We start from the raw sequence: 143,787 nt of genomic DNA, 5'->3' as shown, positions 1-143,787 counted from the left end.
GGCAGGCCTTTAACACTGACAGAACCTGGCTAAAATCTTCTGATAGCACTGATTGAAAGATGATTCTGTGTCCATTTGGGTTGGGTTATCTCCAAGTTCATGACTTCTACATGATATCATGCCGGGAAAGTTAATGTTAAACGCAGTTTGTAGTTAATTTTCAGTAAAGGTGTGCTTTAATAGACATGTATATATGTTCCAGGAGAAAACTGTGAAACCTTGATGGCCCCCTGTAGCTCCAAACCCTGCATGCATGGAGGAGTGTGTCACGAGTCAGAGGACTATGAGAGCTTCTCCTGTGTCTGCCCTGAAGGATGGCAAGGTAAACGTTAACGTCTGCATATCTGTGCCTATGACCGGAACTATTTATTTCTAACTGTCAGCGGAGAGGTTGTACAGTTCAGCTGGGAATTCCCAACAAAGAGAGACTCATTTCAGTTTCAAAATGTTAGATTGACACTCATTTATTTCAGTGTTTTTTCAAGCACTCACTTCGAAAACATTCTGATTGGGTGTAGACCTGAGTTATGGTATGCAACACACCCTTCTCTCTCTTTGAATACTTGGATAGCTGACTGAATAACAGTGATGTGCAGAGGATTTGTACTTTCTCCAGTGTATTCACAGTATATGGATGGATGTGTATTTATATGGGTTAGAATATGGACAAAATTAAAATGCTAAAATGTTAGCTTGACACAACTCCCTCATCAGAGCCGTTTCCTTGCTTAGTTTCCTTCTTAGAGTTTTACTTCTTTCACTCCTTGGAACCAGTTAACTGTTGTACTTGTTCTGTGCCACCGTTCAAAGAAGAGGTGAAATTTACTCTGTCTCCTCTTTCCACCCCACCAAGGCCGAACATGTGCGCTGGACATCAAAGAGTGCGTGAAGAATCCCTGCCGCAACGGAGCAACCTGCCAGAACACTTTGGGCAGTTACCGCTGTGGCTGCAAACCGGGCTTCACAGGACGCAACTGTGAAACGAACATTGACGACTGCAAGCCGAGTATGCTCTCCAGTCTCTCTCCATTTGCCTCTTTTACTTAATATACTGCAGACAAACCGAAAGCTGCATGTAGCAAAGATCTCAAAGCACAAGCTGAGCGGAATGCTTTGTCCCTCCACCCACAGACCCCTGCAGCAATGGAGGCCTCTGTAAGGACGAGGTGCATGGCTTCCTTTGTACCTGCCGGCCAGGCTTTCGGGGCACAAAATGCGAGGAGGACATCAACGAGTGTGAGAGCAACCCGTGCAAGAACGGAGCCAACTGCACTGACTGTGTCAACAGCTACTTCTGTACCTGCCCTCCCGGCTTCAGTGGAATCCACTGTGAAAATAACACTCCTGACTGCACTGAGAGGTACACAGCTCCCAGATCACAAAGTGTAGTGTTACGATCACAAACAACCCCCACAGCTTTTATATTCAGGAATAAGACAGACACTTGAACTCTGGTCAGTGGGTGTATTTACACAGGTTGATGAGTAAGGGCATCTGTTCAGATCAACAGCTTCTCCTCTTAATGTAGACCTCATTTTCTTGTCCACCACTGCCCCCTCTGGTGGAGTACTGATGCACACCAGCTGACCTCAGCATCTTCTAAATTGCAGCTGTTTCAGTAAGTTAAGTAGTGTGACCCTAATGAGAGTTTAACTGCATAGCTGTTTCTTAAAATGCCAAGACTAGTTTCCCTTAACATCATCACTGCAGCTCCCAGGTAAGAAAACATGGAAATCTGATGATGAAGTAGGTCATTGCTTGAAAAACAATTAGTTTTTGTTTTTTTCTGTGGACAAATCAGATGTGCATTTGCCTGCAACTCAGGTAATGAGAGTGTTATTGATTCGCTCTCCTCCTCTCTTCTTTCTAAAAAGCTGCAGAACACTCAGTTTTGTGAATTTCTTCCATTTTTTTCTCTGCAGCTCCTGCTTCAATGGCGGAACCTGTGTGGACGGCATCAACACCTTCACGTGTTTATGTCCGCCGGGCTTCACTGGGAGCTACTGCCAGCATGACATCAACGAGTGTGACTCCAAACCCTGTCTGAATGGCGGCACCTGCCAGGACAGCTATGGCACCTACAAATGCACCTGCCCACATGGATACACTGGCCTCAACTGTCAGGTAGGAGGATGGAGAAGGGATTTATTTACTGTATAGCTGTTTTTTCTAGAGCCTTTAATCCTTACTGTGTATTTCACAGTTTTAACCTTTGATAAAAACTACACAGGTAAAAGTGAATTGAGGCTGATGCTTTGTGTTTGCGCCTTGCAGAACTTGGTTCGTTGGTGTGACTCCTCGCCCTGTAAGAACGGGGGAACTTGCTGGCAGAGGGGAACCACCTACACCTGTGAGTGTGAGACCGGCTGGACGGGACTTTACTGTGACGTCCCAAGTGTCTCCTGTGAGGTGGCAGCCAAACAGAGAGGTAAGATGCGAGTTGCCTTGGTTTGAAATTTCTGTTTTCCCGTGTGTTCCTTTATGTGCAGGCTAAGCAAATCTCCCTTGCTCAAGTTAAACTGTCAGAAACCAACCTGAAGCCCACTGTCTCATCCCCTCTGCGCAGGAGTCGATGTTGCCTATCTGTGTCGTAACTCGGGTCAGTGTCTGGACGCAGGAAACGTTCACTACTGCCACTGCCAGGTCGGCTACACTGGAAGTTACTGTGAAGAGCAGGTGGACGAATGCACACCAAACCCCTGCCAGAACGGAGCCACCTGTACCAACTTTTTAGGTGGATACACCTGCAAGGTAACAGCACTGAAGAAAACTAGTTGTTTAATGTAAAATACTACTGAAATATGCATTTAGCAATTCAATCTGATGCAATCAGAAGGCATCAGATCTAAATATACTTGTATAAATGCAAGACTTATATGTGGTTAGATATGTTTTTACCTTTTTTAAGATTTAAGATACATTTGTTCCACATAGTATATTTTAATTTAAGGTTAATTTGAATTGCAAATTGAATTTTAAATGCCACTCTACTTGATATTTTAAAGATCTTGTTCTATTCTAACTTCATCAAACTTGTTCACCTCGTTTTACCGTTTATTAAAATCTCAAACCTCAATTTTGTATCATGAATTAGTTCAAACTCCTGGGTGTACAGCGGGCATCCTTTTAGCTCAAACAACACAAGGCCCCTAATGAAGAGGCCTGTTTATAAATAGAAGACAAACAGGTTACGTTAATCTCCCCTGGAATAGAGGATCTGCTGGCCTTGGCAGGATGGAGGCCAGAAAACAGCCAGGTAAACAAAAACCATCTTTGTTTCATGTCAGACATTGATTAAACTTTACCCTCTCTTCTCCCTCTACATTCCTTCCCTCCCTCCTTCTTTGCTCCTTCTTCTTCTTCTTCTCTCTCTTGTTCCTTCACTCTCTTAGTGCATGCCAGGATACGTGGGGACCAACTGCTCTGACGAGATCAATGAATGCTTCTCCCAGCCGTGCCAGAACGGGGGCACCTGCATTGACCTGATCAATACCTACAAATGCTCCTGTCCCCGGGGAACCCAAGGTCAGCAGACCCCACGCACACTCCTCCACACCACTCTGCCTCTCCATCCTCTCCACGCTTCATTAATTGGGGCTTAACAGCAGCCGGGGCATGTCTGAAAACTCCTCCTCCCGTCTTGCCTTCCTCTACTTGTCAAATACTCCATCGATTTTTCTCTCAGACATGAAGGGAAGTGTGCGTTGTAGGTCAGCCCAAAGTTCCGGCAGAGTTGGGCATGTCCCAAAAAAAGCTAACGTGTTGTTGGAGATATTTTGATCAAGAAACTAAAAAATGTGGAGTGAAAATTCCTGATTTTTAAGCCGCATTGTTTTCACTCTCTCTGTGTCGTGTCCTGCTTCTCTTTTAACCTAAAATGTGTTACATTATGGAAGCAGGATACTCTTGAAATGTTCTCTATTTGTGACTCTTTAAGTCTCTTAAGTCCACTTCTTTTTATCTTTGTTGATCTTCAGGCCATGTACAGTAATAGTGTGTGATGCAACAACTCCATTGTTTCTCTTTGTTACTTTTACCGATTTGTACTTAAAAATAAAAAAAAAGCAGATGTTTAGAAGGAGCACATCCATTTGAACCAAATTCCACCCAGATGTTGCCCCTGCAAGAGGACACTGATCACTGCAGTTCACAGTAAAAGCAGTAAAACAGGTTCTGTTACACTGAAAATGAAAAGAAAAATAAGGACTTTCACCTGGATGATTGTATGATAGATTTATTATATGTACAATTTTTTGTACTGAAGAAAATCTCTGATACCTTTGTTTTTGAAATTTCAAAGCAAAAATGATGAGCTCTAACCATGTTACACCATCAATCTATAATACAGAGACAAATCAATTGTCAATCAATACAAGAGGCTGATATATTCATTTTTCATTGACTTTAACCTTGATAGACCATAATGCATTACAGCCATGAGACTTTGCTTTTCTGGGTAATTATGAGGGTGTTTTTCCTTAAACCTTGTTTTCTTCTCTCACTATAGATCACTCACATATATGTATGGAGTTCTCTGCTTCATCTTAAACGTTCAATTTGTTGCATGTCATTCTGGGAAATGTAGGAATTAACTACTGAGTTAGAAGCAGAAGTTGGCCGAAATTCGTCATACAAATAAAGTCATTTGTATCACATTATTACAAAGGAGCTCCTGGAATTAATTGAATATCACAGATTCAGTCTTGATAAAACATTAAGGAGTTAAATTATTTTTCTAAACTATTGAAAACTGACTTTAGTCCCTCTTCCCCTGCCGTACCTCCCTCAGGTGTGCACTGTGAGATCAACATCGACGACTGCAACCCCTTCACCGACCCGGTGACCAAAGAGCCCAAGTGTTTCAATAAAGGCAAGTGTGTGGATCGAGTCGGAGGCTACCACTGCATCTGCCCCGCAGGGTACGTGGGGGAGCGCTGCGAGGGAGACGTCAATGAGTGTCTGTCCAACCCCTGTGACCCGCGGGGCACGCACAGCTGCATCCAGCTCACCAACAACTACCGCTGCGAGTGTCGCACAGGATACACAGGTGAGCGGCCGAATGAGGGCGACATTTGATAACGTGTACTCCTGCTGATGTGATTGCCAGTCCATTTGTGAGTAAAACTGAAAACATTGCTGGAAATGTGAGACTACGTTTGAACAGAAGATGAGAAACATTTTCTGTGTGTGACTCCTCTGTAGGTCAACGCTGTGACACAGTGTTTGATGGATGTAAAGGAAAGCCATGTCGCAACGGAGGGACCTGTGCTGTCGCCAGTAACACCCCGCATGGCTTCATCTGCAAATGCCCTCCTGTGAGTATCTGCACACTCCTAAACACACACACACACACACACACACACACACACACACACACACTCATCTTTGTCACTTTTAAGGATAATATACGTATTAATACATGATTTAATACATACGTATTAAATCACATTGCTTCCCCAGAGGATTACCCAAAAGCTTAATGATTATTATTTTTATTATTATTGTTATTATTAACTTAGCTGTGAGGTGACAATTCTAACCATTTTTTATTTTCACCCTGCCAATAAATTAAGGATTTCTGTGTTTCCTGTCCTCCTCTTACAGGGCTTCACCGGCTCCACGTGTGAATATGACGCCCAGGCCTGCGGCAGCCTCCAATGCCGCAATGGAGGCACCTGCATCTCCGGCCACAAGAATTCCAGGTGTCTGTGCACACCGTCCTTCACTGGGCCCGAGTGCCAGTATCCCACTGACAGCCCCTGTAATTCCAACCCCTGCTACAATGGCGGCACATGTGAATACACGTCCGAGGCGCCATTCTACCACTGCGTCTGCCCCACAAACTTCAACGGTCTCCGATGCCACATCCTGGATTACAGCTTCCATGGAGGGTTCGGCCACGACATCCTGCCACCACCAGAGGTGGAGGTCACCTGCGACATCCCACAGTGTGAGGAAGCTAAGCACAACAAGTTCTGCGACGTGCTCTGTAACAACCACGCGTGCGGCTGGGACAACGGCGACTGCTCGCTCAACTTCAACGACCCGTGGAAGAACTGCTCCGCCTCGCTGCAGTGCTGGCGATACTTCAACGATGGGAAGTGCGATTCGCAGTGTGACAACGCTGGATGTCTCTACGATGGGTTTGACTGCCAGAATCTGGAGGGACAGTGCAAGTGAGTGGCGTTTGTATTGAGATATGAGACAAGATTCAAATTTAAAGATCAGGCCTGATATGGTTCTGATGAGACAGCACTAAGAAGAGCTTCTTGTCCAATGTACAGCTAAAGCAGATTAAAATGAACCTTAAAAATTTGCATTTAAAATGTACATTTATAATTTAGATGGAGAAATTTTCATACACAGTTTGGTACCATGGTTTTGTTTTTCCAGGCCAGGATTTTATTCATATTGACGAATGACCAGAATCTCAATCATTCAATATTTGTAATAACATTTCTGAACTTCTTCACTATAATGTTTACAACCATGATTCAGAATTCCCTTAATTGTCACTAAACAACACAGGATTGCACAATGAAAAGAACTGATGCCCCCCCCTTCACATTACACACAGAAAACGCATAAACACATACAATAATTCCAGTTACGCTGGAACACAACAAAGCAGGATATTAAAAACAGCACCAGAGGAAGATATCAAAGAAACACACACAGAATCACACACACATATATACAGACAAGAAATATGTGTCCTGCCTCTGTCTCAGCCTGAATCATGTAATACTACGGCAGCACACATAAGCGGTCATGACACCCAACATAATGAACTAACATAACCTTTTTTCTTCAGTCCTCTGTATGACCAGTACTGCAAGGACCACTACGCTGACGGCCACTGCGATCAGGGCTGCAACAATGCTGAGTGCGAGTGGGATGGCTTGGACTGTGCCAATAACATGCCCGAGAAGCTCGCCGTGGGCCAGTTGGTCCTGGTGGTCCACATCACCCCCGAGCAGCTCCTCAACAACTCCTTCGGCTTCCTGCGCGAGCTGAGCCGCGTCCTCCGCACCAACGTGATATTCAGGAAGGACGCCAAAGGCGAGATGATGGTGTACCCGTACTACGGGAACGAACACGAGCTGAAGAAGTACAACGTCAAGCGCTCGGTGGATACGTGGTCAGAGGTTCCCGGCAAGCTGCTGAACGTGGTGAAGAGGAGCCTGTATGATGTTGCAGGAGAGAGCAGGAGAATGAGGAGGGAGCTGGATCACTTGCAGATCAAAGGGTGAGCATGAATATCCCAAACCATTTTACTTGTTAAGTATAGGTTTTATCATGGACCGTACTCTGACCTCTGTGTGCGCTTTCTCTTCTCTCTACAGTTCAGTTGTCCACTTGGAGGTGGACAACCGTCAGTGCTTCCAGCAGTCCACTGAGTGCTTCCAGAGCACCAATGATGCCGCAGCTTTCCTCGGGGCTCTGGCCTCCAGTGGCAAACTGGATGTTCCCTACACCATTGAAGCTGTTTTTAGTGAGTACATTTCATGCAAGTCTGCATGAATCAAAGAAAATGTTGTCAGCATGTTCATGATGTCCCTACTATCCCAGGCCCCCACTGGCTCATTTCTATATGGTATTAAAAAACCATCAGCAGGGTCTTGAAACTTGTAGTCTTTTATAGTTGAGAGTTCCAGTGTTTGACGTGTTAAAAACACATCAGTGAGCCGCACGATGAACCTGGGTACTGTAGTGCTTTTTTGTGACAGTTCCAAATCTCAAATAAGTTCTGAATCTGAAAGGCATGATGATTAGTTGTGGTACAAAATAAATGTGATTTGGAGTAAAATAGGCTAAAACATGCAAAATCATGCACACTCAAACACAAGTGAATAAGACACGTGCTCTTCCACACACACTCAACCTGAAAGCGCCCTCCGGTCGGGTCCTAACCTCAGCACTCCTTGATTGTATATTTGTTATGCAGCGGTGAACAAATGCTGTTGTGAATCTCATGGCCTAAACAATCAATCCTTCCCTCAGTGTGTAAATCCATTGGCTTCAGGCTCCAAAATGGTTAATTGTTGCAAATCAACTCATTCAGCCCCCTACTCACACAATTAACACTCCGTCTCTGTCTCTCTTCCTCTCACAGACATGTAGACATATACATCCACAGATAACACATTCACACGCAAACACGCATGCACACACACGCACTTCATCCCACAGTGTGAGGGGCTGCTGCAACCTTCACCTCGCTGAATGTAATACCAGGACTTAATGCATCTCTAAGGGTTTAGGTTGGGGGAGTTTATCATTTCAAAATCGTTAGTGGAAAAAAAAGAGAAGGGGAAAAATTGATCGGGAGTGTGCTAGAAGTTGGGAGTCTTTGTTATCTTGAAAATCCTAATAAATCCTTCGTCTTTACAGCTTAAAGCGCGTGCAGTAATTTGAAGTTCATTAATCCCCCTCCTTTTTTTCTCTTAAAGAAGAAATGGTAAAGTTGTCTCCTGGTACCCTGGGTTGAAAAGGGAGAGGAGGTGGTGGTGTTCTTTTTTTCCCCCCTTTCTCTTTTTTTTTTATCACGCCCATCCCTTTTTTTTCCTTTTTTGATGAAAAGTGGTTAGCAATTCTGATTATTACAGAATAGATAGTAGAAGCTAGCTTTACAAACGGTGAGGATCGTCAGTCAGTTTCTGGCGCTTGCTGCTGGTTGTGGCGGTTTTGGAGTGGGAACGGTGGGGCGAAGAAGAGCCGGACTAGTGCTGCTCGAACACTCAGGCTGATCGTGGGCGTCCTAGTCTACCTTCTGCCGGTCCACGTCCGCTCCTCGGCCCATCTTGACCATGTTGTCACTTTTCCTACCAGGTGGTGTGGACCCCAAGCCTTCTCACGACCTCTACCCAATCTACCTGGTCCTGGGTGGCGTAGGGATACTGGCCTTCCTCGGAGTCGGAATGGTGGCAGCCCGAAAGCGTCGCCATGAGCACGGGCGCCTTTGGCTCCCTGAGGGCTTCAAGACCACAGAGACCAGCAAGAAGAAGAGACGTGAGCCTGTCGGAGAGGATTCGGTGGGATTAAAGTAAGTTTTTGTTTATTCACTGGCGCCGCTTGTTGTTATCGGTACACCCGCTTCTTTGCGGGTCAGGTGAAGGGCTAGTTCTGAGGGACAAAATGAGTGTAACTGGTGATCAGTCAAATTTGGGAAAGGGGGGTTTTACTTGGATCATTAATGATAATGAGATAGCAGGTTTAGGTGCGCATTAATTGACTTGTTGGGGCAGAGGGGTGGGGTATGGATTTAATCAATGGTTTTATTTTTCGGCATTGCTGTACCACTAATGGTGAGTGGCTCGGATGAGATGGAAGCAGTAGAGGATGTGGATTTTTACCGGGGTTCTGCATCCTTACAGGCCACTGAAAAACACCTCAGACATTTCACTCATGGATGTCACCCAGAATGATTGGGAAGAGGACGAACCATCGGATGCAAAACGCTTCAAGGTAAGGAAACAGAAACATTACACACCAGCTCATCTTTAAAAAAAAAAAAAAAAAAAAAAAATTTAAATTGTTTTTTACAATTTGTTTTTTACAATTTAAACAATTTCTTCCAGAAGTCTTAATATGGCCTGTATGGGATTTGAAAATGACTTTATTGTACATTTCAAATTTTTTTGAAGGCTGTTTTTGAATAATTTTATAATTGATTTAATATTAAGTTCAATATAGTTTTTTTTTATATTCTTATTTGATTTCATTCATGCTCAGTTTCAGCCATCTAACATCTTACTGTCCCTGTTTTAGCAGTTTGACGAGCAGGCTGTACTGGAGGCGGGCGATCAGACGGACCACCGCCAGTGGACGCAGCAACACCTGGACGCCGCTGACCTGCGCATCCCCTCCATTGCTCCCACTCCCCCTCAGGGCGAGATTGAAAATGACTGCATGGATGTCAACGTCCGAGGACCAGGTGGGTGACAGATCACTTCCTTATTCACTTACTATTAATAAAATCTCGAGAGGCTCCGAGTATGTGGACTGAATCAGCGGATCTGGACCTAATTTTGGTACATTTTTATTCTGGATGACTTGGTTGTTTTTACTTACAAAAAAAACATATATATATATATATATATATATATATATATATATATATATATATATGTGTATATATATGTAGTTGCTTCATCTGTCAGCATAGCTCTAATTGTGAGGGAATATATGTATGGGATCAGTTTTCTGAAGGGATTGTGACATATTCAAGATGATTAAATGCATCTTATTCAAGATGATTCTGTTACAGAAAATTATCTATTTTTTTCTTCTAAGGTAAGGATGGTTTCTTCTCGTCAGACCTCTCAAAAAATACTTCAAATTGCAAAACTTGTAAAGACAAATTACGCTCACAACTTCTGTGCACAGTGAGGCCATAACTTGTGAAAAAGGATCATAAGAAGACAGTGATTTGAATTAAGGTGTCACAAGCTTACAGAGGTGGGGAACGACAGATTCAGCAGATTGACTCACAACTTTTTTAATGTACAATTCTAGTAGTGTGTGTGTGTGTGTGTGTGTGTGTGTGTGTGTGTGTGTGTGTGTGTTGCTGTGTTGCTGTGTTGGTATGCGTGTGTGTGTACATGAATGCATGTGTTTGTGTCTGAATTGGTTCGTGCCTTTTCTGTCTGAACGTTTCTTGTGCATTTGTGTGCGTGAGTGCACATTTTTTATGTGTTTTTCTTACTTCTTTGGTCCTCATGGGGACCAATGTCCTGTCCTGACGAGGCAAAACGTCATTCCTGAGGTCCTGGTTAAGGTTAGGGGAAGGTGTGAATTGAGGTCAGGTTAAGGTTAGGGTGAGGCGTGAATTGGTTATTGTTAAGGTTAGTTTGTTAGGGTTTGGGTTAGGCTGTCCATAATGAATGGAAGTTAATGCAATGTCCTAACAAGGATAGCTTGATGTGTGTGTGTGTGTGTGTGTGTGTGTGTGTGTGTGTGTGTGTGTGCAATTGAGCTTGTAGGAGTTGCTAAATCCCCATGTCCTCAGGGTAACGGATCTTCTTCAAAGCAGCCAGCTGGAAGCCAGGCGCCTGGGGGGAAACACTGATTCCTGATCAGATTAATCATTTGACCAGTAATGGGCCTCTGTTTTTTTTCCCTATTCGACGTTATAAAAACCAATGAAGGTATCAAATGCAAAAACCCAATTTTGTAGTAAGTGCCAAATTCCCTGAAGAAAAGCTATGAAAAATCAAAGTAACAGGGTTAACAACTTGAGAGCACACTTTTTCCCCCGTCGTGGATCGATGCACTTGAATCGACCAAATCTGCGAGATCTGGGGTTTGCTATCCTTTTGAAGAGGAGAAAACCTATTCAAGTCGACGGACTGAGCTGCCTCTCACAGTTAGATATTAATGCTCCGTTTTTGCAGCAGCCTAGCTTTAGCAAGCCCTGGCCTCTATCCCCCTAGCTTCGCTTTCCTTCTGAAGCTTCGCCTGTGCCGGGGCCTTGATCAGAATCTGTTATTGAAAGGCGAGAGCTGTAATGATTCAACCCAGGCAAAAGTGTCAAATCCACATTCGATTTGTTTGTTGCTGTGTTTTGATCTGCCTGCTGCTTTGAAGTGCAGCCGCCTGTCTTTTTACGGTAGTTACTGGACCTGTGCGGTGCTGACCATGCAGTCTGTTGCCTCCTTTCATAAACCCCTCTCCTTCTCCCCTCTCTGTCCAGATGGATTTACACCGCTCATGATTGCATCCTGCAGTGGGGGAGGTTTGGAGACGGGCAACAGTGAAGAAGAGGAGGATGCCTCTGCCAACGTGATCAACGACTTCATCTACCAGGGCGCTAACCTTCACAATCAGACTGACCGCACAGGTGAAACTGCTCTTCACCTGGCTGCCCGCTACGCTCGTTCTGATGCTGCCAAACGTCTGCTGGAGGCCAGTGCCGATGCCAACATCCAGGACAACATGGGCAGGACGCCTCTGCATGCCGCTGTGGCAGCTGATGCCCAGGGGGTGTTCCAGGTGGGTTCTCATATGCCAAATGTATTTCCTGGGTGATGCAGTTAAAGCATTAGTGCTGAAATTAGGAATAAGTCCATTGACTGGTCTCAGTTGTTTAAGTTTATATCAAGCTATTTTCTCAAATGTGAGGATTTGTTGCTTTTCTTTCATCTCTATTTCTGTGAGTTGAATATCTTTTGGTTTAAGATTGTTAGTCAGACAAAACTGTTTTCTGACATTTTATGGACTGAACAATAAATTGGTCAGTTCACAGTCAATTATTAGTTACAGTGTTGAAAGTATAGCTGTCAAACAATCTGTATACTATTCCAGACCTGAATTACCAGAAGTTAAAATGACTTCAAATTACTCAGACGGTACATTTTGCATTTATTGAAATATCTGAGTTAACCTTTGAAATATGAAATGTAATCATGTTTCAGGTGAAAGGAGTAACATGTTGTATTTCTCTTTAGATTCTGATCAGGAACCGTGCCACAGACTTGGATGCCCGCATGCATGATGGCACTACACCTCTGATCTTGGCTGCCAGGCTGGCAGTGGAGGGCATGGTGGAGGAGCTCATTAACTGTCACGCTGACGTCAATGCAATCGATGATTTCGGTAAAGTTTCTGTGTTTCAATTAATATGAACCTAAAAATCATCACGATTTAGTGTTGAATTTAGTCAAATATCACCGAGGTTGCAAGCATAAAAAAAAAAAGACTTGAGATCTAATAACTGTTTTTGTCTCTTCAGGTAAATCAGCTTTACATTGGGCTGCAGCAGTAAATAACGTGGAGGCTGCTGTTGTGCTTCTCAAGAACGGTGCCAACAAGGACATGCAAAACAACAAGGTAAACCAAACAACCAATCTCCTCCTCTTAGTTTTGTAAAACAATAGTGAAACATCTAAACGTGTTGTCTCCATTCTGTCTGCCTCAGGAGGAAACCCCTCTTTTCTTGGCTGCCAGGGAAGGAAGCTACGAGACTGCCAAGGTCTTACTGGACCACTTCGCTAACAGAGAAATTACTGACCACATGGACCGGCTACCCAGAGACATTGCACAGGAGAGAATGCATCATGATATTGTGCGGCTGATGGACGAATACAACCTCGTACGGAGTCCTCACATGCATGGAGGGTCACTCAGCACCACATTGTCACCTCCTCTCTGCTCGCCCAATGGCTACCTGGGCGGCATGAAGCAGCCCCAGCCTCAAGGTCAAGGTCAGGGCAAAAAGGCACGCAAGCCCAGTGCCAAGGGCATCGGCTGCAAGGAGGGCAAAGACATGAAGGTGAAGAAGAAGAATTCACAGGATGGGAAGTCTGGAAACCTCCTGGACAGCTCAGCTGTTCTGTCCCCAGTTGACTCTTTGGAGTCTCCACATGGCTATGTCTCTGATGTGGCGTCACCACCCATGATGACCTCACCTTTCCAGCAGTCGCCATCCGTATCCCTGAACCATCTACAGGGTATGTCTGATGCACACCTGGCTGTGAACCACATGGTGATGCCAAACAAGCAGGAGCTGGCTCGAATGCAGTTTGACCCGCTGCCTCCCCGTCTTACCCATCTGCCCGTGTCTGGTTCCAGTGGTCAGGGCGCCATGAACGGCCAGTGTGATTGGCTGTCCAGGATGCATGGCAACATGAGCCAGCCAGGCCAGTTCAATCCCATGAGAGGAGCTCCCGGTGGTCAGGGAGGTCTGCACCAGGGAGGGCAACACGGGTTGATGACCTCCCTCCACAACGGCCACCCCACCACCAGCCTGTCTCAGATGATGAATTACCAGGGGATCCAGAGCACCAGAATGGGTCCACAGCCCCACATTATGCAGCAGCAGGCTCAGCAGATGCAACAGATGCAGAACTTGCAGCAGCTCCAACAGCAGCAACAGCAACAACAGAGCATCCAGCTGCAGCACCAGAACTCAAACACGACCAACAGCCAGAACTTCATCAGTGGGGAGCTCAGTTCCCCGGAGCTCCAGCAGGGCACAGGCAACTCCAGCATGCCCATCCACACCATCCTGCCACAGGAGACCCAGATTATGACCTCCTCCATCAATCAGTCTATGCCCAGCACTCAGTTCCTCACCCCACCCTCCCAGCACAGCTATTCAGGCCCCATGGACAACACCCCAAGCCATCAGGTCCAGGTGCCTGACCATCCCTTTCTGACCCCCTCACCCGGCTCGCCCGATCAGTGGTCAAGCTCATCTCCTCATTCCAACATGTCCGACTGGTCAGAGGGCATTTCAAGTCCACCGACGAGCATGCAGTCTCAGATTGGACACATACCTGAACAGTTCAAATGAAAAGCTTGTATCTTTATGCCCAGATGAGCTGCTGTATATTTTTTGATAAAAAAAAAAGGCACTCTTTGTGAAAAAATAGAAAAAGCGCAAAGCTGCAAACACAATTTAATAGGACTTTTTTATACGCCTTTATACTAACAGCAACACCTGTGTTTCATCCATTCTTTTTATTTATTAATGCCTTATTTATACGCATTGCCTGCTTACAGAAATTTCGGGGATCCCTGGTGCTGGGTCATACGCAGGACAGAGAAAGTCCTTTAGAGAGACTCTTTTCTTTTAGTGTTTCTTTTCTGCAGTGAAGCCTCAGCCTCATACACACTGGGTATTTATTTCTTTAAGGACTTTTAGTATTTGCCTTTTTTTTCATATCATTTCTCAATCTTTGTTTATATTTTTTGTATAATCTTGTTTATAAATAAACTTGTGATTAAGGGGCATTTTATAGAGCACATTTTAAGTTTCAGTGTTATTTCAATTTGTTGTAAATGAGGGAAATATTCTAGTTGGTCGATGCTAAGCCAGTTGTGAATGTTAACAGAACACATGTCCTGTATTTCATGCACAGGTCCTTTATGACGTAGAGCTGTTTTCTACAATTTCCCCTTTTTAAATATCATGCCATTCTTAGTTACACTCTAGAGTTGTGCACATGTCTTGAATCCATGGAACGGCGTTTTGTTGTGCCTCTTGATTTGACTGCCTTCATATGCAGAGATGTGGTGGAGATGTGATATGTTGTACAGTAATCAGCCATCTTGGAGATTGGCAGTTAAGACAGGCTTGAGTATCTGTTAGTCCTGTGGTGTTGGAGAACTGGCCCGTCGGCCACAGTGTAAGTTGTTGTCCAGAGGGAAAAGGAAACTTCATTTCCCCTCTCCCTCCAATTAGTTTGAGCCTATGGCTGTGTTCTTCATTTTGTAAATATGTTATGCATTTCCCTTGTAAGCAAGATTTTGTTTAAGAAATCTGATGTCTTAAGCATGCGATTTTGATAGGTCTCGTACCAGTCAACAGCCTCTAAAATGTCAAACAGAACAGAATATATATTTTGTATTTTACTGTCCCTTACGCATAGATAAATTTGAACTATATACAAATAGATACAATATATTGTTAGGAGACTTTTTTCTCAGAAAAAAAGGGAAAATACAGAAATATTGAGGTTTTATAAAATCATATTTATTTACTGTTCTGTAACACATAAAAATCCACTGAGGCAACCATTTATGCATATTATGAAATGTTTTGTTACATTTTGGTAAAAACAACTGTTGGCTAAGTTCTCAGTTCTGTCCACTTAAATGCTTTGTGAGAAGCTCCCTGGTATAGATTGCAAAATGTCATCATTTAAAAGGAAAAAAATATTAGGTTGTAGTGAAATTGTAATATCTGCAATATGTTTTGTTCCTCTTATAAAGTTATAATTTGCAAGAAATGTATTTCCCCTTTTCATTTTCAATCTGTAAAAATGTTTCTTGTTATAATAAAGGACACTTGTGTGTCTTGAACTTATGAGAACTGTCTTTTATTACTTTGAATTACTGTCAGAGATCTCTCCAATCAGTCCCGTCTAGAAACATGCTGGGGAAAAAAGGGATTAGCTAAGTAATTATAGATCTAGTACAATGACCTCAGTATAAGCACATTCCTCTGATAGTTCTGGATAACGATTATTAATATGTTATTAAAAATAAATGTGACTTTCCATACACCGTGGTACTTTATTTGAACTTTTTTATACGCTGAAGGGGCCAAGTACAAATATTTTACTTAGTATGTCTCCCTCTAGTGGTGGTAATTATTAGCTAATTTTATTTTGAGCATAATTCAGTCACCTGAATGAAAGATCTAGCTGCACTGTCTTTTCAGCTTGTGCATTTTGTGGAAGCAGGCAAAAGCCAAAACTGAATAGAGTAATCTGTACATTATTTATAGCTATGGACAGAATAAACTGCAGGAAGACCCAGGACAAAAAAATTAGGTACTGTGTCCCAAGTAGCCCGCAGTTCCTAATTGTGCAATGGGTTTTCTTACATAGGACACTACCAAGCTCCATGTTTGACTTGTGGTAAACCATTCAACATGAAAGCACAAAACTTGAATAGTGAAGGTGTGTAAATGATATTTTGATAAAGGGGCCCTCTTCAACACATGGCCTCACGATAAGGTAATAAAGCTGAACCCATGCCTTTATTTTGCTGTTTTTCTTGCAAAAAACCATCCATTGTTTTCTGACATTTTTCAGACAAAATTATTAATCAGTTTATTGAGAAAATAATTTCTTGATTCATCAATAATTGTCCCAATAGTGTCAGTTCATATTTTACTTTAGTGGTACATATTCCCAAACAAATGTTTGATTAGATTAACACAAACCAGATGACAGCCTAGAGCTTGTGTGGCCACTGGAGGTCTGGGGCTCCAGGGCAGCTTCAGGCTTTGCCAGGATGGTAATCAATCAATGTTTTTTGCTTTTTAAGGGAAAATTGGCATTGTTTTGCTTTTTGTATCACTGTTAGTGTGTTTTTAAAAGACGGGTGAGTTTTCTGAACTTACTTGGCTGATTTTTATCTAAGCAATAATCTGTGATTCGAAAGAACTACGACTCCCATGATCCTCCCGTAGTAGCACCGTTGAAGTTCAAAGTTCAAACGATACAGTAAAAATAGGGTAGTCGCAGGCTGGCTGTCTGTGTGTTCGCTGGGAATAATAAACATCTTGGTGGTCACACAACTAATAGCTTAACACCGCAACGAAAACCGGCAGAGGAAAGTGAAAATGGCCCTCAGCTAATCGGCGCCTGCTGCTGCCCTGTTGTCGGCGGATTTACAGAACGACAGCTAGCTGGGTGCTAACGTTAGCACGCTAGCTTGCCAGGAGCACATAGCAACTGCTGCTAGCTAACGTCACTGGACTGGTGCTCTTTAGTCTCAAGGCTGCAGCTATGTTCGTTCAAGAGGAGAAGATATTCGCCGGGAAGGTGTTGAAAATACACATCTGCACCATGGACGGCACGGAGTGGTTGGAGGAGGTCACGGAAGACACCACTGTTGAGAAACTGAAGGAGAAGTGCTTGAAACATGTAGGTTTTTGGGGTTGTTTGTGTCTCCCTTGTTGCCTTTTTGGTGTCCTGTCACTCCTCTGCCTGGGGTGTTTGCAGTTTACCATGCCCTCTGTATAAACTGTCAGTGTCAGTGTCACTGGCTTTGTATTTATAGCAACTGGGTAGACTCTGCTATTTATAATTTAGCAGGTTGGCTGCCCCTCTCAAGCTAGCTAACAGTGCGACTATGCCCCTTTTCTGCTCCCCAGTGGCTGGCCCTGGAGACATTCTGCTTTACTGGCCGTCTATTATTACACAGCCCATCTCCTTTCTCCTTCTATGGCCCATAGCATAAACTGTACGGCTGGTTTCATGTTTGCTTCTCATGGCTCCACTGGGAATGCACAATGGCATGTTTGTGTAACTTCAGCACAGGGGCACAGGTGTGATGAAAGTTATAACTTCATATCAGATTTCATTCTGTTATTAACGATGTTATTACACTTATCTTTATGTTTTCGTGCCTAGTTGATTAATTACATTTTAAAACATCAGAAAATAATAATAATATAAGCGTCAAGTGTTAATTTACAAAGATATGTTGAAAATGATCACAGTTAAGAGTCACTTTTTACTTATTTTACTTCAGTGATGAATGATGAAATTATTGCGGCTAAATGTTCTGTCAACTGAAAGATTGAGCAGCTTATTGTTTCAACTCTGATTGATTGCAAGAAAATCAATTGACAGAAAATTGGGTAACTGATTAATAATTTCAGCTATTTATTATGTAAAAGAGCCAAATAAAAAACACTATTTGAAGATGTCACTTCTGTTTCTAGAGTTGATGATGGAAAATAATCAATACTTGCATCTCCTCTGTTCGCTGTTTTTCCCTGAGACGCTTTTACACTGTGCTTGGTTCACAGTACGTGCACGGAAGTCTAGAAGACCCCAAAACACTTACCCACCATAAACTCATACATGCTGCTACAGAGAGAGTCCTCACCGACACTAAAACGGTCGCTGATGAAAATCTCAAAGATAAAGGTAGGTAACTCCCTCATTTATCACTTCTGGGCTTCTGACAGTCCCTCTCGGTCTTCTGTGAGCTGACCATGTTTCATATGTGTCGCAGACGTTTTGCTGCTCATAAAGAAAAGACCACCGCCAACCCCTCCAAAGATGGCAGATGTTGGTTCAGATGAAAAGGTAAGCGTAATCAACTTTTGGTTTCATTAAAATAGAGCTAAAAACATTTCTCCATCTTTTTTTTTTTAATTCTGCACAGCCTGCTTCAGAAATGTTGTGTCTTCATTTTGCCTGCCTTTAATTGTCTCTCTCTGTCGTTCGTCCTGAACATTACAGAAGAAACAAGATAATAAGGCTCCAGACAAAGATGCAATTCTGAAAGCCACCGCCAACCTGTCCACGCGCCACACCGACCGCGCTGTCACACAGCATAACATCAGAGATGTAAGGTTCCTGGTGGAATGGGTTTGCCAAAAATTATTCTACCAGTTTAGACAAAGATGTTATTTATTATTGTTGCGTGTATATATTTGTGTTGTAGTTTCAGACGGAGCTCCGAAAAATCCTGGTTTCTCTCATTGAAGTCGCCCAGAAGCTTCTTGCCTTGAACCCTGATGCTGTTGAACTCTTCAAAAAAGCCAATGGTACAGCTTACAATCCTTTAAGATCATTTCCAAGTCAGTTTCAATGATCCTACATTCAGGAAAGTCAGGATGATAAAAGGAAAAAGAGTCAAAGTAAGTTGCTGCAATTGAAGTGGAGACGATGTTTTTCTTGTCTAAATTGATAAGAAAGTCTATTTTATTGTAACGCTGACTAAATGAGGAATGAAATATTATGTTTTGTCTTTATGCACTGTTTTAGTCGCTGCCTTTGAGCTCGACGCAGTGAGCCTCATTCATAGTATTTGTTGTACATGTCCGATATTTTGATATGTGTGTGATTATCCTTGTCGACATTTCACACACATTACCCCTCACTTTCAATTTTCTGGCCTCTTTGCGTTTCTGTGTCGTGCAGCAATGTTGGATGAAGATGAAGAGGATCGGGTGGATGATACAGCCCTTCAGCAGCTCACTGAGATGGGGTTCCCTGAGAGCAGAGCCATCAAAGCTCTGAGATTGAACCAGTAAGTCTGAGTTGGTTTAATAACAGCTCACTCACAACATGAGGAAAACTGTTTGGAACACGTCTGCGGCATTTATCCATTATAAGTCAGCTCTGGAAGAGAACTTGTTCAAATGAATCACCTTAATGTACGTTACTCCCATTCTGAGTTGTTGCAATCACAGTGCAATCATCCAAAAACCTCGTCTCTCATCTTGTCCTTTCTTTCTGCAGCATGTCAGTGACGCAGGCAATGGAGTGGCTTATCGAGCATGTAGATGACCCTTCCGTAGACGCGCCGCTGCCTGGACAGGACTCTTCCGGGGCAGCGGGGGCCACGGCTGCTGCCACACCGGGCCCCTCGGCCTCCGGCCCAAACCTTCTCCGCAGCCTCTCCAGCCAGTCAAGCACAGACGAAAGCAGCAGGCAGGACGAGCTCACAGAGATCTTCAAGAGGATCCGCAGGAAACGGGAGTTCAGACCGGACTCAAGAGTGAGTGGCTTTTCAGAAAGAACTCTGACAAATGTGAAGTTGTTTTTTTTTGTTTTGTTTTGTTTTGTTTTTGTGTGTGTGCGTGCGCTACTGCACCAGCTAATATACAGTATATAGGAACTGAATTGATGAACGAGGCACTCTATATTGAAATGCGCTTGAAAATGCACATTATGGATCGATATCAATAACCAGCAATTACGTGCTTCTCATGGCTGATACCTATAAGATAACTGATCATTTCACATTGTTGTATGTTAAGAAACTAATAACCTATACTCTATGTACACCTGAGGTTAAGACATAGTGAGCGAACAAGGATGATTTAGTGTTCTAATATTCTAATCTCTAGTATTCTAATACATGCATGCCTAAAAGGTGCACTCATGGATATAAAGTGTTAGCGGCTTTAGTTGCACGGTTTTAATACAGTATCACTCTGCCTGTGTTCACAGTCCTCTCATCTTATTCTAGATATTAATGTATCTCAGTTTCCTGAGGAACGCTGCTGCTCCCCAGTATCTCCAAAAATAGAAAAGTGATTAAAACTCTATCTTCCAACAGTACACTTCCACCGTGGTTCATTTTTTAAAACATATTGCCATTTGAGCGGTTGCAGTATCTCCCAGCAACTTCTTCCTCTGAATTAATAATTTTCCTTCCCAAGACACCTGCCCGGCAGTGTGGTGCTGTATGACTGAGAAGTTCTCAGACTAAACACAGTGTCTCTTTCTCTCTTTCTGCAGGCTGTCATTGCGTTGATGGAGATGGGGTTTGATGAAAAGGAGGTGGTTGACGCTCTGAGGGTGAATAACAACCAACAGGATGCTGCAGTAGGTTTAAACATCCACAACACCAGAGGTCTATTGATGCTACAACAATTGTATGAATACTGGATGTGTTGTATTGATTTTAAGGAATATTCATGAAGAGTAATAATCCAAATGAACTGCTGTGACATGTATGAAAAAATGTTTTGGAGCTGACCCTGTCCTCTAACTTCCATAAAGATATCAATGTATTTTAAAAAGCAGGAATTGGATTTCACACTTTGTCCCTCCCTCCTGCAGTGTGAGTGGCTGTTGGGAGACAGGAAACCTTCTCCAGAAGATATGGACAAAGGCATTGACACCAACAGCCCGCTATTTCAAGCCATCCTGGAGAATCCAGTGGTCCAGCTGGGTCTAACCAATCCCAAGACACTGCTAGGTACGGTCTAGTGTTACCCACAGGAAATAGCCTGCTATTGGCTGATTATTTCAGCTGAAATTGCTATCTGCATGCTACCGTTTTCAATGTTTCCGTCAATGACAGGTTACCCGAACCCTAACCTGGTCGCTAATGAGCTAAGCTAGTGGCTGTTCCCTTTTCTTTTGCAGGGATTTTGTCATTTTAATACCAGGGTTTGCCTCCCCACATGCAAATGTTGCACCAAAACAAGTTCCCCCTGACACTTATTTTGCAAGGGTACTGTCGCTGTATCCAGGGCTTGGCCCCACCGAAGACAGTTGACCTTTCACCAGCTCTGACACAGCACTAAAACAAAGCGTGGAGATAGATCTAGCTATGGAAGAGTCAGACTAGGTACAGTGAAGTAATGTTGTTACAATACCAGAATTTTAAACTTCCCACACATACACACACAGAGGATACATTGTCTCCTCAAGGTTTACACCTGGCAGAGATAAAATGTATGTTGACAGAGAGAGAGGAGAGGCTTTTTTAAGGCTGCTGTCTTTGCTGAATGTGTTTCTCACCGGTGTGCTTTGTGTCTGTGCGCAGCATTTGAAGACATGCTGGAGAATCCTCTAAACAGCACCCAGTGGATGAACGACCCCGAGACTGGCCCCGTCATGCTCCAAATATCCAGAATCTTCCAGACTCTCAATCGCACATAGAGCCTCCTGGTGACCCCCTGTGTGACTGTGGCAGCTTGTGTGTATGTTAGACCATATTGGGATGTGTGTACGTACGGATGTGTGTGTGTCTGAGTGTGGCAGAGACACAAGTATTGTTTTTGCCTTGTAAAGACAAAGCCAGAGGCGTAAAGTTATGAATTAAGATGTTCTACATATACCTATTTATAACAGTACAGTAAAAACACTTATACAAAACAATGTTAACATAAACATTATGACAGTAATAATAAAAAAAAATTGAGATTTAGTATGTTGTTTTTACATTTTAATGAGAACAATTTATAGTTATGACAGATTTGATTTATTTTATATAATTTCTCCATGTGCAAAAATGACATCAAACATCAATTTAATGTTTACAAAGAAAACTGTTTTTGTATGTTTCGCAATATTTAAATATCAATTACAGTTTCGTCTGTCATCAGTGGCGAGTGTGTGGAAGACTTTTGTCAGTATCATGTTTTATTTTTTTCCCCAGTCATCTCATTTTCATCAAGATAACTGCTTGCAATCGAGAGGCTGGTGGTCAAAGTCGAACATTTGTTTAGCTAATTGGTAATTAGGCTCTGAGACACATCACCGCCCTCTCCGTTCACGCCTGTGAGGGCACTCACAAGTCGACCGCCTCTCAGTTTAAAGAGGAGAACGTTTGTCCCGGAGCCTCGTCAAGAAAGTTTATTTGACTTTTTTTGTCTTTTTAGACAAAAGCTGTACACTAAACTGTTTGTGTCTTAGTCATGTTTTTACAAGAAAGTTGTATATTAGGCCTGTGCGTTTGTTGTCAATGTGCTCTTGAATGTCATATTGTCATGTTGCGCTCATTTAGCACTTGTTCACCTCTATGGATATCATTCACTGCAGCACTGAGGAGGTGAAAAGAAGAGGTCGTGGTGGTTTTGTCTCAAAAGGCTGTAGTGGGATGTTTAATGAAGCTGAACCTAATGAAAAGGGGTTTGCCTTTTTAACCTTTTAATTTGAATGATGAAAAAAACACACGCTCACTTCATACACACAAAGAAATAATAGAATTTGAGACGCAACCAGTGTTGGTCTTTAGGCTGACTTTTTTCTTTTCAGAACAATGAACATTTATGCTGTCAAACCAAACCAAAATGCCACTATATAACCTGCCTTGTCATTAGTTGTACCCATTGAAAAACATCCTGTATTTCTGTGCAATAGCAAGGACTTTTGTTGACCTGTAAAGAAATATATTTGATTTGAGTGTTAGAGGTGTGTGAACTGCAATGGGTAGTGGTGTTACACGATATTAGCCTTTGCATTGAGTACTTAAAATCTCCAGCTACAAGAAGGCGAGCGTAGCCTCTCCTGGTTGTACCGAGGATTAAAAACAATATGGAGGGTGGTGTGTTTTGCCAAGCTTTTGAGTGTTTTTATTCAATATTTAAAAATGTGGTATTGATGTGACTTTCTGCTCAGGGAGGCTGAGATTGTTTTTCTAAACCTGTCGTCAAGGCAAACCTCTGCTCACCCCCTTCTAGTTTGGCATTTGAAAATGGCTTTAACCAATCTGTCTAGAACTTTGCTTATGAACAAGAGCACCACAAGACATGGTTTCGTAAATGCAATATTTGAAAATATTTAAATGTTTTTAGAGAGAAGTGTCTGTTTGAACTATGTATTATTACATTATTTATATCAAAGCCAAACTAGTGACTTGTTCTTATTTATAACATTTTTAGCAAACCTCGAAGCTAATCTACAAATGTGAAAAAAACGAAATGATTCAAATGTTGTTTTTACAAACCATTATTAAGAAATGTGCTTAATGGACTGGTAGGTCAGTGCGGCTTAAAGCGGTGCAACACGTTTGAACGAAGGAGGATTTCTGCACACTTTCTGCACTGAAGCGGACCTTCATCACAGCCACAGTGACCAGCTGTCTCACCACCTCCAAGCTTTGCACCCGCATGCAAACCAAACTGTCCCGTAACATCTTGAAACAAACATTGGGAGATTGCACGTTTAAAGAAAAAAAGGTCCTCAGAAAACGCAGATATCTTGTCTTTGCAAACGGTCATCAAATGGAACCGACAAGAACAAAATGGACGTTCTTGCTGAGGGACACGGAAGAATTGTTGGAGTCGCAGGTGTTATTTTCAGTCAGCTTTCATGCAGGACTATCCCAGATTAACAACCTATGCAATATACTCTCACAGTCTGTTCATTCAAACAGCCTCATGGCAACTGGCATCTAAATCACTATTGCATTAAAGTTATTTTTTGTGGCTGCAATCTTTGGAATCTGTGTCTTTATTTGAGTGAGTGACGGGTCCCCAAAGTAGAGGCAGGACAAATCTGCTGCTCGCTACCACATTTAATGGTCATTTCGGTGCCCACAAAGGCTCATTCTGACAACGTAAGTGTGCAGATGGACAATGGCTGATTTCCTTATTGTTGCTTCAGTTTTGCGGTGCTATTGTTAATGTTATCAGTCATACCTGTTCATTCGTGTGCTGTGAAAAGGCATATTGTACATTATATGTTTGTATATACACACCTTGGTTACTGCACATATTTGGAGTGCAGAACACAGGCAAGATTTCAATGCAGTCTCAGGCAGTGTTTTATTTCTGATTTGTTTCATTTTATTTTGTTCTTTTATTTTTGTTATTTGTGCATTTTTTTTTTTTTTGTAATGCACTTTCATGATACATCTTTAAGTTTTCTACCAGATTCACAGAAACTTCAAAATATCAAATTCAAAGGATGATTCACTTAATCAATGATTGTACTCCATCTGATGGGGATTGAATTGCATTAGGCTCCCCAGTCTGTAACGCTGATGTCTCTTGTTGTGTCTCTTGTCAATTTTATCACTATGATTTTAGTCACTATCACAATTTTGATTCTAGCTAAACCAGATTAGATTGATTGTCTGCATGTATGAACAATGGAGCGAGACATCAGACTTTAGGGCTGCTGTCATCTGGGTGATGGCGGATGGTCAGAGACATGCAGTGCTGCTGTGAACTGAGGTGGCCTGAACTCTGGTCAAGGGTTACCTTTCCCAGAGCTGAGCCTCTCATTTCCGACTTTGAGGAAAGTGTGACTTCTAAGCAGCTCGTGATATTCAGAATTAACGTCACAGTACCTCCTCACCAGCTCAGTATATTCCTTTTGCAGGTGGTGCAGAGACTTCGTGCTCTCGTCCAGCGCGGTCTTTCTGCTGCAGTACTTCTCACACTTAGTGCTTTCTTTTTCAAGAGCAGAGGACAGTTGATTCACTCTTTGCTGTAACTCGGAATTTTTTGTCTTTTCACGTTTCAGGTCATCTTTAAGTTGTGCCTCTCTGAGCTTGCTCTCTGATTGTAGTGCTTTGAGTTCATCTACTGTGCACTGGAGCTTGGCGATGGAGCGCTGATTCTCAGGGATGGCATCATTTTTCTTTGACGTCATCTTTTCAGGGTGCTCAGAGAGAGAGTGGAGTTTAGACTTCATGCTGTTATATTCTGTCTCCACAGCCTTGAATTTAGCTCTGATGTCTACGTTCTCCATCCTTAACGTCTGCATGTCATAGATCAGGCACTCTGAGGACAAAAATGCGTCTCTCAGCTGGTCACTGAGGATTGTTAGAGGATCAGTTCCAGCCCGCTTTTGGAAAAATGCCTTCTGAAAGCGTTTCTGTTCCTTTTTGAGACAGGACCTTAAATATGTCTCCGCGGTCAGACTCTTTTCTAAAGCCAGAGCCTTCTCTGAGAGCTCCTCCTCTTGCATCTGTATCTTTTCAGACACTCTCAAGAACTTAGCCTTCTCCTTCTCAATGGCCTCCTTAAGTCTGCTGGGAGATTCTCTGTCTACCTGAAGCTGCTTCCCCTCATTAAGGGCAGCCTCAAGTTCAGCCTGCAGTCTTTTATTCTCAGAAGCCAGCTGTTGGTTTTCCTGAGTCAGATGGTCCAGTTCTGCCTCATAGTCCCCCTGGATTTGACAGTTTTTTGCTCTATCTTCTTTGTGTTCAGAAACCTGGTTAAGTCTCTCCTGCAGTGAGGAAATTGTGCTGTTCTTGGTGTCGATATAGCTTTGAAGAACCTCAATATTGAAGTGCAGCCGTTGAATTTCTTTGTCTTTCTCCACACCTTCCTGTTGCTGCTCAATGAGGCGCTTTATATCAACACGAAGACTGTCTTTTTCAGCTTGCTCCTTCTTCAGAGTCTTTGCAAGAGCGTCTTTTTCAGCTTGCTCCCTCTTCAGACTCTCTGCAAGAGCATCTTTTTCTTTTTGCTCTTGCTCCAGAGCTTCTCTCTGTTGAGCTCTCGCTCTGTCTTCCTTCTCCAATGACTTTTCTTGAGCACTGCAGGAGGAAATTGACGCATCCTCAGTGGATTCCTCAGAATCACTGTCATAGTCCTCACTGCCTGCTCTCGTTTCATCCAGACTCATTGCAAGAACATCTTTCTCTAACTCCTCCAGCAACTTTTCTGGAGTGTGCTCCTCAAAATAGTCACATAGACTCCCATAATCCTCAATGTCCTCACTCTTTCCAACTTCTTCTGGAGTCTCCAGCATTTCTTCCTCGGTTTCATCTTCAGTACTCTTGTCACTCTTCTCTCTAACAAAAGTGAACATGGAGGAATTTGTCCCGTCAGTTTTGTTTACCTGATGATTTGATTGGCTATTCATGATAATTTGGCTGGGTAGCTGGGTCTTCCAAGTTTTTGCAAGAGCATCTTTTTCTTTTTGCTCCAGAGCTTTTCTCTGTCGAGCTCTCGCTCTGTCTTCCTTCTTCAATGACTTTTCTTGAGCACTGCGGGAGGAAATGGGTGCATCCTTAGTGAATTTCTCAAAATAACTCTCATAGTCCTCACTGCCCGCTCTCGTTCTATTCAGAGTCTTTACAAGAGCGGCTTTTTCAACTTCCTCCTTCAGACTCTTTACAAGAGCATCTTTTTCAGCTTGCTTCTTCTGCCAAATTTTTAGAGGAGCATCTTTTTCTTTTTGCTCTTGCTCCAGAGCTTCTCTCTGTTGAGCTCTTGCTCTGTCATATAGACTCCCATCATCCTCAATATCCATACTCTTTCCAACTTCTTCTGGAATCTCCAATATTTCTTCCTTGTTTTCCTCTTCAGTACTCTCGTCAGTCTCCTCTCTAACAAAAGGGAACATGGAGGAATTTCTCCTGTCCATTTTGCTGACCTGATGATTTGATTGGCTATTCGTGATAATTTGGCTGAGTAGCTGGGTTAAAACCTGGCTTTTTATAATACCACAACAACAATAAATGTGTCCTCTATTAATGCCAACAGTATGTGTCCTCTACTATGTGTCCTCTACTATGTGTTCTCTTCTAATGCCAACAGTATGTGTCCAGCAGGTAGTCAACCAGTGAAGATCAATTAGATCAAAGGCACATTCTACTCCTTTATGATGTCATGAAGGATAATGATGTCACAGTATTTGAATTCTACAGAGAGGTTCTAAATTCTACTTTTTTTTTTTTTTTTTTTTTTTTTAACTGATTTTCAGCATCATTCAAATATTTTCCTGCGTTATATTTCAGGATACAAACTGAATGTGTATACTACAAATCTCAACAGATTTTTTTTTTTTTTTTTTAACTAAATAATACACATATGACAATGAAAACAGGAAAGCAATGATCTTTTCTCTGCAATAAAATTATTTTGTAAAAATAAAGTCAGGCCTATGGGGCATTACGTAGTCAATCCATTTTCCCCAGTATGTTGTATATTGTTCTTGATTAATGATGTCATCATCTTCTCCATTTTATAAATCCCATTGTAATTTACATTCATCCACTTAAAGTTGGACTCTCATTTGATTCTTTTTTCAGCCATTTTTGAGGTATATATCCAAAATATGGAGTCTTAATTTCTTGGGGTATTTCACACTTAAAAGTGTCTTATAGGGCATGGTGTACCATTCTTCAACAGTCTCTGCTGATAGGACAGTCCCAGAAAATATGGTAGTGGTTTGCGTTTTGATGTCCACAGTTTGTCCAGCAGATAGGAGGGTTATTATCATATTGAGATTTCTTGGAGGGTGTAATAAAATACTTTTTCAGGTTTTTTCCAGCCAAACTCTCTCCATTTCTGTGAGCTGGTACACTTCCATTGATACCTCCATATTGTCACCCATTCATCCTCAGAGATAAACTTTTTTCCTTCCTTCTCCCACTTTGTTTTAATGTATGAAGTCGACTGTGTTTTAAGATTCAACAGACTCTTATACACACATGAAATGATTCTGCTACCAGTATATAAATTATATGCTTTTCTGAATAGTTCTATCAGACATTTACTCGTCTCAGTTACATTTTCACCTTCGTATTAACATAATGTCACTTCTGAAAATATCTATAGAAGTCGTGCTTTTTGAATAAGTGCTTCCCTGTCAGCATCTCAAAGCTGAGTAGTGTTTAATGAGGAGTGTTAATTATATTGCATAGATGTGTTATTCTTTAAGCTGTCCAGTCCTTTGTGTCCAATTTATTTGGTGTAAAATCTGAGTCATGTCTGAGTCTCTAAGATAAGGAACATCGACAGCACATTGTCCTTAGTTATATTTTTGTTTTTAACAAACTGCTGTTATTCCTATTTATATTTTTTGTTACCTTTTGAAACAATTGTTGTATATAATCTGTGTTTGTCTGTATGTTTCATTGCTACTGCAACAAAATAATTTCCCAAATTGGGATCAATAAAGAAGCAGCCTAAAGTCTAAGTCTAAAGGAAGGCCTCATGTCTCTCTGGCTAACTGAAACGTCTTGAGATGAACTCTGGGTCTTTTACTAGCCATATTTGTCTTTTATAGCATTTTATCCCATTAAATAAATTGATTAATATATTGCTGTAAAAACACAAGAAATTTTGTACTTTTTATTTTTCATTTCCATTTCTCATTTTAGCAAAGTCATGTTGAATCCAGTCCCATCTCCTCACTTAACACACAATCAATATAAAGGTACTAAAAAAACAGAGAGAAAGTATTTGTGGATCACTGATTTTATTTATGGTAGAGGGAAGAATACCAAGAAGAGAAAGAACTGAAGACAATTTTCACCATTACTCTGACTAGATGGACACAAAGTCCTCCATCCTACTCCTGTTCTTTACTTTACAGAGATACTGTGCTTTTATTAAAGTTACCGTTACTCTGTTATCTCATTTTGTGCTGAATTTATATTGTATAAACTTTTCTTTTTGTGTTCAAAGCATGCATGCAGGAGTTTTCAGCTAGCATTAGCTAGCATCTCCCCTTCAGCTGCTGAGTGGACAACATTTGACTTCTTTCTGTGAAACCACGTTACCAGTAAGGTCAATTTATTTGATTTTCATGGCCACAGGATCGGCTTTCTACACAATCAACAGAGTAAGCTGTCTGCTAATTGATGTACTGTTAAGAACTCTTCTTTATCTTGTTGCATTATAGTTATATGAAAGTAATTCGGTTTTACCTATGTTAATCTTGTATCCTGACCAAAAACCACGGAAAGGCTTCAAATGCTGATACCACATTTCAGCACTAGATGGCAGCATTGGTCAATGTCACATGGACAACACATGAATGTGATAATAAAAACGTGTACCGTACACATATTGTGACAAGTTCATACTGGAATAAAGACATAATTTGGGACGGCACAACGGGACATGCTTGTGGTTTCAGTCAACTTATCAAACACATTTAGCCAGCGGTTAGAACAAGTGGAGGTAAATCAAAAGTAGGCAGATTGTTAAGATGGAAGAAACTGAGCCAGGTCTGTGTTTTAGCTTGAAATATTTAAGAAATATAAGTTGGTGAATTAGTTCTTGCGGGTTTATACTGACAGTTATTACCAGTATTACGAGTAACAATTTGGAAGGTAATCACGCATGCGCAGTCGTTGCTTAGACGGGACAGGGTTAGTAATTACGTTTCTATGGGCAGAGCGCGAGCACACCACCGGTCCTCGCTGCATAGCCCTAGTCAGTTAGATATGTATGTGTTTGTTAACTAACATGGGGCGACTAGTACAGAGATAGATCTTTAAACGGAAAAGCCTCTGTACGTCGTGTTTTTTCCACCGGAGAGCCCCCCTTCTCCGCCTGGCGTTTGCTTCAGCTGAAAACCTGCCGTGGAGCTCTTGTCACACAGGCCGCGAATCGGGTGTTGTTGCTGGGAGGAGACCATTCAGACTCGCCTCCGTGCTAGCATTATTAGCTGGCTATGATGCGTCGCTGCTGCTGGTGTATTTTCTACACAGCAGGCCACTGTAAAGCGAGGCAGGTCCTTGGATAATTGTTTACCCCGACGGAACTGAAGGGTGACTTGGAAATACACCACACCTTTCAAGGTAATGTCTTGCCAGCTAGCTAACGTCATTCACGGGGCCGATGAATGCAGTGCTGCTCCTGTAACGTTACAATACACACTAGCAAGCTAACGGTTAGCCGGTCCTGCAATATATTTGCATGTATAGCCGTTTAGCTAACCTCATGTTAGGCAAAAGAGTACAATGTCACCTAACGTTTGTTCCCTTGTTAATGACGTTATAATAATATCAGCATGCTAACGTTATAATGATAGGTAATGCAGCTAATCAGCAATTACCTACCATGTTCAACAATCTAGCATTGGGCCGAAGATGACGTTAAGATGGTATGGTAACACTGGGTTAACGATTCAGATAATTTAACATTAACTTCACCGAGGTTAACTTTAAGATGAGGTTTGAGGAATCATTCTGTAGGATCTTAGTGTGATATTATGTGTAAACATGTTTGCACTTGTTTCCTCACTCGCCATCCTATCAATGAATTAGACATGTTGTTACTGTTAATGTAAGAAATTTCAGTAAGAAATTTTTGTCCAGCGTGTTGCAGTCTAGCAAGAAAAGTGTCCAAAATAATGGAAACGTCAACGCAGAACATCAGCCTGAAGGGACAATTGAAAGTGAAAGTGCTCTGAGTTTGATGCAGCCCCTGATTAGAAACATCAGTCTGCATGACTTGGTGCAGACGGTCTTGATCATTTTCCGATTGCCTTGTATTTTTTCAAAACAAAGTTGCAAATTGCACAAACAACGGACAGAAAGATGTAAAGAAAGTCACTGGGACAGCAAATAGAAACTTCTCTAGGTTTGAGTCTAGACTGAGCAACTGCTGTCAAAGTTTTGTTGCAGTTTTGAGGTTTTCTCTCTCTGAGAGCAGTTAGCTTTATCACTAAGAATCCTCTTTTTATGGTCAAAATATATTTTCTGCAAGCAGTCTTGGCTCAAACAACTAATGTGATCATTTATTCACAGTAGGAAAAAGTCACAACATCAGATGTATTTTGCTCGTTGTGGATTGGTACAGGACCTAGCATGCTTCCCACAATGTACATAATGGCCAGCAAGTTTCATTCTTGTAGTCAGCACCGTTTGAAGTCACCATGGCCTCACTGTAGGCTAATTTAAGTACCAGATACTGCTTAGACAGTTTGCACTCTTTCATCAAGCATTTGACATAATGAGTGTGATCATGCTTGCGAGACTGCTACATTGGTACTTATGTCTCAACTACCAGATGTAAGCCTAATCGACCACTTAAGGGAAGATTAACAGCAGCACCCAAAACAGTATTTTCCTTGATGATCAACAAACACCATATGAGGATTTTATTTAATAATTTATCGAAGAATCACTCTAATAGAGCATACAGCCACTCGCACAAGCCATGCCAATGAGAATTGTGACTTGGCAGATTGGGGATGTTGTTTGGCTATATCCCTTAGCCGGCAGTATGATCAGTATAAATTTGACTGTAACATCATTTTTATTTTTGCCTTGAAGGATGGACGTTGATTTGTGTGCTGGCGGGGACAGTACCAGGAGAAAAGGGGATTTGACTGGAGTTGCAGAAGGCACAATGGACATCATACCATTGGAGATGTACGACTCCGCCAGAGCAAAAATAGCTGCCAACTTGCGGTGGCTGTTTGCCAAAGCCTATGGCATTGGTGAGTTATTTCATTTACATTCACGCTAAACAAATGCTAAGTACATATCTTTTTTAGATTTATAGTTGTCTGCATGGTTTACGTACTAAATATCAATATATCCTCCATTATGGACTAAATAGGTAGTGCGTTTGTTAGCAGAGAGTTTATTAGAACCTCAGGTAGCGTTCTCTGCATTTCGTTTTCCTCCTATTTACATAGTTATTTCAGATGTTTTTATTCCAACAATGGTTTACTCTTGTCCACACACTGACAGTCAGCATATTGTGAAGCGCTTCAGTAATGAAAAACTGACAGGAAAAAGGAAAGAGAAAGAAATATCTGTTGATGTGTGCACTCGAGCCAACACTAATTCACCCATGACATGGCAACTCAAGCTTCCCTCACTGACTCACCAGATCCACCCATTCTTGTAGGGTGGCCAGTGAGATTGAACCCAAATCAGGCTGAGTGACAGGCACTAAGGATTAGGCTATATTTGTTAGACTGTACTCAGAGCATGGAAAATTGTGATCTGTACTGCCAGTCATTCACTCCTTGTTGAGATAGTATCAGCATTAGTGACTAGGCCTTTAGGCCACATTTTCCTGTCGTTGTGGTCGCAACAGTCAAGATTTGAATAGATTTCAGGACTGAGATAAGTTGTATGGATTTTAAGACACCATGTAAGGATCCATTTCCGTCTGGCTGTAGAATTAGCTACTTTTAAAACCCCAGCGCTATCACTGCTTCTGCTGTGTAGTTGATTTACACAGGTCCGCTTTCTTTCACTGGACACAGTTGGTCAAGTGCGTGATGGGGAGAGCTATTAGTCAGAATTTTGGAAGGCATACCCACTCAGTTGCCAGTCTATCAAATACATTTAGCTAAAAAAAAAAAAGTAAAGCATAGGTTCCCAATTTTTCAAGTCTCATTCTTCCTGTTCAGAATGGTCACTAAAAACTCTCTTCTGAAGGTATTTTCAGTGTAAGTGAGAGGGGGACAAAAAAATCCACCATCAAGTTACAGTTTGACTCTGCAAGGCAAAAGGTTTGGGTACCCCTATAGATCCTCAGTGCTGCCGGGTTGAAGATGTGTGTGAAGGTCCATGTTTTACAATTTGAGGCTTCTTTGCAGCAACATCCATATCTGAAGCATTGTTGTCCACCACAACCTCAATGTTTTTGTAGATACTGAGCTTCAGGTGACTGTCGTTGCACCATGTGACAAAGCGCTCTGTCAGTCCTCTGTGCTTCTCTGTAAAAATAATCTCAAAGTGAAGACAGCATGTTTCTCACTGGAGTCATACGCATCAATATAGTGGTCAGTTCTATTTCGCCAAAAGCACTTAAACTTTTACTGAATTCCTCCTGAGTCCTCATTACTTATGAGTCTGAGCGGACATGAATGTAAACTGCAGCTTGACTGGTTGGCAGAGGCATACAACCATGGATTGAAGTAATTCTAGTTTTTGCAATGCTTTAGAGAGGTGCTGATTCACCTTAATGTGTATTTTGGTAGCTGTAGTTGTGTGGTGCTGTTGGGATTGTATTGCATCATATTGAGAGGTATTTCTGATATTTTTCACTGGCCTAATTGATACAAATGGGCTGGACAGAATATTAGACACTCCTCTTTGACCAAGATACAAAACGTAGATCGAGTGCTGTTGGATCAAGACGTGATTGGCTGTTATGTTGCTGTAGCCAGAGGATTTTGCTGAAACAAATTGCAGATAGACTGTCATCATCAGGGGCTCCAGCTGGAGAAAAATAATTAGGTCTTGGTGAAATAGTGTGACTGGTGAAACTCTACATGAGAGACTCTTGCCCGTCGTATCTTCAGCCAGCAAAGTGCTGGCATGTTTTCAGATTAGATACACTAAGAAGTATTATAGGCTGTGTTGTCCAGTGTTTGTGCATACCTACTGGCTACATTAACCATGAGAAAATGTTGGCCTAATTTTTCTCTGATAGCTTTCACTCACATACTAGATTTTTAACCTCTAAACTCAGGCGTGACAACAGAGAACATTCAGACTGTTTGGCAGGTGTTTAAGCATCAGCATCAGAAGATGTTAACATCAGGAATAAAATCACAGCATGCTGCTATTGTATTTACCTTTTCATTTGCTACACAGTGTCTTCTTATTGTAACAGTTAAGTGTTGTCAGTGTAAGCATCTAACTGATGCGGGAGTCTCATCGTTCACTGTTTTGCATGTCTGTCAGTGTAGTCTCTTGTCAAATCATCTGTCATTATTTCCGAGGCTCATACTAGCTTTCTTTTGTATTCTCCCATCTCTTATGTCTGTGGTCATTACAAAGATTTCCTTATGCCACTGAAGCATTCATTTTAAACAAATGGCACTCAGATGGGAGTTTTAATGGTAATCCAGTTTGTAGATGGAAGGGTATTTTTCTTTCAGTCCACTGTTTTGCTCTTAACCCTATTTGCTCAAAGGTTCATGTCTTGTGCTCCCATTTTCAGAGTTCATACCAAGGTTTGTAGGCATTTGCCCTTGTTCACAGTCTGTCATTGTAGGCCTGGGCTAACGATGGAATACATCATCTCTTTACAAACGAAAACAATGCATCACAGAGCAACTTGGGTGTAGATGCTGTTAAGTTACAATAGAAGTAACACATAAGCACCAAAGCTTTGGCGGCTCAGGGGGAGGCAACTCTCAGATGCTGCGGCCGTTATCTTCCTCCCATGGGAACTAGGCCCATTTGATTTTCACCCTATGGCTCATATGGCGCTCTGCTGCCTTGCTAAGTCTGCACAGTTGTTTGCTTGGCTCATGCAATGACTGACAGATACAAACAGTGCTTTGGAAACAGCTGAAATTACGTAGTTCCATTTTAAAATACATGCAGCCATGTTGTGATATAGAGGTTTGTCAGGGATTCAGGTGCATCTGGTGTGTATTCATCAGCACAGGTTCCTTGTGAAGTCTTTGACCGTGCATGTCTGTGTTTGTGTACACGCTCTCCTGTCCTACTGCCCTCTGCGTGTGCCACAGCTGCTCCCAGCCTGAGCGACAGACAGCCAGACACAACACTGGCGAGAGAGAGAGCACCTGTCATGATTTCAGGCCCAGTGCTGGTCCTTACTCTGCTCTCCCCTGCTTGAGATGATCGTGGTGTGGTGCTGGTCATGGTTGGCTGACCCTGCTGTAGCACATCTTGGGTCTTTCCTCATGCTCCTCCCCATCCCAGTTAAAATTTTGCAGCCTGGTTCCTGCTGGCAGGAGGGTGGGGGGCAGCTGCCACACGACATCAGTGTCTGTGGAATGAAGTCAAACGTGAAGTCTCGCCCCAGCCAGACCCCTTTGTTTTCATACACAATCATTCCCACTGTTCTAATGTGTTTATATACTCAGACACAGCCCTCCACGAACGACCCACACTGCTGGGCGTTATGCAGAATAGATTGATGCTGTTGCACAATGACATCCTTCTTTGCACCATGTGTACGGTGGCAGACAGCATATTGGTGAGGCCCGTGTTGTTGTAATGCATGTGGAATGCAGTAAACAGGATGGATGTGACCTGAGCATTAGCAGCCACTGACATAAGCGCTGCATGTTTAAATCTCAGTTCATACCTTTATGCTGTCTCATTCCTACATGACAACAAATCTTCATAGTTGCATGAGCCGGGAGATTTGATGCATCAAAACAAAGGCTCCTGATTGCTTCCTAATTACCTCATACTTTTACTGGATCATTATCGGCTAAAATAAAGACGTTCAAAGTCCGATCCTTTCTTTTCAGAAATTAACTGTGTTTTAGCCACCTCGGCTTGCGAGTGTTACAGCGCTGTGCTCCTATATCACAACCGAGTTCTGCAATGCAGCTTTTTCAGTGATATTGAAAATGGGATTGTGTGAATGTGAAAAATTGTTTGGGCTCAACAGTGCAATAGACTCTTGGATCAATTGCTAAGTTTGGCAAAATGCGGGCGGCACTCGCTGTTTCAATGCCGTGAGAATGACAAACATCGCCACTGGTAGGTATTATCAGCAGATGTAAATTAACGTTAATTCCGTAATTGGTAGTTGATGACAGGCCAAAAGTTAAGCTTATCAGTTTATGATTTTTGAACCAGAGTCTCCAGTAATGCTATTCAAGTAGCTCATTAAAATAAGTTTGACATTTAAAACTTAGTAGTCTAGCATTTTGTTTCAGTGTGTCAGATTATCCATATTTAATCAACTTTAACACAAACATAAGTAGCGATGTGTGCAGTTAGTTGACCAAGTTGACTAAACATTGCTACCCTCACTAGTCAGCATCAGAAATTCTAGTTGATAATTAATTTATTAATGTATCTATTTAAATTACAGGATAATGTACAATGTTCATAATGCACAGCGCAAAGTGCCACTCATTTCAGCAGCATTTGAAATGTGATTTGGTGATTGAAGAATGTGATAAACAGTTTCAAATGACTCTTATAATTAGTTGTTAGGAACATTCCTAAATGTAAGTATTGGATTGTATTGGGAGATACCCAGTGTTACACAATGGGATTGGGGCCAGAAAAAATTGATCGTTGTATTCCTACTTCCTAAGTTGCATCAGCAGTTGACAAGACAGTGATACGCCACATGATGAACTGGGAATAGGCAGAGACAAAAACAAATCTAACGTCAGGAGAGAGAGGGCAACACTTTGCCTTGTAGGAATTGCAAAAACAGCCTAAATGTGTTAGGAAGTAGGAAACCTTCCCCTTAATGTTTATGATCTGTGACCTGTCCCTAGTTCTGAGTAAACCTTTCATGTACTCAATAAATGGCCACATTCCGTTGTATTACTGGATTTGGAAATAATCGTAGACAAAAGCACCATTTACAAGCTACAGTTGCAGCACAATGCAGGGCAACACCACAAATTTGTACAGCTGACCGGAACATCACCACTAAATATGATATGATGAAGGTCACAAGAACAGCTGTATCCCTACCCAAGAAGTTATTGTAGGCATGTGTTCACTACAAAGGCTATATTTTTTTTTCCAGGATTTTGAACTGAAAATCTGAATCTGAATTCTCCAGACCTGGACAGCCTAAACTGACCCGTCATTTGTCTTTGCTAGTTCATGTTTTATAGTTAATTATTCTTTGCCAACACATTTTAGATACCTCTCAAAATCTAGTCTATTGCCTCCTCACTTGTGCAGCTCAAGATTTCTGCTATATTATCATCCACAAAAGCAGCTGCTGGAAGAAACTGCCTGCCTGCCTTCCTGTTTTTGTGAGCAGGAGATTGCTGATGAGTGGCTCCCTTTATCCCGTCAGCCAGAGCAGACACTAAGAACACATCACACACACACATACGGCTTATGCTGTGTTACTGAAGCTTAAGCAGAGTTCAGAACAGATTTAACAGAACAGCGTTATTTTCAATCACCACGCTGTTTTGTGCAGTGCAGGATTTTGGGCAGGTTTTGTGCATCATTTGAGACCTATTTTAAGCCTCAATGTGTGCTTTAACTTGCAGTATGTATTTGGTTTGTGCATGCCTGAAATCTTGCCCTTATATGGCTGTGGTCTCTGGTTTTGAGAGTGACTTCACATCGAAAGTAACAGAATCTCTTGTGCAGGACATTGTTTTCTTTTCGTTTTTTGTGGCTCCAGTGTTGTTACATTAGTGCTGGCAAAGTCCACTATGTCACCTGAGAAGCCTGCTCTCACTGAGGACTCTCGTAAGGATCTCTTTCCCAATGTACTCCTGAGGCAATAAGCTGTGACTTACAATTACAAATGGCCATGTTTGCGCCAAGTAAACTGAAGCAGGCATAGAACAAATATCACATGGAAAGCGTGCTTAGCATTCCTGTAGCCTGCTGACGCTGTAGAAGATTGATGGGTTCAGGCTAAGGCAGGTGGAGATGTTGGAGGCCTTAAAGGTGCTTGCAAGACACCATGACTTCCCTGCTGCATCATAGAGTATCTTACAATGTTATTTTGCCAGCAAAACCACATGTCTGTCTTCAATTTTACTATTTTCCACAGCAATGCCACATGGTTCACCTGACCCCTCTCTCCATTGCAGACCATATTCCAGAGGACTTAAGGGACCCATTCTACACAGACCAGTATGACCAGGAACACATCAAGCCGCCTGTCATCCGCCTGCTGCTGTCCTGTGAGCTCTACTGCCGTGTCTGCGCCCTCATCCTCAAGTCAGAGCAGGCAGCGTCTCTTCAGTCCCACCTGTCTGTCATCCAGGCTCTGTCCAGGAAGGGCATATATGTTGTGGAAAGTGACGATACACCCGTCACAGATGGGGACCTGGCCTGTATGCCCATCAAAATGGTGAGTGGATGAGGTTGGGATAGATAAGTTGATGGTCACCTGGTGGGTATCATAACTGATATCCTGAATTATAATAAAAATTTTCACAATCTCTGTACATTAATTGACTATTTCAACTTTAGCTGAAGCTCTGCAATTACAAGTGAATTATGCTGATATGTTTTTTACTCTTATTGTTTAACGACATATCCAAGTCATTATGTTGAGTAGTTATTACAAAATGTAATTTGTAGCACAGCTTGACTGTCAGAGAAGCAGGAAACCAGGCCAGAGCTATAACAACTTTGAACATTACCTGTAACATCTACGGCTCTTCCTGGTTCTGATGTATTATCTGACCACAGTGAAATCAGTGGAAGAGGCTATCGTTTTTATCCTTGTTCAGCAGGACAATCATTCTCAGCCACAGGCACTCGAGACACTCGGAATTGTCTCTCTACTGTGCTGAGTAACTTTAAAACCTTGTGAATAGGCAGAAAGGTTATTTGCCATTGTTTCCCATCATACGCTGTGTGTACGTGAGCTTCGGACATGTTTTGCTACTCGGCTAGGTGAAACAGTCAACAGCTGATTTGACTGAACCCTTATCAGTTTTCATTCAAATGACGAGGTGAAATTTGACTGTTACTCATGCAGTCGTGAGAGGGCTTTCATGCAAGATACAGCTGTGATTAGAGTTTGTGGTGTGATTGTGCTATAGCAGTGTTGGCCAGACTGATTTTCATTCTGAAAAACACTTTATACAGTTTTCCACTTGGTCTTTTTTAAATATTGTCACTAACAGCTGAAGTGAACAAATCTGAACTACATTAAAAGACTAATATGATATAGGATTTTGCATAGTCAAACATTTGTTAATTCCTTATAGTTTCCATAGTATTAATTTTGCCCATAATGCACAGCTGTATAGGTACCATGACCTTGTGTTCCAGAAGACCATCTTTTAATGAGATGGCATAGCTTTATCTCTCTACTGCAGTTTTCACATGTGGAGCTAACTGACATTTTGTTAGAAACATCACCTTCTTACTTATTTTCTGAACAAAAAAATGTGCGCAAATCATGAAAATAAAAAGGAGGGATGTGCTCTCCTTGAAAAGTTTAATCAGTAACATCAGTGTTAAGAGAGTTACTCTTGAGCTAATCGAATGGATTTTGTCTGTGGTATTTTTCTCGTTTACATTTTTGCAAATCACTCAAGAGCATTTGGTGAATGCCGGCCCTTGAAAATCTTCCCCTTTTATCCTCGAGTGCCCAGTTCAGATGTCTTTTATTCAGCTCTGCTTTCTTGCTGTTCATTAGTTTTTTTCTGGGGAACACATACATATTTTGACAGAGAAATTCTGTCCTTTCATTCAGGAAACTGATGGTTTGGCTCTGCTGACCCTTGGTGTAGTCATCACACGTGTAGTATGAGTGTATGAGAGCTTATAATATTTTCACAGATCAGCTCTTAAACAGGTTAAATGTCCTCGATGTGTAAGCTACATCCTCTACGTCATCACCTAAACCAACAGCACTATGTCACAGAGCAATGAATGAAGTGAAGAGCAGCCCCCGCCCTCTGTTGCAATGAGATCCGATGTCTCACGATTTTCACCAGCAGCAAGTCACACAGGATACAATGAACACCAACCAGCTCACTTGCTCTCAGCTGTCTTCCTATCCCTTTGTTACCATGGAAACCAGCAGTGGTGTTGAGCCTCCTCTCTGCAGGCTAGCTAGTCAGGGATGTGTGTCTGCTTTTCCGGCTCGCGGCCTGACAAAATAATCCACACAGGCCTGTGTGTAAGCAGCCAGACACAAAGCCCTGGTGAGGAGATGGAAAATCCTGAGCAGGACACTGCTTATCTCTGATGGACTGTTGGACAGCCCCCTTCCAGTGTGCTGACTTGACAACCATTTGCACAGCAACAGAATTTGTGTGTGTGTGTGTGTGTGTGTGTGTGTGTGTGTGTGTATGAGAGTGTGAGAGTGTGTGAGAGAGAGAGAGAGAGAGAGAGAGAGAGAGAGAGAGAGAGAGAGAGAGAGAGAGAGAGAGAGAGAGAGAGAGAGAGAGAGAGACTGTGTCTGTACCTGCAGACAGTTCCTCTGCACCTTGTCTGGCTCTTGGGGCAACAGCTGGGGCTTGTAACACGTTGAGATGCTAGCCATCCTCTTGAGTTAAACTTCTGTGTGTGTGTGTCTGTGTTTCTGTGTTTCTGTGTGTCTGTGTGTCTGTGTGTCTGTGTCTGTGTCTGTGTGTGTATGTGTCTGCGCACACACGTGCATCTGTCTGCCTGTTAGGAGCACACACAGCTCAGGGCAACAGCAGCCCCTGCTCCCCATGGGGCTCCTCGCTGAGCTGATGAAGGGCAGAGTCAGTGTTTGAGGAGAACAATAGATTGAAGAGCACATCATGCTTTTATATTTGCCATTTTGTTTATTTACTGAACACTACTTATTGACACTTAGTGCTTAATGCCAGTGCACCTTTTGTTGAGCCCTTCAATATTTGTGTGTGGCAGTAGTATTCTTATGGAATTTAGTATTTCTATAATCTGTACATAATGTACATATGCATAGTTGATTTCCTATTCTATATCCTGTGTACTCGTTATCCCGACCCTTCTGTGCCAGTTTTCTTTTTTGGTTTTTGTAATACTTGCTGGCTGTAACAACTTAATTTCCCCAGCATCGGATCAATAAAATCTTATCTTGTCTCATCCATCATAGAAAGTAGTTTGATGAGTGTTGTGTATCATGACTGGTAGCAACAACAGCATGATCTACCAATTTATCTAAAATGGCCTTGCTTCTTAACTTGTCCTTGAGTCAGAGGCCGATAGCTTCCTTTATGCATAGTCTTCATCCTTTCTTCATGTATTAACTTTTCCCTGTCTTATATACGACTGGGAGGTAGTTTTTTACTGTTGTTGTCTGTCTCCATGTAGGTCATGCTCTGGTGAAAGCTCTGAATAGCTCTCATTCGTTATGTTAACGAGCCTAATCTCAGCACTTCCATCACCAATTGGATTAGGCACATTACACAAAGCACTGACTGACGATGGCATGTATGTATACATTTGTTCTGTGATTAATTCAGATGCCTTAGTAACAGACATTTACATACAGTGAGGTTTAGAAAAGGGTTTTGCCAGCAGATTTATCAGTATATGACTGGTGTTAATTCCCACCCTGGCGATCAAGAAGAAAGATTTTTACTGGTAGGCAGGTATTGGGCGATTTGGAACAGGCATACCCCCACTGGGTCAACTGATTTCATTAGGATAGAGATTGTTTTAAAGGCTGGACACCCATTGAGCTGAATGAGAGGTTTCACATTTAAATCAACTGTGGTAGGTTACTTAAAGCTGCACTATTGTTTGGGAACCTCAGGATTGTCCCACGTGACCTCTGAAGTAGACAGTTTTCTTTTTTCTTGGATGGGAAACTGGGGGAAATTCCAGTGGAATTGAATTGTCCTCTGTTTGTCTTACTCCCTCACCCAGAGTGCTCACATGCCCATGATCGATGCCCTGATGATGGCGTACACAGTGGAGATGATCAGCATCGAGAAAGTGGTGGCTTCTGTCAAGCGCTTCTCCACCTTCAGTGCCTCCAAGGAGCTGCCCTTTGACCTGGAGGATGCTATGGTCTTCTGGATCAACAAGGTTTGAAGACACAAGCAGCGCAGATACAATAAAAGAAACACAGCAGGACATTAAAAAAAATCACACTAACAAGGTTCCATACATGTGTTACTGAGCCTGCCTTTTTGTTCCCTAAATGTGTAGATGAGAATAAACCCAGGCTGTTTCACACTGACATTATAGTTGGCTTGTTTTCCTGAGGTCTGTATGTCGCTGGTTCTCAGAGATGGGCCAACAGATAAGGAGTGCAGATCTGGTGCACACACAAACGGTTCGGGCTCATGTTGCACTCATGTTTCAATTGGTTAAAGGCCTGAGGCAGTGAGAGACATGACGCAGTGTGTCTATTAATCACAATTATGTCCCATCACTGTTTGGCAAAAGGAAAGTGTCCATTTGTCATGAACAGTATTTATTCCCCCATGGGTCATTTTTCCTAGTTAATCTGTCAGTATGTGGTTTTGTGTATAATTTTTTGCACCTGCAAAACAAAAGACTGCAGACAGAGAAAGTAACAGCAGAGTGTGTACATGAAAGGAAAAGTCATTACACACAGCAGCGTGCCCTTGTATTTAAAACAATTCCATTTAAAGTCAGACTAAAACTGAAACTAATGTGAACTTCCTGAACTCTAAATAACCTGGTTTCCATTGCTAAAGAGATGACTATTTGTAACATTCAGACATATTTGTGCTGTGAGGAAGACCTGTCTTTTGTCTTTCTGTCTACTGAGCTGTCAGTCTGCTCCAACATCAACACATGCACCAAAGAAGAAAGAAAGAAAAAAACAGATAAAACAAGTGAGCCAGTCTTCCAAAATAAGGTTGAGGGTGGGGGAAAAACCTTATTGCAGACCTGTTGCATGTACTTGCAGATTTACAGTAATGAGGTTACTACACATCATGCAAATGCTTTCTTCAGTTATCTGCACAACCTGGTTTCTCTGAGTAATCTGGTTTTTCAAGTTCATGTAAACGTCCTGAATATGTCATTATTTCGTCTGCAGGTGAACATGAAGATGAGGGAGATTACAGAAAGGGAGCACAAAGTCAAGCACCACCCTCTGGAGTCCCCCAGCCACCAAAAGGTAAGGGCCCTTACAGTGTCTTCCAGGTGCTTCTTTCACAGGAGAGAAATCCTGAGCCAGAATGGCCCTCTAGTTTCTGCCAGCATCTCCATATTTGTGGCTTTTGGGGACTTTTCGAGGTAACTCCTTTTTATTGAAAACATTTTCCTCATTAAGGCGTCATCCAGGTGGGCATCAACACCACTAAATTAAGGCTACGGCAGGATCCTTCGTTGTGACAAGGAATGTTTCTCCCTAATGGCATTTTAGAGTTGTTTTGACCCTGCTTTCTTTTTCTCTGTTTAAACCGGAAGCAGATCCAATCCTTTGTCTGTGACCTCTGACCTTTTACTCTTTCTGCTCCTGTTCCTCATCTGCCCTCCCTCCCCTCTCTTATCCCTGCAATCTGGATAGTCTCCCTCCAAATGGTATTGGAAGCTAGTCCCTGTAAGTTGGATGCCAGCCCCAACCCTCCCCATAACCCCATTTTCTTCGCCCTCTCCCCCTTGCACGCATAGTTCTGTGTTGATGTGCGCGCACACTCCACCATGGCTCATTCAAGCTCATTCTGTGCTGCTTGTAGCCAGTATGTCAGCAAGGGGGAGAAAGCTGACCGTTACTTTTTTGTTTCCTTTTTCCCTTGTGGCAAGTATACCACACAGGTGTAAGGTTATTCCGACCTTTGTGAAGTGTTAAAATATATTCTTTTAGCTCTGCAATGTGTGCTATATCATTTCAAGCTCAAGGAGGCCATGTGGATTCGCTGTGCGTGTGTGTGGTATTTGCTTGCCCACTGAGAACAAGAGCAAATCCATGCATACACCTTCCTTTGCTTTGCAGTCCCATCCTTGGCCACCTCCTCTCACTGATCTGCTTTGTCATTCCCCCTCCGGTCTCTCTCTTCTGCTCTCACACACTCCTCTGTGCCAACAGTCCCCTCTGACAGTGTCCCTGCTCTTTGTGTGTGTGTGTGTGTGTCAGCCTGATGTCATGCACGAGCTGGCCCACTGCATGCTGGAGCCAGAGGAGCTCTCTGAAGCGGTACAGTGTTCCCTCTTACTCAGGAGGAGACTCCCTTATGTAGATCTCTTTTTGTAGTAGAGCTTCTTAAGTGTGGTTGGTAGTTTCTCCTGTGACTTGTGACAGAAGCTGCCTCAGTGCAGTTGGAATAATTTAATGGAATGGCCTCCTGACAAACTGTAGATGCACCAGAGTGAGTCTTAAGAAAATGTTGTCGTGCTGTTAGTAATTTAGATAAAATCTTTTTAGCTGCTCGGCTGTCTTGTGTTGTCTGTGACCTTTTTGATTCGTGCATGGTGGCTCATAGTTTCACAAAACCTGTGCGAGGGTTTGGCATGTTTGATAGGTTTGTTTTTAAAATAAAGTTTTGATCTCTATTAGGGTTTAATTGTAACTGAAATCTGTATTGGCTTCTTGATCTATAGCCCGATAAATACATGATGTATTGGCAGATTGTAACTTTTTTTAATATAAATCTTGATTGAATTTTAACCAAGATTCATACTGAGCATGACAGTTTAAAAATCAACTTGTCATTGTTCTCGGATTGACAAATCATCTAATTGTGTGTTTCTAATTCACCTCAGACCTGGTTTGGTATATCTGTACCAAAGTTGTTTTTTTTTTGTTTTTTTTTAATTATCAACCAACATAAAGACTGATATCGATATTTAAGCAATAAGATACTTAGCAGCTCTATCTACTGCTGCATCACGTGACGCAAATATCTTGCACATCTCGCTGTACTGGAGAGACAGCAACTCGATCTGCACCTCTAAATAACTCTTCGTAATTTTCTTTATGCCTCTTTTACTCGTGCCACAGAGAATATCAGGTTGGTTAGTCACTACATTGGGAGTGGTGTTCCCAGCATCAGGTGAATATCTGTAAAGTCATGCAGAAGCGTTTGGAGTTAGAAGCAGCAGTACCAGTCAGTACAATCTGCTTTGGCATCCTGTGCAGTCTATATTTACACATGCTGCTCCAAATCACATGTAGGTCTATAGTTTCCATTTTTAGCTTCTATAATGGGTCTACCTGACTTTGTAACAATGTCTATAATTTGATTTTTTAGGTAATTTGTGCATATTCTAATCGATCAGTGGATTGTGGAAACTGAAATAAATACTGAAAATACCCACCCTTGCCAGCTGTATAGACTATATATCTAAAACTAATGCATCTGGGGTGAGTGAGTTTCTCCATTAACCACACACTCATTCTGGTAAGTGGGCCAGTGATTACCCCACTTTCCCTCCTAGTCAGCTGACTCACGTTGCCTAATTTGACTGGACTACTGATAGCTGCCTTCCCAAGTCCAGAGGAAGGCTGGCCATCCCCTCTGTGTTGTTCATATCACTGCTTTAACACCTCCACCTCCATCTCCTCATCGTTAACCAGGTCTTCAGGGTTCTCCCTAAACAAGATTTTGCCATTCAGCATCATTTTCTTTTGGAACTTACACTAAACTCGCTATTGATCAGTTGAAGAGGAATATCAGCTCATATTAGAAAAAGAAAAAGGGAAAAAAAAAAACCTCATCTTTCGCTTTGAAGCTCCTTGGGAGAACCTTGAGCCATTGCTTAAATTGATAGCCTTAACTAGAGCCAAAAACATCCGTGACCAATACATGCCTTGACTAGTTCAGACGGGAATCTCACAGAAAAAGAGGTTTGTACTTGTGTGACACTAGTCATCGCATTTAGGATGTTTTCTGATGTGTTAGTGGTTGGTAGTCCCATGGTGGTGGGTATTGTTGTTGTGACTTTTCTTCTCATCAAAGCTCTCCTGTCCCCCTGGTGGTTAGGTACGGTATCGTCGGGAGCACGCCTCAGGCCGACAGCTGCCCTTCTTTCCGCTGCTGGAAGACCTGATGAGGGATGTTTGTGACGGAGCTGCACTGCTCACAGTGGTCCACTGCTACTGCCCAGACCTCATGAAGCTGGAGGGTATGCCATGCTTGCATGCACACTCCCACGTTCAGTAGCTACTAATTATCAGTTGCCCTTGAAGATATTTTTTCGGAAATAGCATCAGGCTTTCTTTGCTAACACATTGAATTTAATATCCATGTGTGATACTATTTTTGGCACTTGCACATGGCTTACTGTCCCAGTCCAGTCAGTGTGACATTTATAGCCATCAGGTCATTGAATTTTGTCCTGGTCTGACCTGCTCTCTGCCTGTCCGATCAGATATTTGCCTGAAGGAAGTACCCTCCATCGCAGATAGCCTGTACAACATCCAGCTACTGAGAGAGTTCGCCAACGAATATCTGAATAAAAGTTTCTATCTGACAACGGAGGACATGCTGTACTCGCCACTTGTGCTCAAGGTACTAACACGGATATACTGTGTTTTCATACACATCAGGAACAAAATGTACGTTTAATCATGTAGCACAAGAAGCCAGCCATTATATTAGGCTGCAACAGAAACTGCTGTATTTTACTTGCTTAACAGATTTTTATGTTAGGTGGTGCTTTATGACAATCACAAGTCTTTTTAACATGTTTCTTGTGCTCTCTATGCAGCACAATGTGATGGTGTTCATTGCTGAACTCTTCTGGTGGTTTGAGACCGTCAAGCCAGAGTTTGTCCAGCCTCGAGATCTCCAAGAGTTTAAAGATGGTAAGTGTTGATCATGTGATTCTTACACTCAGGATGCAATGTGAAAATATCACATTGGTGAAATGCTGACAACGAAGCAGCTTTTAATGTTACACAATACGCAGTATACTGTATTTAAACCACATAGTTTAGCATCGGGAAAGTTACTGAAAACATGAACTTAACTATTCAATTTAAGCAGTACACAAAGATGCAAATATGACCATGTTTGTTTGTGCCCATCTGTCCCAGTCCTTCAACATGGATTAAATAACTGTAGTTACTGAGAAAAACTCACTTACTTACTCTACTTATTAGTATCTCATTGATCAAGAAATTGCTATATTTTGTTACTTTTTGGTACTTTGGAACAAAATGTCACATTTCCATCATTCGAAGTTGCATTTGAAGATTTGGAAATAAATCCCTGTCAATGTCCAAGGTTGAGCTCTTCTATTGACAGTCAGCATCAGTCACTGTTTATTGCCATCATCAACACCTCTTTCTCAACACCTCTGTCTTGCTCCTCTCCTCAGCTCGAGCCATAGCTCAGCCCAAGAGTGCCCGCCCATCAGTGCCTATCTCCAACGCCACCAAGCGCAGCTTCTTGGCCAGCCCTGGTGTGGCTGATAACCAGAGCAGCCCAGAAGTCTGTAACAGGTACTTCCTGCACCCTGAAGAGTCTGACCCCCTGTAAGTCTTCTCTCACTTTCCTTCTCATTCCGCCTCATCATGATCCTGTCTACTAACCAGTTACAATAGTCCTACAAGGGTGGGTAGATATGCAGCAGTGTCTGACCTTCATTCTCATGTGCCCTCCACCTCCAGCCCTTTGTCTTCTCTCTCACCAAATTCACTAGTGATTTGCACAAAGTTGTCTCTCTGTCTGTGTGTGCATTGTCAGCAGTTGTGTGGGAGGCTGAAAGTTAAAGTTAGCTGTCTTAAAGTGTACAGCACTGTCGGTTAGGGGTTTTCATGCCACTTTTCTTGTCTGTTGTGTGGTTAAATATTTGGCTGTTACTGTGCCTGTGTTGGATGATATCTGAATGTTTTTGATTGGGGGAAAATGTCTTGGGCCTAACCTGTTCACAGGGCTAATCTAGTGAAAACCCTCTGCATGTCTGCTCTGCTAATAGTGGTTGAAAGACAGTTATGATTTTGCACATCTGCTAAAAAAAATAATTATTTATTGTTTTTTAGTAAAGGGGGTCCAACCTTCAGTCCTTCCCACCCACTCCTGCCCCTTCGACAGAGGCAACAAAAGCAAGGAGAGGATGTTGCAGGTACGGAAAGCACTCTTTACACCTTAAATATTCAACTTGTACAACCACAATTCCACAAAAGTTGGGGCGCTGTATGAAACACAAATAAAACACAATGTGATCATTCGCTAATCCTTTCAGACATACACTCAATTGAAAACAGTACAAAGACAATGTATGTTAATGTTTTACCTCATCAGCTTCATTGATTTTTGTAAATGTACGCTTATTCTGATTTTGATGCCTACAGTCTGTTTTTATTTATTTTTTACACAACTTCCCAACTTTTGTAGACTCAGGGCTGTATGATGGTGACCAGCAGCTGTCTATACCTATTCATGGTGTGTGTTTGTGGTCAGGTCTCAGAAACCGCTCCAACTCCCTGACTCAGATGGACGGACAGCCCCGAGGCTCTGTTCTTGCATGGCCCGATAAAAGGCAGAGGTACCTAATGTAGTTAAAAACCTAGACAAAATACTCTTTCCTAATCTAATCTAAAAGAAATATTTGTGCTCATGTTTGATTTGGAAAACCTTTTTTTTCATATGGCAGTCCGTATGCTGCTTTGAAGATGATGCATTTTAGAGGGCTTTGTTTAAAATCTGCTTATAAAACTGATAATGAAATATTTAAATTGCAGTGAATGCAAATATTCTGGGGTTACATGTGTGGCGCTTGTGTTATTCATGTTTGTCTGTTCGTAAGCATGTACATATTTATCATTTATATGGCAAAGATTATGGTTGTGCATATTTGTGGAGCAGCAGTGATTAGTCAATGAACTGGTGAATTGAAAGAAAAACAAGTTATTTTTATGTATTATCTATTGTGGAAGTATACAAATTCCATATATTGTGAGCTGTGTATTATTCTGACTTCATTTTTCATTTTCTCCTTCCACAGACCACTGTCCACACTGAGCCCCTACATGTTTCATTCAGCCACAGACAGTGATGCAGACATAGCTTCTGGTGACAGTGTGAGTCTAGCTCGCTCCATAAGTAAGGACAGCCTGGCGTCCAACGTCATTACCGTCACACCCAAACACCAGACCTCTGTCCACCAGCCGCCACAGGCCGCCATACGCAAAGTCAACGGCCACGGCCTCATGGGAAATGTCAACATTGAGGCAGAGGAAGAAACTCTGGTGGCAGTTGCCAGGACTGATGGTTCTGTCACCCCGAAACGGGTTGAAGGGCCACAAGCAACTGCCACAGTGGGACCCAAACCTTCGTCTGAGTCCAAACCTGCACCAGATAGCTTTTACCTAGAACCACTGATGCCTGCCGTGCTCAAAACGGCTAAAGAGAAGTCTGTATGCCTAAACAAGGAGGAAGAAAGTGGTGAGGGGCCCCGCTCTTCAGGAAGGGGTTCTCTACGCCGAGGAGATGGATCGACATCGGCCGTTCGTAGGAAAGCGCCCTGCAGCCTGAATCAAACCTTTACCCCTTCAGGTGAGGAGGAAGACTTGTCAGAGGAGCCTCCACAGGCTCAGGCAGGTTTCAGGCCCATTGTCACCAGCAGTGTGGACCCTTCGTCCAGAGAGCCAGCTGGGGGTTTCTACCTGCATTCAGATTCTGAAGAATCAAAGGCTGGCCAGGGCATGGACGCTGAGCTGGAAGACCTGGATGAAGAGGAGGAGGATCTGGATGAAGCTGTTACTACTAAAGACCCCAACTGGCCCAGGAAAGCCTTTATTGAGGAAGATGAAGAAGAAGAGTCAGCCAAACTCCAAGAGGACATGAATGTGAAAGAGCACGAGGACAAAGACTTGAACGGTGGCAGCGGTCGGTCCAGCCCCTGTCTCAGTGCTCACTCCCAGGCTAGCAGTATGGCCAGTGGCAGTGTGCGCATGACCTCATTTGCTGAGCGCAAAGCCCAGCAGCAGCGCTTCGGCAGCAACCACGACCTTCGCTCCAGTGCCTCCAGCTCCCAAAGGACCACACCAGATGGATCAGAGAGCAGCGGACCTCTGACTTCCTCCTGGAAGCTTAAGAGAGACCAGAGCCCCTCCTCACCCTTGGGAGGATACTCTCGTACAGGTGACGGAAACGGTGGTGCCAGTGTACTGGCCTCTGAACTTGTCCAGCTTCGTATGCAGCTGGAGGAGAAGCGACGTGCCATTGAGCACCAGAAGAAGAAAATGGAGGTGCTGTCGGCGAGGCAGAGGCAGAAGCTGGGAAAGGCGGCTTTCCTGCACGTTGTAAAGAAAGGTAGCGGCAAGAGTGACACATTACCAAACCCACTTAAAGCTGACATCCCTAAAGATGAGCTCAGTGGGGGGAAAGGACCATCAAGTAAAGATGATATGTGTGTGGATGCCCTGAGGGGGGACAAAGAGTTGGAGGGAACCACCCCGTCAGGTGCCTTAGAAGCAGACAAGAAAGGGAACAGTGGAAGCTTCTACCTAGAAGAAGAGTTGGACCTGAATGAGTGCAGTCGCTCCATCGAATTGCTGAACGACGCCATCGGCAGCATCCAGCAGCAGATGATGCAGCTGTCACTGCAGCAGGAGATGTTGATGAAACAGAATGTACAGTCCCCCCCTGGTGCAACTCCACCTCCTCCTGTCACCAGTGACAAAAACGGTGACTCTAAGGCGGGGGCAAGCTTCCACTTTGTGGAGCACCTCTCCGGCACAAGCACTGCCCCCACCAGGAAACCCCCCAAGCTAAGCTCAGGCCGTGGCTCCAGGTCCAAGCCATCAGAGCTAAAGATAGCCAAGGAGCAGAGCCGACAGGCCTCAAGGACCCTCACCCCCACCCAGAGTGGGTCAGAGACATTACCACACCCAAGACAGTTAGCTGGGGGCAGGTCCCCCAGGACCGAGTACCCCGACAGCCCCAGAAATGCCACAGCAGTAGATACAATCGACAGGCCAGGCTCTGGCCACATTCGGAGCGCCACCTTCCGGCTTCGCGACGAGGCAAATGTGCGACTGCCGACCCGAGTGGACCTGACGGCAGTGGTTGCCTCAGAAGTGTCCTTTGACGAGTGCCTGTCCAGCACCGTGAGAGAGACAGACCTTAATTCTTCAGACGGTTCAGGGAAAGAGAACGTACCATCAGAGGAGGTGCAGCGCAGCAAAACCCACCTGATTGAGGTGGATCTGTCAGAGCTGAAAGCCGCTGAGGATGAGGAGGCTGCTGAGGACAGAACTACAGAAGGAGGTGATGGAGAGCAGAAGTCAGTCATGGGCTTCTTCTTCAAGGTAATGCCTTTGCATGAAAATACAAAAATTTATTTGATGTATCTAGTTTTTATTACAGTGATTGTCTAACTTGCATTGGTCTGGTGAACAGACAAAATTATTGTATTTGTTAATTTCTGCACTAAATGTCAGATTAATTACTTTAAGATACAAATAATGTCTCAATATCTTTTTATATGTTGTAGGATGAGCAGAAGGCAGAGGATGAGCTTGCTAAGAAGAGAGCAGCGTTCTTGCTGAAGCAGCAGAAGAAAGCTGAGGAGGCTCGACTCCGTAAACAACAACTAGAAGCAGAATCAGAGCTCAAACGAGACGAAGCGAGGTAACTTATTTCACCGACATCAGCACTGGATTCACCTTATTCTTCCAACAAAAAGCTACAATTCAGTGTTTGGTTTCTTTTAGACGGAAGGCTGAGGAAGAGCGCTTGCGTAAAGAAGAGGAGAAGACACGGCGGGAGCTGATAAAGCAGGAGTATCTGCGGAGGAAGCAGCAGGAGATGTTCGAGGAACAAGGCCTCGTCAAGCCCAAAACGCCCAAACCGAAGCAGAAACACAGACCCAAGTCTGTCTTCAGAGAGGAATCCTCCAGCGATAATTTCTCCAAGGGCTCTTCTACATGTGAGATTGTCAGATCACTTGTTTGGCATTCAGCTGTTACAGTTTTCTTTACATGTGTCGGCTTGGTGCTCTTCATTTGTTTTTGTTTTTTGTTTTTTTTCATCTGAGCTTTGGGCCACATTGGCTGACTGCCAATTATTTTTTATTGTGCCACAATAATTATTTGTCCTACAGTTATGAATACCACAGTCATACTGACTTGACTGGAATTCCTCTTTGAGCTGCAATCATCATATGAATTTATACAGAAAATTACCTATTACATGAAATAAAACAAACTTCTACAAACTACCTCAATGAAACGATGTACAGGAGGAAAGCCTGTTCTTCATTAGCGCTGTCATAGTTTTATATTATGAAAAGAATTTCCTCTTTCCGTACTTAATTGAGTTATGAAAACTATGGTGAGTTTTGATGTGCAAGATTTTGGATACGTGAATTATATTTCCTGCTTTATAGGTGTCTGACTTGTGCTTTGAAGTTTTTAAGTGTCCTCTCTGTTTCGATTAGCTGACAACCTGAGCAACGCCCAATCAGGCTCCAGTCTGTCCCTGGCCTCTGCTGCGACCAACGAGGCCGACAGTGTCAACTCTGGAGGGGCTGGCTCCCAGCGGTACATGACTCACAGACTGTTCTTTTAATGTTTAAGATTTGCAGTATTTATAGTATTTTCTGTTTTTAAACAATAGGCACTGTATAATCCTTATTGTTCACGATGTCTTCCAGCTGTGACTCTGTGGAGTCGTTTCCAGGCAGTCGTAACAACAGTCGCACTGCAGAGAGAGACTGGGACAATGGCTCCACGGCCTCTTCCATCACTTCCATGGCTGAATACACTGGTAAGTTCACAGATTTCATTATGTCTCACCTCTCTTAACAGATACATTACTATGATGTCAGAGCTGTGGTTGTGTTTGTCCATTAGTCAGTGACAAAAAGATCAGCATGTCAAGCCTGCTTTCAGCACGACACAATAACCATGGCCAGCCATTTTCACTGTTTTGCTTGTCATAATCTTCAGCCAGAGTGGCTCTTTTATGATGTAGACGTGTTAGCTGCAGTTAATTTACATCCCCCTCTTTTTATGTGTGACATAATTCTTCTGCGGCCTAACTGACTTTTCTCCTTTAGGTCCGAAACTATTCAAGGAGCCCAGCGCCAAGTCGAATAAGCCAATCATCCACAATGCAATCTCGCACTGCTGCCTGGCTGGCAAAGTCAACGAGCCACAGAAGAACCAGATCCTAGAGGTCCGTTCTTTAGCACACATGCACCAACTTGTTATCTGCTAACTTAGCAACATGGCAGATGACTCTCTCTGCTCCATTATTGTGATACAGGCGTAGGAGACTCTTATTTCCTCCCTAACAGCAAAAAACCTGCAACACGAGTCTTATCAAAAAGGGTATTCCTACCACTCTAATATACCTCAGTGTTACATTAATGCCATATTAATAACTTGTCTTGCTTGTGTTTGACCTCCTTCCCCACTAGGAGTTGGAGAAGTGCGAGTCCAACCACATGATGATCCTGTTTCGCGACGGCGGCTGCCAGTTCCGGGCTCTCTACTCGTACTTCCCCGAAACCGAAGAGATACAGAAGCTGACAGGCACGGGACCCAAGAGCATCAGCAAGAAGATGATCGACAAGCTCTACAAGTACAGCTCTGACCGAAAGCAGTTCACCGTCATCCCCGCCAAGACTGTGTCGGTCAGCGTGGACGCACTGACCATCCACAACCACCTGTGGCAGGCCAAGAGGAGTGCTGTGCCAAAGAAAAGCTCGAAATAGCGGGCCGGATTTTAAAAGGCCTCTGTCATCCAAATCATCTTCTCCCCATCTTGCTTGTTTCCTGAATAGACTGCATTGACGCCCACAGCCAAGCTCGCCACCGCACTCGGCGTGGAAGCCTGCATGGGAGAGGCTGCATTTATGGTCGTGGTCACCTGTAGGTGGACCAAGGAAAAGTTGTGTGTGTGCGTGTGTATGTATGTATGTGTGTGTGTGTGTGTGTGTGTGTGTGTGTGTGTGTGTGTTTCACAGGTGGTTTGAGGAACTGGTGCTTGCAACAAAAAGAGGGACGGCGGCTGAATTCGCTTCCTCTCCCTGTGATCTCAGTGTGATCTGTTCAGGTTTGTTTTGGTCCGGCTCTGTTTTTCTACGACGACCACGACTCAAGCATGTGGCTTTTTTTGGTTTCCTCCGTCTCTCTCATATGTGGTGGATGTATTTATTTATTAGTTCAGCACTGTCACGGTTGAGAGCTCAGCTGCAGCACTAACGTCCTTCCTTCTCTCCGGAAACGCCTGCTTTGGTCAAATTTCGGACAAAAGGAGCGGCGACATTGGGGCATTTCTGACGCTCTTGTCAGAAACTCCAAAGCAAGGGACCTTTGTACAACCCTATAGGACTGTCGGGCCGCTCCGCTGCCCCGGCAAAAACCACAATCTCTTCCTGCGTGGACGGTCGAATCTGTCGAATCAGGCTGGCATTGCCGACTTTGCCTCACCAGGGATCTCCAAAAACCTGCTGCTCTGAACTGTCCTCTTCTTTTGTCACGGGGGGGAGCTCCTCGGGTCTCCCTCAGACATCCGTTGGCCTTTCACGCATCGTGGTACTATCGTCTATGTATTCAACCGCTTTTTAATCTAGACGCTGATCGTGTAGCACTGGATATGTGTCAAGCAAAAAAAAAACAAAACAAAACAAAAAAGTTAACGACGGTCATTTTAAATACTTTTATTTGTTACAACACCCTTTTTCTCAAGGGTGTCAAAAGTGGGTGAATGATAGGTTTTGGTACACAAATGATGCTTTTTTTTCTTGTTTTAACTTTTTTTTTTTATTATTATTATTAAAGCGATGTGTTATAGAGTCTGAGCTGATGTTATGTGTTTTCATCATAACGGGAATTCTCTGATGTTTAGAGCTTAGCTGTGTTTCCTCTCTCCACTGGGCACTCTTGAATTGTCCTGTATTAAGGTGCACTCATGAACACTTGTCGACGGCTTCTTTCATGCAATGTAACTCCCCCTCCTCCCCCTTGAACTCCCCTCCCTGAGTGTTTTTGTCGGCCTGTCCCATTTTTAACCACGAGAGCAGCACACACACATACACACACACACACACACACACACACACACACACACACACGCACACACTCTTGTTGTGGAGAGTGTTTTCGTGCTGCTCTGTAACCGGTTCAAATGACAGTATTTGATATATTCGCAAAGGGATTTGTGTGTGCGGGCGGGCGGGCGGGCGGGGGGCTGTGGTTCAGTTATGTACCAACATTAAAGAACATTCCTCCCAGGTGTTGACAAACACTGCCACATCGTCTCACTCTTTCTCTGTTTCCAAAATCATCAGAAGTGCTTTTTTAGAAACCGTTTGTTGGCCTCGAGAACAACCCGAAGTGTTGCACGAGCACTTTACTTTCTGTCTGTTGGGAAGTTTTACCGTCTGAACGGGCATAAAGACGAAGAACTAATCGATAACACTGCTGTTCGCACGCTCCGTACATTGTGAAAACTAAACCAAACACTAGGATTTAACAGTGACGTGAAGCCGAGAGGGCGTCCGCTGATATGATACTACTGCTGTCTCCAAAAACAGAATACTTGATTTCTCATTTTGCTGCATTTTGATTTGTTTGTGGGGGCATTTGGGCGGGGGAGGTGGCAGATCTTTATTTGTATGTGAGTGTATTTTTATGTTCACTCAAAGATTGTACTGGCATTTGGTCACCATTTTTGTTACACTAGTGTACTTTTCATCCTTGTTGATTTTATCTTTGATCCCATGCCATCTATTTATTTTCAAAATGTGGAAGCACTGAAGCGGAATAAATTTTCAAGTGAATAAAATTCACCTTTTTTTCATTTTTATTCTTTTCTCATGGCTTGATTTGTCCATTTGTGAGACTCACTGTTTATTTTCTTTTGCTAGTTTTATGACACCGCACTGATTTGAATCTTAACGAAAATGTGGTTTTTCACACGAGGCGACGCCGCATCCTTTCACTGCGATGTCATTTATGATGGTAGATGAAGAGTCTTTATGTTTTTGGTTTTTAAAGGTCCCCTGTGTAAGGTTTAGAGGGTTTATAGGCAGAAATGGAATATAATACTGTGTTTAATCACATGAAAATAAGAAGTCGGTCACTTAGAACAAGCTCTTTATATCTAGCTTTACTGTGTTTGATGCTATCATATGTAGAATTCACAGAGATTGTAACACGTGGTATCAAAAAAACCTACTGAAGTATCTACTTTTCACAACCTCAGTCATCCACCGTGACACTGTGGTTTCTAATCTAAGTGATCTAAGCAGTGAAAACCTCTCCAGGCCTCCCGAGGTGCTGCTAACCACCTCACACTCCACCACCCAGCTGGAACAGCGGCCTCACTACCTAAATGCCAACGCTCATAACCATGGCAGCCCGTGGTCTGCCATGGTAACAGTGTTTCTTCTTCACACCTGCTGACCACCAGATCTTCAGACCTGATCAACTGTCACTCCAGACCTGCATCCTGGGTCGATCAGATCGGTCGCCATGAAGGGTGAGTGCATGTTTCTGCCATTCAATCGATGAGACGCTGCAGTCACAGCTGATCTGATTCCTCTGTACCTCCACAGCTGCTGCTGCTGTTGCTGCTCTGGCTCTGCTGCTGGTCAATGTGCGCTTGAGCCACTCGTGTTACGGAGAGGGACAGATTTTATTCTGCCTGGACATACCACCAGGTGAGGACTGGAAAGTTTGACTGAGAGAAGTGTTGTTGTACTCAAAAAGAAATAAAAATACTGAGTAGAGGTAGCCAAGTCTAAAAAGTAAGAGAAAAGTTGAAATAAGAATAAACAAAATAGAATCCATACAAGAGCGTTTGGAGACAAAATCACAGCTGAAGTGACAGTGGTGTGATTAACTGCAGCAGAGCCAGAGTAAGATATATGATTGAGTAACGAAACCAAGTGTTTGTCTGTCATGATACAGAGAAGTAAAACAGAATATGAAGCGAGTTGATGTCACAAACATGACAGTAAAATACACCGTGTTGATGTTGTATTGACTGATCAGTGGAACATTTTTGTGTCCTCTGATGCTTAAAATGGAGCGAGAAGACCGTTCAAACAAACTCTTTAATGGCAGAAAAGCTCTCTCCCATTGACCTCCATGGACTGAAAGGTAACCTGTCTGAACATGTTCATCACACATGAAGGAGGTCAGAAAAACTTCAGTCTGGCAATGGTACATTGCACAACATTACCACTAGATGGCAGCACAAGCAGGACTTTGAAATTGCTGAATCAACACAAGATACAGGTTTAACATACTTGCTCTGGACGCATCTGTTTCCAGTTTAAAGCTGCTCCTGTGTTGCAGGTCAGTACTTCTGTTACACTCTCAGACGCACTAACACCTCCATGTGCTTCTGACACTCTGCTCTCAGCCTTCGTGCCTGGTTTTTCATCTCTGTTCATGATTTTGAGGGGCGTCGGGGAGATCAACTCCACCGTGTTTCGCAGCAACAACCTCACCTCAGTGACCAGGCTCAGGATCGAGAATGCAGGAGTCACTGGAGTCGCTGAGGGGGCGTTCAGCTCTTTCCAGAACCTCACAAACCTCAGTCTGAACGAGAACTTGCTGACAGAGATGAACCCAAACTGGTTGGGTCAGCCTGATGCGCTGAGCGAGCTCAGCCTGACAGGAAACCAGATGGAAGCTGTGGAGGAGTTCATGCTCAGCGGCCTCGTCGGCCTCACGAGGCTCATCCTGAGTAAGAACAGGATCAGAACAGTTGATCCAAACAGTTTCAGCTCCCAGACCGTCCTGGTTGAGTTGGACCTGTCTGAGAACAGGCTGACTCGGGTGTCGCCTCAGGTCTTCAGGTCTCTCAGGTCCACCAGATTCAGACTCGATGGGAACCCCTGGGACTGTTCCTGCGGCGCTGAAGACTTTGTTGACTCCCTGAAAGGTTTGTGAAATATGAGACAAGTCGTGTGTTTGAGGAACTTTCGGAAAGCTTAAAGCTGCTTCTCTCCTCAGAGCTGCAGAGCAGGTCTCTGCTGGACCGACAGGTGGAGGTGACCTGTGAGAGTCCTCCGTCTCTGAGGGGTCGACCTGTGTGGAACGTGTCAGTGTGCGCGACGTCACTTCCACCATCAGCGACACAAACCGTCCAACCCAAACCCTCTGATCTCCTCACGACAGTCCCACCATCCGCCGGTACGTCTGCTCCTTCTGCTCCCAGTTTCTGTTCTGATATTTGAGATTCTTCACCATTAAAATCAGGATATTTGCTTATATTTGTTCCCCAAAAGTTGTGGCAACACCTTCATCACGGCCGACATCAAGAACAGAAACCTCAGTCCGACCCAAACCCACTGACGCTCCTTTAATTAGCTCCTCGCACGCAGGTGCGCGCTGTTCTTCTTCATGTCATTTTCTTTCACATCGGAGTCGCATTAAATTTGCGCTCAGGGTTTTTGTTGTTGTCTCTAGCAAGCGCTCCAGCACGGTCAACATCAGAGACGGACAGCTCAGTTCAGCCCAGACCCACTGATGTCCTCACAGTGACCACCGCACCTGCTGTAAAGACATTCGGTACATTCGGTTCTTCCCATCTCAGTTTGCTTCATGTTTCAGTTTGTCTACCGATAGAATGAGACTACCACGAGGGAGAATCAGGGACAGACTTGTGTTGATATCTGCCGTCTGGCTGAGAGTCGACGCTGCTTCACAGTTCATTATATGTTGATATTAAACCTCTGATAATAAGGACAGACCGATAGACTAATCTCACCTGAACTCACCTCGGAGAGAGGGACAGATCTGATGTGATGTTTTGACTCTTTTTCCAATAGTTTGTCATCATGTTTCAACTTTTTTCATGAAATCTCAATTTACATTTCCTGTAATGTAAAATATTGACATCTCATCACATAAATGCATTTTAATATTCTCATCCATACTATAACGATTGAGGCCAAATTTAGTATTTATGTGGAATTCTCTCATTCAAGACAGATTTGTGAGTATCACACTTTCCCCATAAATGATGATATAATTGTCATAAAGCCAGTCATTGCTGAAACCCACGGTACCGGTCCGTGGGCCATTTGGTACCGGGCCGCTCAGAGAGACTCAACAAAAAATATTTTATTGATCATCAGAGTCTGAAAGAAGTTTTCTTCTCAGGTGCATCCGCCTGTGCCTCTGTGCACATGTCAAACACACACACACAGGAATAATAAAAACAATTAGAGGAGGTCAGTGCAGAGCAGCTAAAACTAGACTAATGTGCTCTCTGCTCTTAGCTCTGGTTCATAGTCGAGCTGCAGAGTTTTGAATAAGCTTACGGCTATCAGAGGTTTTTCTTCTGGAGGTCAGTACCCGGGGCGACCCGGGATCCGACCCAACACACACTAATGATAATTATTAAAATGATAATAACAACAACCCGGGCGGAATCCAGACCCGGGATCTGACCCGGGACACACGCACACTAATAATAATGATAACAACCCGTGCCAGGATCCGACCTGGGATCTGACCCGGGACACACACACACACACACACACACACACACACACACACACTATAATAATAATAATAATAATAATAATAACATCAACAACCCGGGCCTGATCAGTACCCAGGATCCGACCCGGGACACACACACTAATGATAATAATAATGATAATAACAGCTGGGTCGAGTCAGTTAAAGGCATGAATCACTTTTTTTAGCATCCAACCCGGGATCCGACCCAGTACCTACCCGGGTCCGACCCGGGTCCGACGTGTCCGATTCGGAAAATTTCCGGGACCGACCCGGGAAAGTTCCGGAAATTTTCCGGGAGGGTCCCGGTAAAGTCCCGGAACTTACCCGGGACCGACCCGGAAAATTTCCGGGACATTGCCGGAACCGACCCGGAACTTACCCGGGACCGACCCGGAAAATTTCCGGGACATTGCCGGGACCGACCCGGAACTTTGCCGGAACCGACCCGGGACTTTACCGGGACTTACCCGGAATCCGACCTGAGATACGACCCGGAACTTACCCGGGTCCGACCCGGGACCAGACCCGGGACATGCACTCACTAATAATAATAATAATTATAACCCGGGCCGGGATCCGATCCGGGACGCACGCGCGCGCACACACACACACACACACACACACACACACACACACTAATAATATTATTAATAACAATAATAACAACCCGGGCCGGGATCTAACCCGGGACACACACACTAATGATGATAATAATAATAATAATAATAATAATAATAATAGCCAGCCGTGCCGGGATCAGTCCCGGGATCTAACCCGGGACACACACACACACACACACTAATAATAATAATAATAATAATAATAATAATAATAATAATAATAAAGCCACCCGGGCCGGGATCAGTCCCGGGATCTGACCCAGGACACACACACACACACACACACATACACACACACACACACACAATAATGATAACAGTTACAGGAAGTCAGTGCAGTAAATAGTCCGTTAGAGCAGCGCTCCCCAACCACCGGGGCCCTTTGGTACCGGTCCGCACAGAGAGACTGAACAAAAAATGTTTTATTGATCTTCTGAGTCTGAAAAAAGTTTGACAATCAGGTGCATCCGCGTGTGCCGCCTGTACACGTCCAACCGCTCGCCTCGATCACCTGATACGGTAGTAAAAAAGTAATCCCACAATCTATCAAAAATGAGTAAAAAAAAAACAAACGTCTTTGGAGAAAAGGGGAAATGGCCAAATGATGAGACGGAAGAAGAAGAGCCTACAAGAGAAAGAAAGCTGCATTTAAGAGACAATATCAGCAGTCCTACTTAAAATACGGGTTTATCGCTTCAGGTGATTCTTACGCACCAAGTCCGCTCTGCGTAATGTGTGGCTACAGGCTCGCGAATCAGGCAATGAAGCCTCCTCGTTGAAGAGAAACAAGCGCAGGGCTCCCACTAATTATAACAATTACACTGAGGGTAATAGTGAGTTGTATTTTTAATAATTTGTTTTTATCCGTTTCTGTGTCCGCTGGCAAATTGGGGACCGCTGCTCTTTCACGTAGACACCCAGCCTGAGTCATCCTTACGTGTTGATGGTATTTCTGCTGCAGATGGCGCCACAGCAACATAATTAATTCAAAAATAACCCAGCGGCGTGTGTGACCATCAAAACTTCATCATCAAAATTCATCGTTGTACAAAGCTGGAACTCTTACTCAGAATTCAGGCAGCCAATCAGATTGTCTCTAACTCTGTATGTTAATGCTGATCAGGTGCACTTTTCAAATTTTAAAAAGTTAATCATCTTTGGTTTGCACATCATATAGAGTAACTAAGTACATTTACTCAAATTGTATTTACTTACTATATTGAAGTACACTTTTGAGGTACTTGTACTTTAATTGAGGATTTCCATTTTCTGCTTATACTGCTTTGGTATGCTGCTACAGTTCAGAGGCCACTCCACAATATTTTTTTGATAACTTTAGTTACTCGCTACTTTTCAGATTTAGTTTAACGAGGAAAAACATAATCAACAAATAAATTCTGACGTAACATTATAGAATAAAGTAAAACTTTATTGATCTCATAAGGAAAGTTTACACGTTAACCAGCAGATAAACTGTATAAGGTAGCTAAACCACCTTTACTGGCTTTACATGAAAGGGATGACATCACATTAATGCCTCAATAATTATAATCCAGTAATATAATCAACATCATTCTGAAACATGTCTCATAATGATGCTGATTCTTCTGTACTTAAGTAAAATCTGAAATGCATGAATTTTACTTGTAACAGAGTATTTCTACACTGTGATCTTGCTACTTCTGCTTGAGATCAGAGTACTTCTTCCACCTCTGCTTGTTTCCTATAGAAACTTATATGACATCACCTCCATCAGTGACAGAGACCTTAGTCCATCTTAAACCCTCTGACCTGCCCACATATACTCTATCCACACCCACTGGAATGACTGGTATGCCTGCGTCTTCTCATCTTTGGATATTTGAACCTCTTAATCTGTGCCTCATATGTGTCTTGTTCCCTCTAGAAAGCTGTGCGACATCACGACCATCGACAGGCACAAGTGCTGTCTGCACACTCGTGCTTGTGATTGGTACGTTTATCTTCTCTTTTGCTGGTTTCTGTTTGCTTGTACTGAGAAAATATTATCAGATGCATGAAAATAACCTCCTCTCTAACAACTCGCCCCTGTGCAGTGGTCCTGTCTTTTCTCCTGTTGGTGGTGTTTCTCCTGGTGGTGCTGCATAGGAGGAAATGCAGCACCAAAGCTGTGATGCCTGGATGTCCAAAAGAAAACAGAAATGAGCTGAAAGAAGAAGACGGCAGCAGATCCAGTCGTGCTGCGTCTCCAGGACACTCTGAGACAAGAGGAAACAATCACCAGGACTCAGAGATGGGATGGAGGGGATCGTTTACTGGAGTCAGAGCAAAGTCAGCCAATGCTGTTCTCTTTACGTCTCCTTTTGGTGCACCTGTGAAAGATCGAGTGACTTTACAAACTGAGACAGAGGCTCAATTGAAAGACACAGAAAAACAAGTGGATGGACAGCAAAGACTGAGGAGTGAGACTGAAGTAGAAAATCTAACAAAAACCACTGAAGTGAATGCTAAACAAGCTGCTGAGGGCAGAAATCTGGATACAGAGCCCCAGTGTGTGTCTGTAAACACTGACACTGTACCTTATCTGAGCATCGGCATGAACCAGAGTAAACCTGATGATTTCAACAAACAGTCCTCTGATGATCCACATCAAAGATCACAGACCGCAAAAGTTATGGGGAGGATCTCCACCTGGCCTCCGACTGCAAGTCAGTGGCAGGCAAGATGTAATATGATGGAGGAGGACGAGGAGGAGGAGGAGCAGCAATCTGGTAACTTCACTGTGAAGAAAGTGTTAAAGAAAGCGGAGCGTCCTTCTGGTGGAGATGAAATTGAGAAAAATCAAATGGAAGATCCCCTAAAAACAGCTCAGATGAACGTGGGACAGTCTCAGTCCTCAAACCCAAAGGACAAGACCACCGTGATCAGTGAGGCCCATGCCCACACGGACATGAAGCAAGAGAAGATGATCCAGGACCATGCCGTGGTGAGACAGACAACCAGTAAAAAACAGGAAAGACTTGATCAAACTCCAGACCTGAAACCTGCAAGAAGTCCTGCAGAAAAGAATAAGAGCAGCGACAAGACAGAACCAAAGCGAGCTGTGATGAGCAGAGAGCAGGCAGGAAACAGAAGCTCTGGCTCAAAGGCTCCCTCTGATGGCGCCTCACCAGATGACGAAACGCTGCTGTCCGGCAATGAGTACGCCTTCATGGACCTGCTGCACGAGGTCGTGCAGAACAACGGCCGCTGGACCAGAGAGAGATGGAAGCAGACACACGTCAACAAGCAGCGGCGTTAGGATGGAGGTGTAAAATCATTAAAAGTCTGACTGTAAAATTTGAAAATTAAAACCACGAGAAGTCATTTTTACTCTTAAATTTGTGTTTGAATTAAATAAATAAGATACAGCTCATTTATTAGTAAGTATTAGAGGTGCTGGTAGGTGGATTTTGGTACTTTTGGACAGAGCTAGGCTAGCTGTTTCCCCCTGTTTGTAGTCTTTATGCTAAGCTAAGCTAATTGTCCTTCATATTTAGCATACACATTTAAGAGTGGTAGCAATTTCTCATCTAACTCTCAGCAAGAAAGCCAGTTTAAAGTGTATTTACCAAAATTTCACTTCAAGCAAGCAAGTTATCTCTTTGACCTCCTGCTGCAGGTAAAATTGAATCTTTGTTAAACTGTAATTGTATACAAATATTGCTAAAGTCAATATTAGCAATCTAATGAAAGGATGATGAAATGGTTAAATTACACATTTATGTACACATGATTGTCGTCATATTCATCGAGTCAAGGTGTGAAGGTGTGAGAAGAAATAAAAAGGTCTTTTCATTCATCTTATCTGGCTGCATGCAGCATTTATTTATTCATATTTTATATGTGGAGAAGTACACTCGCTTCTCATAAGAAATAGTACAAAATGGATCAACCCCTTTTTGACAATGACTTAAAAACATAAAAGTGGAGGTAAACAGAATACAGAGGCTTGTTGATAACACCTAGACAACATGCATGTTCCATTCATATAAATACACAGTATCAAATAATGGCTCCAACTTGCAAGCAGTTGATTTGATTATGGGTTTCTCTAGCATCGGGACATCACACTAAATGTCCTGCTAAATGTACAAAATTATCGTTCTTGGCAAGCTTGTATATCAAAACATGCTTTTTAGTGTTTACATGCCCTTGTGTTACTGTAAGTATGGACAGTAGGAGATCGGAAGTGAACGTGTTTGATTTCATAGAAGTGAAGACCTCGGACGATGTCACGTGAATGGATCTGAACACCGATCGTATCCTCCTCCATCGTGGTCGCTCACGCCTCCACTCCTCAGCTCTCCTGCCCTGTAAACTGACACCTCTGAGGGGCCGCTCAGCAAAAGGTCAACAGTACGTCTCAGTGGGACTCTTCGCAAAATACAGACAGCGTCACACATAAAAAAGCTTGATGCTGATTGGTCAAAAACAAACAAAGATCAAAGAGACAAAACAATCCCTCAGAGGTCACTTCATCGTCATCACTAATCACTTCATATTTCTCTCACGGCAAGAATGGCACTCGATCAAACTACGCTTTCCAGACGTCGGCAAGGACATGCACGACATGTTACTGCACGTTTGACTGTCTTTGCTTCACGAGAATGGTTGAATACTGTCCACCGCGTTGCACAGATTCAGATTAAAGGGTCATGCTCTTATGCTCTAGACGTCCCCGCAGAGCTTTAGTGCAAAAGTAGTTCAAGTCCTCTTTCACTTTTCTCACACAGAGGAGACGGAAACAGAAGAACAGAGTGGCAAACGATGAATGGAGGAAGTTGCTATTTACAGTGAACACACTGCTGAGGAATGATAAACCAAGAGTAAATACTGCACACTGACACCGCCTTATATACACAAGGTGTGGCCTGTACAAGAGAGGAGCGCTTCATTTTCACCTCGGGTACGTCCAAAAGAGATTCAGGAACAGACTTGACTGTCGCAGGCTGTGCAAAGTTGACAAGATGAAATTAAAAAAAAAAAAAAAAGGAAAAAAAAAAGAAACAGAGTTGCATTTTGAAGCAAATAAAACTGATAATGACAAATCAGCCAATATTTGTTTTTTAATATGTCTGATTAGGACACCTTTAAGTAATAGTTCAACACTTTGGAAAATGCATTTATTTGCCTTCTTACTGAGAATTAGATGAGATTGATTCCACTCTCGTGTCTGTCAATAACAAAGCCGCAGCCTGGAGAGACTGTTAGCTTAGCTTAGCATAAACTGAGGAAGCAGGGGGGAAGCAGCTAGCCTGGTTTGCCTCAAAACTCACTAAGTAACACTTTAAAGTTTGTTTAATCCACTTTAGAGGCGCTGCTAGCCATTTTCCCCCTGCTTCTATTAGCTTAGCCCTTATGCTAAGCTATGCTAATCGCCTGCTGACTCTAGCTTCACATTCATTTGGTGTCAAGCGTCTCATCCAATGCTCTGCAAGTGAGTGTGAGTGAGTGCATTTGCCAAACTTTCAAACTATTCCTTTAAATCTAAGCGTTGTGACAAAGACGACCACCACCACGACTACGAACGACACAAAACAAGATTATGTTTAAGTTTAGCTTAAATAAAAAATAAGACTGATACGTAAAAATGCAGCTTATACCAACTGAGAACCAGAAATACAGTAAACTATACTGAATTATAATAAATATCACTTTAAATATGCACATTAAATTAACTTTTAATTAGAATAGCCACCATGACTATTTCATCTTTTATATTAATTTAGCCTTCATTTATGGATTCTTTCTTCAGCATCTGTGAACAGATATGTCGTTATGTATTGACTGGCATGTCTTCGACGAGGTAAAAAATTAGCTGATAAAATCCAAAAATAAAACTAATAAACACTGATATCTCAAAACAGAGAGAGAATGGCACATAATGCACAAATCGTTTGGAAGAAATTTACAAAGCAAGAGAGTAAACACAAGAATGGCACATGCACTAGATTTAGGACATGATTTGGGACCCCTTAAATAATGAAATAAATCAACAATATTCTCTCTTTAACATAATGAAAATCACAACAAAGAGAGAAATGCAGATTACTCTAACACGGCCGATAAAAGTGCCACTACGGTGTGTATATTCACAGATGACAGTCTGTCGTAAAAAAGTTTGTGCTCATAAAGAAAATGGAAATCCGTCTGATTAGAAAGAGACGAAAACCAAACAGACATCTGTAATAAATTAAGAAAAGTGCACATGTACTGTAATTTCATGGCAAATGCTTGAATTGCTAGAAATTCAAAGCATTTCCTCGTAGAAAAACACGACCGTTAAGATGTGGAGGAGGGTGGAGTTGCCCCGAAGATTCGGTTGGGTTTAGGTAGCGACAGGCGTGGAGGAAGTCGGCCTGAGTCATGGCAGGAGGGCAACTTCACCCTGAGTGAAATGAGGAGTTGATATCCTGTACAGTATGTGCAGAGAGACCCCCCTTTGGCTGTCCGAAGACCTCTCACGACATCCTTCAAATCTCTCAGTCCTTCGGCTGGAGGGAGGGGGCCGCTTCCGGTGCCTGGCTGGAGGGTTCAGCTTGTTTTTGCGAGGGTGGCGCGTGTTAGTACTGCGGGTGCACGAGGGGGAGTCGGGGTCGATGACGAGGCACTCTTCATGCATCCTCCTGTAGCAGCTCAGTGGGGAAACAGCAGCTCTCTCTCTCTCTCAGGGTTGTGTGTTGATTATTTCTGGTCTGAGAGACTCATAATGCACATTCACTGGGGACTGCCGCTCTCGGCACGAGACCAGCCTTCATCTGTGTGAGACAAACGAGCCCCGTCGGCCCAGGCGGGGCTTAGAGGTTAAGGGTCAGGGTGTCGAGGACCGAGGGGGGTTTCAGAGGTGAGTCTCGTCCCTCGTCTCTGTGCCAAACTCCTGCTGGTTCCTGGTGGCGCGGGCCTGCCCCACCTGCGAGTCCTCTGGCATATGTGCCAGCGGGTCGGACCGGATAATGTACCTGTAAAGACAAAGCCAGCGTTATCTGCCATCATGGAGCACTAAGAGGGTGACGCTTTACTCTAAATGTTTGAATGTGGATCAGTTTAATGGCAGCAGTGTTAATGCTGCTGCTGCTGCTGCTGCTACCAAACTGGACATAACACAGCGGGGCGTCTCCTTCGCTCTGGTTCTTACACGATGTCGTTGAGCTCCAGCATGGTGTCCGGAGGAGGATTGATGAGGACGTAGGACAGCGTGTTCTGGTGGTCGTTCATCTCGTCTGGAAAAAGAGACAGAAGAGACGTTCAGAGCGCCGCCGCAGCCCTCCCTCATCCTCCTCCATTTTACAGTACGTCAGCCAGGTAATGAGCCCTCTAACCACTGAAAATATGAGCCTCCCTTGTTTTGAACCTTTCAGTGAGGACAAAGGCAAAGTCACCCACGTACAGCATCAGAGCGAGTGCAGGGAGAGCTGTGGGGACGCTCTTCTCCCACCAGTAGACGAATAACACAGATTTTAAAGGAATTTACAAGCAGTATTTTGACTGGAGCCTGATTGAAGCCAATACTGGTATCAATATTTAAAATTTAGTATCTGCTGATCTATTGTTACCACTTAGATTTTATTAATTTTTTTCCCCCAATTTCAATTAGTACCTATTACCCATATGCTGAGCAGGGCTTTTTACAGCTAGTGCTCTCTGGTGGACAAACTGTGTAATGACAACCTCGAACTACCAAACCATCAAATCACCGCAGAAGTAGTTTAATAAATTAATTTGATATTTTAACTAGAGATTGTGGGATCAGTTCATTTATTCATATATATGTTTTTTGTTCAACTAAATCTAAAAAGAAGTCTAGTTGATTTAAAGATTGTTTTTTATTTGTTGTAAAAATCTTTTACTTAATACAAAATAAATCACTTAATTTACTCTTGGCAGGACTTTTTTTTAGCCATAATTAGTTGCCTGTAAATTGTAAATTGTAATAAACAACAAACAACAGCTGTAACAGGACTCTTTCATTGCTTCCACAGTGTAGTTAAGACGACCATGGGAGCAGTTTTGCGCTGTGGAGCTCTTATATTTCATGACAAATCAATAAGAAGTTTAACATTACATCTCCAGCTGAGTCATATCTGTGTGTGTGGATGTGTGCGTTTTATATGTGTGTGTCTGTATGTGTGCATGTGTGTGTGTGTGTGTGTGTGTGTGAGTGCTCTCTGGCGGTGGCTCCTACTTGCGTGGTGGACAGAGGAAGGGGAAAGGAGGGCACATGTGTCTCCTCCATGACAACCCACCTGCTTGTGGCCCTTTATAAAGCCAGGCGGGGTGCAAGAGAGAGAAGGGCTAACCGTTACTGACAGGGCACTTTGTGGAACAAGGGGAGGCCCATGCTGCCCGCTGACTCAAACAGCACCCCCATGCGCAGCTTCAGAACGGAGCCAGCATGCAGACAGCGTCCGCGGCTACGCCACAAATCGATCTCCATCGCATTCCTTTTTTATTTTTTCTCCTTTGCATTCCACACTGGACCAGCAGGCTTGGTAAGGCGGCAGGCTGCCATGCCAACGGACGACACTCAGCCCCCCACAACCCACCAAGAGTGGCATGTGACACACCCCACAGACACACGGGACATGCTCCAGCATCCGTCACACTGGACCAAACGCAGAGCGACTCAAACCAAACTGAGAGCGAAGCAGAACACATTGGGAGTGTGAGAGTGGAAGAGGTCACCATGCTGCTGCCGCTGCTGCTGCTGCTGCTGGACCACCACTTACTCTACAATACTGGAGAAAGAAAGACCCCTCAAAGTGGAGAGAGAGAAAAGATGCAGGATTTATATGAATCAATTTGCGGTCCCCTCTCATCCACCCTACTATAGGCTACTCAGTGTATTAAATATGGATTATACCATGGCCACAGATGAGTGTTTGACTCATTTCTGATTCATAGGCAGTGGGAACAAAAGAAACCTCGCACACACATAAACAGTTCATTGAGTTCAGTGCTGTGTGTTTACTGTTGTGGTTCTGTAGTCCAGCACGATCCAGCAGTCCCTTTTTTTATACTGTTCAATTTAAACACAGTGCCAAGGGCGGAGGTTTGCGAATGGACTTGGGAGGACAAAACTGTCCCTGCCAATATTTGAGCAAACTCGTTCGCATTATCTTTGGAGTGAAGTCATATTAGATCATTCCGACGTGCCCTCCCAGAGGCTACGTGACTATTGCTTAGCTGCTGTTTCAGAGCGCAGACAGAGAGAGATAGAGAGAGAGCTGCAAGCCACAGAGCCTCCGCCCGCTGATTTGGACAGAGCATTAATTTAAAACATATCTAGCTCTCTGCTCGTGCTACGTCCTGATGAGAGAGCTTTGATTAATGAATGTATGCTTTGATTTGAAACAGCAGCCTCAGGGCTCGGGTCCATATAGCGTTTTTCTCTCTTACTGCATACGCGCCCTATCCCATCGCTTCTCTGCCACAGAGAAACACTACATGGACACGCCGTCATGTTACCATACTGAAGCCAAAAAAAAACTCAAACAAGCAACAAATAAAGACGGTCCCGACTTCAGTCAGTGGCGTATAAAAATAAGAACAATACCTACACCATCGACCGAATGCTAAAGCAAAACTTTGTCTCTTCATCGACGTCTATCCTTGTCAGGCTGATTCTAAATGTGTTGAATATATAATGTTAGAGATGAATACTATATTCAATATATTGGCAGCTACTCAACACTAGTTGAGCCACTTGAAGCGGCAAAAGCTGCAGGTTTCAGTCATTTATCAACTATTTGCTACCCATTCACACTCTGTGCTCGCTCGCTATGCTAACGTCTTTTCACCGTTCTGCAGTCAGCCCATAGTGGCTGCTGTTTTTTAGTACAGATCAGCCTCAGTAACCCGGTTTGCATGTTTATTCTCCTCCCAATCACTGCAGCAAAGTGGGATTTTAAACCGCTCGTGGTCAGCAAAACAAGAGTTTCAGCTAATTTGGGTTGTGCTTTAACTTCAAGCTGAAAGTCAGCACTTTGACACTGTGTTTCACTTCATATCCAACGTGCTGGAGTACAGAGCCAGTGTTTTCCTGCCCCTCTCTAGTCCCTGACAGGTTACTCACCACTCCAAATCAGCGCACACGCTACAGTAAACTTCAGGCAACCATAACAACAGTACACTCGAAATGTCTAACGAGTAAAACAGACCAAATCATGCATTAAACTACGAATGAATTACAATTTAAACACCGCCTCTGTTTTTGCCTGTGGCTAAGTGGCCATGGTATAAGTGTGAAAATACACTTTGAGGGTTCCTGGTATATGAAAATGACACACAACGCGGAGCTGAAGGACACATTTCCCCCGCTGAGGTCTGCATTTTCTACACCAGAGCCCCTCTGATACACACTGTTCTTTACATTTTTACTCTACGTCTAACCTTCCATCCACAGACATAATGCGTTCCGCTCCGCTCTTAAAGCCATACTCTGATGCCCTGCAGTACTCTAGCCGTTTGGGACGTCACCTCACGGGAACACAATGCAGAAAAGACCAGACAGAGACAGACAGAGAGAGAGAGAGAGATGAGAGAGAGAGAGAGAGGTAGGAGAGCGAGGTAGTGAAAGATTGGCTGCTGATCTACTGCTAAGTCTGGCAGGACGCGCGCACACACGCACGCACACACACACTTACACGCACACACACTCATGCAGCAAAGTTGTAGTACTGTGATCAACCAGCTAACCTGACGGCCTGGTCCCCTCTGTATACGGGTGCTCTGAAATGTCCTGCAACTCTAAGCAACGCATTCACTGTTAATGGCCTGATCAGGTCATTTAGAATTAACTGAAGATTTTAGATGAACCAAAAAAAGATCAAAGGGTGGGCAAAAAAAAAAAAAAACACACATCGTCTAAAAATGGATATATCTGGCTCTGTGGGTAAATTCAGTGCACTTATCTTCAATGGATGCTGGTGAAAGGACAGACTCCTTTCTCCACAAGATGGACCACTCACATGTTGTAAATGAGTTATAAACAGCACACAAATTACCTTGCAAATATCCTAGATTTACTCGATTCATGACATCGCTCGCAGTGAGATTAGAAACATCCTCTACAAGCCAAAGGAGGGAAGACAGAAGAGTCAGAGAGAGAAAGCAGGAGAGGAACAGAGGAGGGGGGAAAACAAGAAAAAAGAAAAAAATCAGGCAGGCAGCGAATGCATTTGCAGTTTCAAAAAGAACTTTGAAAAAAGGTGAGAGCGATGCAAAGAAGCCATGCATTAGTGTGTGCACAGAATCACTCCCAAATGATTCGTCTGTCACATGTTATGATCCTGTTGCAGTAATCCTCACTGACATTCATGGTTCATAAGAAGATCTTGAGCTTTTGGGGTTCTTCCTGAAACGTATTCAATCGACACGTTACATAATATTTAGCAGGCACAACACATCTGGAGCATGATTCTGCTTTTGTTTTGAAGCGTGAAGCTGGGAGGAGAGAAAGGGCTGAAGAACAAAAAGGACAGAGGTGAGCAGGTAAAGAATGCAGGCAATTGCAGTCTGTGGTCAAATGCAATTGAGACGAAGGTTTGGTGCTCCTGCATCCTCATGCGTGACGTGTTCACATCCACATGGTTGGTATGATCATGGCTATGCAGGGGTGTGTATGTGTGTGTGTGTGTCTGTGTGTGTTATGGCACATGGAGAAAGAGTTTGATGAGTGTGAAACTGATGAGAGAAAATGAGGTTTTCTGAAGGTCGGTGATGATGTGGTGTGATGTTAATGATCGGTGCCATCAAGACCCACAGCGTCAGGTCTTAACAGGTGATGAGATGAGAAAAGATGACTGGAACACAGATTTAAGTGCTTCAAACACAGCTTTGGTCACAGCTGAAATAATCTGAACGGCTGAGAGTGGGTAGAGCAAAAGGATCACCTGAACCTTTCATGCTGTCTTCTGGTAAAAAGTAGCATCCTTGCGTCTATGATTTCATGTCATGATGGTATGTTATGAGAAGTCTGGGATTTTTTGCTTAACTGAGTAATTGATTATTGCAATGGTTGCTCTACTATGACGGCTCCTGCTGCTAAAAGACAAGGATCTGGCCTGAACGACTGATGTAGATTAACTAATCGTCAACCTAGAAGTTCAAACGAGACATACAAACCTTCAGCCTGCTGACCTTCCATGACTGTAAGCATTCATGTAAAAAGGGATGTCACCAGTTTTATTCTAGTTTTTCTTACGTTCTCTTGCTGTAAATCTGAGATTCTTGGGCTCTACCCACTGTTTAAAGGACCAGTGTGTGAGATTTGAATGAGCTCTTTATATCTACAGAGGGAGCAGGTCCTCATCCATGGACTCCACCATGTTTCTACAGTATCCCAGAGAGGACAAACACTGCCTCTAGAGAGTGGCTTTGATGTTCATAGCAAGTTTCACGGCCAGTGTAGGTGCTCCTACACACTTTGAAAGGAAGGGGTGAGTATTCTGCAACTTTACCACTAGATGCCACTAAATCCCACACACTGATCCTTTAACTCAACCAGTTATTTCTGCCTCCAGAGCTGCTGTGGACTTAAAAAAAGTGTTTATAGAACTGAGACTCCAATCTGCAACAAACATTATAATGTGTATTATTATTCATTTTCAGGTACATTATGACTAATTATGATTAAATCATTATTAATTAAATAAAAATGTATAAAAATTAAATAATTGTTCATAATCAGCTACACTGTGTTTAGTCTGGTTACACAATAAGTAATATATAAATTACTGCACTGATTTACACATTTACGTTTCCATACGTCACCATCTACGCGACAAAGCAAACACATGGACAGTCTGTCACTTCTCTAACTATCATCAGCTGCTCCACTCACCGTATCCCACGGTGGGCAGGCCCAGGTGCTTCATGCGATTCTTCACCAGCTCAGACAGCTCCTGTCGCTCAGAGCGCCGGTACAGGTTGAGTCTCTGCTGCGAGATACGCTCCGCTCTGCTGGACGGTTTGGTGCTCTTCCTGCTCAGCCGCCGTGCCCACTGCATGCTCTTCTTCCTCAGCAGCGGGTGCTCCGACTGGTCGCTCGTGGTGGAGTTTCTGTGGGCCGTCTTCTCCTTCCAGGACTCTCCACGCTCGCGGTGCTCCATGCCCTGCTCCACGTTGATGGACACCTGAGACTGGAAGAGCAGGGCGCTGGTGTTAACGCTGTTATTTTTGTTCCATTCGTGTACAGAAATGTCTTTCCATGTGACAATAAAGGCAAACGTCCATCTTTAATGCTATTTTCAGAAGCCTGCATTACCAAGCCGTGATGGGTATGACCTTTACACATTGATAAATGGCAGAAAAATGCCAACACGGTATTTTTCATCTTTAAGCAAAAGGCGGCAGCTGACTGAAGCTTCCAAATGAAAAAAATAAGCACGTGTGGATCTTACCTGTGCGTAACTGTCCTTGCACTGAAACAAGAGAAGGACGAACAGACATCCAAACAAAAGAGATGCAATGAAAGATGGGGGCATCCAAAGCGAAACAAAATCATCTACAGCCTCAAAAGTCAGCACGTGAAATAGTAAATATGGTGGATTTACTATTGTATCGTTCACTGTTAAAATGCAGGGAAATTAACACTATGAGCCAAATATTAGCCTGAATTTTAGTTCAATAATCAAACTGGCTACTAAAATGGAGGATGCAGGAAAAATTGCCATGTTCAGGTAAGAAAATGTTAATTTCCTTCTTCTGCTTAGCATGAAACACATAGAAGAGAGAAATGCAGAAAGGAGCAAAGAATGACTGAAGGAAAATAAGGCGTTGAGCATTAAAATGCAGCTAGTTAGGAAGATTAAAAACGAGAGGAAGGAGAATGGAGCAAGACATTTTCAGAGGAGAGAAACGAGAGCAGAAAAAGAAAGCAAAGCGAGGAAGGACGTCAGGAAAATCTGAAGAAGAAGGGAGCTGAGAAATGAGAGAGAATGAAAAAAACAAAGAGCAAAGCTCGAGCCGAACCAGAAGTCAATGCTGGGACCAAACCCAAAACGAGGCCTCAGATCTGAAGTATCTGATCAAACTGAACTTGCCTCTGAGGTGGAGAACATGTGCGACTCGGTGCGGTAGATGCCTATGGGGATCTCAGCGCTGGAGGAACAAAGCTTCTGGAAGAGTCGGCCGTAAGTCCTGATCCACAGATCCTCTTCTGTTATCTTCATCTGATAATGATGATTAAGCAGACGCCGTCAGGCAATCGTTTGCCGAAACTTACAAATCACTTATTTTGCAATATGAACACTTACAGCACACAGGTACCCAGAGCCAGGCGTGGTGTCCAGTCCAAGAAGAAGTCTCGCAATGGCGATCATATAGTCCTTAACAAACGACTGTCGAAACACAGAATGAGAAATGATGGTGATAAACAGCTTATAAACGGCCAGTAAAATATAAACACTGAGATGTAAAAGTTCTTCTACAGCAATTAGAGTTCATTCATGGCCATGGGCCTTCTAAAGTACTGGGCAAATCAATCCTATTTCATTATTAAAGAGACAATCAGATGATCTGCATTGTTCATTACAGGCTCGGAGTTACTTCCTTCCTCCAACAAAAAGCTAAGACTGAAATCATCATTTGAAATGTGAGCATGACATATACCCCTATGTTCAAAGGTAAAGGTCGGTCTTTGTGAGCCCACCTGGTAGAGCAGTGTATCCAACATGCTGATACTGAACACCCTGCCTGCAGCAAATGGCAGCCGGAACATGAAGGCCAAGTTGGAGCCCTTATCGCGCTCTATCTGAAGAGAGAAGAACACACAAACATTTGAGGAACAGTGCGAACTGATTTTCACATCTTACTTCCTCCTCTATGTTTGCTGAACTACTGCTCTTTTGCGTCCATCGCAAAGAAGACGTGCCTGAAATTGAAAAGGCCGGTTCGGCTTTCACCTCTGGAAACTTTCAAGTTAGTCGAGAGGCGAGTTTTGAAAGCGCCGTGAAGGTGAACGCTGTGACTGTGGGCAGCAGAGGACACGTGAATGAAGAGTCAGAAGGGAAAAAGTAACTATGATCAGGAATTCAGATACTACTAAAAGTCGTGAACTCTTTATCAGATCCTCTGCACGATGACGGCCTCTGCCTCAATGCCTGCTGACTCCCACTCACTCACCACTGTCACACTGCAAATACACTTACCTGCACTGCTCATGCTCTCACATACCAATATATATATTAGCACTGTCCATACTGTATACATCTTCCCTATAGAGTATTCATAGTTACACTGCTGTCTGTGCTCTGCATATCCCATCTACATATCCTACCTATTCATATCAATGTATGTTTACACCTTTGCCTGCTGTAACTGCTGCACACGCTGTATGTATCTTAGTGTATTCATTTCACTCTGTTCATACTTATCTTAGTATATGCATATATAACTCACTGTTTTATATTTATATATGTACAGAACTTTGCATTTTACTGCTTTTTGCTCTCCTGATTAGATGCTGAAGTGCACTTCATTGCCTCAGTACTTGTGCTCAATGACAATGACAAAGTGCCGTGACAAAAATGAATCTAATCTAATCTAATGTCTTTTTTTGTGCATATGCACTGTCTAAGCCTGGAAGACAAACTTAAAAATAACAAAAAAGCACCAAGATTGCACAAAATAATAAGTCCTGAGTCGTTTTTGTAAAGATGAAACAGCTCTATTTATATTACAGTAACAGATCGATTTCACCGTCCTCCTGCTGAAATACGCAGGGGGCAAAGTTCAGCACTAAACACACAAAACACAATAAGCAGCATTAAACAAGACTTTGCTTCTGCTTACTTTAATATTCAGGAGGGATTTTGTGAGATGTTTCACAAAATAGACAATGTCCCTTCAGTCCCCCCTCGCCTACCACAGGAGCTGACAAATGTTACCCTCATTTTAAACCTTCCCCTGCTACAGATGTCCTGCTTTGAAATCATGGATGGATCACAAGAGTTTCAGTCACCTTCAGACAGAAAACAGTTTAAGACTCTTTTGGTTCTCATCGGCTCACCTTCTCCAGTTTGGAGAGAGCGAGCGAGTAGCAGTCCTTGGCTCTGAACTGCATGAACCTCATGTTGGATGGGTGTGTGAGCTCGGTGATGATGCTGAGACTGGGGAACAACCTGAGCGAGACAAAGAGAGAGGGAGGGGGGGGTTAGAGGAGAGATGAAATGCTTTGTGCTGAGGGGAAGACCCAGCGTGGCAGTGACAAATGCTTTTAATTTTGGTTGTTAAATAAAAGAGCAGTTTCAGAGGTCAGGCAACTGTAGTTTGTCTTTGAGATGAACTCATTCATTATTCTGGCAATATCGGAACAATACGGATTTATTCTTCAGCTTCTCATTGAGAGCAGATGAAGACATTAATCAGGTGCACATTTGATCCAAAACCTGAAGGTCCAAGCTCAAACAAAAAGAACCATGATGGTAGGAGGCGTTTGCTGCATACTGACATGCTCTCTCTGGGTTACCTGAACATAGTCTGGACGTTGACGATGGTCTTGGCGTCTGCCATGTAGTCCTCCTCAGCGCTCATGGTGCTCTCCTTGTCCACAACCACCAAGTTGTCGGCGTAGATGATCCCACACTGGAGCAAGTTGTCCAAGCTGGTCCATTCACAAACCAACAGTGTTTATTACTTCATGACGTGTGAAGAAACATTGATAAATCTGTAATGTTCAATGCATTGCATCAATTATTCCAGTGTGCACAAACAAAACTGGATCAGCTACTTTTATTATAGTTTCCATTTATTCCTAGAACTAAGTTCACTAAGTAATCCCTCACTGATGTCTTAACTAGGCTCTCCTACGATTTAAAGACACAACCCAATTTCATAAACCACTAGTTTGAAACTAGCCAGCAGTTACTACGAACCGAGGAAGGACTGCAAACACAAATCTAATGATGGTGTGCACTGATTGCAGGAAATCACTGCCTCTCTGGTTCATAATGACGTTCATGCTGTATCATTTTTGAACATAACTGCAAAGCTTGAGGCTAGAAAGCACTTCTTTTTTTTATCCGCAGAGACAGACAACAATACATAATTTATTGTTGATATTAAAGATAAATTAAAAATCTTCTGCTTTCAAACTCCAGTGCAGACTTGCTGGGAATATTGTAGCTTCATGTCGGGGGAAACATCAGCACAAAAGTATGTCACTAAGAGTTTCACTGATGGTATTTTGTGGTGAATGTTTTCTTTAATCTGTCCCTGAGGTTGGCAGCACCCTTTCAAGATTATATTGCATTTCATTCCTGATACACATGTTGTTGTATTGAAGCTGTAAAATACAAAAAAAAAAACCAAACACTGAGAAGAACATAATCATTAAATCAACCGAGCAGGTTTTTAATCAGCGGAGCACATACTTATCGATGGTACCAGCCATGAAGTAAACCATTGGAAAGCAGCATATGGCCTCTAGGAAGTGGTTGTCTGGCCTGTGGGCAACAGGAAACATCAGAAATTAGCATCCCACGCTGATTATATGACAGCTTATGGCGCTGTTGCTTTGCTTTTTTCGATCAGGGCGGCGCAGACACAGTTTTGATGTTTCATTAGGCGACAAGAGGGAAATATCCTGTAGGTCTGATTCTTCAACGCAATGGGAGGATGTAACCGGTTGCTATGGAAACCCCTGGTGGTGTCACTTAGCCAGACCTTCCTTGGATGTCTGCCCGTGTAGCTTCTGTTTCAGCAACGGCAAACATTTGGCTGAAGTTAATGAAAGCCAGTGAGTTAGAGCAGAAAAGGTGCGGATCACTGCAACACACACACACCCACGCACACACACACACACACACACACCTGCTGTACATGCTCTAACACGTACATTTTGCTGTTGTTTATGAATAATGTAAAAAGCAATTTTTTCCTTATCTTGAAGCAAAGATAACCCACAGTTCAGCGGTCATGATCAATTCTTAAGCAGAGGCAATTTGGTTGTTTTACATTGCAATTATATGAAAAACTTTTTTAAATCTGAAGCCCACGAGTCGACAAACAAATGACAATAAACAAACACACAAACAGGCACGCATAGATCCATTTCTTCACAATTCCTATTCTGAATTTTCATTTGTAAGCTGGCTCTCTGAAAAAGCTGTCATATTAAAGCACGTGATGATTTTTATCAATGTCCAGCATTGACATCAATAGCAGCAAAGGAAGGCTAAAAAGCCTGTTTTCAGTATCCTTATTGTGTTATACTCTATGTACAGTGTGTAGGGAAAGCATGCAAGTACGGCAGGAAGTCTTACGGGTAGTCCAGCAGCAGCACTATGGGGTTGAGCTCCTTCCTGGGCCGATAGTAAGCACGCAGAGGGACGATGAAGTTGTAGAGACCGTTTCCCGCCGTCTCCGCAGACACTATAATCAGCTTATTCTTGAAGCCGTAAGCCTTGGCATCCTCAAAGCTGCTATGTGTGCAGCCCTGGATGGAAACAGGAAGTCAGGCAGTTTTCAGTTGTAGTGTGCTTTTAGGACACTCGTAACAGTTTCTGTGGTCTAGTTCTGTGCTGTTTCCTGCATGTGAACTCACCTTGTCAAGGCGAAGGCAGCAGAATGGAGCTTTCTGTGGCAGGAGGTGGCACAGGGTTGGAGAGCTGCCAATGTAGGGCGAGTTGGGAGGGTAGCCCTTCACAAAACTGATGGCAGAAGAGCAAGAAATGCCTCTGAGTCCTATCAAAGTTGTGTCTGGACTTTTTCTAAAGTGTCAGACATCAACCTGTAACGCTGCACATCTCTGAACTGGGAGTTTTCTTCCTCTGCACAGCTACTTTCTGTTAAAACTGTTTCTTTCTACATTTTCTCTGAATCCACAAAAATAGTGCAGACATTAATAGACAAACAAACACTTCATTATTCTCATCATTATTTCATAATACTGAATCCCACCGTGAATAACAGTGCGTCTGCTTTTCAGTGTATGATTACATTCTGCAGCTGCTCAAATTACTGGCGTTTAGTAGGCTGAATGACTCATTCCCGTTCAATACCAACTGAATCAACAATCACAATGCTTTGTAGCCCCTTAAGTTTTAATCGTGTCTCCAGGACAGGACAATTTGGTGCCGTGTCCCCTATTGTGTCGGCTGAAATTACCCTCATCAGTGTCGTATTGTCCTCTGGTTTGCCGATAAAAGAGTTTGTTTAGAGATGCATCTTCAACCTGATCACCACATGATGGCACTGTGGTACCTTAAGCTACTCGGCTTGTTTCCTGGGGACGATGCAGTGTCCTCCATCTCCCAAATTACTGTGCCTGACAACTCTTATAGAAAGAAAACTAGTTCAGTGTCATGGGGCACAGTAATAGAGGCGCAGAGGTTAGGTGGACTATGTTATGTCCAACTTTATAAGACGCACTGATGTCTGGCTCTAACAGTTGCTGTTCAAAAAGACTTGGATGGGCTGAGGTGCAGTCTGTGAAGCAGCCAATCTATCCTAAACATATCTCCAACTAATGAAACCACACACAGAGAAATAAACCAATCCCTCAGACATGTTGAGCTGCTATCATGGCGACTGTCTGTCTGGACGACTGATAGATGAGCACTGAAGGGTGAGCATCGAGATAAGGACACACAGCATGAGCTTCACTCGAGAGGAAAAGTGCTGACTTTCCTGTCACGAAATACACATCTATCACTGCCATGTCTGCACCTTGCTGCATTATGACATACAGATTACACACCTCTTCTAAACCCATCCATCTTCCCTCCTACAACCACTGAGACGTGAGGAGGAGAAAGAGGGACAGGGGAGATCAATCAAGTACACATCAAAGGATGCTCGCGCTGTGAGGACATTTCACTTTTCTACTGTCACAAGATAAAACACACTGTCCATGTCAAGGCCTGTTTTTCTTACACCTCAAACAAAGTCACTGCACTTACTCTGACCCTACGGAACCCTCCTCGTCCGACTGGTTGGTCTCATCCTCTGATTGGTCGCTGAGGAGGTCACAAGGCAGAATGGCGGAGGAGTCGGCGATCTCGAGCACAGGAGCGATGCTTGGCCGGCGGCTTCCAGCTCCGTTCTCCGTCGGCAAGGTCAGCTTGCTGCTCTCCTCAGGAGGATCGGGGTTCTGCAGATCAATGGCCACAGTGCCTGAAAATGACATCAGGTTATTGAATGAGCAGCAAACATGGATATTTACAGTAGAAAATAGCATGCTCAGCACTTTTAATGCAGTGTGTTGTTTAAGTCAATGGTGAATTTTTGCACAGGAAATGCCACAGTGAGCCTGTGACTATTTGATCTGTTCCTGGATAATGCTTTTTCATACTGGACATACAGTAATAAGGTCCATGTTTAGCTTGCTCAGCATCTCAGCCGCCGACAATCCTACCAGCTTCTCTAGCTCAGCTCAGCTTGACCTTGAGGAGAAAATGTACTGCTTTCTTGACCTACCACAAAACAGCATGCGAACAGTATTGACATTGCGGGTTTGTCAATAAATATGCCCCTAACACATCGTATTAGCTGTAATATGATGTGTGATATATGTACAGCAGCTACATACATCAGACATATCAGAAACATGAAATATATACAGTATCATTGTTTATGTGGAGATTAGAGAAATTAAGAGAAGCATTAATGAAACATCACTGTGTCTTGTACCGTGTCCAACCCCGATTCCAAAAGAGCACGCTGTGTAAAACATAAATAAAATCACTGGTAACAGGTGATAGTATCATGATTGGGTATGAAAGGGGCATCCTGGAAAGGCTCAGTCGCTCACAAGCAAGGACGGAGTGAGGTTCAGCACTCTGTGAACACATGATGCTCAGGGACACTTCACAAAATGGTTGTTGGTGAAGACAGTTTGTTTGCAGATGACTGCATTCTGTTTGTTTTACAGAGACCCGACTCTTTTGGAATCATGGTTGTGTGTCATACTGTCAATAGTAAAAATGCTGCTCCATCAAATTACAGGACCACTAAACAAGGTTAAAAAATTGATGCATCATGCACAAACTTACCAAATGAAGTGGCCTGATCAACTTTCACAGATCAAAGAAAAAGCACAACACAATAATGTCAGCCAAGAAAGTAAAAAGGCATGTGAGAAAAAAATCGTGCATGAAAGTCAGCGAAAGCATCGAGCGCCATCGAGGCAGCCACCATTCAGAGATGCTGAGCGTGAGCAAATAAGCATCAAAGCATCCATTTTCTCTTCTGACATGGAAACGCTCTTAACCAAACAACGGGTGTCTGCAACCTGAATATTTCCCCTCATACCACTACAGACATCTTCATGCCCTCTCTCTCTCCTTTCTGTGCCACCTTCCCTGCTTCCAAACATGACTTCTCTTTCTGCGTCTGGCTCTCGTCTCACCCATGCTGGCGATGATGCTGTGCACGGGCAGCCTGGAGGGGGCGTCGTAGAGGCCGGTGACGGGCAGGCCCTTGTTGTGCTTCTCCTCCTGTTTGAAGATGAAGGCCGAGTTCTCCTCCTTGGTGATGTTGATGTAGTAGCAGGTGTCGGCGGCGGCCATGATGTGTCGGGGCCCGGGGTTCAGGAGGATGCTCTTGTTGTCTTCCCTCTTCACTCCAATCAAACACACACCGTACCTGCACAGTCCAAAATGGGCCTCAGCCCAGAGACATTAACAACTCCTCTAATGAGATTAAATACTCTGACAAGATTAAACCAGTGTATGATTTTACTTCTTATGGGCGTGGAAGGAGGCGTAGGTGAAGCTCTTTCCATCATACTCTCCAAAAAACTTGCTGTCACACAAGCGAATGTGGTAGACCTCGTTTCCTGAGCAGCGTCCATACGTCCTCTGCCACTGCTCGGGCGACAGCTGCCCCTCTCTGCAACAGCACAATCAGAAGAGTTACTGCTTAAATGAAAGAAACATGAAGCTTCAGATGTCCACAGTGGGCCGATGGACTGCCGGCAAACAGCAGCCTTGTTGAATTTAACAGAATATAACTAGGCTGCCATTCATTTTTCAGTATTGCTTAACGATGACTCAAGAGTCATTTCGAGTCGTACAAGAAGGCATTTTTAAATCAAATTCGACGTTTATTTGACTACTCAGTGGCCCTCATTTCCCCAGAGGCTGATAAATCGGCCTGACCTTTCATGACTCCCTCCTCCTTAATTCTAGTCACAAAGTTACGAGCAAAAGAGAAAAGGCTATGAGGTCATTTTATTTAGGCAGTTCATGTACTTCACAGCTGTTAATCATCGCGATGATGCTTGAATTAACACCTGCAACAAAGAAATCCATTCCCATTCCTGTCACCCTCGCAGCGCCGGGCCAGCGCAAGTTCCAGTAATGGAAATTTAAATGGATGTGCCGTCTCTGCTGTGGATAGCAGGGAAGAAATATGTGGTGGTCACCTTGCACAGAATACGACAAACACAGCCAGATCTGTTGCCTCATGCAGGGTAATGTCTATTGACTCGACAGTGACAAGTTTCTGCAGTGGTGGCCGTGTGCACAGATACAACTGTACTAAAGTTATTTATTTGTAAAAGTAACTTTTTCATTACTATTAAATGTCTGTTTCAAATGTTTTATTAATGCACACATCGCTATATTATTTTAGTGCTGCTGTGGCACAGTGTGGGACAAGACAAGTGTCAGGTTTCATTGATGATAGTACCTGTTATCACTGTAGCGATAGGAGTTATTAATACTCCCGAGCACCACAACAACTGGAGTTCCTTCCTCAAAGCGACACTTTTCTTGGTTATAGAGTCGGGTTTGGTATGAGAAGACCTGCACGATGCTTCACGGAGCGAGAATAAATATTTGATGAACCCAAGTCTCTTTGGTTTATTTTAGAAAGATTACAATCACAACAATGAAAAACAAGCCCACACTGGAAAATCCGGGGTATAAGACACATTCGTCTGCTCTCCTCTGCAGCTGTCCTCTGTTTTCACACGGCACAAGAGTAATGAGCCCATTTCAATTTCAGTCGCTGTTATTTGCGTTATTTATTTTGAAAAAGTAATCAGTCACTTTTCCATTTACTGGCAAAAGTAAAGTTACTGTAACATTACAGTTACTGCCAACACTGATGGTGCAGCAGTCAGCTCTGCAGACAAAAGCGAAAGTCTGTAAAAACTTCTCCAATATTAATCGTGTGGGATTGAATCTGTCCACATGAGTCATGACACAAAGGGATATTAAACATTAAGAGAGCACTCACATTTAGAAAGATTGAACGTTTATTTAATAAAAACAGCTCTTGGAGGTTGAGCAGCTCTGGGAAAAGAAATAATGTCACTGGTTCGGTTCAATCTCAGTGAACAGGAGCAGAGTAGTACGGCATAAATTTTGGATTATTAATCTAAGGCTGAGACATGACGGAAAAGCCAAACAAAGTGATGGAGGGTGACTATGTAGCTTAGCTGGTATTTCAAGAACGCTGTAAACTCCAGTTAGGCTTGACTGAGAACTGAGTGGCACCCTGAAAAAAAGGTTTTTCAGGGTGTTAGTTCAACATTGTGAACAATAGTTCAACATTGTGAGTTGTGTCATGAGTTAGTTGAAAGTATTGATACGGCTCTCATGTCTGCAAGGTACATATGAAGCTGGAGGAGCGACCTTATTTTAATTTAGCAGACAGGATAGAAAACAGCATGGCCCCGTCAAAAGACAACAAACTCCACCTACCAGCATCTCGTAAGCTCATAAAAACCTGTTGACAGGTAAAATTTGTTACCTTTAGACACAGCTATGCTAGCTCTTCCCCCCTGTTTCTAGCCCTTATCCTTAGCTAAGACAAACATTGCTTCATATATAATGAACAGATATTAGAGTGGTATCCATCTTCAAGGGCAATAAATGTATAAATTTGACTTGACCACATATGCCCGCATCACTCATGGTGATGAAAGGAGATCTGACGGCGGCCATCACTGGAGCTGCATCACATGCTCATATTACTTGTAGTGAAATAGCAGCGTGTACTCACTGTCCTCTGGAGGTGTGAACCAGGAGTGTGACTAACGTAGACGTGGCCGGACACACACAGTTCAGCGCCAACATGGCATATTTGAACTCCTCTTCACATACTACATGATCTGAAATGCAATAAATAAATTGTAATTAAACAGCATGTTAGACTTGAAGTGCATGTGTAAGAAAACAAAGGCAAACTTCCTGCACTTACCTGCAAACTTAACGTGGAATTTATTTTCTGGTTTGAGAATTTGGACATAGAGAGGGCAATTCGGTGCAAAGTCTTTCGCAGCCCAAGCCCTCAAAATAGTCTGGTGATCCTGTGGGAGAGGAAATGATTTTATGTTATTTTACTCATGCAGTGACTCATTTGTAAATGCACTCTGAATTTTATGGACCATGAAGGTTGCCTCAATGTGCTCTCAATACTCAATGGAAGTTCCAATAGCATCACAATATCATCAGGATACCTCCAACTCTCTCTTCTAATTTATAAGGGAAGTTGGGTGTGAAGGGGAAATTGCTCCAATGAAATTATTCTTATCCTGAGTGTTTATATTGGAAACTGGAGTTTTACGACCGCTTCTACCGATTCCTGTTGATGTGACTCACAGCAGCAGTTCGGTCGACCTCGTTCCTGCTGCTGAGGATGAAGCAGGCCTCGGCATCGTCCATCCTGCGGGTCCACGGAGAGACGAGCGGAGAGAGACAGAAACACAGACAGACAGGTTCGCAGGTTGGGGACTGCGCAGAGGACAGTCAACGAAATGCAAAGTGAATTATTTAAGGAGATCAATGCTTTAAAGAAAAGCTAGGCTGGGATGCTGATGGTCTGTGACAATGACTGAAAAAGGTTTGCTGCCGTATGCTAGCATGAAAACTGCTGTTTGACATTAGAGCGCAGTGATAGCGCCACATGAGCGGCAGAGATCGTTCACTCGAGACAGAAAGCTCACATGTCCTGTGGAGAAAAGGACTACATGAGTTTGATGACAAGACAATAGGCTTATCTGGCCGGGTGATTTTATCCATTACATATCCGTGCGTGAAATTGCCGCACCGTCTAATCACCCCCACTTCACACATTGAAGAGTGGCTGTTGGAAAAAAGGGGGATGGGCTCCTTGATAAATTTAGGACTTCACACTACGTTGTACAGAAGTACTTAGACCGCATCATAACACCGCAAGCAATAAAAAAAGCACCAGTAAATGCATAAATGGGGACTGCTTCTGCAATACTTTGCAAGGACAGACAAATGTAAAAGGTCAAACATATTCCAATGTGCTCTATCAGTTTCTGTTGCTGCCTACGTGCAGATGTGAGCCGATGATCAATGTACTGTAGAGAGAAATCCCATTTTACTGGAGTGCAAGCTGAGGGCAGCCAAGTAGAGTGAAGTGTCTCAGCCTCTAGTCGCACTTCAAGGGCTGTGATTCGCCAGCGGAGGATTTAAACTTTACATTCGGATTATTACCCAAATCTTAAAATAATTAAATTATAGATGATGTGCTGAACTGAAGCTCAGACATTAACACGGGGCTGAACACAGGTTTCATACAGCCTTTCATTTGTTTCATTATCAAAATCCCAAACTTCAGGTAGCTTATCAGGGGTCCCATTTCACACACCTCCATTCTGTCTTACATGATCGTTCTTGTATTTTAATCGTTTGTGAATGAACTGAAACTGAAACGTGGACAGCGATTCAGAGGTCTAGACGCAGGCTGCATCAACTAACCGATGCAAGCCACCCATTCACTCACTTGGCCCTCATCAGGTCCTGGTCTTTGAGGGCAGATCCTTGAAGGTAGATGACCCTCTGGGACCACAGAGGGATTTGGAGGATACGGCGAACCTGAATGTCTATCTCTGTCGGACACAGGATCACCACATAGTAGTCCTGCAAAACAAGGAAACGCTTCACGATGAACGCTTTTATTTAAATCAACCTAAAGCAAGTAAACAGTGGGCATTTATACTGACTACTAATTTAACTTTCTGATAATCCAGCATGAAAAATCAGCTGTTTTCTTCTGGTACCTGCAGTCTGGGATGAGCGTAGAACTCGTTGAGGAAATCCATCAGCAGGTCAATCTTCAGTGAGCTGACACACAGCACCACATGCTTCTCCGTCTGCGCCCGGTGGCGGCTGTAGTTTCCTCCCAACTTCTGGCTCTCCATCCACAGGTAAGCTAGTTCTTCAAACTGACACAATGACAAAAAACATCACCGATGTGATGTCAAATGCCACAAGAATGAAAGAAATAGTGCAAGAGAGATAGATTTGCCATCTGAGCGCAGACGCTGAAAGCATTGGAGTGAAAAGTGCTGATGCTGCAGTTTGTCAGCAGTGGGAGTTCATTTCTATTTCTCACCCGACTTGCTCTGCAGGAACGGTAAACACATTTGAGGTAACGAACCTGTTTGTGATCTTTAAAAAAGACCTGACCCTAAGTGAATAGTTGGATTTGTCATGCAGGCGGAGCAGGCCAGCATGACTTGGCCTGAATCTTGAATATGCAGCCAAAAGTGTCAGAGAAGTAAGCAAATTAGATCTTTATTTGTTGTCGGGCCTGTTAAAGCTGCAAGAAAATGTCATTTAATACTTGATGATAACCCACCGGAGGTCAGCACTGCATTGCAGAACATCAAAGAATCCCTGATAAGACAGGACCTAAGATGATGTTTACTAAAGCTCTGAACCCCTCAGCGCACTTTGAGAGAAAACACTTGTTAGTTTACCTGCAGCGGAAGCACCACCAGGGCAACACAGATGAGAATGACCACCAGCAGCTTGGAGGGCCAGATCTGTGGCGTGACGTCCCCGTAGCCCACAGTGGAGAAGGTGACGATGCAGAAATAAAATGAGTCAAACAGGGACAGCTGCTTCCCGGCTCTCTCTAGATGCTGGATCCCACAAGCACTGCAGAAAGATGAGCAGTTATACAACGACTTGATGGCGTTACATCAGACATGTCTCCTACGAGGGAAGAGAATTTAAATAAAACATGTGAAGAGATACTTTAGGAGGGTAATCTGCTTCAGTTTCATGTTTTAGCCTGGTGGATTGGTTATCAAATCCAATTTGCGGAAGATCAAAGGGCACTCGAGTCAATACAGCTTAGGCTCCTGCTCAGTATGTCATTTAAAATGACACTATTGATTGCTCTGTCGGTTCCACCTCACCGCTTGTGCCAATTCATTTGTGTTTTTCATTGATAAGCTGGAGATTTAATGAAACCCTGAGGGAGAGGCGAATGAGATGTCGTCTAACTGGGAGGGGTGGAGGGGGTAAGGTGGGTGCTGGGCTGTGGCCAAGGCACAAGAGGGATGCCAAAGACCTCAGGCTCAAGAAGTGATAGCTTTGATTAAGATAAACTGGTGTTAATAAAAAGTCTAAATCAATGAGACAAATGAAGGATGGGTGAATAAGAATGGTTTTTTAACTGTTGCTGTGTTTTCTTGTTGTCACAGTACTGTCTCACTTACTGCCTACATTTTAGAGCATGTGACCTCTTATCCAAGAAGTGTTTTTGCACGTTTCCCTGCTGCTCATCACAAATTTGGGTAAGAACTTCAAACTCAAGATAACAAATGTTTGGGTTATTATTTGTCTTTACCAGTAAGATGAGGCTTCGCACCGTTAGCTAACTTCCACTTTTTACATTTGTTGCACTGCCAGAAAAACTGTGCACCTTTGGCCCTAACACTGATACAGCTCGCTGATTCTGCTCACAACAAAGGTTCTGATGACCAAATAATCTCCCTTGTCCAGGACATGCACACTACCAACTGCGAGGACAGAGGTTTACTCACCCAGTGAAAACCAGACACAGTAAGGTGCAGATGAGGATGAACACCTGGTTGAACATGGCAGAGTGGGTCCTCTGGATGGCACGGTGGAAGTCATTCTGGACATGGGAAAAGAGATTAACAGATGGGCATGTGATGGATCTATTAACCTGCTGTGTATAAACTGTGTGGACTGAAATACATTTTCCAGTCTGGATTACCAGTTACATTTGTTAAGTTCTCTTCTGGCCTGCATGGGTTTCTTCTTGTATGTATATTGGAGGAGAAAACAAGGATAGTCTGGATACAAATTAACACTGGGTCCCACGATCCTCTCCTCTCTATTGGAACATTTTAATATAATATTGCGCTTTCTCCTACATTTGTCCTGAAATGTGGGAGCTCACAACTCATTTTCATTTGCACCTTGTTAGCATGTTCTGCCCGCCACCGCCACTCTGAACTGTCTCTGCTTTCTCTCCATGTGCTGGTCTGCTTGGCCTCAGATTCTACCATCTGCCCAACTACCGCCTTGGCATGAGGCTCTCACTCTGTCATGGTGTCATCTGAATCACAGCGACAGCACACACACACACACTTCACCAGCTGGATATCATTTAATTGCTTTCAATTCCATGTACCATTCACTTTGCACCGATGGCAAATCCTGGACAATAATGTACTGCAAGCTCCTGTGCTCGCCGGACAGGCGGGCACTTTTATCCTGTCTATGTTGCTGTTTGCTCTGCTTTTGGAAAACATGGGCTGTGGTCCTCCAATAGATGTAATACAATTTTTTCGTTTGCAGTTTAGGTCGCCAGTATTTACTGGCTTTGCATCATTATCCCCCAACAACTGCAGTTGGTTGGATAAATGTACTGACTGAAGGTGAGCAACAGCTATGTAACCATCCAAATCAGATACAGATCGTCTTCAACCAAAACTAACTTCAATAGCAAAATAATTAGCCAGTAGGTTAATTTATAATGTAACCAGTGTCAGTGCTAACAATGTTACACACACTCATGTGGCTAATAGCACTAGCTACAAAACAATACATTAGCAAGCCAACAAATCAGATATGGTTGCCAAAATAAAGAAATCAGTCTGCTCAATTGAATCTGTTCGGACTGAATTGTATAAAGCCACTCTTAAAGCCAGTGTTACTCATGAGCTGAGGAGCTTCAATATGGCTGCCACAGGATCAATAATGTTCCCTGAAAGGCCTCAGTGGCTTTTATGCAATTCAGCTGCAGTCCGTGCAGTACAACAAATACATTATTGAAGAAATGCTCACAATCATGTTCTCCAGGGCCCCTTTGGCCAGCCAGCAGTTAAGAAAAACAGGAACGAAGATGTTTTTCAGAGGATGCCAGAAGATCTTAGGGGAGAGAGGAAGGGGATAAAACAGATCAGTGAAACACAGGAAATCATTATCATCAATACGGAGAAAGCATACAATTAATTTGCCCTTGGCAATTTTTCATTAAGGGTAATTAAGCTGCTCTAGGATGCGGAGCACATGACATCGGGGCAATCCAATACCAACATGACCCCGATCCTAAATGAAGATGCCTGTGATAACACAGTTTTTTGTGGAACAGACTGACTGATTTACTGAATAAGTTAACTACTCACCGTGATTATAAATGGCACCGTGTTGATCATCTCCAATATGAAGGATATCTGGAAAATCTGCTCCCAAATATTCCCCTAGATAGGACACAGATGGGAGATAATTGAGTGACCCAGTGAGAGCACAGAAGTATAATTCCAGTAACAGTGAACACTAGAAGGAAACAGCTGTGACAAGGAAACGGTGAAAAAGAGGCAAAGGAGCGACAGTTTGTATACTGTGTGCTGTAAGTCCACGCTGCACTTTAAAGAGTGAGAAAAATGTAATTAATTGTTATTAGTTGGGAGAAAGTATTTGAATATTGATCTGGGTTTATCAAAGCTGGAATGCAGAGGTTCAGTAATTAATGCTGGGTCAAAAAACAGCACATTGACTTGTTCTTAAGTCATTCAAAGCACGTTTGTTTGTGCGGCCTGTTAATGACGCTGAGTGGAACAGTTCGCATATAGAAAGATAATCATCATTATTATAATTCCAACCCTTCGTAATTAAATCTTTTCATCGCAACTACGCTCTTGCAGGCTTTGTGACTTTTTGAACTTCGTAAACTACAGTATGCTGCATTCTCTGCTCCTGTTTCAGTCACGTGTTATGCATTAACTTTCATAAAGTATCCTAGCATTATTACATGCTGAATTATGTATTCAATAAGGCACTATTTCCACACAGCTAAAGAAAGTACACTAGCTTATTTTAAGTAGTGCTTTTTGTGGATGCTGCCAAGATGCGCTTTATCTTCAAAAGGCCAGATAATACAGTATATGCAGGCAGTAAAAGTATGGTCGCAGCTAATTGCACAAGCAGCGAGAGGGACTGAATACTAATCAAACATAGACAGCGCAGCAGAGTTTACAAGGTGCAGTTCAGTGGTGGATTCAGTTCATGACGGAGTTATTAAAAAGCCTAAAGAAACATTTTATGAAGCTACATTTCATCACCAACTGAATTTAATAAAATCTGGGCATTTGCTCCACATAAAATAAACACAGAAGGAGTCCCTGAGCAAGGCAAGACATAAAATGATCAACAAACACCAAAATTTAGAGGATTACAACAGGGGAAGGAGCGGAAATCTATGGAGCAACACGTCTAAGAGATACTACCGGTGTCAGAGCAGCAATGCCAAAGCTAATATTTCCTAACAGTACTTTGAGGACCCTGGACTGTGGCAAGATGCAGACTTGTTCTTTGGGTGTTAACACAACACAGCAGGGGATATCCCTACATCTCAAGGTAATTTAGCCTTATTGCATTCAGAGAGAAACTGGATTAACTTTTCTTTAATGTTTTAACGCCTGAATAAAGTAAGTAACCAGACAACAGAAACACCTGGACTACTATTACTGTACATGAAGGGCAAAAATCCTTCACATTATCCAGCTCATCAGGAGTCTCACACAAAGACTGACCGTATTCATTTCCATAGAATACATGATGCTGAGATCTTCCCTCACTTGCATAACCTTCCCTTTAAATGTGCATGAATTGAGGATCACCTTTACATGACTCTCATTGAAGAAACAATACAAGCCTGTCCAGCTCTGCAAAGCTGTTGTACACAATTTGTTTCTGGGGCAGAGTGCATGATGTCTGAGTCTAAAATTATTGGCATAAGTCTTCTGGCCCCATTTCCTTGATAGGTGCCTTGGCACGGCCACTTGGATGCCGGTCCACAAGAGAGAACAAACGGGCCGTGCTGGACTTTGATCATACAGCTGTAAGGCATCAGCACGGATTAAATAGAGAAACTGTGCGCTGTGGCTCTTACCTTGTAGCTGAGATATGTGATAAGCATGGTCTCCAAGAAACTGATTAAGGCCACTGTCACCTGAAGCAGAGGGGGAGAGGGAGATAAATGAACCTGGCAACTGCAAACTTCTCTCTCCTGGCTGTTCAACCTTTACTGAGGAACTACTCTCTGCTCTCGCTCTGCCATTTTCTAATAAATGGCTGCTGGTGTGCTTGGGTTGAATCCTGCTTTGAGATTCAGTTCGTACAGGGGAATTTGATTTATGTGTCATTGGAGCGATATTACTCTCACCTGTATCGCCCATACAGGAATCCGTCTGTTAACCCAGAAAATCAAGTCCCTGTCAAAAACCATGAAAAAGTTTGTGTGTATAACTGCTACACAGAAAATGAACGTGCTTTGGTTTGCCATTAAATGCCATGTCGACTGAAACATACCAGTGGATTTCTGCTGACTCTACTGCAGCAGTCCCGTTGTTCTCGGTGCTGTTCCGACATGTTGAACTGTGGAGGGAAAAGCAGCAAGAAGGGAAACACAAAAAGAGCGTGAAGGTGTGTGCAGATGTGTGTGTTTGTGCGAGTGGAGACATACCCACCGGGAAACATTTCTATCTGTTGGTATGTTGCCATAAAGAACAAACCCAATGCATCTCTAAAAACTGCTGGCAGGGAGCACAATACAATTTATAGCTACCACATGACTGCGCAGAGGGAGCGACTTAGCTTTGCTCTTTTGTGTTTTGGGCGATTGAAATGAGAAAATGACAATCTTAATGTTATCAAAACACAATGACATTGACTTAAATCAGTGGGCGGGCCCCTCTGACAGGGGCATAGGGCCACTGCAAGGGTGGATGATGAGGAAGAATAGAGTTGTTTTATTTCATTAAAATTCAACTTGGATTTGTTTGTTGTTTGCACTATCACTGCTATGATTGATAAACTTGTCTACTGGGAGGATGTGAACTCATTTGGGGAATGACAGAAAAAGTCTGACAACCATTGACTTAAACGTTGCGTATACAATTTAGGTTTTTAGTTTTATGAGTTATTCTTAATGAGAAAAACGCCTTACACATATTCCAAGTGTTGAAAGCAAATTCTGCTCTCATGATATCTTTCATATTTGTTGCACATGCACATGGCATGGCAACAGGAAAATATTACTGGGAAAAATCCTCTGGCATACGGCAAGTCATCTGGTGGGTTTGGAATTAGTAGAAGAAAAATGATAGATAACATTACAAGTGTAAGAAGCTGGAGAAAGAAAAGAGCTGCACCTACATGAACAGCTTTTTTCTTAAGCAAAAGATGTCACATTGCCTTTGCTTAGCATCAAAGATGTTGCCAAAATACTAAAAGAAACCAAAAAGACGACAGCAAATCATGTATCATGTAAACAGCAACTATCCAGAAAATACAGACACATCTGCAACAGGGAATAACTGATGCATTGGGGGGCAACTGCAGAGTGTGAGTCTCACCATGGGTTCATCTGCTTGGGGTTATCCAGGCTGACTCTCACTATGTAGAGGGCACAGGTGAGGATTTTCAATGAGAAGTTGAACAGGCGGATTCTCAGGCCTGTGGACCAACAAAGACATATCACTTGGCTTGACTCAAAAAGCGGGATGATCCCCTGAAAATGAGCTTGTTTAGCTATTTTGCTCATAGGCTTTACTTTACAGCTCTGCACCCTCACGCATTCTTACTGTCTGCTGTCTAAAGTTCACACATTCCAGTGTTGTGACCACTGCTGCGAATGTGAGTCTGCTGCTGAAGAGAGATGCAGCCAGATCTCTCCTCATTAGGAAGCTGAAACTGCTTTAACGCCATTTGTTTAGGTGCATTAAATGGCTTTTGTGATGGGCCTAAAGAGACTTTAGCTGTCAAGGCCCTGAAGCGTGACTGATGCAGATCCATGCTGCTCCGGCTGCCTGTCACAACTGATTTCCTGTAATGCATAGCTTTCAAATCCTCCAAGAATAACACAAAATAACACCAGCACTCCTGTCTAATATGGCTTCTTAGATGACAAAGGACTGCACAGCAAAATAAACGAACTGCACAGAAACGGCTAAGAGGGATAATGATGTTTGTGGAAACAGGTTTTCCAGTTTGGGTAAGTACAGGCATAATCATGCTGATAAGCACACACACGACCTGCACCACCTAATGAGCGGAACAGACACTTGTCTGCAGGCGTGCTTGTTCGCCAGAGGGTGGTGCTAGCCGTATTCTGTTTCTAATCAGCCTTTGCAGCTGATCCCTTGTGACGCGACCTCTTCACATGAAGCCATCGTCAATGTTAAAATGATTTAGAAACAGGACAAACAAACAACGCTGCAACAGAACAGAGCAAGCGACCCCTGCAGCCAAGCGTGACATTTTCATTAGACTCTGTTGTTTTATGTCAAAAGCTGTGGTGGCTTAGTGACAATGACAAGTTGAGAGGAAGACAGCAGAGCTGTGTCAGTGCTGAGGACATGTCAACCATTTGCGTTCTGCAGGGACACAGGGCTCCTGTAGTTTACAACGAGCTGCAAATGAACGGCTTCCAGACACAATGCACCACAGTGCTGAGCCGCACTAATGTCTCGTTGAGGGATGCCGTGGCATTGCCAGTCTTATCTCCTATTGAGAGAAACACTGCAGCCCTGCCTCGTTTCTCCGGAAATGAACCGTACTCTTCTCTCCTTGGTGGGCCAGACAAAAATACAGTGTTTTAAAATGAGGCAGCCAACGCAATAATGAAACCCCAGCTGAGACAGAAATTGGATATGCGTCATCACTGACTGCAATTTCCGACATAATGCTTTTATATGTTCATTTAGCTCTCAGCACAACTCGCGGCAGCAGGCCTGTTACCATTAGCATTACAGGATGTAAAGAGAGCAGCGTGACACTCCCTGTGGGCTGTACTTACTTGACCTTTGGTTTTTGATGAAGAAAAGCTTCAGCCTCTCCTTGAAGGTGTTTTCGTTCACATAGAACTCAACCTGCACCCTGTGGGGAACAGTGACATGATGTCAGTGTAAATGTATACAGGTGAGCGTGTGGGCAGCACCGCCCCCCAACATGTACACACACATATTGGACCAGGAAACATTTGACCAAACAGTGAAAATCTTTTCATGGGACCACATAATCAGGCATGTTTGCAGTGAAATTAGTTTGTTGAATCAGCATCACTTGAACATTTAAAATATGCTGATTGTACATTAAATACCACAACCTTGAGATGCTGAGAGCACGAGGACAACATTCACTGTGATGTCTGCTGATATTTCATACTTATAAATTATAAAGTAATTGATTTGTTTTAGTTACCTTAGAATGAGCTCTTTATATCTACAGAGGGAGCGGGTCCTCTTACACGAGTCGATCATGTTGCATCACCATGTTTCTACAGACAAAAACCACACACTGGCTCTAGAGAGTGCTCTTCCATAGGTTCTACTGCAGTAGTACAGCACACGTTTGGATGGCCAGAGTGAGGCGGGGGGTATTCGGTTGATTGTGTCTGATCTGCAACCTCTTCACTAGATGTCAATAAACTGTACACACTGGACCTGTAATACTCACTACCACACTGAATCTGAAGCTGAAATTAGTCCCAGAGATGCTATTTACTCCAGTAAGGATTTATTCATGACCAGTGTTTAAAGTTTTACAGCAGGTCTTCAGTAGGAATGACTTGCCTTGGGACTGAATGCAGCAGAGGGTGGGTGAGCACTGAGAGACCAACGCACTGCTGACTTTGGTCTTTTCATGGGGTTTCTCTTTCTAATAAAACAGAATATCATCATGCTTGTCCTGTGGAACAGTCAGTCTGAAGAGAACACAGTATATATATGATAGAATCTGCAGAAGCACAGTTTAGATGAGAGAATATCCACGAATGAAAATCATTCAAAAGGCATTCAATACCAAATATTGATACCTGATGCAAAGGATACATTTCAGTCAGTGCATACAAAGCACTGAGGTTAGTTTTCATCCTGCTGTTGTGAAGCTATTCCTTTAAGTGGCACATCCTGCCAATTTCAGGAGACACTAATTGTAATTGTGTCACTGCCATAATTGTCTTTGGTGAAGGTTTCCAGTAAAAATGAACTACAAAGCATATGCTTTGTGCAAATCTAGTGCTGGAAAAAGCTGCACCTCCCTTCTGACTAATTCCGTTACCATCCATTTACTGCCAGTCATTACGCACAGCTCCCCCTCACAATGGAACAAAATCATCCACAAATTCATATGAGCTTGAATCCTAATGTGCAGCACTGGTACTTGATAAACAATGTGGATTATTAAATAAACACCCTACTTTTTCATACGCTGACATTCTCCTAATGGTGCACTCGCTGTGACACATATGCATACTGTAGAGATGTGACACACACCGAGTTTGAGCTTAGGTAAAGGTTTTTTAATTGCTCTACTGAGACAGTAACACAAATTGATCCACCAAGGTTTAATCATTTCTATTCACTCTTAATATTGCATACACATTTAGTAACCAACTCCGTAAACTGTAATGTTGTCTATGGTTTGTGTGATAGTCTGTACCACATAGATATAAACCATTCACTATTAATTATGTTCATCACATGAATAAATGACGGCGTGAATGGACAGCCTGGATCATATTGAGCACTAACACAAAGGCGTCCATTAAAAGCTGACAACCATGTCCTATGAAGAACGACAGTATTTCAAATCAAACTGTCTTAAGTGTCTTCTCACTTATGATGCATACATTGATAATGCCTAAACTATTAAAGGTTTGAGCACACATAATGAACCTTTAAAGAGATGGGGTCTTGACCAAGCGATCACTTAAGCACAAATGATGATGTAGCTACTGTAGGTAGGTTTGATGAATGCAGGTAGCGAGACAGGCCTATTAACAGTTTCTGTAATGTAGAGGGCTTGTTGTCACTAATGAGCACGGAGGAGAAGGAATAATGGCCTCTCACATCCAGGAGGGACCCTTAGAGCCTTCTCCATTGTCTGACAAGATGAGCACAGGGTGCAAAAAGACAAGGGAGGAGAGAGCAGGAGGGTAATTACAGCATCCGAGTCGTAAGGAAGGTATGTATGCGTGGATAATGAGTGTAGGTGGAGGAAATAAGATATGTACCATCATCCAGCTACTCCCTTTCCTTCCTCTACCAGCCGTATCGCCATGGAGACAGCTTCCAAGGCAGGAAACATTTACTCACGTGTTCGTGTGTGATGTGTTTCCATTAAAACGAATTAGCCACAGCTACACATGACATGTTCTTGTCTATAGGCACTGACAACCCGCTGCCATCGCCCGCGACTGCACCCTACCCAAACACACAGCTACATGTAAACACACAGCTATACTGTATGGAAACCATGTGTATTGATTGCTCTATCACGTGAGAGGCACCAGAAGACTGTCGTAAAGTCTAATGGTGGCAAGCCGGGTGATCAATGTTCAGACGGTCTCCACCGACACAGATCTCATTTAGGCTTCATGTTTGCTCAGCTGGTTTATGGTCACCTGCGATTACACTTCAAATAGGAAACGTGAGCACATCAAAACCTGAAATGTGACTCTAATATAAACTCAGTGATATGATTCGTATGGTGTTGTTTTACATGAGAATTGCAGTGGCATTTGCTTGATAACAGGGCGACAACAAAGCCTACCGAGCCAGGTGTATGTTTGTCTGGGTAGAGGTGACAACCATGCGTGTCCCCTCCTCTAATGATACGTCACTGCTCCTCTGTACACTGAGACACCTGCAGTTCAGACTGTGAATATTTGGACAGAAACACATTTTCTGCTGGGTTGGCTCTGTACTCTGTACTGATGGCACATGGCACTTCAGGTCCACAGTCTATACGACAGGCATCATCTACAGGTAAATTTAGATGCATACTGATGAGATGACAGCAGCTCGAAAAATAATAATAGCTCATGATAAAGCTACAGTAGTTGGAGTCAGTTTAGTTTCACTTTCAAGACCTTTTTGTGTGCTGTATGTAAATAGTTTCATTATATCATCAATATCAGGTGATGTAATCTGGCGACATCTAGTGTTTTTTGAGAAGGCTTTAGATACTTTCTGTTGAACATAGTTTGCCACACTGAATGTCACTCTGTCTGTCCGTCAGTGGGTCTGTCTGTCCGTCAGTGGGTCTATCACTTTGGTCCAGACTGAAATATCTCAACAATGATCACTGGGATAGCAAGAAGTTTGGGGCAGACATTCATGCTCCCTTAAGACTCTGGTGATCCCACAGTACCCATTGGCCTGTTGTTCTTTGTGCTAACTGCTAATTCACAAATATTAGCATGCTACAGCACACAACTAAGAGTCAACATGACAAACTACAAAACACTTAACTGTTTGCATTTTCATTGTAAGCATGTTAGCATGCTATTGTTAGCTCAAACCACCGCTGCACCTAAGGATAGCCTCACAGAGGCTCTTGCATGGCAGTAGAGTTACATATATTCCCCGTTTTTGAGGGGAACATTATGTGCAGAATAAGAGTCATCAATATGATTGTGATCATCACTTCCATTAACAATCTGAAAACTTTCCTCTGGTTAGGCCCTAAAAATTACTTGCTTTAGCTCCTAGTTTTGTTTTTTTGCTGTCTGTTTAAGATCTGTATCGAGCTTCAGTGTCTTAAAATTTGGGGGATTATATATATTAAAAAAAAGCTTACAATTCCTAGTCCGTTAACTCAATATGTAAATTAACACCTTCAAACACCCTTAAAGCACAAGTCTGCACTATAATTTCATACTCCTTAGAGTACAGAGCGACAAAAAGAAAGTGTGTCTCTGTCAAACACTAATGGACCACAGAGTTAAGTTCATGTAAATCTCTGCTCTGCTGTTTTCAAGCAGCACTGACTGAGGCTACAAATTGCGCTTCTTCCACACTTGACTTCAGACCCAAAGCAATACCTTTTAAGTACTCACGCTCTTTTCTTTGGCATCCCTGTCGCCTGCAAAGCATCACCATGCACCTCTGCACATTAGCCAGACTGTCAAATGTAAACATGAGCAGTATGAAAATCCAAGAAGCCACGCAGCGTCTACGAAAGGTTGGTACTTCACCTCCCTGAAGTTTAAAGACGGCAGACAAGGCATGAGCCAGGAATGTTTGCACATAGTCACAGTAGATGGAGCATGACCTTTTGTCCCCAACTAACAAGTCTACATGGTATGTCGAGCCTTTTGTATATCTTACAACCAGAGAGTCAGTGACAAGTTCATGATCATAATGAAGTGATGAAGAGCAACACCAGAGAAAGTCGGGTGGAAATGACACGCACACACGCACACACGCATGCTCGCACGCACACGGCCATTGATAAGATTATAATTTGATGCGCTCAAGCTTGAAACACAGACAGTTTCCATCTGCTTTGTAGACTCTGTAAAAAAAACATCAAACAGCTTGTTGACCTCGGGACAATCTGGTTGAGAGAAAGGATTTGTTCAAACACCTGCGTTCATCCTAGCGATGGGGGGAAAAAAAAATATGGGCAAACAGCTGCCAGATGTTGTGCGCCATATGGAATATTTGTCAGTATTTCAGGAGAAAGCACTGGTGAACAGCAGTACCAGTTAGCCAAATGCAACATCACCTGGGGCAAAAAATGATTGTGGGAACTCTAGGAGGAAGCTGCAAAACAAGCCAATCCAGAGATGGAACACCAATGCACCTGCATGCTCTGCTACTGCAGATGTAACAGAAATCATCTCCTGCAGACTTGGGCCCAGAGGCAGTACCAACACCAATACTGCATCTTGTCTTATAACCAGGATGACAGCATCACACACTGAATCTAACTTTTTATTTTCAGATCTCAGGTTTTCTCTGTCCCCACCTAGCACAAAGCACCTCAGACATAGGCCTGATATAAAAGCTGCAGGGATTCTAAAAATATTCCACATGGACATGAATATTCAAGAGCCGGGGCATCTTTGTTATTCTCTGATTCTGTTCAGCTGAGCTGCATCTAAAACTTCCCACGGTGGAGGCACTTGTCTAGTAGCCTCATCACAGTGCAAAAATAGTTGAATGGGCTTCGGGCCAGACATGGACTACGGCAACTCTGAGAGTGCTTTGTCAAATGGATCCTGAAGGCAGGAACCTCAAACAGTCTCTGCTATAATCAGCCGGGGGGAGGATAATCACTTTAATGGAGCTGGGTGGCCTGTGGACTGACAAGATGTAGATGAACAACGAAGAGGTCATTTCTGGTCTCCTGAGGCATCCATACACTCTGCTACTGTGTGCGTGTGGGAGTTCTGGAGAGGGTCCTAGCTACTCTGTATATGTACATGATGTATTCAAGGACAAAGACAACCCTGAAGCATTTTGCTCTAAATCACTTTGTGTGAGCGAGAGAAAGTGCACTGCAGCAGAATTCATCATCGTTAAGCCTCGAATCTCTCCTCAAAGAGTGCTGATTCAAAGCAGTTGTCGTATGTCGTTCAAGGTCTGTTGAGGCGTTCTGACAATACTGTACAGTTATAATAAGTGTGCTGCTCACATTATCGTTGACTACACTGTTTGTGTATAACAAATGAGTCATCCTGTTGACTGCAGAGGAGATTTCAAGAGCGCTCATGCTAATTTGCTGAACAGTTGGATATTACACCCGGTAGTGCCTGAGAAAGACAAATTCTCATAAAGAGATGTCCAACCCAGAAAGCTCCTGGAGATTTTTTACAGATCCAAATCATGTGTGTCTTCCTCAGGTACTTCTATCAAAGAAAGCTCTCAACATACTGGCAATCAAAATATAAATAGTGAAGCTCAGAGGGCGGCAGATGTTAAACTTACTCTGTCCAGGAAATGGGACATGAGACAGAGTAAAAGGAAGATATTATACCTAGGAAAGAAACTTCACATCGCCCAAGAGGCCATGTCCTTGTGTTAGGAAATGATAAAGCATGCAGCAGTGTCAGCCTAGAGCTAAAAGACTCCAGGACATGTGCCTGATCTCAAAAGTCTTTGGATGAGCGAGGGCATTTGTAAAGGACTTAATAGAAACTCAATGAAATAACGCTGATGTGGGCAGATTTCTTCAACGACTCCATTCCCCTGAAAATGAAATTGTGTCATAAAGAAATCAAAGTACGACAAAAGTAAATTCAAACGTTTCATTGACAAACGACCCGTAACCACGAAAGCAATAAATGGTATATTCCAGTTGTGTATAGCTCTCATCACCCTGTAATGCGAAAACTTTACACAAAATAAATATATAGCTGGTTAATTTGAATACAAAATAGGAAATAAAAGTAAGAAAGATGGTAAAGAGGAATAATGCCGGTGTTTTGTGATTTTGATGCCTAGGAAGAAACTCCATTTCAAATTTATAAATGGAAACCAATGCAGGTAAAAAGAGACTGGCTTGATCTCGCCCCGGTCGTCATAAGAGAGCACACTTAACTGCGACTGTTCCACAACTGCTCAATTGGCTTTACTTTTCTATGAACTGCCAAGCAAAAGTGTCTTTTCAATAAATTCCACTTCCAGGAAGAGAGAAGTGACTCATCAGCCTCTGAAGACAGCTTATGACATTTGAAAAGACAAGCAGGTAGGCAGGATTACAAAAAGAGGTCATACAGTGTCACAGAAACATTTCTTTCACTTTGTGGAACAGAAAAAAAACCCCGCCTTATATCACCCTTCTGATGTGCACTCCAGGAAATGTTTTGTTAAAAGGTAAAAACCTGCTACCTACCTATCGAAGCTGCTCGGGGATGTCTCCATATCAAGCTCCTCCATATTGCGCGGAACCAGCTGAAGTGTTTCAAGCACCCACAGTGAATGCATGTGGATCACCCTTTGCTGTGCTGACATCAAGCACTGGTTTCCTGAACATGCAATGATTTTACTCTTTGATGAGCTGGCACCAAAACTTGACATTTCCTGTGATCTTATCAAGGCATCTTCAACTTTTTCGCAACTGCAGGAAAACACTTTATGTTATGTTAGCTAGTGTGTGTTTGGATACTGTAAGAGAAACAACTGTTTATTCCCTTTAAAAATGGATGGAGATGCGGCGCCTTGAGCTTCAAGTGTCACACGATGAAAATGAAGAGGGAGCCTTATTGCGTGTGTGACTGTGCAGGACTCACATCGTGCATCACACCAAACGCAGTGTGCTCCGTCAGCCTGAATTTCTACTTACCATACCAGTGGTGAAGGGAGCACTCACATGTCAATGCATGTTTATAGTTCTCCACTTAGCACATCCCCAAGGATCACAATCCATTTTCCAACAGTAGCACAGTCACAACAAGCACTACACTCAAGCTGCAACTCATCACAGCTGCAGGGTGAAAGCCGCTACATGAAGAACTGCCAGCATGTACTGATGACATGCTGGTTAAAAAGAAATTAAAAACAACAAAAAAACCCCCAAAAAACCAAAGATTGTGTAGCGAAGCAGACTATTTAAAAAGGTCTAGAACAGCATAATCTGAATTTGTCTTAGTAAAACATATTTAATTTTGAATTAATTTCAATATCCACATCTTGGGTAATTAGTTTCATTAAGTTTCCTCACAGACTCATGTTTTGGGACATGTTTGCTTGATTGACAGGTGTCTGTGTATCACAGTCAGCCGTGCTTGTTGTTACTTCTCATGTTGACTCAACGCACAATTTGGATTTTGTGGCTTCAATAACAGCAATGGTCAATGATTCCTTCTACGCCTTCTTTGAGAAAGAAGAGATGCCTCACTTTCCTACCTGATGGCTAAATCCATTGCACCAAGGGGCTGCTCAATTCTGTCATTAATCAATTTGTAAGTCATAAATATTCACACATTTTCAATGGTGCTTATTTAACAATCAAGACGACTCCAATGATCCCACGCTACTTCACAACGTCATCTAACTACGTATTGCTTTGTTATTATTTTGATTGAGAGACCCCTTGTGGCAGAAATTACATACTGTTCATTTAAAGCAAAATGGCATCTATGATAATGATTGATGATGTGTTCCGGCGCCTGTTTTCTTTTACAGATCAGGTAACATGGACCTATCTGCTGCAGTGGAACATCAACAAGATGAAATACACATCAGAGATCTAGCTATTATTTCCAGAAATTCAAAACAAACAAACAAAATATAGAAATCATTTTACTGTAACTTACAGATGCGACCTCCACGTTTCACCTCTTTTATCACCATATCGTGGCAGCTTGGGTATTTCGGAAAGTTTCTCAAAGTGAACGTAGTAAAAGCCCAACACACCAGCTGAAACTCCATGATAAACTTGCATACGATCAGAGTCAGCAGCATGCACAGTGCACACCAGTACAGCACAAACCACTGACACGTTGGTAGATTGAGCACCTCTTTCACCAATATAACACGACTCATCTCTGCTGACATGATTAATGCTTCAAGCCCTGACCTTACATCGAGTGAAAACTGCTGTGCACATTCTCTCAAGAAACAGATGACACACCTGGAATAAGTTGATAAAAACACACAAACTACCTTTTCACCATTTCCTGTGGTGTGATCGAATGTGACAAAAAAGCTACGTTGAGCTAAATGTTTAATTTGAGCCTTTGCCACAGCAACTGTTGAAAAGGTAGCCACAAATGAATTCATTATTTTCAGCATTCTGCACCATTACCACAACAATGATTACCCACTTTACTGATACATGTAATACAACCTCTCAACAAGGTCAAGGCATTAGTATGTCCACATCCAGTCTATGCAAAACCCAAAGTGAACAGTGCGACGTATGTGCTTTGGTGCTCGCAATTAAGGTCCAAAACGTCCATGCCATGCAAGCATGATGCTGCCAGGGACTTACTGGGCATTGGTTGAATCCATACTGTACTCCTCTTGATACCTGGACGCAGCACACATAGACACAAATAGGCACAGGTTAGGAGACAGTGAGGTTGAGAAAGCAGGAGAGGGAAGGAGAGGGGGAAGAGCAAGAAAAGGATGCCACTTTTTTTGCATTCACTTGTATCTTGAGTGAGAATGGAACCTTTTTCTAAGCTTGACGGAGAATCTGAACATAGTTTGTGCAGCAAGAAGATCCAAGATGGGATCTGATACTATGTTAGCAGGTTGACATTCCTTTTAGAATATCAGCAAAACCTACATCATGTTAAATACTGGGTACATTGGCTAAATACATACTGAATGTCTCCAAAAGCCGCATCAGATCCCATATTTGTGCAGCGGCTTCTTATTGCACAGTCAAGGACTGCTGTCAAGAATTTTCCGCCAAGGCTTCAGAGTGTCACCTTCAAACTCCTCATACAAGTAAATAGAAACATTTACAATGGAAACTGACTGGAGCTGAACTTGACGGGAAATACAAAATGCATTTCTGAGCTAATTCATGGGGCACATGCAAGGAAAATACAACACATTAATTTGATCAAAAACAATGCCTCCGCTGGCGAAAGAACAGATGGGACAATTAACGCAAACCACAGGGGATCAGTGGACACACCCTCTTGGTCAATCTCATTTTCCACACTGAGATGACTGTTGAGAGAAGGGGAGTGTGTAACACCGAGGAAACTGACAGACAGAGAGACGTACCCAGCTATTGATTTGAATGACAAATGGACATTTCTGATGGGCTTGGGGTCACACGCAGTTTGATCTGATGTAGAATAAACTGACTTGTGTGTTCTGTGGCTACAACTTCCTTTGGAGACCAATTACTGAGGCTGAACCACAGAGGGATTTGTTCTGTGACATGGAATTAGATAGGCTTTGATGTTGACACAGAAACATTCAAAGTTGCAAATGAAATCAAACTCACAGGAACAGATAACAGATAACAGCGCACAATGTGGACGAGCCACTGTGATTCAGGGAGTCGACTTCTATCACAGTGGACAATTTCACTTGGTGAAATTATAAGGAACATTAATAATGGCTGCCTTCCCTTTAGGTGCTCCAGTTCAAGAGGCCTGGTATTGGTAAACACCAGTGAAATGGAGCCATCATTAATGTCACTCGTTACATTTGTGCTGATCCTGCTATGACAAGTCCAACGTCTGCGGTGAAAAAGGTCGGGTAAATGCAACAAGAGGAATAGACAGCAAAGCTTCTGCACCAGCGGTTCTTGCTTTGTTCACAATCTGCGAGAAAACATCTGATCATAGTGTGTATTGTTAAAACAAACAAACGTACTCAGTTCTGATACAGTTAGTTTTATTGATTTAACCTCTCGACCAGTATCGTTAATAGCCGTTTTGTTCGAACATATAATCTTATGCCATTCATTGATTTGCTTGAGATTCATTTACACAAACTAGAGACACACAGCTCATTCAGATTTATAGTAACACCACAACTGAGCAGTAGACTTAATTTTTACTCAATTTTGATCCAACAGTTCTGAGCAAAACCCTATACAGTACAATCAAAACTACATGTCCCAAAAAAATTTGCTTTCACTATATAGCTATTAGTTTTAATCCATATTGTTCCAAAGCTATGACTCATGTTGTCAATTTAATATATATTATCCGCGTACAGCTCAGTTAGTCTTATTAATGAAAAGAAATCACATTGTAATGTTTGCAGCTGTGTAACCTGCAGTAATATCATCCAGCGCTTAATTCATTATGAACTGAATTATTCAATCATTTAGCATTATGTCTGTAGGCTTTTGTACTCTTCTTGTAATCTACAAACATGTGAATATACTGTAACTCTGATGAGTAAGATGCCTTAAATGTCTACCGCAAAGCACATCTAAAAATATGAATTTCAGCAAAAGTAGATGGATAAAAATATAATTTAGGCTGATATCCCTTTGAAGCTTGTGAATGATCAAAGCCTGTCTGCTGGTCAAAAGTGTGAAGAAGAAAAGCTGAAGGAAACAGTGTTGTAAAGAGGTCATTATTTCGCAGTTCAGACACAGTTCAAAAGTTTCTGACAGGCACTGAGCACCATCAAACCATTTACGCCTTTTGAAAGGTCTAATGGAGTGTCCATTAAACCCAGGAAGTAGTTAGGTCACAAGAGAGGACCTGTACAGTTTCAGTAATTATCAAGAACCTTTTGCCATTTCAACAACAGAGCACAGTTCACTATTACGGTCCAAAGGATCCAATGAAATTATCAGAAGTGGGACTCCACGACAGAAAATGTTTTGGTTTTTTTTTTCTTGACAAAATGAAAATGTCTACTCTGTTCATTCAGCTGTAACTTTCTAGTAATGCTATCATAAATATAAGGATGGTCTCCAAACGCTCAATGTTAGGAAAACAATCATTATCTGAAGTACCCGTGAGGGACCTTGACTGAACTGAAAATTTTAGTCTATGAGGGTTTTGGTTATCAATCCTATTGAAAGAGAGAGTCACATTTTTAAAAGCCAGATTAAATATATTCAATTCACCTTGGATCTGAAGTGCATTTAAGAGACAGACACAAGATACAAAAAAAAGATGGATTGCTGGGCATTTTGGAAATTTTCTGATCACAGCAAAGTTGAACTGCATTGAAGAAAGCATAACAGACTGATGCACAATATGAGGCAGAGCAACTTCACTTATCTTACAGCTATTTCACTCGTAACACTGACTGTATGAGAGGTTAACAGTGAGATTCACTACATGCCAACTGCCCCTTAAAAAAGTTAGTTCAGGGGTAAAGGAAAGCAATTAGGAAATGTTTAGGCTGCTTGTCAGGGATACTGTACTTAACAACACGATCAACACCTCTGCTGTGATCTCACTGTCCATTTGGTGACCACCAACACTTTAATGAGCAATAAAGATGCTATCTGACTGCTAAGAGCTTTAGCACTTCAGAAGCTAAGATAAACAGAGGCTCCCTTCGCCTCCATTAGCTTACAGCTGACACACTCAACACTGACTCTGTTCCTTCCTCTGTTGTTTCAATATTCATGCAGTTAGCATCATGTTGCCCTTCATGTCTTACTCCAACTGTGTTAAAACACAAGGAAGACACAAGGAAGAAGCAAATTGAGTCTCACCTCTTTGCAGCAGATCTGGAATCAGGAGCATGAGCCGAGCTGCTGAGACAACAAGTGCAAAATGACCAGCACTTTCAAAGTATGCCTTCAATTGGATTAACTGAGAACTGCCTCAAGGACTGACTGATATAAAGTGGGAGGGCCTATCACACATAACCCATCTCTGCAGCAATTTCAAGGACAAAATGGGATTTGTAGTTTTCAATCTGTTCACCTACATCAGGATGCGTGCCAGCGTTTCCTCATAAACTACACTTCCCATGCAGTTCCTCACATACCACACAGGCGGCTCAAGCTGTCCACTCCAAAAAATGACTGGCTGGTTCTTGTACAGTAACTTAACACCTGGTTAAGAAGGAACTCTTTACAGCAGCATCACACAGAAAAAGAAGGTGAATGCAGTAGCCGACAGTAAATGTTAGAGTACTGAGCTGTACATACAGCTGGTGGAAACAGCATCATTAACACCCACACACTCTAGACTTCATTCTCACAGAAAACACCCATTTCTGACTGGCTGGCAAACGTCCATCAAAAGCTTATAATAGATGATCTCACGCACAGTTCTGGTCAACAGCTAAACCTCAGCTCTATATCAGTCTGCAGGTATATTAAACTGCAGGTAACCATAGCAACAGTACCTCTGTACCTCTTGTGCCACAGTATCTCCCACTTTTAAAACTGACCTACCCAGGTGTTAAAATGCCTTTAACAATGGAAGGATGGAAAAATAATTAGAAATATGTGTGAGTCATGACTTTGAGAAGACTTTGTTTTTGCGGGATTCTATGTGATATTTGCATCAATGTTATGATGCACTTTATTTGTCAGTTATTGAATTCACTGAAGAGGTCACAAACACATTCCCTGTTTCCCTATTTTGTGTTCCTTGTGCCTCTTATTGCCTGAATTCATGCACAGATGATTTAATTTATCTTTGTTTTGTTTTTTCTTCTCTGTATTGAACAGATCAGTCATTATTTTTCTGTATGTTTCTTAATAGAACTTCAGGAAATGTTACTATATTACTCATGATACATATTGACAGGAAAGTGTGAAAGGTTACTAATGGAGTTAAGTGTTGAGTCCATCATAAGAGCTACTGACCATATCATCCGGTCAGAGTGCCGTCGTCCCTTTCTTTGTAAACAACTCAGTTTTGAAGGTCTGTGTTGGTGCTACCCTGCACAGCCCAGATTGTGAGTGTTTTCTGGAGCACGCCTCGGATTGAGTTCAGCCGACATCTAGAGCTGACTGTGTAAGCTCTTGAGCTTGGCGGCTTCGCTAAAATTATCCCTCATTCTCACATTCTTCAGGCCTTCTAATTGATTCTCTGCTAACTAACGCTCAAGAAGCAGGAGGAGGCAAGTACTGTATGTGCATGCACACAATGCCATGTACATAAAGTATACCCTTGTTAAGCACACCACACAGCCAGGCATGCACAGTATCTCACTGTTACAGACACTTAATTAAAAGCCACTAGCGTTCGTTTAGATGGATCTACCTGATATCCAAGGTCTTTTTAAATCTTCTTTTGTTTAAACATATGCATACCAACCAGGGCACTTGTTATTTTTGAGTTTCAACTCTCAAGTCAACTGCTGAGAGATTTCATCCTCCTTTTTTAATGAACAACAATGATGGACAGCATGTAATTTACCCCAAGGACCATATTACAACCCATCATTAAACCCTGGGTACTCAAATCAAAATGAAAGCCTAATTGTTCCGTGAAAGCAGGGCACTATAAATACACATAAGGCATATGGGGGAGGACACATACTTTAGTGGTCTGTGTAATAAAAAAAAGTGAAATGCTGAACAATAATTTACAATCACAGGGTAATTGAGCATTAACTTGCAAAGAGTGTGAAAAAGTAATTAGCTGGAAAACTGACTGATAAACAAAACATCTAATGATGAAGGACTAATGATAAAACCGTGAAACATAAAAACAGTCATTAACCAGGCAACCACAATAAGGCCAACATCTGACTAGAGAGAGAAGATGAAATATTAGCTTTCCCTTATTACATCTACATTCATCTTAGTACTGAGACAGTGTTCATGTCCATTAGCTTTCCTCTATTTCCCAACTGGCTATTGCTTACACCCAAAGAGATTCTCATTAGTTGCTGCAGATTAATGAAGATCTACTTCTACTTTACCATGCTGGGGTGGAACCTCAAGATTTGGATTAATTTACAGCATATTCACAGTACATTTTTCACTATTAGATACATGTAAATTTATTGTATAAGGTGCATAATATACTGCACCATTTGAGGAGGATAACTGGATCAAAGTGTCTGCACTGGGATAACAAAAAGGTGTGTGGGAGTGGAGGAACCTAAATAAGATGCAGCTTTGGTGCACAGAAGAATTGCAAATAAACTGAGTTAAGATGTATTTCAATAACATCCGTCTGAAAGCTCAACTTACCAAGAGGGAAATTCATACCAAATTGTTTTAAGGTTGAAAAGAGACTGAGAGGTCTCAGTGGAATTCAGTCACGCTTCCCATATTTGCACCTTCCACAGGCCGTAAAGCTCAATCACAGAACTGCAGCTACATGTTTTCAGTCAATATTGATTTATGCTACCAGTAACTGACATTCTGTGCTGACAGGAAATGCCTTTAAATATGACCATTTTCCTTGAGTGAAACTGCAGCGATTCTTCCTAATTCTCCCTACAAACCTACACAAATCCATTCTTCTGCTTGATCCAGTGGCTAATTATCTAAAGCCCATATCATATACACATTAGGTAGCTTCATATCATTTGGAGGGCCTGGATAAGGAAAATCTGGGACACACGGGGTGGTATCATGCAACAGCTTTGTTGCCACTTAACTGTGAATTAAAGCAAAAACGCAAAAACAGGAAAGCATAAAAATGAATGAATGACTTCACCAAAGCATCAGTCAAACAGCGGACAACATGAATGACTAGTAATCAACATCTACTGTGTAGCGTTGGCACTGAGGAGGCACTGCTGACTGCACAAGACTTAAAATATGAAAAACATTAACAAGTACTAAAACTTGATGAAAAGCACAGGTGCTTTAGACTGACAAACATGTACACTGTGTAGAATGCTCAGTGTTGCTGAAACATCAGCAAATGGTAAAAAGCATATCAGTCAATCAAAAGTCATGACTTATCAAGTTGCTGCTCTGCTGGCCTATATGCAGTAAAAACCACAACGTATCCTGTGTAAAACCATGACGTATCCTGTGTAATACACTGGTGTGGCCTTAATGAAAACATGACTAACAGTCCCCACTGGGCTCTAAAATTCAGATAACTGCACACCGAAAGACCAAACAAAATGCCCATTTTTCAAACAGACTTTTCATGTAGAGGCAATGTGGTGGCAAAGCTGGAAGAAGCCAAAATAAATCTGTCTGAGTCTGTCTGTTTTGACCACATCCTGTGTTTAAAAGATGGTCGATCCCTCTGTTCTTGAAAGTCCTCCAAGTCTCATTTAGTCTCTTTCCTGCCCACAGTATTTAAATGTCAATACTGTATAAAGACTCCTATAGGTACAAACACAATAAGGCATTCCCAGGTGTTGTAAATTATGCAGAAATAGATTAACTTTTTATAGCCTGTGTCGTACGATGGGCGAGATTATTGATTCTGTCACACCCCCTCCACATCCTCTCATTCTTGAGTCAGTCAGATGCATCGCATTTCATAACCTAGAAAGCTCTCTGATTTCTGACAACATCCTGTGAGCCTGCAGTGGACGTGCAGGGGCTCTGTGTGGGCTTTAAAAGTATGACAGAACCTGGTATTTTGTCATTTCTGAAAGTAGCATGACAGGAAGACATTTAGAAGCATTTATTCATCCATTTAAGATACACAAGAACTTATTGCCAATAGTGGCAACCTGGTCTATTAAATTGTTGATGGTGGTCCAAATCTGGTTGCCCCGGGCAACTGGCCAACTGAAGCATTAGGATTAACAGCCTCGGCCATTTGCAGATATTGTGCATTAGATCCCTACATGAACAGTGCAGCATTGCAATAGCCATATTCAATATTGCTCACCTTCTCAAACTGATGAGCTGCCGATCTGTTCTCAGACCAGTTGTCAGCTGACTAAGATGTTGATCACTCTAACAGATGTGCGAATGTCACTTCAACCACCTACAGCACACCAGCAACACCATGAGCTTTGTCATCTCCATTACTGTCATCTTTACACCTATCATAGTCCATGCTAATTAATGTCAGTATCATCCCCTGTACACTGATTTCATAATCCCTGTCTGAATTCTTGCTAATATTTGATAGCAGGGAGGACGAGGTGCTCCATCTACAAATGTCAACCTTTAAACTTCAAGTCTTCAACATGGCTGTAGTCTGTGATTGGTAGTAGAATCTAGTGTTTGGCTCCATTATCATCCTCAATACATACTATTGATGCATCTAAAGATGCAAAAGCTAAAGAAACCAGATTGTTCTGTCATCTAATGCTCAAACCTACGTTCATCGTTAGTGTGGATATAACCATCAGCAGTCAAGTACAGGGTTAGTTAATATCATCAACCTGTAGTCATCATCATTTTTTGCATCCTTAGCTGAACCACTACAGTAGTTGCAGTTCTTGCTAGTGTTATGAAAACACTCCGAGCGAATGCTGTCACCTCGAACCGGTGATCATCCTCATCAAACACATCAGAAAGTGAAGAGGTATGCACAACATTTGACAAGTGCCTCTTTTGCATATTTAAATGTGCTTGAGATGAAAGACATGGTTTCAAACCTTCCTCACGCTACTGCCATTGCAAGCTTCACCTTGATTGGCAAAAGTGCATAAGACGTCTTTCAAACTGGGCCATTAGCATCACCACAATGCATGTCCTAAAGGAGGAAATTATAATCAGTGTCATCTCAAGCCTAAAGTAATCCTGATCCATCTTGAGAGCCGATCCAGCCATGTCCTTTGAGTATGGGATACCACTGACAACTCTGTAACACAACATGACATCCTTGCAGGTCTGTCATCCAAAATATGGTAGCCAAGCTCAAGACATTTTGCCCCAGAGGAGGATTGTATGGCTACATACAAAGCATACAACATTTAGTAGTGTTTGTAGAGGACAGATTTCTCAATGGGTCTCTATTATTGATGGGAAATTACAATGAGGGAGAGCAAGCATTTTATGATTATTCAAAGAGACTTCACAAGGTGGAGCCTTATTCTTATGATTGAAATGATAATCCCTTATAATTTGTCAGATTATTTTGCTGCATTTGTGCATCAAGTATAATGATCATCATTTTTGACAAGACTGACTTCCTCAGTGGCAGGTTAAAATGTTTTCCCCATGCCACTGTTGCTTTTGTTATGGAGTGCGAATATCAAAAAAAGAAATCACACATGTATTACACAATGAATGCTACACATACCAATGAGTAGACTCCAGATTTTTGACCACATCAAAAAATATCAATGCCCTCAAGTAAATATTGGCATGAAAAATGAGTGTTGTAAATACTGACAGAGAGCAAACACACTGCACCACCAGCACATTGGCTGTGCAGGCTTTGAAACACTGCCAAACAAGAACAATCTTCCTTTTTTCAGCCAAACCAACCTCATATAACCTGCAGGTAAGAGTGCCAATCTGGCCTTTAATGGCAGCATTTCTACAAATCTCAAGATCTTTTGTCTTCCTGAAAGGAAGAAAAACCCAAAACAGTTTCCCTCAGCTGTGACGGGTTCAGCCCATCTTGCACACACCACAGTCTAATTTGTCTACCAAATGCTGGGAGTGTGTCCTGACAGCAGAGGTCTGCAGGCACATGAGTGGTGCACACGTGCTGAAATATGTAGTCTCTCTTTTTTAATCTCAATATTAAAAAAAGGCATGTCCAACGTCATCCCCCATGGTTTGCGTTTTCATTTCGTCCACCAATCTGCATGTACCATGTCAAACATAACTCCAGCTTTGAATGCAGTGCTATTATAAGATTTTTGCCACCCTATAAAAACACCAGGATTCATAAAATTGTAATGGGAATGCAGCATCCTCTAAATTATGTAATCACCACACACTGCAGCTATTAAATGAACCCCAGTGACGCTGAGAGAAATATGATTGATGGAAGTAGCGTTTGCAATCATTCAGCTATTTGTCATGAAACTGAGTCATAAAAGGGCGCACTGGTTGTGTTTGTGCTTAACCCCCAGCGGAGAAAGCCTGTGCCACCCGGTGCTTAACGATAATGTCACAATTCACGGAAGGGTAGATTTAATGGTATTGGAATATTGATCACGGCGTAACTTTTGCCTAAGGATAATTGCGAGCTAAGTTATTAGGAAGACTTTATGAACCTTGCGCTCGCAGCATCATGTTATTTCGCGGATGCTGCATGTGCGCAAGCGAGCAGCATTCAGAAACATGCGACTTTGGTGCGGATCTGCGGCAGCTACCTTTGGCCGGCATCGCTCCCAAAAGAGCCCATGGTCCGGAGAGGGTTGGCGGGATTGACCCAGGTGGGCTCTGGGGTTTTCTGCACCTCGGTCTTGACGTCTGGGTCGATCTCCGAGGGCGAAGGCGTCAGCTTAGCACCTGCCATGGCTCTCTGCCTCCCCGTGTGTTACCTCCAGCAGAGAGCGGCCAATATGTTTCCTCCTCCTGGTGTCAGAACGGGCTCAGCTCGCTCAGAGACCGACGCCGCCGGAAAACCGCATCCCCCGTTTCACTGGTGCTGCACGAAGGCGGAGGGGGAGCGTCTCCCTCCCTACCGCATCACGGGGTGCTCAGACACACTGAGGCGCGCAGCAGCTTGTCTCCTGGTTATCGAGCACTCCTCCATCCCTGATGGAGACGTGAGGTCCCCGTGCGTCTGTGAGATCCACACGTCGTCACGATGTAACGTCAACCGCTCGGCCAACCCAACGGGCTCCCCAACTGGTTACATAACCGAGATGGTCAAATGTAATGATCCGCGATTCCTACTGATCAAACCAACGCGCCGTTCACCTTCACCACCTGGTCTTCATTGTTATGGTTTCCGAAGATGTCGATGCTTCCGAATTACAAAGTTTATTTTCTTTAAAGCACATTTGTCTTGTTAATTGAAATGGCGCTGACTGGACAAGGGAATTATGTCATTTACGCCGTCCTTCCTGTCCAGAGATCACCACTGCACATCTTACTTCAGTTATTGTTATCGGTTTGACGACAGACACCAATCACCAAAATAAGATGCAACAGACAAACAAACAAACACCCCATGGCATGATCAGACCAGTTTGCATGTAAACACAGGCAGAGTACAAACCTACAGGAAGCACATGGTGTACTCAGTGACCCCCCATGTTCAAAAAAAAGTGCAGCGAAAGTGCTCCTTCTGATGCGTTTTAAAAAAGTGACGGAAAACTTGCAGCTTGTGACTTGAAAAAGCGAAGGCACACAATTAAACATACAGCTAAATTTGTCAGTCATTAGCCATGGCTCATTTGTTTTCTAATGCATGAGACCCATACACATTAGCAAAAGTTTGGGTACCCTCTGTCAAAGTGGCATAAAGTTAAAGGTGATACACTTCTTTGAAATTTTAAGCAAGATTACTTTTGTATTGTTATTTCCAAACTGTAAAATATACAGTTTTAAAATAACTTAGTGAACACCCCCCTTGGCAAGTGTCACAGCTAGGAGTCTTTCAGTTCTTGTTTGGGGGAGTTTTTGCTCATTTCTTCTTTGCAAACGGCTTCTTCTGTGAGAGTCTTGGGCTGTCTTGCTCTTTTTAGGTCTATCCACAGGTTTTCGATAATGTTTGGGTCGGAGGACTGTGAGGGATATGGCAAAACCTTCAGCTTGATCTTCTTGATGTAGTCCATTGTGGATTATTATCCTGTTGCAGAAGCCATCCTCTTTTCATTTTCATCTTTTTTACAGATGCTGTGATGTTTGCTTCCAGAATTTGCTGGTATTTAATTGATTCTGTTCTTCCTTCTACCACTGAAATGCTCCCCGTGCCCACTGGCTGCAACACAAGCCCAAAGCATGATCGATCCACGTCCATGTTTGACAGCTGGAGAGATATTCTGCACCCTTTTTCTCACATACATTTATTCATTGCAGCCAAAAAGTTCTATTTGAACTTCATCAGTCTACAGAACTTGTTTCCAAAATGTACCAGGCTTGTTTAGATGTTCCTTTTTAAACTTCTGATGCAGAATTTTGTGTTGAGGATGCAGGAAAGGTTTTATTCTGATGACTCTTGAGCCCACGGATGCTGATTGTTAGGACAAGTTTGAGGAGTCAGAGTATTTATAAAGCTTTGAAATATGCATCACATGGCTTTTCCTAACGATGACTGTGAACAAACCATAGCACTATGAAACTAATTAAGGTCTGAGATCTTGATAAAAGTTATCTGAGAGCTTAAATCTATCTTGCACGGTGCTCTTTTTCTTTTTATACCTCTAAAATTATACAAAAATAATGCACTAATCTTGCTTAAAATGTTGAAGAGGATGTTCCATCTTTAACTTGATGCCCTTTAGAGATCAGTTCATCCTCTACTCACTTAACTTTTTACAGTAACTGCAATTTGGACCAGGCATGCCACTGTGCTATGAGATGACAGTGTTAACTGGCCACTGTGCGTCTCATAATTCCTTTTATAAGCAGCCAACAGTGGACAAGCATTTAAGAACCTGAAGATAAATCCTGCATTTAGCTCATAAGCTGAGATGGGTCAGTAGTCTTGCAGGTGATTTTCACATTATCAAGCCAGGAGGCTGGTTGTTCAGCTGGTCAGGCATACAGGACAGAGTTCAACGCATGGCTGATTCTGATGTTCTTCTGTTTTTTCAGGTGGTATAAACTGCCAGTTTACACCATTTTGTACCAGACATGAATTCAGAGCAGCTATTTGTAAAGATCGACTCATACTTCTCACACCCTGTCTGCAATCGTGATCTACAGGCCTATTTGCAGTCATGTGCTTACAGGATGCAGGTTTTTTCCTGATGTATCCAGAGCAGCCACATGAGCTGAGCTCTAATTAGTAATGCAGTTAGGAAACACATAATACAATCTACATTCACTGCACATGGCATTTTGAGTCCAGCCTGCAGGAAACACATTAAATTATCTGTTGATATTAACCTTGGGATTAGAGAAGGGGACTGAAGAGAGAGTTGCATGTTTAATCCTGACTGCAGAGGAAAATTTGGGAGGTGAGACAACATCAACAACAACAACAACAACTAAAAATGTATATTTGAGCAAGCTACAAAACTCCCAGGGGAGCAGCCCCACAGTCCCTGATATAAAACAGACTCTGGTTGTATTGATTAACCCCAAATGGTCTGTGTGTGCGTGGAACTAAAGGTTGTAAAAGCAGTGGTGATAATGTTATGTGTATGTTCTAAGTCAACTTCCTCTGTATAACTAATAGTAAGGGTGTTCTGCACACTCACTCTGATCCTAATTGCAAAAAACCATTATCCAGCAGTTACAACTGTAATGCATTTTATGGGAAATGAAAATGCTGATCAATGAACAATGGGGTATTATTTAATCAATCAACAAATCTCCTCTTGTGGAAACTGTCAGCCGTGTAAGTGCTTGCGAGTGTGTGCACTGGTTTCAGTTGAGTGCAAGGAAATTAAAGTCATAAAAAGAAGAAGAAAATGAACGTTCTGAAGAAGAAAGGCGACATACACTTAGGTATGATTGAGAAAGGGATGCAGACAAGTTCATCAGCAGCAGGAACAAGTGTGGAAGCACAGATTTGAGCACAGAGACACTTTGTGGTGAAGCAGAGAACTGCAGACTGTGAGTGTGATCTAACAGCAGCAGCAGCAGGGCGAAAACATGCTGTACTACAAGAAACACATACCAGCCAGCGAATGACACAGATGGCAGTATAGCCCCGGGTTTGAAATCTCCTGTGAGTTTGTACTAGTGTAGTGGCACTGCTGAACGAGCTGCTTAACCCGTTTACACGCTTCTGGTACACTGCAAAACGTGGGGGGAGCCTGCACCTCAATCTCAAATTTATGTGTAGAAACCCAAATCTGAAGCAGCGATGACTCTCGGTCTCTTTTTTTTTTTCAGTTGGAAAAACCAAGGCTAAATCAATGATTCACATGATTTTCAAAATTTGAAACATGGTTCAAATTTACATTAATTTTGGTACTAGCTGCCAGCTCATACTCTCTTGTGCCAGACATGAATCCAGAATACAGTTAGCTATTTAGGATTGGTTAATATTTCTCATCACCGGTTAATTATAACGATATTACAGGCTCATTGACAGGCATGTTGCTTGCAGGATGCGGTTTATTCCTATTGTAGCGAGAGCTCTGGGATTACTGCAGCATGATTAGCCAATTGAGGGGCTTCAGATTCAGGATATTCACATACATTATTTTAGGTTCAAGCTGAATTTTGAGGGGGCAGCATAAATGCTGCAGTGAAGCCTGTTAGATGGTTGCTGGGTTTAGCTGGTGAAGCATTCCACTCTGAAATGCTTGGCACGTAAACTTGAATGATTTCCAGATTCTGTGAGATGAGTAACTTTGAGCCACTGAGATGAAAAAGACAAGAGGACAAAAGGAATCGGAGTTTGGGGGACAGAGCTGATAGATGCAACACCAGGCCGTGACAAAGTGCCACTGCTGTCACGTTTGAAGTTACAGAAAAATGCAGCTAAGGGCATTGCTCAAAAATGTCCGATCATATCGGCGGATAAAAAATGTTAATGCGTATGAGGTCACGACAAGATTTACTTACAATGACCATTTATTGAATTTGCAAAGGTTTGACAGAGAGAGACGTGAAAGTGACAGATCTTTTCTTTAAGAGCTACATTCTGCCTGTGAGGACTCACTGAAGCGTTGATAGGCCAGATACTTGGTGAACAATTGCTGGGAACAACTCAGCTTCACGCTCCGTGCTGCAGATGGGTGTCGAGAGCTGTGATAAAGCTTCCTCTGTCAAAACATATTAAGGCAGTGAGCTGGCGCTGCTGTGGGCGAGCTGTCTGTCTGTGCACAGCATAGCCAGAGAGGAGGAAGAAGTCTAGCCAATGCCACTGGCAGGCTTACACACAGGAGTGCGCACACACACGCACACACACACACACACACACACACACACACACACGCCGACTGCTGTTTTGCCAAAGGCTATTAGTATCCATTTTCTGGTCATAACCTTATGCTCTCTTCCAAAAGTGAAAATGTCTGAGGGAATGTTCACTTGTGTAAAGTGAGTTTAGCAGAGCCAGTGGTTCATGCAAAACAAACAAAGAAACTAAAAAAAAAAGAAAAAGCCATCTACGCATCAAATTGCCCGTGACAATCAGTGCTTTCAATCAGAGAGTCTCTGGTGAAGCGTGAGCACTTCAGCATACGCAGAAACATACAGCATTTCCTCATACTACGCCTCCACATAAACTTACTGAGGGGGTTTTCAGGTACAGCTACCATTTCCCTTTGAAAGTTTTCTGAAAACATGCAGGCACTTTTATTAGGCCACAATAAAGGCAAACAGGCCATGTTCAACAGTTTCATGAATAAAACAACTGCTCGCAGCGTGACGCTGTGCCAGAAAGCTGTGGTGGTGTTGTGCTCGTTTGCATAAAAAAGGACCATCAGCTGTTATTTGGCAGCCTGTGCATACAGATGTAGACAGACATTTAATTTTTCTAACTATGTGAACAGCTGTGGAAATTCCTAATTGGATAGTGGCAGAGAACTTTCATCTCTTCTTCAGAGATAACCCCCTGAACAGTCTGAACAGTATTGATCCTTGTACCTCAACTGTTGTTGAACAATGGCCTCACACTCCCTAAAGGCTAAGGTGAGGTTTTCCTATATAAATCAGCAGTGCTGGCTTGGATCAAAGTCAATGCTTTTTGCCAATAAATTGTATCATTTTTATTGCTCGTCATTTTATCATTTGACTCATAGTCTTGTATTGTCAAGATGGTAAACCAGGTTAATGAATTTCAGTGTTACATGCAAATGCAAAATCTAGATTTAAGGTCACGCATTCTTTTTTTCCATCTTTGACTATTAACACACACAAATCATTAGTAATGTAGTTAGAGTGACTAAATAGAGTCTTTCATAGTCCCTTTCATTCAGCACCAACAGCCAGATAAGCTGTCCTTGTGCACTTTAGCCCAGAAAAACACAAATCTAAGCTAATTTAAGCTAACTGTAATAACCAAAATCTCAGGAATTATACAAGGGCAATACTGTGATACTGAACCTCAATGTGTTAAAATTCCCTGACATTCCCTGACAGAAAGGCACACAAACAATGAAAATAGAGACATGAAGCATATTTTATTCTGCTTCGTATTTACAGCTAATATTATATTGGAAGCACGGGAAGACAAAGACTGTATTTAAATGTACAAAGAGATAATTACTAAACAGTGTTTAAGTAAACAGACAGTAGGTGGGAAAACACACAGCACTTGACTGGCAGTCAGTTGTGTTATTAGAAAAGGCTGCCACTGGGCTCTTTACTAAAATAATTCTGCAAATCCGAGATCAGTGAACCACAGCGGCTGTATTGATTATGAAACATTTTGCTGATTACCTTGGCCATGCAGGCAAAACTCAATTGTAGCACAGCAGATAAAAATCATCTGACAGCTTTTACGAATAAACAAATCCAAGTAAGAGACATTAGTGAGTCATAATTAGTCTGTGTTTAAGCGGATTATAATCAAGGCAGAAACTGTACAAATTCTTAACCGTCCACAAAGCCAAGTGAATATTTCACAATGCAAATGCAGCTTCAGTCTTCAGGCCTCGCATATTTACTGAAACTCTCTGAACTAGTGGGTGGAACTGTGTTCTGTGATTCCTGAATAATCCTCAATGCAACGCTGTACGTCTGACACTCACCCAACACACTGGAGCCCCCTCCACGGTGCTGACAACCCCATCCAAATGCCTCCATCATCACAGCTGCTTATTAAAGTCTGACAAGCCAACCCCGCCGATGCTAATTAAGTTGGCAGGAGAGAGCACGGGGGCTTAAACAGCAAATGCACCAGAGATTTCCAGGCACAAAAAAAAGCAATGGCCAGGAGGACAAACACATTCTGATGCGTAAAACAAACCTTATTTTTCTCTGAGCAAACCCTGCATGATAATTCTTCCATTACAGCCTACCTTTAATTGTCCGTCCCATTTGAGCTCTCCCTCTGAGGCTCTGTGCCGAGCTATTGAATGATTTGAAGACCAATACAGCGCTCTATGTCAGCTGCACGCTCATCCCGTCCAGGTACACATGATGCACCACTTTCACTAATACCTCCACGGTGTTGAGGGGAAATAAATCTGAGAGGAATTCACTGAAATGGAACCCCGTCCAGGTTAAGCTTTTCAGGCGATGCCTCTGTTCTCCCCTCATTTTTACCCTTTGCTTGTTCACATCTCAGTTTGTGCTCTCTGGCTGCACAGATCCTTAAAGGAACTTGCTCTTACGGAGTGTGAAAAAAAAACAAAAAAAAAACACAACATGTTTGGGGCCTTTGCTTCATTGTGACAATAACAATAATCCTTCAACCAGCATCACGTCAAAGACACACAGCCACTCTGCTGCTGATGAGAACAAGTCTAGCGGCCCTTAAGTGTCACCCACCCACTCTGTGCTGATGGTGGTGACTCATACCACCTATGGTATAAACTGCAAGCTCTGGTTGCTAAGTGGAACCGTACATGTCACTGCTAACAACACTCGGCCTTTCAAGCGCGTCAGATTTTCAGGTGAGATGATGTTGGGAAACTGTAGGGTCAAAACTAAAGATGTAAAATATGTCAAAAGTCCAAATTGTTTTTCCTCCTTTAACTGAGATGTAGAGGTTATTGTTACAAACTCTAATCCTCTGCGCTGCATGGACATGTGGTACAGAAACACACATCGGCTAGTCTTCGTCCTAAAAGCTTTTTCTTGTAACATTAAAAGTAAAAAGACACTGAAATCCAAACAAGTCCAACCCTGTTTCCAAAAAAGCTGGGACACTGAGTGAAATAAAAAGCCTTTTGTTCCTGCTGGCCCAACTTGTTTGAAACATGTTGATGACATTCAGAATTAGCAGATATTTACAAAAATCAACAAAGCTGATGAGGTAAAAAATTAGATATATTGTCTTGGTTTTCAATTGAGCATATGTCAAATTGTTTTACACAGCGTTACTGTACTCTTCGCACTAACTGTCTCTGCTCTGCAGTGTACAGTAAGACCACTGCTGCTTCTTCACTCAGTGTTACATCATCAACTAGTGATGATGGCTACTTCCCGCCTGGGACATGCAGCTTTAGCCTCAGACTTTAAAATACCAACAAAATAATGTACGCAGACATGAAGTGCATAAAGTATTCAAGGCTACTTCCAGATGACTATTAAAACAAGTCAGCTAGAAACCTTAAACTGTCAGCTGTAGACACCATTTTCAACCGTCCCACGGAGCTAACATAACAGCCAATAAATCTGCCGGGAGCAGTTGTCGCCATCAACTGAAATTTGTAGAATGATACCATGAACTGAAAGATTATATTGAGCTATCTCCTCTACAAATCATATGAACATATCTTAGTTGTTGCCACCCTAAATCTGAAACGAGCAGGGATTTGGATCTGAGCGTGCAGTATGAACATATCCCTAGAGCACTCAGACTGTTAGTCCCCCGTGACTTATTGGACCTAATCATCATCATATCAGTGTCACTCATCACTAGCCTGCCTCCTCTCTCTTCCTTCTTCTTCTTCCCTCCTATCTGTCATCTCCTCCAGCCTACACTTCCTCTTCCTATGGGCTTTTGTGCTCCTTCTGCTCAATCTTATCATCAGTCTCCTAAGCCCGCTCAGATGGAAATCACCCAGGCATCAAATCCCAGCAGATACTTCTGCCACAGAGTCAGTGCAAACAAACAGCTGCTGCCAGTGTCAGTGCACAATTGATGTCTCAGAACAATTCATTCCACCTGGAGCCTTGTTCTGCAATGTCTATCTGGACAGAAAAATATCTATAACGGAGGCCTCAAAGAGAGGCAACAACTCTCCTCTTATCAAAACGTGACATTTTTGATTTGCAAGAAATATGTCGTCACGGGATAGCCTGTGCCTTCAGAAAGTTCAACACCAACAACCTCAACTTAAACAAATGAAAACGACCAGAATCAATCCAGATCAACCCAGAAATGGATTATTAGGGGGTGAAAAACAAGGTTTCTGTGAAGCTGTAACATTGGAGATTTTCACAGCAATGAGTGAATGATCCATGTCGGAGGCTAGCTGTTGCTTGACAGCCGAACACGCGTCAGTGCTGGGTCACCAGTACAAGAGCCACTATTTGACTCACAAGTAGTGTTAAGAGTTGATTCAGTAACCAATTAACACTCATCCTTCTGTCGACATCACTCCCGTCAGCATCCCGTCTTGATTAGAGAAAAAAAACTCCAATGAGATTAGACACACAGAGGAAAGACAGATAGAACCAATTTTCTCCCTGCTCCTCTGTCTGTTTTAAATCCTGTCAGCATGTATTAAAGTGTTTGGTGGTTTGTTTCTATTTCTGATGGCTGCCACCCCCCTCACCACCCCCCCACCCCCGACTGGCTGGCAGACTGAGAAACAAACCCACGTACGCACACTCGGATGTATAATCAGACACTCACAGGTGCACACACTCTCTTTGGCAAGCACATACACAAACACCTGCAAAGACAATACACACTCACTGACACACACACACCAAATGCTTGTCAGACCAATGACTTCAGCGTGATTGCTCCTCTTCAGCACCCACACAGCTGAGCAGTCATTATGGCCCTCTGACACCCAACCCTGAAGATAATGACAGCTCAGGAGGGAGACCCCCCCAGCTTCCCCCACACCGTACACCCACATCCACACCACAGACACAAAGATGAACGGGAATACAAGGACCCACACACTCAGTGCAACAGCACAGAAGGGCTCATTGCCTTAATTTTATTGGAGTAACACACACTGAGACAGAGGCGCATTTTCCCAAGACACACAGTCGCATGGACCTGCACTCGTTCACAGTTAATGAGTGCATTTATTTCACTTTACTACGTGTTCGGGTAGAAGTCGGGTTTTAAGGTTGGGTGACAATGACAAACATACTGTGAGACTTTAGAAATTTATCTTCCTGCTAAGATTTTGCTTAAAGTGAGAGCATTACCACCACAAGAAATACCAGAAGAACTAGATTCTGCTCCACGACGTTATGTGTATTTTTCAGACCTCATCTCTAATCCTTGATTCTTCTTGTGAAACACAGCACAGTTTGATGGGGGACTGTCTCAAGCTAAAAACAGTCAGGAGCCACCGTCTTTGACCATTGTGGGCAATGTTGCAAATCATCAAGCAAGACAACTTCACGGAAATAAGGCATTTTTGTATAATATTTGCATCAATGTAATAAAGTACCTCAATGTGTCTGCCTGGTTATTTTATCTATAAACAGTTTCTCGAGTGATTTTCCAGGAATTTCACTATATCACAGAAGTGCAAGATAAAATCACATACAGTATACCATGATGGAGGATTTCTTTTCCATATCGCCCACTCCCTCGTGGACGTGAAAGCAAAAAGGTGTCAGGATGGGCTGCTGCAAACGTTTGTTTTTGCAGAGCGCCTTCCTAGTTCAAATACAGCTTCCTGTTGACAGCGGTAATGGAGTGTGCACACCTTTATTTCCAATTTGAAATGATATTTGGTTTAGAAAACCAGCTAAAGCGTCTTTGTTACAGCTCGTTTCAGCATCTGACTGCTCTTGTTGCTGTCTTACGAGACTCCCATCTAGCAGTCTTATTATTATTGTTCAGTCAGTTGTCACTGCCCGAGACCTTCAGCCCACTGCCTTTTGCTCTCATAACCAACTCTGGCAGAGGCAAGGAAACAGATGCAAAAGGCCATTAGGGCAGCAAGGGGGGTTGGGTTAGGGTTCTGACTCTCCCTCTGGGAGTTAATTTGTTTAGAGGCTTTACACTCGACAAGGCATAAGGACAGGAAATAATCAACATCACAACCCATGCAGCATGCAGACAATCAACTGAGACATGGAAATTCCCCAAAGCCCAGCAACTGCTTCTGTTTCCACTCCAAAGCTCGGAAACTAGCAATTTTAGAGCAGCACCGTAGCATGCTATCAATAATGGTGTTTCCTTCTGTTGCATATTCATTCATTTCCTAATGAACACTGTGCAGAGGTGTGTGTGAGAAGCTGCAGTTTACAGCTGCTATTTGTTTTGAAGAAACAAAGGCTGCCGTGTTTTTCCATGTCAGGATCTGTGAATTACTGTATATGGCTTTGTGAGAACACCTAGCGTACGCACACACGCGCACACACAAACACACACATGAACGTGTTGGTAGCCCAGCAACAAAGCGTAATTACCCTTTGACATTGAACATCGATCAGCAAATCAATTCACAGGGAACCTATTGGACGTAGCGCACACACACACTGGGAGATTCTTGTATCTCAAGGTTTACAAAACACAGTATTCATGTATGTTAAAAGATAAACCTGATGTTACTGTATGTTCACTGTATTTCCAAGTAATTATATAACTGTATAGTAATGAATACTGTACATCAGTGTTACTATTTGTCTTTGGCTCAAACCATTTGTTATTGTTTATGTCAATAATACTGATAAAAGTGGCATAAAGCTTAAAAGAACAAAGTGAGAAGCATCTGTACTGCAATACCAAGGAATCACTGCATCCCTTGGGAAAGCACAGAGACCAATGTGTGTGGGGGGGAATGGTCAAACTCTGGACCCCTGTTCTAATGTTATGTGAAGACAAACAGCCTTGCATTGATATAAAACATACTGACGGCAATTTACTGTAGAGAGCCCCAGAGACAGAGGCTGCGTGAACAGAAAGATAAAGACAGCGAGAGAGAGAGGACGATGGCAAAACTGAATGTCAAGTTTTCATCCAAAATTCTTGGTTCTAAATGAAATTTCACAAGTGATGTTCACTGGCCATCCATATAACATAGATATCAATCAGCTAATTGCAAAACACAAAAGCCGTCCAGGGAAGGTTATCCAGTCTTTGCTGAAACACGGCGGCTGCTCCGGACAACCGAACGCCTGGAGTCCAGAGATAACGTACACAATGCGCCGTCTGTCAGATTCGACCGCTGACAAAATTGTAAATCAACATACTGTTACAGGTGGGAACAGTTACGCAATTTAGCAACACAAACAATTCAATATGACGTTTGTTCGGTCGTAGAATCTTGATTCTCTGAGTGACAGACAAGGAAGGTTCAAGAGAGAAAGGTGTAACAAAAGTCAGTTCACAGCTCACTCAGGTTAACACAGTTTACGATCCACACAGGTGTGTAAAGGAAAACAATAACAGGATGATTTGGTGGAAGGTGGAAGTTTCACTGGTGAATATCTCAACAACTACAGCATCTCACACAAAACTAGGGGTATTTTTTGGGGGGGGTGAAATGACCCTTTCAGGTGAGGTGAGACCACAGGACTCCCTAAAAATGTGGCTTTCTCGTGGATGGATGAAACCACAGGTTGGACGGGTTTCGCAGGACGTAGTAGTGCTCACTTCAGCGAGCTCTCTGAGTGTCTCAGCCTGTGAGTTAGGATGCTTAAGTGTATTTGGTCTGTGACCTGGGAGATGATGGAAATGTATTTGTTTATAAAAGGCTTCTTATATGATAACCTGCATGCACCTTTTTAAGAATGCAGAACAGAAATCCTGAATTATTTTCATCTGCTGAGTAGAGTTAGAGTGAGTGGCAAAGTACGAGTGAGTTTTATTTCTCAAGCTTAAAAATTCAGCAAACCTGACTGAATAATACACACAAATGCAATACGTGTGTATTATTAATTTTTCCGAAAAGTGACAAGACAACCCAATACGAGCCAATGACAACGTGCGTATGGCACAATCTGTGATGCGGGACGTGAGGCACTGCCCAGTAACAAGTTTTTTAAGGAGTCCCGTGAGACCCCTGCCTTTTCCATCAGTTTCTTGAAAAAGAAGCTTGCTAACCTTGGTCCTTCAGGCGACAGTCTTGGCTGATTATAAATCAACCGCATCTGATATGTCAAACACCCTCAGGCGGCTGCTGATATTAATAGACCTCAACATATCTGGCACAATCTGTGAAGATCCTTTAACAAACAGACTGAAGTAGATGTGGCAATATGGTGAAGCTCAAGGAATGAATCACATGTTAACATCAGATTTAAAGTTACTGACAAAGCCACACTATTAAGCAGTGTTCTCCATTTGCTCTTTGCAAGCCAATACGGAAGTGAGTGCTGATCCTTTAGTGAGATGGCTTCATTACAGCACCATGGAGAGCTCCACAGTACTCTGCTGCGGCTGATGCTCGGCTAATTCCTGCCCTCTTGGGCAGCAAACAGCATCTGCTGGTCTGCCTCTCCAATCGTAGCGATAATTGAACTCTTAGGAGACTCCCAAACACTCCAGCGCTCTCGTGACCACAGCACCAGTCAAGGGCCAAGGGATGAGCTTTTTCATGCTCAGCTTGCCGCAGTCTCAAACCAACTGTCATCTGATTCAAACACAACACACTTCTGCATATTCATTTCTGAGCTTGTCCGTGTTTTTTTCTTATTTTAGTGGATAAGTGACCACACACAGCATCAGCTTTGGCATCAATCCCTTTGAATCAGGGAGGAGGGCCTTTTTTTTTTTCTCTCAACTGCACTAATGTGACAATTAAACGAGGGCAAATTCATCATTGAAGAGGCAGACGTGCCAATTGACGGTAGTCCAAACAGTCAACAGGGCGACGCAGCCATAAGGTCTGAGCAAGTGGAAAGACTTTTTCGCCACAAAACCTCTCACTGCACTGTTTCTATTTCAATTGCTGTATCCACCTACACATAAGACTAACAGCTGAATGCAAGCCCCGCCACATCTCTCGGGGCTCGTCGTGAGAAGTCATTCTGGGAAATGTAGGAAAACAGTACCTCAAGTAAAAGTGGATGAGGCAGCTTAACAGAAGGTGGGAACAGCAATATAAACTAAAAACAGTGTTCCTAGTGTGATTTTGAACATAAAGTAGATGTATGCACGCACTCCTGCACACACATACCATTCCAGCAATATCCCCGGGCAGCCCCTCATATACTGTAGCACATAATCAGTGTTTTTTCATGCTACCTGTCATCATTCTGAAATGTCTGGTCCCCCAGCAGCAAGTCCCTGAAGCGATAGCGAGGCGGAAGAGGAGGCACCTCGGTATCCACCTCTGCCATCTTGAGAGCCGAGATATCCAGAATAACGCCAGAATTGCCGCTGTTGTTCCTCTGCAGGGTCTCAGTGGAGGGCCTGCTGGGCAAGAGAGAAAGCAGCATCTGCTCATCAACATGGCAACTTTCGCACTGTTCTGCTTAAGAGAGCTGGTCACATTGCAATGGTGACATTTCAACACTAGTTAACATAACACGCCTCAGATTGTACATATGGGAAAATAAGTCAATGATGGAAAGGTCCATTAAGGGAGGAGACTTCATGTTATGGGAAATCTGTAGGCAGCTACAGGGTTTATAATAAGAAACAAAGTAACAGACTGTTTGCAATCAAAACGATCAATGTTCAGGGAAACTGCATGTTGTATTGAACTCCAGAGATGCTGATTTATTCATCTGGGACAGAACTGAAAAGCAAATGTGCAAAGAAAGAAAAACCACAGCAAGGAAAACAGACTCATTTTTTTTCTGTTCCATAAATATTGATTGCACTAAACGTGGCACGCATTTATTGAGAGAGAGAATAACTGCTAATGTTTCCATCGTGGGCAATCTGAGCACTGCAAACACTTGAATGAAGATTGTAGCTGAAGTCCTGAGCTGCTCTGAATACAGCGTCAAACACAGCTGCACACACTGCTTAAACATAAATGATGTGATTTGTTAAAGAAATGCTACACATTGTTCAGATTCTCTGAGTCCAAGCAAGTCGTGCATAAAAGTCCGAACCAGATGATTTGATGTAACTGCCCTATTTCATGTGCACCATGTATTATTAAACAAAATAAGATGAACATTTAGAAACGGCATGCATTATTCAAAAATATAAACTGACATTTGACTGAAAGAACAGGTTACTGCAGAGACAAATGTGAAAATCTAAAGCACCTACGAGCAGATAATAGTCTTGTGTATGTGCATATGTTTGTGTGCATCGAGTGCATACAGCATTGGCTACACATTGTGAGTGTGTCTACATGTGTTCCCGCCACGTCACTCTGTGTCATATGTAGGGGAATTAAGTGCTTCAGGAGATTACCTGTCACCATGGGAACTCGATGATCGGCGTGGAGGGCTCATGGCTGCCTCTTGTGGGGGGTTCAAGCGACGGTATGACAGAGCGAGAGGACAGAGAGAGAGAGAAGGAGAAGGGAGGGAAGACAAGGAGGGAGTTTTAACACACTTATTAAAAATTCACCTCTTTAAGACTTAGCAAGGATGTAATGTGATTACATCCACTGGCTGTGTCGCAGCTTAACGCTGCTCAGAGTTCAGCGAGACCTCTGAAATGTGCTGCTGTTTAAACAGAGCAGGATTACCCTGACACACTTTAATGCAGCTGTGCGGTTTAATATTAATGTGCTCATAGTTTCACACATGCCCAACTGATGGTGTTTTATTATGTATAGAGCACATTCTGATAAAGTGCAAGGCAGTATTCCAGGTTGGTCAATTAGCTATTATCTACCTATGTGTTTATTGAACGCACCCTGGAGTATGGGTTTTAATGCGTGCAGCTGTGGTGGAGAGGGTGGTGTTAAACCCATTTTCTGCCCACAAAGCCCCGCAGGGAGGATTTCAGAATAGGACACTGAAGTTTCTTCCACACCTACAATGTATAATGCCTGCCTGGCTGTCTTTTTGACTGAACATGATGGGCTTGAGTGAAACAATGTTGAGTGTATTTCATAGATGGCTTGCAGGTCCAATCACATGATATGTCTGTGTATCCTGTTGAGACTGCTTTGATTTCCCTCTAAAGCTTCTACAGAGGGAACAATAAGTGGGTAATTCAGAGTTGTGTATTTGTGTGTGGTCATCATAGCACAGTGTGGGCAGCCTTGAGTGGACTAATGGCACCCAGAGACATGCTCTCCTTGATTAACAGTGAAAGCAAAGACCCTCAGAAGCAAAGATAGGAAAGAGAGTGGGGAGATGACAAATGAGTGTGCTGGAGAGGAGAGGAGAGGAGAGGAGAGGAGAGGAGAGGAGAGGAGAGGAGGAAAACAGGAAATAAAAGAGCACAGAAGTGTAAAGAACACATTGTCTTCAATGCGCCCTTTACTTTGAGGGACAGGAGAGGTTAAGGAAAGCCAGATGACAAGATTATGAGAGGAAGAGATGATGCTGTCAGTCAACCGTGAAAGTAAAAAATGCTCCTTGTCCTCTATTAAAATACAGAATCTGTTGCCTTTCAAAGCTGACTTAATGGATGAGGCAAAGTGACCACAATAATAGGAAAGAGAATTGCTCGCGGTGGGAGACAGTCTCCACTTAATGGAGAGAATACTGTGGAATCAGACCAAAGAGAGCAGATGGAGCGAGGTAAAATACATGCAGGGCAGAGTTAAAATTGGTCTCAAAAAGAAAAACATACGAGGGCCAAGAGTGAGGACCAAAAACAGGACCAAAATGGACTTAGTCTTCTTCAAAATTATCTACATATTGCAGAAGGCAGCAGGTAGATGTCACACTCAGTGCAGATGAGATTTCCATCAGCAGTCTGTAAACATGTTCTCCCAGTTAAACTTCTCACCTGAATGGTGACAGCGCAAGTTTTCCTTATGGTAACACAAAAAAAGTCATTTGGACGAGGGTTCATCTCTGAAACGCAGCCATCATATTCAAAGAGAGAGTTTCAAGCAAAACATCTGCAATGAAGTCCACCATAAATAGTAACAAAGGGATAAGAAGGACACAGTTAACTCTGAGCACCACTGTAAAACTAAGGAGTGTACGGCTATAGTATCATAGGCCTACTAAAGGATTTAATAAAGAAGATACAACAAAACTCTACCACAGTCCTTAGTGGTGTCATTTAACTTCCTCATTAAGCCAAAATGAAGCCAGTAAGAGTAAGCAGCTTGAATGGCAAAGTTATGACCTGGAGATATAATAACAGACAGATACAAGTAAACTTACACCACAGTCTCTGTGAGTAAAGTCGGTCTTCCTGAAGGTACACACGCTGCATGGTAGACTTCTCTTTCACTTCGGTTACCTGTGCTCCCGTTTCTGGGGGTCCCATTATCGTGAACATAGGCTTGGTGTGGTTAACGTGAGCCTCCATACACCGGCCATGCGGCTCTGCCTGTGTGATTGAGGATGTTTCCCATCAACGCGCCCCTGCGTAAGCTCTGTCATCGTTGAAAAATGGCACTTATAAAGGGGAGGGACGTCGACTCCAGCGGTCAGGAGGTAAACAAGAGTCTAACGGGGTTAGCTGAAGCGTTCGGGTCAACTAAGAGAATCCACTGTACCTCGTGATGAAGAATAATAGTAGCCGGACAAGCTAGCATTCAAAGAGTACTATTTTACTGTCCGTAAGCTCGCGTGGGGGTTATTTAGGTTGATGAGAAAAATGAGTCCCGGTCCTGAGCGCTGATTGGACGACACGCCTTCGACCGCGTTTTCATTTATCGCACACCTGACAGTTCATTTAAATATCAATGCGCGAGCCCCACAACCGGCACCCCTGCCATACTTTTCTCTGTCGCTTAGCAACAACTTTGTTTGCTACTACTACATTGCTTGGTGGAAGGAAGATGAAATGTTATTTTTTTTTTTTTAGTCGGATGCTGTCGATTATAAACTTGATTTCTCTCTTGCCTTCTTCTTTTTAATTAGCTGGCATCCCCGTGTACCTTTTCAGCTGCTCTTCCATCACAACCCCTGGTCTGCAGTCACTGTAAGTACCGCTTCTCATTCCTCCGTTGCTGTCTTCTGCCGTATAACATTGGCTAACGCATCTAAAATTAGGACGTCATGTAGCTAAGCCCTGCTGGCTTCCATGCTTTCCTGTCAGCATCAGCATCCTTTCCTCCGCAGAACGAGCAGGAGGAGGGCGCTCCTTTCCCAACCTGGAGTCACCTACTGGTGCCTCGCCATCTGCCGGACAACTTTGAAAGATTTCTGCTGAGGAAATTGATGGGTTTGATGCTGACAGAAACTTCTCATAAAAAAAGGCTTTTAGGGAAATGAATAAACCTAAGAATAGATTCTGCAATTGTGCATCGTCATGCTTTTGCACGGCGCCTGTGCCAAATAATGTGTCACGCTTTAAGACTGCTTCTCCTGTTTCATAAGCCATTAGTGTGAAATGGTGGTGTTGATCCAGTGTATGTACACTGTATGCACACTGGATCACTCAGAGTCATCTGGTGGTAAAAGGTGGAAAGTGCAACTTTGCTGCTGTACTGTGACTGAAGAAATGAACCAGCGTAGCTATAACACCTACATATCAGTCAGTAAAAACAGTGCATCTGTCAGACCAAGGATTTCGATGGCTAGTATAGACATTTGAAATAAACAAACAAAAAAACATTGCATTTAAATGAGATCACAACAGTCTTTATTCATTTGTCTCAGAATTTCTCAGTATCCAACATTAATGATGCAGCATACACAGCACATGCAAAGTCTTGGCAACTTCTAGAAATTCACAGTCTCTCACTAGGCTATGCATATTTTTCTTATGTTAAAACATACCTGGAACAGCTCTCTCCTCTGCTATCTGCCTCACCATGGTCCCCCTCAAATTGAAAAAAATATTCATTCTGTGTGCTCAGAGGGACGGACGGGAGACACCGCTGGCTCGTGTGCGTCTCTGGAAAAGACGTGTTGCTCTGTGTGCGTTCCTTGCGCTCAGCCCATTATTCTCCAGGGGATCGAGCTCAGAGCGTCATCATTTTAAAGCCCACACAGCCACTTATGCTTTCCCATGCCAGCAGTCAGAACTCACTCTCTCGCTTATCTCACTAAGGATCTTGATTCCCACATATTCCTTTTCCACAACTTGATCCAGCTGATTTGGTTGTTGCACGAACCGTTCTGTGTTTGCGTTGCCAAATTGTTGGATGTTTTCACAAGCATAAATAATGAAATAGGAATAAATTGCTTACGGTCAAGGCTGAGTTATTGAGGGCTATTTACAGTATGATAGCATCGCAGATATTCACAGAGGCTGATGAACACACAACATGATGAACATGGGCATTTGAAAGGAAAAATACAATATTATTGTAAGATGCGATAAATGAACTGGAGCAATTCAGGAAAGCTCATATCATTTAACACGTCATTACTCTATATCATTGGGCTATTTTATCAGGATATGTGACTGTCATTTTGAAAACATTCGGTATACTTTCTCCACTTCCAACAGCCGCCTGAGTTTCTCACCTTCAAAGCATCCTTGTACAATCCATCAAGGTTAAAACTACTACTTTCATCAGAAAGTGATGTGACAAAAGATCTTGTCACTTACAAATTCTGCACTTTCCTCAACCAAACACCTGCATTATTTCCCTGAATACCTATTGGCTTACCGTGCTAATAGATCATTATCTGATTGTTATATCTCCCAAATATTAATGTCAGTATCGGACTCAAAAAATCCGTTATATCTGTTTGGGGGTGAAAAAAATACAGCCTGGAATTTATCTGCCACTGAGTCACATCCACAAAAGAGGTCTGTTTTGTAAGCTAGACATAAAAAGACCCATAACTTTAATGGTAACCCAGGAGCCTGTAATGTAATGCTCGCAGTAATTTTGCAGTTGCCAGCTTTGGCTAATGCAGCGATGTCTCATTTTGGATTGAACTCTTCAATTATTCAATTATTATGCTGCCTGACTCGAACCATGTAACAATGCATCCTGGGGGCTGGCGCACATCCATTAGGCCAGTTCTCTCTAACACCTCTGTCCTGCTCATATAATGCGAACATTGTCGAGTCTCAGCACAACACAGCCACTCTCCCTCCCGGATGCTTGCTCTTCATGCTTCCAAAGTGTCTAAAAACAGATGGAGAGGGAAAGACTCAGACAGTGGTGCGCTCAGATTCAGTCAGCAGCCTGAAGGCATATATAATATATAGGAGCCTTACACGGTGCATGAATCACAAAGTGACTCTATGTATTAGTCTGGCTGGGAGCAGCAGACTTTCTTGATATAAAGTATTTCTGTTCTAAGCTTGAAATTCATTTGACAACTGTATCATAATGGCTAGCGAGACAGTGATCTGTAACATTAATTAATGTAATATTATATCTTAATTTGAAGGAGTAGGAGTAATTACTTGGATGATGAGGCTATTGTCTTTTTCTTTGTTCATCATATCACTTTTTAGTAAATGACTCGGATGACTTTGACCACAGAGTCAACATTTTTTCCTTTTTGCAGAGTCTGCACCGCACTGCACCCTGTGGAGTTTCACAGTATGGCTGGAAATAATTGTGACTTTTTTCATCCTCTTAAGTGTCTGATCTGATTATACCTACAATTATTTATGTTATCCAACTCACTCACACTCTTTGTTGTCGAAATTATAGCAGAGAGCCAAACCCCATTGCTAAAATGCAACCTTGATTCCAAAAAAGTTGGGATGCTGTATAAAACACAGATAGAACAAAATGCTTTTTGACAAATAACCAACTGACAATATAAAGATAATATATTTAATGTATTGAATTTGATCAACACATTTCAAGTTGGGACAGGAGCAGATAAAGACTGAGAAAGATGTGGAATGCTCCAAAAAGACCTGTTTGGAACCTTCCACAGGTAAACAGGTTCACTCGTAACAGGTGATAGTGTCATGATTGGGTATGAAAGGGGCATCCTGGAAAGGCTCAGTCGTTCACAAGCAAGGATGGAGAGAGGTTCACCACTTTGTTAACACATAAATGTAAATGATTTCATTCAGTTTTTATTCACGTTTCACACAGCATCCCAACTTTTTTGGAGATTGTGGGTTTTGGCTTGGTTATCTCTGCACCATATTGAGTTTAGTATTTGAAGTACAAAATGTTTCTCTGCCAATACATTTCCTCATTGTGGCTATCTACTGTGAATTGATTGAGTACAATAGTGATTCAGGTCATGGCCTCTTTCTGAAAGCATAAAGGCGTTTTATGCTTCCTCCAAACCACATTAACGGGGAGGGGAAACAAAAATATGTTAGAGCTTTGGGCATTATGTGAATGATGAGTAATCATCTGCAAAGCCAAGTTACAAAAAAGTGCCACAGCAGTGAGCACTAAGCAGCGTCGAGGAAGTCACAGCACTGGTTTTCCTCTTACCTCCATGAGTTGGTTTCATGACAGTACGCTTCTATTGTTTTCAGAGTGGTGACACCATCAAAGCCCCCTACAGCCAGCAAGGCACCGTTGAAGACTACGAGGGACATCTGATTATAAACAAGAGTGGGTGAGAGAATTCTTTAAAATTACATTCACTAATGAGTTAAACAATTCCAATGTGCCATCATGATTGCCATGAAATTTTAAAATAAGATCATCCTTTTATTTTTTTGTAGATGTTCATGGTGCCCAGACACTGATTTTGGTGATGCCCTGAATTTCCCTCTGGCACCACCGTGAGGTCTGAGTGAAATGTCTCAATAACTACTGGATGGACTGCCGTAAAACTGATCTAGCGCCATCATCAGGTCAAACTCATAAATAGATAAATGTTTGTTGGCAAATCTCATGACATTCCTCATCTGTACTTTGTGCTTAGTGCTAACTGGCAAATGCTAGCATGATAACGTGATAGAGTCAGATGGTGAACATGTTAAACATTATTCCTGCCATTCCATCCATGACCAGCCGGAAGAAGACCAAATTACCAGCGTTTCCTTCACTGATATGTTCTTGTGTAGAGAAAAATTAGATGATGGCATCAAGAAATAGTAATGAGACCCTAAATCTCTACTGAAATATTTAAGGTAATGTGTTAAGGAAAGTAATGTCTTTCCCTCAGTCACGTCAGCAGTATTTCTTCTCACTGTCATTTGGATGTAAAAATAAACTGGACCTTAAATCAGCTGGGAGCCCCAACATCTGATTTATCATAGTGATCCATTACTCACGTTGTCCCTCTTGCTCCTCATGCGTTTGACAGGAGCCCACCTCATGGTGTCCGGGTTAAACCTTTCGGCAGCACAGAGCTCCAGGTTTAGCTCGTCTTTGCCCCCAACCACATAGATTTGTCCAAGGTACACAGCACAGCCGGCGTTCTCCCTGGGACTCAGCATGTGGGCGCATATCGACCAAGTACCGTCTTCAGGGTTGTATCGCTCCACTGGGGAACATTTAGAGGATAGCAGAAGTCAAAAAAGGCCATGTACACCATATAATACCCAACTACACATACCGTATGAGTAACACTACCTTACAGACAGGTAGTGTTTATATTTCTGTCCACGAGTGTCCAGGGTATATAGATCTGTTTCATGTTTAGATGTACAGAAAAAGTCAGAGACAAAAGAATGCAACATACCAATGATATAAAAAGATTTCTATTTATTGTGTAAAAAAGTCCAGTGGAAATAATTGAAAAATAATGTAATTTCCAAGAATTTTCGTAAGCAAGGAGCGTCAACTTGATGGGAACCAAAAAAGGTTGTGGGAATTTTACTGACGTGCACTTCTCATGGACTGAAATAGTCTGTGACAAGTGTCAGCACAACATAACCCTTGTTTATCTTTGGCAAGGTCAGGGGGCTTAAGAATGTGTGTGTGTGTGTGTGTGTGTGTGTGTGTGTGTGTGTGTGTGTGTGTGTCTGTCGGTGTGAATATGGGCTACTCGCACAAAATAAAAGGTCAATCTAGTTGTTATGAGTGACTTAAATCCTGTCACATGTCAAAAAGTTGTCAAAGAAAGCTGAGTTTTTTTTTTTTTTTCAGTAGTGGTGGGAACAAGTCAGTTCACAAAATGCCTTCAAGCACAAAAGAACAGTCAACAGTTAACGATTGTATCACTCTTTAAAATTTCTTATAATCTATGCCGGCTGTAACAAGTCTCACTGACACTCAAAAACAGAAAAAGCACCGGAAGACCATTGAGCATACATGTATGTAATTACATTTTAAATTGAGTTCTCCGGCAGGAATTGGAAGGAGAAAAATTGGAAGACAAGGATTTGCAGGGCTGTTTTGTTCGGTGTCATTGCAGATTGAATAACTATGGATTTGTGGCTGTTGGTCAGACAAAACAAGCAATTTGAAGACCTGAAATTGGGCTCTGAAAACTTACATTCACAGACCTCAGATTTAAAAATGAATTGATGGATTAAGGGATGACAGAAATAATCTTAAATTCCAGCCTTTTATGAAACACTGGCTGAATGTGTGAGTGCCCGACGTTTCACAGCCTCACCTGAGCTCATGGCCGCATCACCATCACTCCCTCCGATCACATATATGCGACCCTCCAGCACTGCAGCCACTGCTCTGGCGCGTCTGGCCAGCATTGGTGCCTGCTTGCTCCACATGTTCATTTTTGGATCGTACCTAGAACAATGAAACAAAGGTTGGCAAGACCGCTTTAACAAATTGCCTGTCAATCACTAATGTTTCTGCATAACTCAGTTTATCATTTCTTTGTTCCTTCCTCTGAGTCAGCCACGTCAGATTGCTTTCAAAGTAATGTGAGATGTCAGGTAAGTGAGATCGTTATTACTTTCATTCTAGATGTATGCAGAGACACAGCCCACTCGCTCCACTTCATTTAATGTTCATTTTTAAAAGGAGGTATGTTTTTGTTTCATCAAGTAGACTTAGCTAAAGCTTTTCTTTTGCACCAGATGGAGGAAGGAATGGAAGAAAAATGAGAATGCGCTTTAAACATATTCATTTTATGTACAAAACCCAAAGAGCAACCCTTTGACTGTGGGAATTTGTTGGGAAAATATCTTTATGTCTTGAAGACATGAAGTCTCATTTGATTACAGTGTGTATTAAGAGGAGTCACAGTTAATGTTGTCAGATATTGATCTTTTGTACCACTCACGCTGCAGTACCTCTCCACAGTATTTACGGCAGCGATGCCGTCGTACCCTCCAATAGCGTACAGGTATCCGTCCATCGCCACCAGACACACTCCGCTGCGGGGGCGGCTCAAGGGTGCTACATCTGTACTCCAGCTGTCTGTGTCTGGGTTGTACCTGCCGTGATGGTGGTCAAGGAGCGGGGATGTCAGAGTGAGGAAATAAAATCAGGCGATGGTAATAACAGATTGAGCAGAACCAAAGCAGACATAAGCTTTTGTAGATTTGTACATTTTTCAAGTGTTTTGCACGGCTGCAATTGTGTGCTTTTGAGGAACACATTCACACGGAGACAGAGTATGTGAGTCGTGTGGGCATCCGTGTAAACATCTGCCAGAGTGGGTCCTCTCCACCGGAAGGCTATTAGAAGTTGTTTTCTCTCTATTCAAGGCCATTAGATGAAAACCTGCATCCCCCAAAGCGACACTTCTCATCTAATTGGCAAATCTTTGCTTGAGTGGGAAGTCAGAAATTCCCTTGAAATGTCACAACAGCGCTGCAACTGCCCTTCAGAGCTTAGGTAACCAAAATGAGGGCTTGCTGGTTTATTAACAGCTGATCAGTTTGGAGCAGGTCTTTTCGTACTGGTCTGCAGCCTGCCCGGGGATGATCATTATGGGGTCAGCTGGCAGTTAAGGAGGGGCTGTCTGTGGGAACTGGGATCAGAGCCAGCTCCTTCGAGACATCTGATAGAGTAGGAGGAGAGGAAGAGGGAGAAAATGTGCTGCAGGAGCACAGAGTTCTGTGTGTGTGTGTGTGTGTGTGTGTGTGTGAGAGAGAGAGAGAGAGAGAGAGAGAGTTTATTTTTTACTTTCTCTGCCAACGAGGACTAGATACCCTGGCAACATTTGAAGATGAGGGAAATCCCGTAAATTGAAGATTTGGGTGGTCCATTGCTCAGTAATGATGGCTTCAGGTTGCAATTTAGATTCAATGTCAAAAGGCCTACATCTTATTTCTGCCTTAAGGCTGACCTCTACTGTTCAGTGATATAAACTACAGCAAATACATACACAGCTTTCTTTCCTCCACCACACCTAATGATGAAGGCCAGTGAGCTCAGATGAAGTGCTTGTAGCATCAGCTTATTATTCTAGTATAATAGTAAATGTTGGGGTAACTAGTATTTCTTACAGAGGTCTTTCGGGGGTTAAATGACATGCCTCCTGGATTATGTTTTCCTCTGTGTTTACTGAATATATCTGTAATTCTTCACTGTTAGGAATATGAAAAATGGCCACACTTTACATCCAGATGTTCCTCTACAGTCGAGGTTGTGGGAACTCATCCAAGTGCCATAAAACCTCGTCTTTTTGGTCTATATGTTTTGTGCCTTCAGTGTTCTAAAGTGCTGCGGCTATTTTGGTCAGAGCTCTCATGAAAAATAGATTTTTAACCTCAGTGAGGCCCCTTTCCTGGTTAGATAAAGTTATGCAAACACTAGGACAGAGGTCCATGTACGGTAGCTCCCCGGTTTGGAACTTAGGTCATCTCATGCCACAGCCCATTCACCGCCACCCTCTATCCCAGTGTCAGCACTCAGCACCAAGCCCGCGAGTCGCTGACTGGCATCTACATGACATTTACATGACTTCAACCTCCACACATCAACCTGGGACCGGGTGGAATCCTCTGAAAGACCCTGACTGTCAGAGCCAAGCGGCTCTTGCTTATTAAGAGATGACTGGTATTTCAAACTGTCGCCATCAGCGCCAGCATGCTTTGCTCTCACTCTCTCACGCTGTGATAACTGGTGTGAGGTAATGAAATGTCACTTTGAATCATCTTATTACCAGACAATCGACACAAACCAAAAGGAACAGCTTCAATCACAGCCTCCCATGAAATCAGCAGTCGGATGTTTGCATTTAACTGGAACATGAAATTCAGCAGAGCATGTGACAAAACAAACAATGGTGATGTGAGGTTCAAGTGATAATATAAGGGGAGAGAATTTGAACTTATTCCACAGTGTGACATTTTGAGATAAATATGACTGCAAAGTGAAGACCCCTGAGCACCAATTCTCAGTTTAGACACGGCTCTTTCTCACCTCTCCACACTGCTGTAACATCGGACTTTATCTTCTCCACCCACTGCGTAGATCTTGCCCTCCAGTGTGCCCACAGCCACGTTGCCACGACTGTTGACCATGCGTGCTGCTGTTCTCCACTCATTGTACTCAGGACAGAACTGTTCTACCAAACAGGATGGGTCGTCCTTGGTCCATCCCCCGACTGCCAAAACAGAACAGGACACTCATTGTTTTATTATGTTTGCCATAAAAGGAAAATACATCTGTTCTTACCTGAAACCGAGTATTTAAAGTGCAAACATAAATGCCACTAATGTCAATCCACAACAGACGGCAGCAAAAAAAAAAAAAAGAAAAAAGAAAAAAAAAAAGCTCTTTTTATAAAAATGTTCTTTCACAGAACTTCCTGTTCTGGCTTCTTTTCATCTTATCTCACTCTTTGCCTTTCTCTATATGCAGTAGAAGCAGTAAACAAGGCAAATTTAGGCAAAGATCCAATAGTATTGAGCTGTTTTGACTGGTTTCCATGGTGATCCTTGGCAGAAAGAGGTGTGATCCAGCAAAGTGAAAAATCGCCAAAGTGAACTCAAACTTATGAGTAATTTATCAGACTGCAAATGAACAGATGGGTGACAAATGAGAAGAAAAACCAACATTAAGTGTGTTATAAGGTGTTGAGCCTCATGAGCCTCCATCATGAGCCTCCAGTGCAGCTTCAGCGCTCTTTGGCTGAGAAGTAACAAGCCTCTCAGACTCTTCCAAAGTATATTGCTTCATATTATGTTTTGATCATTGTGGTGGAGAGTGCTGTCTGACACCTTGGTCCAAAATCTCCTATTCTTTTTCAGTGGGGTTGAGATCTGCTTATTGCGAAGGCCATAGCAATGGGATGCACCATTGTTCTGGATCCTTTAGATGAAGTTCTAGTTCATACGGAGGTGTCATGGAGTCAGTGTCTGTACAATAATGATTGGCTGAGAATTTCCTGGATGTGGGACCTTTAATAACTGCAGTCTAGATAATGGTGTAGGACCTGGACAGGAGACTGAAGTTGTGTGAGAATTAGCCATCCAGCTGCAGTGGAAGAAAAAGCAGCAGAACTACACTGAAAGTACTTCACTGTCCATGTCTGGGTTTCACTATTATGTCTGATGTTTTTGGATTCATATTACTGCTGCATTCTTGTGTATATTAAGCTAATTTTCATTACTTCATATACTGTTGTGTAGTTTTAATCTAGAACCATTTATGTCTAAAAAGTCAACTTTTCAGGAGCCCATACAGCAGCCCTGTTTTCAGCTTTGAGATTAAGCATTTTCCAGCTAATCCAAGAGAGTTCTGAATGGTTTATTTAGTTTAAGAAGTCGCTAGGAGAATTCTCTAAATGAATACTTAATCCTTCAGTTTATCGGAACCTTTCAAATTGAAAATCACCAAAATTGGAGATACACAGTTTTCACCGGACAGGAAAGGTATGAAAAATTGTACTCTGTTTACTGTTTACTACTAAAAACTTAATCTGCACTTTAAAATCACAAAACTGTACTTGTCAGATATGCACCAATGCAGCAACTGACCCACAAACATCATGTCACTGAAGTCTGTGGGGGGAAGTCTGCTGAGCTGTCTGCGAAGGGAGAGGGGGGTTGTCATGCGGCGACAGCGGGGGGACCTTCCTTTCCTCCGTTTAATCAGTATATGGCGGGGCTCTGGTTCCTGCAGGGCCGCCCTAAAACATACAATGAGGGAGTGGACATGAACAAATTGCAGTGATTACAAGGTCACAGCCTGTTCTCAAGGCAACTATTCAGCAAATGTTATGATTAAACAAATTTAGAAACGTTCAACAAACGATTGGGGCCTAACGGGATTGTAGGTCCCTCTCTATCTTCACATGCACATCTCATTTAAAATTAAATATGAACTTATCTACGCAAATGACCTCATTGATCACTGTGGAAATATGTGATGCACAGTCGCATCACCTCACACTGTTTCCCCCAAGTGCTAATTACATTGCAGCAATTACACAAAGGATGATTCATTAATTCAAATGATGTAAAACACACCTCATAGTCAGCCTTACACCTCTTAAACATACCAGCACAAAGGCTCTAAATCAGGATTAATACTCTTACCCTTGATCATTGTACACTCCCATGTTTTATCTGCACGGCGCTTCACTCTGGGTCTGCAGTCAGGATTTGGACAGATGGGTCTCTGGCCTCCTGTGCCTTATCAGTGCACGCCACCCTGTTCCCTCTCCTTAAACGTCGAGCTGTCACAGCTTTCTGCTCTCAACGACGCTGTACTTGACCACTCCAAGGAGTCAAACCTCCTCCTCTTACCAACACCACCAATGCTCACACAACATTCCCCAATGATTCATCCCACCATCCCTGCATCCTGAAACCCAAGACTCCTCATACACACCCTGGTTTGAGCTTCCTTTTGACAACTGTCATGCCAAAGGAATTGTTGACATGGGCTTAATTTTAGGCTCAGATGAGACTCCATCGGTGTCCTGTAAGATACTGTGTCATTGGTGTAAGTTTTAGAGCAGAGGCAGGCTACCATGTGTCGTGGAGGGTAAGAAGATTTCCTTCCAGTAACCAACACTAGTCTTGTACTTGTACTGTAAAGGATTTCCCCTCTTTTTGAGTGTGGATGCATCATTAACATTCGTCTTCATCATTTCGCATTTTCACCGGAGGGGTCCGGATATCTGTTACTGTCTGACCTCCCTGTGTCAGCTCCCTCCTGCAAACCTCTCGCCCCTCCATCGCTTCTTTCATTCCTCTGAAGTTCGCGTGACTACCTATCCTCCAGAATGCGTATATTTATATCTGTGTCCAGCAGAAACACCTCAGATGGTATAATGATTCATCTCATGTAGGTCAAGGAAGCTAGGTCAAAATGCAAATTCTATGTAGTCACTGCTGTTCTACTGTCAGGAGACGGCTTCCACAGGGCTGACTAACAAATTGTGTTTGACTCATTAGCATTACACAGATGACTCAGACAGATAGATAGATAGATAGATAGATAGATAGATAGATAGATAGATAGATAGATAGATAGACAGTTAAAATTAGCATACATCCTCTACAACTGGTTTGCTGTTTTAAAGTCAACAATTAATTGACTTGACCTTTTTCTTTGGCGTTTTTCACTTGATCCCTGGATTTTGTCACATTTTCACCCTCCATTTCTGTGTTTTTTTCTGAAGAACAGTCCTTGTGATGTAAGGTCTGGTACTGGTAATAAACATATTTCACCTCTTCTTTGCTTCATCTTGAGCAAGATACCAGCAGGAATATCACAAAATAAAACCATAGATAGATAGATAGATAGATAGATAGATAGATAGATAGATAGACGTACCAGGTGAAGCGGCTGCTGTGCTCCTGTCGACAAGGCCTTCAGAGATAATCCAATCAGAGATAAGTCCTAGATCTTGTGGGATAAAGTCAGACAATAGATCCTTGTAATTATCCAGATATGAGCAGCTGAGACTTCCCAAAGACCCTTCTGAGATGATTAAAGTTTCCTCCTCTGAAAAGCCCCGAACATACCCACCCACAATCAACTGTGAGACCCAAACACCTGGCTCTCATTTGGCCACTCTGTAACCTTGACAGCTTGGTCGCACTCGCCTGTCTGGGGCCGCTTGAGACGGTTGTAAAATCCGAAATTTACTGGAGGTCAAGGGTTCATTTAGGACTGTGAGGATAAAAAAAAACTGCTGACAGGCTACCTTCTGGACCATGAACATGAACGTTTTTTTCCCTGACCTGAATCAACATGGAAAAATAAAAAGTGAAAAATATCAGTGGATGTGGGTTACTGAACAGACCACTTCTCTTCAAAGCCTGCTGCAGCGGTCAGAGAGAAGTCATGATGATCTATGGTGGACTTCAAGGACCAGTCAACATCTGATGGTTAATCAGAATCCAATATCCTTTTGTTTTAAAGCCTCTATTGTAAAATGTTTCCTTTTTTCAATTAAATAGTCTTGACTCAGAGGCCTAAATAAGTAATGGGAGCTGTCATGAATCAGGCATAATTGGGGCAGCGTAAGGTGCAGATGGCATTTAAAATGAGGAACGGTGTCGCAAAAGAAGTAAAAGAAAGAAAAGTAGTTCAGGTAAAAGCAATGCATCAGACGAAAGTGACAACGTAGATATGGAGGGCAAACTGTTTATTATGCACAGGAGCTGGTGAAAGTGACTGATGGGCATTTTACAGAGGAACAGGTGGTGAGTCACAATTGCCTCTGCACTCCTCTTACTTTGTGTGTCATGGTAGTGATGAGGTGAAGTCTCGGGCTTCACATAATCCATTTCCATCTTTTTGCAGTCAGTGAAGAGATAACTGAAGACCTAGAAGGAAGGGGAGCAGTTAGCCTCAGTCACTGCTTAACAAATGCCTTCAAACGCCATCACAGCTTTCTTTTTTATTTCTTCAGAACAGAAGGAAAAGAAACTGAGAATGCAATGTCATTTTTCAGGAGTTATGTAGCTTATGCAGCTACACAAGCTATTTCTTGGCCAACAGCTGGGTCTAGTGAATTCACGCACTATTTCAAAAAGTCCTGTTCTCACACTCATAAATCTGAACAAAAGCCGGGCTCTTGGACGCCTTGGTGATGAGAGCTGTCTTTGAACTTCGCCATGCAAACACCTCCCAGACTACACTGGACAGGGATACACAATTAATACAAATTTCCCAATTTGATCATGATGACGTGCCTAATTCCCAGAATGTCTGAGGGTTTTAGCCTTTTATAATCAGTGTTGATGCAACAAACGCCCTCACCATTCATTTTTTGGGAAAATGTTTGTAAAGCATGCTCATAACATGAATGAGGCATCGAGGAAGGTGACCCTCCATCATATGAGTCAGACATGACGTAGTGTACTGTACAGCACGGTGGTCATGCATGAGGGAAGATCTCAGGCTTTCTCACATGCCAGAGAGCCTGTCTGCCACCCGCTGACACACAAGCCCACCTGCAGCTGTCCCCAGAGGCTTCCTGCCAATCACACGTCTTAACAATCTATGTCTCACAGTGTGAGAAGACATGCTCTGGAATGTGTCTGAGGTGTTAGCGGTGGAACGTGAATGCTGGTTGGGTGTTTGTGTTGCTGGGTAAGGTTTGGGTGAGTTCAAGATGTCTTATAGAAAGAAGGTATGAGGAAGCAGAGGAAGGGAGGATTGGAGTAGAAATGGAACGTGCAGAGATGTGTTACAACTTTCATTTAAAGTCAATAATACATCAATACATGGAAATCAGTTATGGCAGCTTTTAGCAATTTGAATCTCTGCCATGCTTCAAATTTATACATAGCATGCCTTGTACAGTATGTATACTCCGTTTTATACACAGAATTAGACCAAACTATTAAAGATTACAGACAGCCTATAAAATACTTAACTTGACAGCAAGAGGGCAGAAACCTAACTTCACATCAAAGATTATGTGGATTTTACCTGGATTTGACATCCTAAACATTCAGTTTACGGGGCAGTTACTGTGCAATGTCTCAGTCAGTATCTTAACTTATTAGCTTTCAAAGGGGATTATTGCTAAATCATATCAGATTTACATCCAATTAGTGAGGTCTTAGTCATGTCCACATCCAAGGTACGGTGTAGACTCAGCTGCAGCCTTAGATCGGCTTAACTGAGTCCCTCACTTC

At 42.8% G+C, this 143,787-nt stretch overlaps 6 protein-coding genes across 27 annotated transcripts in view; 4 read left to right on the top strand and 2 right to left on the bottom strand.

Annotated features, from left to right (window-relative positions):
• notch1b (notch receptor 1b) overlaps positions 1-15,810 on the top strand; it is a 41,649-nt gene extending 25,839 nt beyond the window's left edge. The window contains exons 16-34 of one of the 2 annotated variants that reach the window (XM_076730894.1): positions 203-322; positions 854-1,006; positions 1,132-1,360; positions 1,923-2,124; positions 2,275-2,428; positions 2,567-2,751; positions 3,393-3,525; positions 4,790-5,047; positions 5,203-5,315; positions 5,605-6,176; positions 6,815-7,249; positions 7,347-7,495; positions 8,833-9,046; positions 9,378-9,468; positions 9,775-9,937; positions 11,696-11,994; positions 12,450-12,597; positions 12,734-12,831; positions 12,920-15,810. In XM_076730894.1, coding sequence (XP_076587009.1) covers positions 203-322; positions 854-1,006; positions 1,132-1,360; positions 1,923-2,124; positions 2,275-2,428; positions 2,567-2,751; positions 3,393-3,525; positions 4,790-5,047; positions 5,203-5,315; positions 5,605-6,176; positions 6,815-7,249; positions 7,347-7,495; positions 8,833-9,046; positions 9,378-9,468; positions 9,775-9,937; positions 11,696-11,994; positions 12,450-12,597; positions 12,734-12,831; positions 12,920-14,296 — 5,093 coding nt within the window. In that variant the 3' untranslated portion in view covers positions 14,297-15,810. Of the gene's footprint in view, positions 1-202; positions 323-853; positions 1,007-1,131; positions 1,361-1,922; positions 2,125-2,274; positions 2,429-2,566; positions 2,752-3,392; positions 3,526-4,789; positions 5,048-5,202; positions 5,316-5,604; positions 6,177-6,814; positions 7,250-7,346; positions 7,496-8,832; positions 9,047-9,377; positions 9,469-9,771; positions 9,938-11,695; positions 11,995-12,449; positions 12,598-12,733; positions 12,832-12,919 lie in introns of both variants that reach the window. The other variant, XM_076730893.1, reaches the window with a different exon arrangement.
• A 1,121-nt stretch (positions 15,811-16,931) lies between these two features.
• ubac1 (UBA domain containing 1) lies at positions 16,932-24,149 on the top strand. The gene is made up of 10 exons (XM_076731678.1): positions 16,932-17,381; positions 18,272-18,392; positions 18,481-18,554; positions 18,711-18,818; positions 18,916-19,018; positions 19,395-19,503; positions 19,716-19,974; positions 20,721-20,807; positions 21,045-21,183; positions 21,757-24,149. Exons 1-10 carry the CDS (start codon positions 17,244-17,246, stop codon positions 21,870-21,872), a joined length of 1,254 nt encoding a protein of 417 aa, XP_076587793.1. The 5' UTR covers positions 16,932-17,243; the 3' UTR covers positions 21,873-24,149.
• A 5,601-nt stretch (positions 24,150-29,750) lies between these two features.
• On the top strand, positions 29,751-54,907 carry camsap1b (calmodulin regulated spectrin-associated protein 1b). Of its 5 annotated transcripts, none has more exons than XM_076730426.1 (19): positions 29,751-30,207; positions 31,687-31,853; positions 37,893-38,155; positions 41,647-41,808; positions 42,794-42,874; positions 43,835-43,894; positions 45,681-45,822; positions 46,069-46,208; positions 46,408-46,504; positions 47,020-47,143; positions 47,684-47,766; positions 48,105-48,189; positions 48,649-50,956; positions 51,142-51,278; positions 51,362-51,576; positions 52,087-52,189; positions 52,303-52,415; positions 52,708-52,826; positions 53,071-54,907. In XM_076730426.1, exons 2-19 carry the CDS (start codon positions 31,688-31,690, stop codon positions 53,365-53,367), a joined length of 4,695 nt encoding a protein of 1,564 aa, XP_076586541.1. In that variant the 5' UTR covers positions 29,751-30,207; position 31,687; the 3' UTR covers positions 53,368-54,907. The 5 variants fall into 5 exon arrangements, with proteins under 5 accessions (XP_076586541.1, XP_076586539.1, XP_076586543.1 ...); XM_076730424.1 differs by having other exon boundaries at positions 47,020-47,176; XM_076730428.1 differs by lacking the exon at positions 43,835-43,894 and adding an exon at positions 43,268-43,300.
• Positions 54,908-61,904: 6,997 nt separating this feature from the next.
• LOC143321219 (uncharacterized) lies at positions 61,905-63,319 on the top strand. Its single transcript, XM_076731426.1, has one exon. The coding sequence runs from the start codon at positions 61,913-61,915 to the stop codon at positions 63,038-63,040; it is 1,128 nt and encodes a 375-aa protein (XP_076587541.1). The 5' UTR covers positions 61,905-61,912; the 3' UTR covers positions 63,041-63,319.
• Positions 63,320-63,570: 251 nt separating this feature from the next.
• kcnt1b (potassium sodium-activated channel subfamily T member 1b) lies at positions 63,571-130,865 on the bottom strand. 17 transcript variants are annotated; one of them, XM_076731966.1, is made up of 34 exons: positions 130,707-130,860; positions 127,258-127,306; positions 126,130-126,300; positions 93,826-93,905; positions 92,384-92,483; positions 91,338-91,403; positions 91,192-91,240; positions 90,919-90,978; positions 89,153-89,227; positions 88,812-88,895; positions 87,539-87,633; positions 86,465-86,645; positions 85,763-85,927; positions 85,486-85,622; positions 84,333-84,396; positions 83,932-84,040; positions 83,734-83,842; positions 81,463-81,612; positions 81,131-81,366; positions 79,683-79,896; positions 78,326-78,431; positions 78,045-78,217; positions 77,154-77,225; positions 76,250-76,384; positions 75,791-75,902; positions 74,432-74,533; positions 74,037-74,120; positions 73,824-73,952; positions 73,182-73,202; positions 72,623-72,920; positions 70,785-70,847; positions 70,477-70,527; positions 66,917-67,001; positions 63,571-66,740 (listed from the first exon to the last, which is right to left on the bottom strand). In XM_076731966.1, exons 1-34 carry the CDS (start codon positions 130,771-130,773, stop codon positions 66,620-66,622), a joined length of 3,813 nt encoding a protein of 1,270 aa, XP_076588081.1. In that variant the 5' UTR covers positions 130,774-130,860; the 3' UTR covers positions 63,571-66,619. The 17 variants fall into 17 exon arrangements, 16 of the variants coding, with proteins under 16 accessions (XP_076588081.1, XP_076588082.1, XP_076588089.1 ...); XM_076731967.1 differs by having other exon boundaries at positions 126,130-126,297; XM_076731974.1 differs by lacking the exon at positions 130,707-130,860 and adding an exon at positions 129,863-130,008.
• A 1,090-nt stretch (positions 130,866-131,955) lies between these two features.
• LOC143320667 (uncharacterized) lies at positions 131,956-139,738 on the bottom strand. The gene is made up of 7 exons (XM_076730503.1): positions 139,663-139,738; positions 138,104-138,287; positions 136,024-136,167; positions 135,381-135,514; positions 134,092-134,303; positions 133,301-133,407; positions 131,956-132,013 (listed from the first exon to the last, which is right to left on the bottom strand). The coding sequence occupies exons 1-7, from the start codon at positions 139,736-139,738 to the stop codon at positions 131,956-131,958; spliced, it is 915 nt and encodes a 304-aa protein (XP_076586618.1).
• Positions 139,739-143,787: the final 4,049 nt, after the last annotated feature.

Source organism: Chaetodon auriga, chromosome 5, assembly GCF_051107435.1.
Source record: "Chaetodon auriga isolate fChaAug3 chromosome 5, fChaAug3.hap1, whole genome shotgun sequence".
NCBI lineage: Eukaryota > Metazoa > Chordata > Actinopteri > Chaetodontiformes > Chaetodontidae > Chaetodon > Chaetodon auriga.
Note: the sequence above shows the minus strand (reverse complement) of the source record. Positions and strands in the feature narration are given on the sequence as shown.

Bases quoted from the DNA above. Each gene is read 5' to 3' on its own strand.
- kcnt1b (XM_076731966.1), bottom strand. From the start codon at position 130,773: ATGAATATTTTTTTCAATTTGAGGGGGACCATGGTGAGGCAGATAGCA. The intron at 92,484-93,825 runs GTAAGTACAGCC...GTTGGTCCACAG, and splicing joins CATCAAAAACCAAAGGTCAA to GCCTGAGAATCCGCCTGTTC. The intron at 75,903-76,249 runs GTAACCCAGAGA...TGTCTCGCTCAG, and splicing joins AACGTCCAGACTATGTTCAG to GTTGTTCCCCAGTCTCAGCA.
- LOC143321219 (XM_076731426.1), top strand. From the start codon at position 61,913: ATGCCTGGATGTCCAAAAGAAAACAGAAATGAGCTGAAAGAAGAAGAC.
- camsap1b (XM_076730424.1), top strand. From the start codon at position 31,688: ATGGACGTTGATTTGTGTGCTGGCGGGGACAGTACCAGGAGAAAAGGG. The intron at 43,895-45,680 runs GTACAGTGTTCC...CCTGGTGGTTAG, and splicing joins CAGAGGAGCTCTCTGAAGCG to GTACGGTATCGTCGGGAGCA. The intron at 51,279-51,361 runs GTAACTTATTTC...GGTTTCTTTTAG, and splicing joins CTCAAACGAGACGAAGCGAG to ACGGAAGGCTGAGGAAGAGC.
- ubac1 (XM_076731678.1), top strand. From the start codon at position 17,244: ATGTTCGTTCAAGAGGAGAAGATATTCGCCGGGAAGGTGTTGAAAATA. The intron at 19,504-19,715 runs GTAAGTCTGAGT...TTCTTTCTGCAG, and splicing joins AAAGCTCTGAGATTGAACCA to CATGTCAGTGACGCAGGCAA. The intron at 20,808-21,044 runs GTAGGTTTAAAC...TCCCTCCTGCAG, and splicing joins ACAACCAACAGGATGCTGCA to TGTGAGTGGCTGTTGGGAGA.
- LOC143320667 (XM_076730503.1), bottom strand. From the start codon at position 139,738: ATGACAACCCCCCTCTCCCTTCGCAGACAGCTCAGCAGACTTCCCCCC. The intron at 135,515-136,023 runs GTACTGCAGCGT...TCATTGTTCTAG, and splicing joins GCCGTAAATACTGTGGAGAG to GTACGATCCAAAAATGAACA. The intron at 134,304-135,380 runs GTGAGGCTGTGA...AATGTTCCCCAG, and splicing joins TGATGCGGCCATGAGCTCAG to TGGAGCGATACAACCCTGAA.